At 44.9% G+C, this 144,179-nt stretch overlaps 1 protein-coding gene across 1 annotated transcript; it reads left to right on the top strand.

The window, feature by feature from the left end:
- The first annotated feature begins 33,593 nt into the window (after positions 1 to 33,593).
- Positions 33,594 to 127,101, top strand: si:ch211-168k14.2 (phospholipase D1). Its single transcript, XM_045206402.1, is given in 28 exon segments — positions 33,594 to 33,599; positions 71,062 to 71,207; positions 71,779 to 71,896; positions 74,194 to 74,263; positions 81,635 to 81,689; positions 81,963 to 82,055; positions 82,421 to 82,487; positions 82,647 to 82,728; positions 83,039 to 83,195; positions 83,634 to 83,717; positions 83,857 to 83,938; positions 84,140 to 84,250; positions 91,814 to 92,020; positions 95,487 to 96,111; positions 97,703 to 97,858; positions 102,025 to 102,143; positions 104,866 to 104,979; positions 105,088 to 105,198; positions 105,477 to 105,562; positions 112,914 to 112,930; positions 116,936 to 117,029; positions 117,390 to 117,439; positions 117,821 to 117,946; positions 118,991 to 119,129; positions 121,744 to 121,752; positions 123,572 to 123,586; positions 126,194 to 126,290; positions 126,830 to 127,101. Coding segments are annotated over 28 exon segments (3,252 nt in total). The 3' UTR covers positions 127,046 to 127,101.
- Positions 127,102 to 144,179: the final 17,078 nt, after the last annotated feature.

The raw sequence follows: 144,179 nt of genomic DNA, 5'->3' as shown, positions 1-144,179 counted from the left end.
CACACAGGGTACGAGATGAGTAAGTGACTGAGGCTGTGTGAGTCAAATGCAGTGATTTAGTTTAGACAAAGAACATTTTACATCCCGCCCTGAATGTAAGCCAGGGCGGGATCAGCCAGTGGCAGCTTCCCGCATGTGCGATTCATTTGCAGTCTGGACGCGGAGGGGTGAACATCTCTTGCTCTGACTGCTGCTGACAGGGACTGCTGCGCGAGGACTGGGCCGCCTGTGAGTGCTTTGGGATGGAGGTGGGGCCCACGGCAGCACCCGCTGCTCGTTGAGAAGAGTAAGAACGATACGTGCTTTCACATCAGAATCTCCAAAAGTCTCCAATAACACCAGAAAAAGTCGCTAGATTTGTTGCTAGTCGATTTTTTAAAAATGTGTCGCTAGAGGGGTCTGAATACTCGCTAAATATAGCGACAAAGTCGCTAACTTGGCAACACTGCAAGCAACTGCGGCCTCCTTGAGTGACAGCAGGAGGAGAGGGAGAAAGACAAGTAAATATTATCTGTATACCCATCTGTCTAATCCTGCCATGGGTTTGTAGCACCTCATAAAGCAGGTCTTGTCTGCTAGGTGAGCTAAAGGACTGGAGACTCATCAACACTGCACATGAATCAGAGTAAATAACTACTCTGTCTGGCTTGACTTCCTCCGTCCACTGCAAGGCCAACAGTATGGCCATCAGCTCTGCTGTATATAAAGATGGCGACGGAGAAGATGGCTGCCGTTTTACAGCCCTCTAACCAATTGTACTATTATGTGTGTTTTTTCGCGTTATTTGTAATTTATTCTGTACATAATGTTTCTGCCATAGTTTGTTGTGACCAAAAAGAGCTTCTGGATTTCAGCAAAGCGATTAATCAACTCGTATTGGACAAAGATTTTTTCTTCAACGAGTCGGACGCGAAGGATATCCTACAGACACCCGACTAGGCCCAGATCCCCGTCATTCGCATGAGAAAGAGACGGAGATATGGTGGACGTAGGTCGGGGTGCCTTGTAACGATCCGACGGCGAGCGAGTAAACTGCCTCTTCCATCAATCCTATTAGCCAATGTTCAATCATTTGAAAATAAATTAGACGACCTAAGATTATGGTTATCCTACCAACAGGACGTTAAAAACGGTAATGTCTTATGTTTCACAGAGTCGTGGCTGAACAACGACATGGACAACATACAGCTGACGGGATATATGCTACATCGGCAGGATAGAACGGCTGACTCCGGTAAGACAAGGGGTGGCGGTCTGTGTATATTTGTAAACAACAGCTGGTGCATAAAATCTAATACTAAGGAAGTCTTGAGGTTTTGCTCGCCTGAGGTAGAGTATCTCATGATAAGCTGTAGTCCACACTATTTACCAAGAGACTTTTCATCTATATTTTTCGTAGCTGTCTATCTACCACCACAAACCGATGCTGGCATTACGATTGCACTCAATGAGCTGTAGAAGGCCATAAGTAAACAGGAAAACGCTCATCCAGAGGCAGCACTCCTAGTGGCCGGGGACTTTAATGCAGGGAAACTTAAATCCGTTCTACCTAATTTCTACCAGCATGTTAAATGTGCAACCAGAGGAAAACAATAACTGTAGACCACCTTTACTCCACACACGGAGACGAATACAAAGCTCTCCCTCGCCCTCCATTTGGCAAATCTGACCATAACTCTATCCTCCTGATTCCTGCTTATAAGCAAAAACTAAAGCAGGAAGCAGCAGTGACTCGGTTAATAAAAAAAGTGGTCAGATGACGCAGATGCTAAGCTACAGGACTGTTTTGTTAGCACAGACTGGAATATGTTCCGGGATTCTTCAGATAGCATTGAGGAGTACACCAAATCAGTCACTGGCTTCATCAATAAGTGCATCGATGACGTCGTCCCCACAGTGACCGTACGTACATACCAGAACCAGAAGCCATGGATTACAGGCAACATCCGCACTGAGCTAAAGGGTAGAGCTGCCGCTTTCAAGGAGCGGGACTCTAACCAAGACGCTTATAAGAAATCCCGCTATGCCCTCCGACGAACCATCAAACAGGCAAAGAGTCAATACAGGACTAAGATTGAATTGTACTACACCGGCTCTGATGCTCGTCGGATGTGGCAGGGCTTGAAAACTATTACAGACTACAAAGGGAAACACAGCCGCGAGCTGCCCAGTGACACAAGCCTACCAGATGAGCTAAATCACTTCTATGCTCGCTTCGAGGAAAGCAACACTGAAGCATACATGTGAGCACCAGCTGTTCTGGATGACTATGTGATCACGCTCTCCGTAGCCGAGGTGAGTAAGACTTTTAAGCAGGTCAACATTCACAGACGGATTACGAGTAAGTGTACTCCGAGCATGTGCTGACCAACTGGCAAGTGTCTTCACTGACATTTTCAACATGTCCCTGACTGAGTCTGTAATACCAACATATTTCAAGCAGACCACCATAGTCCCTGTGCCCAAGGACACTAAGATAACCTGCCTAAATGACTACCGACCCGTAGCACTCATGTCTGTAGCCATGAAGTGCTTTGAAAGGCTGGTCATGGCTCACATCAACACCATTATCCCAGAAACCCAAGACCCACTCCAATTTGCATAGCGCCCCAACAGATCCACAGATGATGCAATCTCTATTGCACTCCACACTGCCCTTTCCCACCTGGACAAGAGGAACATCTACGTGAGAATGCTATTCATTGACTACAGCTCAGTGTTCAACACCATAGTGCCCTCAAAGCTCATCACTAAGCTAAGGATCCTGGGACTAAACACCTCCGTCTGCAACTGGATCCTGGACTTCCTGACGGGCCGCCCCCAGGTGGTAAGGGTAACAACACATCTGCCACGCTGATCCTCAACACGGGGGCCCCTCAGGGATGCGTGCTCAGTCCCCTCCTGTACTCCCTGTTCACCCATGACTGCATGGCCAGGCACGACTCCAACACCATCATTAAGTTTGCAGACGACACAACAGTTGTAGGCCTGATCACCGACAATGACGAGTCAGCCTATAGGGAGGAGGTCAGAGACCTGGCCGTGTGGTGCCAGGATAACAACCTCTTGCTCAACGTTATCAAGACAAAAGAGATGATTGTGGACTACAGGAAAAAAATAGCACTGAGCACGCCCCCATTCTCATCGACAGGGCTGTAATGGAACAGGTTGAGAGCTTCAAGTTCCTTGGTGTCCACATCACCAACAAACTATCATGGTCCAAACACACCAAGACAGTCGTGAAGAGGGCACGACAAAGCCTATTCCCCCTCAGGAGACTGAATATTTTTGGCATGGGTCCTCAGATCCTCAAAATGTTCTACAGCTGCACCATCGATAGAATCCTGACTGGTTTCACCACCGCCTGGTATGGCAACTGCTTGGCCTCCGACCGCAAGGCACTACAGAGGGTGATGCGTACGGCCCAGTACATCACTGGGGCCAAGTTTCCTGCCATCCAGGACCTCTATACCAGGCGGTGTCAGAGAAAGGCCCTCAAAATTGTCAAAGACTCCAGCCACCCTAGTCATAGACTGTTCTCTCTGCTACCGCACGGCAAGCGGTACCAGACCGCCAAGTCTAGGTCCAAAAGGCTTCTCAACAGCTTCTACCCCCAAGCCATAAGACTTCTGAACAGCTAATCATGGCTACCCGGACTATTTGCACTGCCCCCCCATCCCCCTCTTTTACGCTTCTGCTACTCTGTTTATTATTTATGCATAGTCACTTTAACTCTACCCACATGTACATATTACCTCAATTACCTCGTCTAGCCGGTGCCCCCGCACATTGACTCTGCACTGGTACCCCCCTGTATATAGCCTCCCTACTGTTGTTTTATTTTACTGCTGCTCTTTCGTTATTTACTTTTATTTTTTTACTTAACACTTTTTCTATTTTTTTTATTAATGAATTGTTGGTAAAGGGCTTGTATTTCACTGTAACGTCTACACCTGTTGTCTACACCTGTTGTATTCGGCGCATGTGGCAAATACAATTTTATTTTATTTTATTTAATATGTTTCCTAACTGCCACCCCACATTCCTGCATTACAAATGCTGACCCAGTACGTCCTGTCCTTGGATCTTTTGAACCATCTGTGTAAATGGCCACAAAATCCTGATAACAGATCCAGACGTCTCTTAAACAAATCAGATGGATCAACACCCTCCCTATCTTTCTGTAGTCTATCCAACACTTCTAGATCAACTACTGGAGGCGGGAGTATCGATGTTGGATTTACATGAATAGCTACCTTTGGACTAAACTCCCTTCCATACAGTCCCATCTCCTTTGCCTGGGTATTACCCACCCACCCAAAGCTTGTGTTCTGTCTTCGCTCATGTTCCCAGCATGCCTTTAAAATCCCTTTTGCAGGATGAGACACCCCACATCCATCATATAGGTTGACCCAATCATTCATTGCCAGCTGCTATCTCCTAATCTGCAATGGCATATCCCCCATCTCCACCTGTAGTGCAGCCACTTGGGAGGTCCAAAACGCCCCATTACATATTCTGAGTCCTTGCCCATGTATGACATCTAGCCTTTCCAATGAGGTCCGGGCTGCTGAACCATACGCTATACTGCCATTGTCTATTACAGATCGGATCAATGCAACATACATAGTCCTCAATGAGGAATGCCCAGCCCCCCACTCCTTCCCCATCAGACACATTTAGCACCTTCTTACACTTTCCCACCACTCTCTCAATGTGTTCTGCCCAGGTCAGTCTAGTATCAAAGTATACCCCATGGGACCTGAAGGCCCCCACTCTCTCCAAGTTTCTCCCATATAACCTCAAACATACCTCATCTCCCACCTTCCTCCTGGTAAATAACACTGTTTGTGTTTTCTCTACAGAGAACCTGAATCCCCACATTAATGCCCACCGCTCTACCTCATCAATTGCTTCCTGTACGTTCCTGACTATGTATGGCACATTTCTTCCCCTATTCCAATCATCTGCAAATAATAACCTCCCAATATCCGGCCGTACCTGAGAGTAAACATCATGATTGAGAACAACAGAGGACCAATCACGCTGCCCTGCGGTGTACCATTATCCACCAGGTAGCTGCCTGATAGAGACTTCCCCACCCACACCTGGATAGACCTTCCAAACAGGAAATCCTTAGTAAGTAAAAATACATTTTCTGCAAACAATGCTGGGTTGTCTACTTCGGTGAAGGCGGGGACCCAGTTCCCATGATCCTCCAGTGAGCGTACAGCAGGGAGGCTCCGCCCAGGGCCAGCAGAGCCAATCGGGTCAGGAGGCCTGTCCACATCAACTCAATCACCTGACATGACACACACCAGACAAACACACTGTCACACATAGTAATAATTAATACATCTTGCATAACTAATCATGCTTCCATCATTCAGTGTAGATAAGTCCAAAACAACCACAACAACATCAACATATATGGATATCTAACCAAGGCACAGGGTACATGATCGGTACATGTTAGACTGGCCTATTAGTGTTAGATACTATTTATGTGCCATAAATATTGGCAATATTGGATAAAAATTAGAAAAAAAGACTATAAAATAAATAATACAATAATAAAATAAATAATATATTGTACGCTCAATTATTTTGGGAAATTATATTATTTTATACTAATATAATTGCTCAGAGAAAGAGATTTTGTTTAACAAGTCATACAAAAAATCTAAAAAAGATAGGGTGTCAAAATTATCACCCCTGTTTTCAATACTCTAGCACCCTCCCCTCGCAAGGATAACGACACCGAAGGCTCTATTTTCGTCCGTGTCTTTTTTATCCTGCCGATTTTAGGATATCATTACGTTTTACATTTATTTATTGTTGTTGTAAAACAAAAAAAAGATCGCACCAGTTCCAATCCAAGTGTCAATGCCGTTTATCAAACTCCAGGCGGCTTTATGGTCAGATGACATGAAAATAGCACTCTTTGGCGACGTGTACCAGCGGTGGGTTTGGCGTGGAAAAAGGAAGCATATGCAGAAAAGTAACGTCATACCTATGGTAAAATATGGTGGTGCATCTTTGATGTTATGGGGCTTTTTTGCTTCCACTGCCAATAATTATGGATCTGACTGTATGGTGAAAGGATGTTACAATGGCTATGTTCCAATATCCACGCTACCATATTATTTAAAATGCATGCCTCCAATACATTGCTTCATTCTACAATGTATGCAAGTGTCAGTGTTCCAGTATCCACACTAGAGTACCTTTAAGAATGAAGCAATGTATTGGGCACTAGTGGTGCGCAGGTCAGCTGTTTGTTCACCCGCACCTGGGCCGCAATTGCTAATAACCCATCCGCAACCACCCGACTATATGTGATAAAGTAAGAATCTGAGGCCCAACCCTAACCCGCAAATATAGAAAATGCGCTATAGGCTACAGTCAAAGACAGCAGAATGATTTCTTGACAGGGGGAGCAGGATTTTTTTGGCCGAATTTAGATATGTTTCTGCTTATAATTTCCGTCATTTTGGTAAGCTATTTGTTAGTCAACTTGCTTATAATTAGATACATGTAGCTCAGTGGAGGCTAGTGACTTGACAAATTGAGGAGGATGGGAGACCCACGGTATAGGCGTGGAACGCACGGAGACGTCAAAGTGTGTTTCAAAAATCGTCCTAGTAATTATTTTTAACCTAAAGCATTTAATAAAGACATTTATAGTACAATATTATGGGGAATGGGAATGAGAGGGCTACTTACACAGTATTGGGAAGGGATCACAACAGCGATTGAATGAACGTATGAGGCATGAGTTGAGGTGTTCAGAGGCTTGACTTCAGTGCAGGGCAGGATTTGACTGGGAAGACAAAAAACTATAAACCAACACACTACACAGTTAGACAAAACAGCTAAGAATGAGTTAGTCCAAGCAAGGAGTAAAATCATTGATGTGTAATAACGTGATTGTGTTTGTGTATGTGATTGACTCTACATACAGTAATGAGAGAAAATTGATAGGGGTACTCACAGTGCTTGGAGAGGAAACATTCAATGTGCCAGCGGATAAGCGGGCATATGAAACGTGGCTTCAGTTCATGTCAGGAAAGAGTTGACAATGGTAGAGGAGTGGTCATCACTTCTTAAATCAGGGAACAGGAGGGAAATACAAATAGCAGATATATTCCATTACAGCTGCGCCCATCGTAGGTTTGAACAACAAGTTTGTCCATGAAGTTAAACAGACTGCGCATCTTGCCCACTTGACACATCAAAGTAGCCCAAGATAGGCTCCTGAATAAAGCCCTGATCATCCACATACCTGACAATAACTGACAACTGCAAGCAGACTGGTGGAATCATAGGTCCCAGAGTGGGGATTGGCAATTTTCACCCCCTGTGGCCCAGAGTTTTTCCTTTTCCTTATCTGTTAACCTAACCAGGAAAACTCTGGACCCTATAAGGTATGACAGTGATTAATCAGTTGTAAAAAGGTTTTATAAGGACTATGATGGGACCAGTGTTTCCTAATCCCTGTCAAACTGCAGCAACCTTATACTTGTTCATATGCATTATATTTAGACTAGATTAGGAGGGAATTTCCTCTACCCAGACACAGATAAAACAACTGATAGGCAATAGAACTCACAGGGCTGAGCTTGCTTTATGCATGTTTGCATCATGCAGGCCTATGCAACTGTAGGCCTTATAAAAAATTAACTCACATCTGTCATCACTATTATGTTGATTAATTCCAGTTAATAATTTTGGATTGAAAACGTATAGGCAGCCTAGCCAGCCCAATGTTGAATATAAACCAAATTTGATCACATTCACATTTTCTCCTGACACACAAATTGACTATAAATACATAACGTTACCAATTAGTTAGCCTGACCAAATGGACAGCGCACATAGGCTGTATGCATCTACTCTTATTAGTAGCCTACAGTTGATCAGACTGAAAAATTGTCTCGTTTTCATCCCATACAGCATGTTAAATCTCTAATGTTTAGGAGTAGCCTAGGCTGATGCAATATTTATGTAATGAGTTCTTGCTTGTGTCTGTCCGGAGTGATTATGTGTTATCATCTTTGCTAAATAAATACCGGAGGAAAGTGGAAAGCCTACTTGAGCGCGCGCAAAAAAATGCTCTGTGTCAACCTCTCTCTTTAATCTAACTTTTAATGGATGATGCGATGGAAGCTATCAAATCATTCTGAATTGATTTCGACATCCCAGAAAAGACAGTAGAAAGTTCCATATGTTCAGCAAGTAAAGTATCATCACGTGCAATTACCGCTGCAAGGTCCTTGTAGTTGTACTTGTTAGAGCAACTTTCCCTGTCTTCGTGTCCTCTAAAAGCCAATTATTGCATGCCCAAAACGCAGTGGTGTTGATAACCTGCTTGAGAACATCCCTGTTTCTTCCTACTTTCTCGTTGTGTTGCACAGTTTGAATACGCAGACCTTCGTCATGATCGATGCGGCTTTTTCCCAGAAGCTTGAAACTGATATGGGCATTTATATGTTCCCTCCTTTTGTTTTTGCATTTAGCTGAACGATCAATGTTCTTCAGGTCACTGTACCCACCTTTCGACCAAGGTTCAGACCTTTCCAAAAAGCAGGCAAGGCCAGAAATACAGGCAGCTTGATGAAAGGCTCCCTGTTAACCAGCTATACTGTTGATACCAGTTGGTGTTGAACGCCCTCACCTCTTCATCCTTCTTCATGAAAATGATCTCAGGCAGAGGTCGACCCTCAGTTTTAATTCACACCTTTTCCGTGTACCCCAGAGAATGAAAGGGGTTATTCATCAAAAAGTTAGCAAGGCAAATTGAAATAAATTGCACTAACTGTACACAAAATAAAGTTATAAAACCAAGAAAACAATGTATAAGCTATCTCCTCCATCTCCTGTATTTTGAAGAAACTAATTTGAATTGAATAATATCCCAAAAATGCTCAACGATCACTTTTCAATCACTATCCAATAATGTTACCAACTCACCAAGCTTCTCAACATAGAATCCTCCCATAATGCTCTGCGGCACAACCCCAATACAACACACTAGGTTCATTCTCTGATCCTAATCCTATGATTGGATGGACAATATGTCAGTTCATACTGAAAAAGCTTTGATTGGTTGGAGGACGTCCTCCGGAAGTGGTCATAATTACCATGTAGGTCTATGGAAGGGGGTGAGGCCTAGGAGGTTTTGTATTGAAGTCAATGTACCCAGAGGAAGACAGAAGCTAGCTGTCCTCAGGCTACACAATGGTGCTACCCCAGAGAGTGCTGTTGAAGTTACTATAGACCTTCATTGCAAAACAGTGTGTTTTAATCAATTATTTGGTGACATATTAATATATTTAGTATAGTTTTATCTAAAAAGGATAACTTTTTTAGTGTTTCACTATTTTCAATTTAATGAAATTTCACTGAGGAGGATGGTCCTCCCGTTCCTCCTCTGAGGAGCCTCCTCTGATGTAGCTTCTCTTTTGTCATTATATGTTGCCCTAGAAGACGAAATAAACTCTTGCTCAACAAAATAATGTAATAGATCGATAGAATGAATGCTTCAAACTAGTTGACATCGGTAAAGGTTTTCTCTGTGATTTGTCACAGAGCAAAGATGTTTAGGGACTGGGGAGAAAATACAATAACACAAAAAAACTAAAAACGTAAAAAGATTTTCTGTGCAAAATGTCCAAATGACATCAGTTTGACAGGTTGTAAGGAAAAAGAGAGCTGTTAAAACGACCCAACTGTCATGAGCCCTCTCACTCCACCGGGTTACCACCTTAATGTGTTTCCACTATCTTCCACTCTGCTCATCTCTCTCTCTCTACTCAGCCTAACGAGCTCCACCTGTCCCTGCTCTGCTCGGCTCTAATTACTCTGCCAGCTGCGCTGCATTACCCACTAACCTCTCCCAGTATTTAAAGTCCCGTCTGTCAGCTCTCCTTTGTCAGATCGTCTGCAAAGCTCACACCCGGAACCTGTGTGCTCGCGCTTCTGGCTCACCCCTGTTTTGTGACCCCGGACCTGCCTGATTCTTGGATACTCTTCTGCCCCAGGAAAACCAGACCTGCTTTCTGCCATTACGACTCCTGACTACTCTTCGACCCGGTAACTCTGACCAGCCTTCTGCCTTGCTACAACGTATTTGGATTTCCCTTGAACTGTACTTCTGCCTGTTTTCATCCGCCCCGTTGTGTCTGTGTTTCCTCCCCCAGGACTTCTGGACCACCAACCACCGGCGTCATCGGACGCATCGCTGCCACTGGGGGGAGGCACAGACCCAGCACATCGGACGGGATAACCCCTGGAGCCTTCACTCACTCCCTACATCCCTTTCCCCTTAAGTTTAAATAAACTTTCTGGTGTGACGCAATTGTGGTCCTCTTGTCGTCTGTCTGAACCGTGACAGTACGATCTGACCATCATGGACTCAGCGCACACTTCCCCCGACATGGAAACCGAAGAACCTGAGCAACCCACCGCCATGCTACGCCTGGAACACACTGAGAGAGAGCTAGGCCGCATGAGCGGCGACATCACCTCTCTGCTTCAGGTCGGCTACCAACAGCATCAGCAGTTCCAGCAGCACCAGCAGCAGTCCCAGCAGCAGCAACAACAACTCGCCAGGATCATCCAACTCCTCACCAACCTTACCCCAGCCAGTCTGCCCACCAGCCCTGCCTCCGAGTTACCTGCCCCGGTCATTTCAGCCGCTGCCCCGGAACCCAAGATTGGAAACCCCGAGCGGTTCAACGGCGATTCTACCCAGGTCCGGCCATTCCTGACTAGCTGCCGACTTCAGTTCTCCTTGCAGCCAAGGACCTTCGTCACGGAGGGGGCTAGGGTCGGGTATGCCATCACTCACCTGACGGGCCGAGCTCGACTCTGGGGAACAGCAGAGTTCGAACGTCAAACCCCCGCATGTGCAACCTTCGACCTGTTTGCTGAGGAGATGCTGAAGGTGTTTGACCTGGATTCACCAACCGCAGAGGCGTCTCGTGAACTGTTCAGTATTCGACAAGGCAGACGTACAGTCGCAGACCATTCCATCGACTTCCGAACCCTGGCAAGACGAGGTTCTTGGAACACACCATCGTTGGTGGACGGCGTTCTTCCATAGCTTGGCAGACTATATCAAAGGACGAGTTGGTCTCCCATGAACTGCCTTCCACTCTTGATGAAGCCATCGCACTGACTGTCCGGATCGACAGAAGGATACAGACCCGTCGTCGTGAGAGGGGGGCGCCAAGGTCCACCAACTACCGGCATTCGGAGAGATCCGACTGGGCTCCTGTCAGCTACTGCCACTCACCCAAGTCAGCTTGATCAGTCTGAGCCTATGGAGATTGGGCGAGCCTCTCTCACTCCTGCAGAGCGCCAGCGCCGCTTCACCTCAAACCTCTGCCTCTATTGTGGAGGTGATGGACATCGTGTGGTAACCTGCCCTTTAAAAGCCGAAGCTCACCGGGCATAGGGGGAGTCCGGTTGAGCTCAATGACCACCCAGTCCTCCGACCGCAAACCCTTGCTGCAAGTTCACCTCCGCCTCTCTGACTCTACTCACACCCTGGCTGCTCTGGTGGATTCTGGCGCCGAAGCCAACATAATGGACATCAAGCTGGCACGCCAACTGGGACTGGAGAACCTCCGTTTGACACCTCCTATTCCTGCCCGGGCACTGGACGGACACTTACTCGGATCGGTCACTCATGTCACGGCCCCGGTCTTGATGGGTCTGTCCGGAAACCATCAGGAAACTATCCAGTTTCACCTGCTCCCCTCTCCAGGCCAACCCCTCATCCTGGGTTACCCATGGCTCCGCCGGCACAACCCTCAGCTCGACTGGGTGACCGGGGTGATCAGGGAGTGGGGAGAGGACTGCCACCGAACCTGCCTGCTTGCTGCCGCACTACCCCTCGGCCAGTACCTACTAACTCCGCCCCTGACCTCTCCCATGTCCCAGAATGCTACCATGGTCTCAGAGAAGTGTTTAACAAAGCAAGAGCCACATCTCTGCCCCCTCACCGACCGTACGACTGTGCCATCGACCTCCTCCCTGGAACAGCCCCTCCAAGGGGCCGTCTTTATTCGTTGTCTGCTCCTGAAAGACGGTCCATGGAGGACTACATCAATGACTCTCTGTCCACAGGATTGATCCGTTCATCTTCATCTCCGGCTGGTGCTGGCTTCTTCTTTGTGGGGAAGAGGGACGGATCTCTTCGCCCCTGCATCGACTACAGGGGACTCAACGACATCACAGTGAAAAACCGTTACCCTCTCCCTCTGCTCACCTCTGCTTTTGAGTTGCTCCAGGGAGCCACTGTTTTTACCAAGTTGGATCTCAGAAACGCTTACCACCTAGTGCGGATCCGGGAGGGAGATGAATGGAAGACCGCATTCAATACACCAACAGGCCACTACGAGTATCTGGTTATGCCTTTTGGCCTCACCAATGCTCCTGCTGTGTTCCAGGCTCTAGTGAATGATGTACTGCGGGACATGTTAAACAAGTTTGTCTTCGTTTACCTGGATGACATCTTAATCTACTCCAGAAACCTGTCTGAACACACCCGCCATGTCCAGCAAGTCCTTCATCGTCTTCTGGAGAATTCCCTCTACGCCAAGGCAGAGAAATGTGAGTTTCACGTCAAGACAGTGGCCTTCCTGGGGTACATAGTGGCAGAGGGAAGTATCCAAATGGATCCTGCCAAAGTATCAGCAGTCACGTCATGGCCAGTTCCGGAGAACAGAAAGAAGCTGCAACAGTTTCTGGGGTTTGCTAACTTCTATAGAAAGTTTATCCGGAACTACAGTACCGTTGCTGCCCCTCTCACTGCTCTAACCAGCACCAAGCAACCCTTCACCTGGACCCCAGCAGCCGACAAGGCCTTCAGTACCCTCAAGGTAAGGTTCACCTCCGCTCCCATCCTCCAGATGCCTGACGTGGACCGGCAATTCATTGTGGAGGTGGACGCCTCGGATGTGGGAGTTGGTGCTGTGATTTCTCAGTGGGCTGCGGAGGATGGGAAGCTCCATCCCTGTGCCTTTTTCTCACGTCGGTTGTCCCCCTCTGAGTGCAATTACGACATAGGGAACCGAGAGCTGCTGGCTGTGAAGCTTGCCTTGGAGGAGTGGCGTCACTGGCTGGAGGGGTCCACCATTCCATTTCTCGTTTGGACCGATCATAAGAACTTGGAGTACATCCGCACGGCCAAACGGTTGAACTCCAGGCAGTCCCGCTGGGCCCTGTTCTTCACCAGGTTTAATTTCACTCTGTCATACCGGCCTGGATCACGCAACACCAAGCCAGACGCCCTCTCCCGTCAATTCCAGAAGGATGACAACCCCCTCCAAGGATCCTGTGTCGATTCTGCCAAGTCCCTGCATCGTAGCAGCTCTGACCTGGGCTGTTGAGGAACAGGTGCTGGAAGCTCTCCGTAACCAGCCCGGTCCCAGCACTTGCCCAGCTGACCGCCTTTTGTCCCCCGAAAACCTAAGGTCCCAGGTCGTTCAGTGGGGACATGACTCCCGCCTAGCTTGTCACCCTGGCTCCACCCGCACTTACAACCTGCTCGCCCAGAGGTTCTGGTGGCCCGCTCTGAGAAAGGATGTACGGGAATTCGTCCAAGCCTGCCCCATCTGCAACCAACACAAGTCGTCCTGCCAGCCCCCAGCCGGATTGCTGCAGCCCCTGCCTGTGCCCAGACGTCCCTGGTCTCACATCGCCCTTGACTTTGTCACGGGGCTGCCCCCTTCAAGGGGCAAGACCGTCATTCTCACCATAGTTGACCGATTCAGCAAGATGGCACACTTCATTCCCCTCCCCAAGCTCCCAACCGCCAAGGAGACCGCCCAGGTGGTCCTGGAACACGTCTTCCGGATCCACGGACTGCCAAAGGATGTAGTTTCTGACCGTGGTCCACAATTCTCCTCCGCTTTTTGGAGGGAGTTCTGTCACCTGCTGGGAGCCACAGTCAGTCTGACTTCCGGATTCCATCCCCAATCCAATGGGCAGTCAGAGCGGGCAAATCAGGAGCTCGAGAAGGCACTGCGATGCATGACTTCACGCAACCCCCACTCCTGGTCGCAGCAATTGACATGGGTGGAGTACGCACACAATTCTCTGACCTGCTCTGCCATCGGTATGTCCCCTTTCCAATGTGTTTATGGATACCAGCCTCCTCTATTTGCCAGTCAGGAAGGGGAGGTTACTTGCCCATCTGCACTTGCGTTTGCCCGTCGATGTCGCCGCACCTGGTCACAGGCCCGAGCCACACTTCTCAGATCCGTTGCCAGCTACACTACCGGGGCCAACCGTCGGAGAATCCCTGCTCCCACCTACCATGTTGGTCAAAGGGTGTGGTTGTCGTCAAGGAACCTGCCACTCAGGGTGGAGTCGCAGAAGTTGGCACCTCGGTTCATTGGCCCATTCCCTATCATAAGAGTGATTAGCCCAACTGCTGTCCGGCTCCAACTGCCTAATTCCATGAGGGTGCACCCCACTTTCCATGTGTCTAAGATTAAGCCCATTCATGAGAGTCCGCTGGTCCCTGCTGCGCCTTGTCCTCCTCCTCCACGGCTCGTCGATGGTGGTCTGGTTTACACCGTCCGCCGCCTGCTTCGGTCCAGACGGAGGGGTAGGGGTCTCCAGTACCTCATTGACTGGGAGGGCTATGGACCTGAGGAAAGGACCTGGGTGCCAGCTAGTCGGATTGTGGATAGGACTCTCATCACCGCCTTCCACCAACGGCATCCTGATCAACCTGCAATCCGTAGGGGGCCGCCCCAGAGGGATCCCTAACCGTCCTGCCCGCTCGGCTTCCTGTCCTGTGCCTGATCCTGTCTCGGGACCTGTCCCATCTCCCGACCACGGCCCTCCGGCTTCCTCCGAGGATGAGGGCGTTCGCTCGGACCGTTCGGAGGAGTTCTAGCCCTCCTCCGGCTCCCCTCCTCCCGCCCCGGCGTGGTGTTGCTCTTGGGACTTCTGGGGCCGTCCCCTTGGGGGGTTCTGTCATGAGCCCTCTCACTCCACCGGGTTACCACCTTAATGTGTTTCCACTATCTTCCACTCTGCTCATCTCTCTCTCTCTACTCAGCCTAACGAGCTCCACCTGTCCCTGCTCTGCTCGGCTCTAATTACTCTGCCAGCTGCGCTGCATTACCCACTAACCTCTCCCAGTATTTAAAGTCCCGTCTGTCAGCTCTCCTTTGTCAGATCGTCTGCAAAGCTCACACCCGGAACCTGTGTGCTCGCGCTTCTGGCTCACCCCTGTTTTGTGACCCCGGACCTGCCTGATTCTTGGATACTCTTCTGCCCCAGGAAAACCAGACCTGCTTTCTGCCATTACGACTCCTGACTACTCTTCGACCCCGGTAACTCTGACCAGCCTTCTGCCTTGCTACAACGTATTTGGATTTCCCTTGAACTGTACTTCTGCCTGTTTTCATCCGCCCCGTTGTGTCTGTGTTTCTCCCCCCAGGACTTCTGGACCACCAACCACCGGCGTCATCGGACGCATCGCTGCCACTGGGGGGAGGCACAGACCCAGCACATCGGACGGGATAACCCCTGGAGCCTTCACTCACTCCCTACATCCCTTTCCCCTTAAGTTTAAATAAACTTTCTGGTGTGACGCAATTGTGGTCCTCTTGTCGTCTGTCTGAACCGTGACACCAACATGTTTCTGATAAGATTTCAGTTCGACTTCCATGCATATTTTATGTGGTTGAAATACTATCAGCTTTTATGATGTTTTTATGATGAAGACAGCACCTCTACAGATGGTATCTAGCTGAGCATTGCATTCTCTCAAGATGCAGAAAGAAATCATATTTCTCCACTGCTATTCCCAAGTGCAAATTTTGCCTACATTTGGTGTATAATTTTACTGCAAGAAATGCTTAATTCTGCAGGAGTTATTATTAAGGCTGTGAGAGGTTATAGACCTATAGTATCCAGATTTCAGTTTCCATGTAACCCATCTAAACAGTAGGCTACCGTTCCCTTCACATGCCATAGGCCTACTTGAAATCCCATCTTGTGACTGTCGAATTTGTTTAGCCCTATCAATCATCACACATAACTGCTATCATCCTCTTTTACCACTTCACAAATATTTTCCAAACATTACTTTTTCATTACAACTCTCCTTTCGCAGCTTTTGTCTTATTGAATTAAATGTGCTTTTTGCCTCCGTGGATTGACTTTAATTTTTTCTGCCTGTTCCCAAAAGCATTTTTTGGCGATTGGATGTGTAAGCTATTTGGCATGCGTACAGTTAAGCCCTGAAGCTTAGGCTTATGCACTAATACCAGATAGCCTAAAATAATGAAAGAAAAATGTAGCCTATATAAATTGCACAATAATTATACATTTATGGATTTTTTAAGGTGTTGTTTCTCTTTATTCAACCCGCCCGCCACACAATATTTAATTACCCTAAACGCATCCGCCCCGCAGATATAACTGTGGGACTGCTGGTTATGAGTCAACCCACGCATCACTATTGGGCACAGACCTGGGTTCATATACATCAACTACTTCTATTGAAAGTATTTGAAAGTGGATTTTCTAATAATTTCCTATAAATAGCCTAGTATTTGAAAGTATTTTTGAATACTTATTTCAAATAATATTTTCAAATAACGGGGTTAAATGCATGGGATTGTATTTGAGTCAGTGTATTTTAGTATTTTAAAATACTTTCCAAGTGTATTTCCAAATACATTCCAATATTCAAATACTTGTCTTTCAAATAAAAAATATTTAATCACTTACTTCCAAATGTCTTTGAACTACTAAATTGAACTACCCTAAATATTATTTGAACCCAGGTCTAATTGGGCAAGCACTGGTACTTTACTAGTTACTAACGTATGCTGCTTTCTTCCTGAGGAGCAGCCTCTGGCTCAGCTCGTAGACATTTACATCAAAGGCAGCATTCACCCCCTGAGAGAAGAGAAGATGAAAGAGAGAAAAGAAAGGAACAGTAGAGATTAGCCATTACACAAGCTCAGTCATAAACACAATGTATTGTATATGACCATCAATGTAAAAAGTAAATAGATACATTCTTAGATCGGATCAGTGTTTCCCTTACCATTTGCGGGGCGAGCCTCCCTGCCAAGATCTGGTTTTACCTCACATTGTTGGAGCTAGTAGGCCTGGGTGTTGCTTTGGGGGGTTTTGCACCCCATCCATTAAATAACCTAGGGGTTAAAACTGTGGCCCCGTGTGGCTCAGATGGTAAGAGTGTGACGTTCGCTAGGCCAAAGTTGTGGGTTCAATTCACACAGGTATCACATTTAAAAAAATCTATGCACTTTGGATAAAATCATCTGCTTAGTGGCATTTAATTTAGTAGTTACAAAGGTGAGGATGTTTTGATGCCCCTACCAGAACTGTGTTGCCTTGTTCTTTGCAGAGCATGGTCGCAGCACACAGCAAGTGGCTCACGGCAATTCAATGGATGAAAAACGTATCTTCTCACTCACTACCTGCAGAAGATATCAATAGATGAGTTAGACATGGTTCATGAATTAAATATTCAAACAATAAAATGTTAAATATTCAACAACCAAAAAAAGCAAATGCTTCCAAGACAGCCACTGAAATCAGCTAAGTTAACTTAGGAAATCTGATAACATGAATGAGAAGTGTGTGCATTGTCTATGCATGTGCTTGTGTGTTCTTACTCTCTCTCTGTATACATTCAAGCTTGCGACACCCACCTCCTCAAGGCTTTGTGGTCAGAAAGGAGCGCTGGAAGAACAGTGCACACAGTAAGTCTGCCCTACCTACAATCTCTGCCACCCGAGAGAGAGAGAAAGAAGGGGGGCTGGATACTGTGGTTTGACTGCTATACGAGAGACCGACTTCTGTTGTTTGACAAGCCCAGTTGAAAATCAATCTAGGTTTTAATCTTCCCTTGGACACTTCTGGTAGATCTTAAAGGATCAGCTGAAGGCAACTGAGGCAGCCAACAGAGCTGCATATAGTCTAAATGCATTGTTTAACAACCTGCTCATGTCCAGCAGCATACCACCCTGCAACCCACTGCTGGAAGTGGTGTTGGAGGGCCAGTAGGAGGCACTCTTTCTCCTGGTCTAAAAAAATATATACCAATGCCCCAGGGCATTGATTGGGGACATTGCCCTGGTAGGGTGCTCTCTTTCAGATGGGACGTTAAATGGGGGTGCTGACTCTCTGTAGTCGCTGAAGATCCCATGGTACTTATTGTAATAGTAAGGGTGTAAACCCTGGTGTCCGGCTAAATTCCTAATCATCCCTAGCTTCCAATTGGCTCATTCCTCTCCCCTGTAACTATTCCCCAGGTTGTTGCTGTAAATGACAATGTGTTCTCAGTCAACTTACCGGGTAAAATAAAAATCTAACGTTGGAGCGGACACTATTTTTTTTCACTATCTGCTCCAGTACTATATATAACTGCCTTACTGCCAGCAGCCAATTAACATCCAGCACAGGAGTCGCTCTCATTACTAGCATGTGTCTGCAGTGCGTGTCCCTCTCTCTCTCTGTTGGTGTGTGTGTGCATCTCTCTCTCTCTCTCTTTCTCTGTCGGTGTGTGAGAGTATATTATATATATAGTGTGAAAAATTGACAGGAAGCAATTATTTCAAAACTGCAGCTCGTTGTTGAAACACATATTTCCCTACTTCAATCAACCAGTCCATTTTGAATTTGTGATAAAACTGTTGTCATCTGGAAAGGAATCTAGCTTGTTTTTATAGGCATTTATTTATGTAGGCCTAACGGGAGCTTGTGTGCGCACTCAGCACATTTTATGTAGAGGGAGCGGTCAGAATGCAATTGAGTGAGTGAGACACTGAGGGGAAAGGGAATTTAGGGAGAAGAACTGTGATGCTTTTTGTTGTGCCCCGCAAATGCACATGTAGAAATGGAACACTAGAGTCAAAGCAAATTAAGTGGTTTTCAAGACAAAATGTCATTTTTTTGGGGACAATTTTTTTTCACTTCGGGCAGCTACAAAGCACATTCCACCAAATAGTTTTCAAGTTTTGATGTCGTTTCGAGTACTCGATTAATGCCCATCCCGGAACCAAGATATAGGGATGTCAATACACAATGGTGACAGCATGATTTCAACACACAGTAATGATCCATGGATATCAATAATACACAATGATACATTTGTATCAACACAGTATCTACAGGTAACTGCCAAAATAAAGGAAACACGTAAGTAAATGAGGGATACAAAGTATATTGAGAGCAGGTGCTTCCACACATGTGAGGTTCCTGAGTATATTAAGTAATATACAGTACATCATGCTTAGGATCATGTATAAAAATGCCCAGTTGCCCATTATTTTGGCTACCATGGCAGGAAGAAGAGATCTCAATGACTTTGAAAGAGGGGTCTCAAAGGAGCATAGGGGGTTTAAAGTGTGTGTGTGTGTGCGTGTGTGTCTCTCAGTCACCAGATCTCAACCCAATTGAACACTTATGGGAGATTCTGGCACGGCGCTGGAAACAGCATTTTCCACCACCATCAACAAAACACCAAATGATGGAATTTCTCGTGGAAGAATGGTGTCGCATCCCTGCAAGGGTGTGTGTGTTTGTGTGTGTGTGTGTCTCAGTCACCAGATCTCAACCCAATTGAACACATATGGGAGATTCTGGCACGGCGCTGGAAACAGCATTTTCCACCACCATCAACAAAACACCAAATGATGGAATTTCTTGTGGAAGAATGGTGTCTCATCCCTGCAGTAGAGTTCCAGACACTTGTAAAATTCATGCCAAGGCGCATTGAAGCTGCTCTGGCAGCTCAAGGTGGCCCAACACCCTAGAAAGACGCTGTATGCTGGTGATTCCTTTATCTTGGCAGTTACCTGTACGTGTACCGGAAAATTGGCTGAGCTAGAGATGTAATGGGACATTGTGTACTTATATGGAGCTTATGTGATTTTGTAATACTTGATGTGATGAGAAAGTCAAAATATAAGCAACATAATTAATAGGCGTTTAGTTTAGAATCAGGAAGTGCAGTTGTCCTGTGCATATATAAAAATGTATTCATGCATGACTGTAAGTTGCTTTGGATAAAAGCGTCTGATAAATTGTATATATTATATTATATTTCACTAAAACATTTCTAGGATGGCCCAACCTCTTTCCATCAATGTCCACCAAAATGCTTTGCTGCAGGATGACACACACTCTAAAGTGTAGTCATGCACAGCAAAAAACTTTGGTAGGGCCTTTTAAAATCCATTTTTATTTTTTGCCTACTTCAGTTTTTTTCCCCAAATTCCATTTTCTTGGTTTAGTTTTTCCAGGTTTCGGATTTCCCCCATTTTTCCTGGTTTACCCCCATTTTTTCACACGTTTTAATAGAAAAACCACAACATTGGATTTTCTGTGTTCAAAACAATGCTTAAACCACATCAGGGCATGACTTTTGAGGTCTGGGAAAAATCTAAGAAACTTTCAGTGAGCATGCCCTGCACAGTTTTTTGCTTAGAGTGTTCTCTGTAGTGCAGTAAGCACACATTTGATGTGATTCGGCCGCCAATGGAATGGGTGCAGTAAAAGGCCAGCAACACTTCGTATTATTCAGAGTCCCATGAAATTACACCATATATATATTCTACAGACCCTACTGAGTATTCCCTACAATACTTTTCCTGCGGCACCCAGAATAGTTCTTGCTCTAAGCAAGTATGTATTCCAAATAGAGTGATTTGCATTAGGGCCATTTATTTGACTTTGGAACATGTTTTAAAACCCAAATTTAACACAAATGTCACTTAGATATGAACAAATATAAATCATTGTTAATGTTTAGACAATTATTTTTCATATACAGTTGAAGTCGGAAGTTTACATACACCAAATACCAAATAAATTTAAACTCAGTTTTTCACAATTTGTCACGCCCTGGCCTATAGAACTCTAGCTAGTTTGGTCAGGGTGTGAATATATTCTAGGTTTGTATTTCTATGTTTGGCCGGGTGTGGTTCCCAATCAGAGGCAGCTGTCGCTCGTTGTCTCTGATTGGGGATCATACTTAGGCAACCAGTTTTCCTGCCTGCGTTGTGGGATTTTGTTATGTTCATGTTTAGGCTTGTGTGTTAGCCTTTGGACCGTCACGGTTAAGTTTGTTGTTTTGGTTACTGTTTTGTGTGTTTATTAGTTAATAAACATGTTCGCCGTTCACGCTGCACCTTGGTCCGTCCCGTTCCTTAACGTACGTGACACAATTCCTGACATTTAATCCTAGTAAAAATTCCGTGTCTTAAGTCAGTTAGGATCACCCCTTTATTTTAAGAATGTGAAATGTCAGAATAATAGTAGAGAGAATGATTTATTTCAGCTTTTATTTCTTTCATCACATTCCCAGTGGGTCAGAAGTTTACATACACTCAGTTAGTATTTTGTAGCATTGCCTTAAATTGTTTAACTTGGGTCAAACGTTTCGGGTAGCCTTCCACAAGCTTCCCACAATAAGTTGGGTGCATTTTGGCCCATTCCTCTTGACAGAGCTGGTGTAACGGAGTCAAGTTTGTAGGCCTCCTTACTCGCACACGCTTTTTCAGTTCTGCCCACACATATTCTATAGGATTGAGGTCAGGGCTTTGTGATGGCCACTCAAATACCTTGACTTTGTTGTCCTTAAGCCATTTTGCCACAACATTGGAAGTATGCTTGGGGTCATTGTCTATTTGGAAGACCCATTTGCGACCAAGGTTTAACTTCCTGACTGATGTCTTGAGATGTTGCTTCAATATATCCACATAATTTTCCTTCCTCATGATGCCATCTATTTTGTGAAGTGCACCAGTCCCTCCTGCAGCAAAGCACCCCCACAGCATGATGCTGCCACCCCCGTGCATCATGGTTAGGATGGTGTTTTTGGCTTGCAAGCGACCCCCTTTTTCCTCCAACATAACAATGGTCATTATGGCCAAACAGTTCTATTTTTGTTTCATCAGACCAGAGGACATTTCTCCAAAAAGTACGATCTTTGTCCCCATGTGCAGTTGCATACCATAGTCTGGCTTTTTTATGGCGGTTTTGGAGCAGTGGCTTCTTCTTTTGTACCTGTTTCCTCCAGCATCTTCACAAGGTCCTTTGCTGTTGTTCTGGGATTGATTTGCACTTTTCGCACCAAAGTACGTTAATCTCTAGGAGACAGAACGTGTCTTCTTCCTGAGCGGTATGACGGCTGCGTGGTCAGATGGTGTTTATACTTGCGTACTATTGTTTGTACAGATGAACGTGGTACCTTCAGGCGTTTGGAAATTGCTCCCAAGGATGAACCAGACTTGTGGAGGTCTACAATTTTCTTTCTGCGGTCTTGGCAGATTTTTCTTGATTTTCCCATGATGTCAAGCAAAGAGGCACTGAGTTTGAAGGTAGGCCTTGAAATACATCCACAGGTACACCTCCAATTGACTCAAATTATGAGAATTAGCCTATCAGAAGCTTCTAAAGCCATGACATATTTTTCTGGAATTTTCCAAGCTGTTTAAAGGCACAGTCAACTTAGTGTATGTAGACAGATGACCCATTGTAAATGTGATACAGTGAATTATAAGTGAAATAATATTTCTGTAAACAATTGTTAGAAAAATTACTTGTGTCATGCACAAAGTAGATGTCCTAACCGACTTGCCAAAACTATAGTTTGTTAACAAGAAATTTGTGGAGTGGTTGAAAAACGAGTTTTAATGAATCCAACCTAAGTGTATGTAAACTTCCGACTTCAACTGTAACTTGAATTTGAAATTAACTTAAATATGATTAGACTGTAGTTTACTGCAGTGTCTGTAAACAAATATTGATAATGAAAAGAAGTGGAGGGCGCTCAAGCAACGTGAGTCGAAGTGCAATCAAAAAATTTAATCATCATTGAAAAGGCACAACGCACACATTGGTTGGGCTACACTCTGGTAATTTAACCTATTTCTCAAGTTATTTTTGCGCATTTGCTATTGCCTACAGGGCACAAAATTGCTGGGACCATGGCTGGCAAGTGAGCTGTGTCACATACGCCTAAAATAACATAGCGGGACTGCGGTGGGGTTTGGGACCAGTTCTTGGGACAGAAAGACAATGGGGACGGGAGCAGGATGCAGAAATCAGTCCCAAGCAGACCTCTACTGTGCACAATGACAGTGAAGCCTGTAACGTTAGAGCCGTTTATTACTGTGTCAGTGTGAAAAGTATGGAATTATCTTGGGAAACTGACAGATCAATAATGTTACATTGACATAATGACTAATACAACTCACATTGCACTGAAAAAACGTCTGAATATCAATCTTCAATGATTTTGACCTATGGTTTCATCATTTGATTCAGGTCTAGTTTGATTGAGGCAAAAACAATAGCTAATGTAAACCAACTTTTGGCCAGCTCTCTCTCTAACTGGTGAAAGCTTGCCAAGTTAATTTACTTCTGAAACGTGACTAAACAAAGGCTACAAAACATTTCCATACAAATAACTGCTGTTAGATAGTAATAATAGCCACCTCATATCACTATCCGACAGATAACTAGAGGCTAGAGCTGACCTGGCTGTGGTAGCTACTCATTAGCGTAGCTTATTCATTCACCTCATTCAAGAGGGGATGAAACATTAGCTAACGTTACATGTCAGTTACAATACTATCTCAGCTCTGCGAAAAAACTCTAGTTTAGTTTTTTTCTGTTAAATTAAACAGCAGTTACATTGCCAGCTACATTTTAGTCATTTAGCAGACGCTCTTATCCAGAGCGACTTACAGTTAGTGAGTGCATACATTTTTCATACTGGCCCCCATGGGAATCAAACCCACAACCCTGGCGTTGCAAGCATCATGCTCTACCAACTGAGCTACAGAAGGCTACATCAATACACATTCCAATGATAAAACTGGGCGGGACAAAAATGCAATTTCAGAATGTGGGGGCGACATGACCCCATCCCCAGTGAAAGTTGTGCCCCTGGTTATAAATGACTGAAGGTGTCTGACTTTAAATTAAGCAGTGGAGAATCGTCGTTCAGGGCAGGTGGGGCAGAGCCCCACATTTTTGCAAAAATGTAATAATAAATAAAATAAAATAGTAAATTGTGGGTGTTGCCTGTTATTTTGGCATTAATACGTGTCACATATCAGTAAAAAATATATAAAACAAATTAATTGAGTTAATAAAGCCGCCATATAAACATGGTCTCTTTTTTTGCTTTCTTGAGTAAGGCAGCTCCAAAATGCAGGTGATTCAGCCTAGCTCAGTGTTTTCTGTGGTGGTGGTGGTGGGGCAGCCAGGGGAACGAACGGAGCGTAGGGGTTGGTAATGTTCTTAGTTGCGCTGTGATTGGCTCAGTGTTCTGCCACTCATGAAGACACTATGTCACTGCCAAATCTAAGGGTAGAGCTCGAAAATTCATGCCCCTTTGGTGCTGCCATAGAGTTACATTAGAAGTGCCCATCCAAGAAGGCTCAAGGTCATTGGCCACAGATAAAATGACGTCAAATCACGTTATATCTACAGTATTTTTGATTGGACTGATCATGTCAACATCATATTTTCAAAATCTTAGCTAGAAGTCATCATCATGAATCAAGTCAACATTCTACTGGCAAATCCTTTTTAATCCTTGTCATATGAAGAGAAATAATTTAGAGAAATTATAGATAAAACGTATCGCTGCTCATCGGCCATTGGACATAAACATTACACGACAAGTCAGAAATTGCAAATTCAACAATGAGTGGTTTGGAAGGAATCAGTGGCTAACTGCAAGCATTGCAAAGCAATCACTAGCCTGTTATTCATTGGAGTGAGTGTCTTGTCCCAATTCTGGGTTTAAGGGTCTCTTTTCCAAGCTTAAAATGATTAACATTCAACATTGGCCATGCTGTCAATCCAGCATGATTTCTGCCGCGCTCAAAACAACTGTTGACTCAGAACTGGGAAATCGGACTTTAGTGAGTTCAAGACAATTGCAAACTTGGGAAAAAAATAGCTCAGACTGGGAAAATACGTTTTGAACGGTCATCCAACTCGGAATTGTAAGTCGGGAACTCAGGCCTCTTTCTAGAGCTACGACCTGAAGATCACTGACGTCATCATGATTCGACCTTGTTTTTTTTCCGATTTCCCAGTTGTCTTGAAAGCACCATAAATCCAGAGAATGACAGACTTTGATGACAAAGTTTGATGATAAGATTTGCCCACGAAGGACCACCACGCCACCTTCCGGTTCAAGTGTAGCTCAGTTGGTAGAGCATGGTGCATGCAACGCCAGGGTTGTGGGTTCGATTCCCACGGGGGGCCAGTATGAAAGAAAAAATTATAATAATTAAAAAAAAATTATGCACTCACTGTAAGTGTAAGTCGCTCTGGATAAGATTTTAGCATGTAAATCTTGGTGGGGCAAACAAAACAAAAGATTGGGGGGATGTCACCAATTATTATACTTTTTTGCCCCACCAAGAGTTACATGCTAAAATCACCAATGAAATTAAGTATAACACTATGCGATACAGTGGGGGAAAAAAGTATTTAGTCAGCCACCAATTGTGCAAGTTCTCCCACTTAAAAAGATGAGAGAGGCCTGTAATTTTCATCATAGTCAACTATGACAGACAAAGTGAGGGGAAAAAATCCAGAAAATCACATTGTAGGATTTTTAATTAATTAATTTGCAAATTATGGTGGAAAATAAGTATTTGGTCAATAACAAACGTTTCTCAATACTTTGTTATATACCCTTTGTTGACAATGACACAGGTCAAACGTTTTCTGTAAGTCTTCACAAGGTTTTCACACACTGTTGCTGGTATTTTGGCCCATTCCTCCATGCAGATCTCCTCTAGAGCAGTGATGTTTTGGGGCTGTCGCTGGGTAACACGGACATTCAACTCCCTATGGGGTTGAGATCTGGAGACTGGCTAGGCCACTCCAGGACCTTGAAATGCTTCTTACGAAGCCACTCCTTCGTTGCCCGGGCGGTGTGTTTGGGATCATTGTCATGCTGAAAGACCCAGCCACGTTTCATCCTCAATGCCCTTGCTGATGGAAGGAGGTTTTCACTCAAAATCTCACGATACATGGCCCCATTCATTCTTTCCTTTACACGGATCAGTCATCCTGGTCCCTTTGCAGAAAAACACCCCAAAGCATGATGTTTCCACCCCCATGCTTCACAGTAGGTATGGTGTTCTTTGGATGCAACTCAGCATTCTTTGTCCTCCAAACACGACGAGTTGAGTTTTTACCAAAAAGTTATATTTTGGTTTCATCTGACCATATGACATTCTCCCAATCCTCTTCTGGATCATCCAAATGCACTCTAGCAAACTTCAGACGGGCCTGGACATGTACTGGCTTAAGCAGGGGGACACGTCTGGCACTGCAGGATTTGAGTCCCTGGCGGCGTAGTGTGTTACTGATGGTAGGCTTTGTTACCTTGGTCCCAGCTCTCTGCAGGTCATTCACTAGGTCCCCCGGTGTGGTTCTGTGATTTTTGCTCACCGTTCTTGTGATCATTTTGACCCCACGGGTTGAGATCTTGCGTGGAGCCCCAGATCGAGGGAGATTATCAGTGGTCTTGTATGTCTTCCATTTCCTAATAATTGCTCCCACAGTTGATTTCTTCAAACCAAGCTGCTTACCTATTGCAGATTCAGTCTTCCCAGCCTGGTGCAGGTCTACAATTTTGTTTCTGGTGTCCTTTGACAGCTCTTTGGTCTTGGCCATAGTGGAGTTTGGAGTGTGACTGTTTGAGGTTGTGGACAGGTGTCTTTTATACAGGTAACGAGTGGAGGACAGAGGAGCCTCTTAAAGAAGAAGTTACAGGTCTGTGAGAGCCAGAAATCCTGCTTGTTTGTAGGTGACCAAATACTTATTTTCCACCATAATTCGCAAATAAATTCATTAAAAATCCTACAATGTGATTTTCTGGAAAAAATATTCTCAATTTGTCTGTCATAGTTGAGGTGTACCTATGATGAAAATTACACGCCTCTCTCATCTTTTTAAGTGGAGAACTTGCACAATTGGTGGCTGACTAAATACTTTTTTCCCCACTGTATAGAGTCTTTATGGATTTGTTATGAATGACCGAAGGTGTCTCACTTCAAACTAAGTATTACAGGACACTACATAATTTGTCAATAAATAGGTTAACGTTCTGCTGATTTATGAAAGTTCTCTCATGATCCACAGGTTACAATCTGTTACAATGGTGCCAACATTTTGAGGCTGATCTTTCAGCGGGGGAGTGGGTGAATGTGTCAAAGACCTGACTGGGCCCAGCACCGCACGATATGGCTTGTTTTTGTTGTGTGCGTGTTTGTGTACTGAGGAACATGTAACTTGGTTCCAGAAGAAAGACACTTTACATTTCTTTAGGCTGGGGGCTTTCATAAAGGTAAGTGCTTATTGGTGTAACGACGTCCCCAGGCTATTGCACACACAGCACATACAGGCCTGTGATATCAACCAGTCAAATATGGCCTTAGTGGGAGTGACCATAGAATTCTATAGGAGTGACCTTACTGTGTAAAGTATTTGTCATCGTCACTACTTAACATAGTCAAAAAGTCATAATTATTGCTAAACCATGCCCAATTCCACAATTTATCTTCTTAAAATGTGACTTTAAACCTAACCCTAACTAATGAAGGCGAGGTTTGATGCGTTGGTCCACCAGACCTTCCACGCATTTAGGCAGAAGTGTCTGGGAACAAGATTAGGTTTTATGTGACTAACATGACATCACTTTAGAGCGTATGCCATCCTTCAGCACAATGTCACCCTTTATAAAGCACATGTTTATATCCTATTCGACAGAGTGGGTTATGTCACATTTGACATTGGTGATTATGTCACACAGTTATGCCACATTTATGAACCCTTTATAAAGCATGACATGCGGTTATAGATGCTTTCTAACACATGTATGTAGTGCTTATGAAGGCATTATGAAGGCTTCATGAAGCCTTTATAAGGTGAACGTCATTTAAAGCGGGACCTATTGTTCTATCATAGTTTTCTGCAAACACATCAGGACTGACAGCCAACCCATCTCTCTAATTGCTTTCCCTTATATGTGAGCAGAAAATGAAAGGGAATTTTAAGATCAACGTAATATACATATTCATCGCCTATCAATTACGATTCTAGAGAGTAGTAGAGGACTTGGGCCCCACCTCTGACCAATCCCCACAGAGAATCAAATTGTGTTTTCAACAATTATCCCTTAATACATTCCAAGGTCATCTTGGCATTATGTTCTTGGCAGTTGTTAGGACAAATTGAAGCAGTTATGAGCCAACTTTTCTGTCTGTCTGTCTGTCTGCCAACATTTTTGCTCGATTATAAATGTTAAATCAGTTTGCACTAAGTTTGCAAGTACTCTCGGCAGGCAAACGCTGTTGGTGTCTTCGAGCCATTAGAAACACACCCATCTATGTGTTTACGTAGGACTTGGAATATGACATAAGTATACTTTGTACTGTATGCTCTAGTGATGCACAGGTTGACTCATAACCTGCAGTCCCCATGGTTATATCCGGTTATATCCTCAGGCAGTTTTAGGGTCATGTAATATTGTGTGGATGAAGGGCGGATGGGTGACGGTCGAGTTGAATAAAGAGAAAACAATACATAAAAAAATCCATAAATGTATCATTCTTGTCAAATGTATATCTATAGGCTACATTGAGGATTTTCATTCATTATTTTTAGGCTACCTGGCATTAGTGCGTAAGCTTAAGCTTTAGGGCTTAAATTTATGTGCGCCAAATAGCTTACATGCCAATCGCCAAATGCTTTTGTGAACATAAAAAAGTTAACATTGATCCACTGAGGCAAAAAGGACAATGTCGGAGTTTAATTCAGTAAGAGAAAAGCTGTGAAATGAAGAGTTGAAAATAAAGAGAAGGGAGGGCCAGAAAAGTAATGTTTGGGAAAGATTTGGTGAAGTGGTAAAAGAGGATAATAGCAGTTATGTGTGATGATTGTGAGGCACTATACAAATTCGAGAGTCACAAGACAGGGACTAAATTCTTGTTAATCTAACAGCACTGTCCAATTTAAAGAAGCTATTACACTTAAAAAAGACCATGCTATTGTTTGAGGAAAACAACAAAAAATGTATCAAGGCAACTGGTTTGATACATTCACCTCTGAAGGTAAATAATGTGATTACATTCAGTAATCTTTCTCTGATTTGTCATCCTAAGGGTCCCAGAGATAAAATGTAGCATAGTTTTGTTAGATACAATTCATTGTTATATTCAAATGTAGGAACTGGGTTCTACAGTTTGAACCCCTGCTGTCTCTGGCTCAACACCCACCCGGCCATCTAAATGTATGAAAGTTAGTGTATAAGCTAATGATCCATCATGTATGACATTCCTGGGAGTGTGTAAACTTAGATTTTGTATTACCATATCATTTTTGTATGTTCTCTATAGTTATGTACTTGAAAATGTATCAATTAACCAATTCGGCACATTTAGGCAGACTTGATACAAAATAGTCCAGTATTGCAATGCTTCACTGGTTCAATCTGAAACTTTGCACACACACTGCTACCATCTAGTGGCCAAAATCTAAATTGCGAATAAACTGCAATATTATGTTGTGGCCTTTCTCTTGCATTTCAAAGGTGATGGAACAAAAAAACAAAAAAACATGTTTTTTTGTTTGTATTATCTTTTACTGGATCTAATGTGTTATATTCTCCTACATTAATTTCACATTTCAAATGTATGAAGAATATGCATATCCTTGCTTCGGGTCCCGAGCTACAGGCAGTTAGATTTGGGTATGTCATTTTAGGTGAAATGGAAAAAAAGGATCCGACACTTAAGAGGTTAATTCTCCGTACTGGCCAATGATTATAATGGCGATTCTGATCCAACCATTAATTCATACATTGTTGTGCCCCTGGCCTGAGAGGATGGAAGTTCAATGTGTACAGTAGCTAGATGTAGAAGGCTAATATTAACTAGCTAACATTGCCCATGAATGGAAGTTAGGCTAGCGAGCAAGCATTTTAGCCAAGTAGCCTAGGACAACAAAAAATAAAAGTGTGTACTGTATGATAGAGTGATAGACCGTTTCATCAACAAGAGAGGAGGATGGTATTGACGTTTCTCTACAAGTAGGGTGAGTTAACATGTTTTTTTTACTTGCACGTACGCGCGTGCATGCCCACACATGCGCACAAACAGAAATCAGAACCATGGACAGCCACATCATATATTAGGTTATGTTAACTGGACTAAATTGTTGTTGGTATCTTTTAGCTGTCACTTTGAGTTGATTTGATGATGCAGCTCCTGTTTGCTTTGCGACTTGCGGTAACTCTTTGTTGTTCTAAATCAATAGTTGTTTAGTGGTCCGAAAATGTTGGAAACATTAACTTCCTTAATCATGCTGTAGGTCATGTAACTGTCTGTTACATGCAATATGTGTCGAGATTGCTATCCTGTTTTGTGATAAAACAAAGGTGTGGTTGAATTTATTCTGACACTGTCTTCTTATTGTCTCGGCCTTTAGGCCTAGAGTATATATCACGGTCACAAGGTTAGGGACTGGTTAGGGACAGTCTGTAGAGGTGCTATCTTTAATCAGCATAATACAAGCTGATAGTAGTTCAACCACATAAAATATTCATCCGACCCAAATTAAAATCTTATCAGAAACGTTTTCACAACTTTCTATTTCCTTAAAACCAGTCAAACTGATGATGTCATTTGGAAATCTAGCACAGAAACCCTTTTTATTTTATTGCATTTTCTCTCCGGTCCCTAAACTTCTTTGCTCTGCAAAAGAAGCAGAGATAACAGTGAACTTTCCCGATGTCAACTAGATTGAAGCATTAATTTGATAATTTATGCCATTATTCTGGTGAGCAAGGGTTTACTTAGTCTTCTAGGGCAACATATAATGACAGAAGAGAAGCTGCATGTATTTAATTAAAGACAAGTTGACTAATAGCCTACCCAAAATTATAACCAGAAACATATCTAAATTAGGCAAAAAAATATCCTCCACCCCCTCTCAACAAATAGTTCCGTTGTCTATGTAGCCTACAGCGCATTTTCTATATTTGCGGGTTAGGATCGGGTGCGGGTCTCAGATTTTCACTTTATCACATATAGTCGGGCAGTTGCGGATGGGTTAATAGCAATTGCGGGCGAGTGCGGGTGATCAAACAGCTGACCAGTGCACCTCTAGTATGCACTGTAACTCTGATGTTATTAGAAGCTATGGTAACACTTTACTTGACACCCAGCGTCATAAAACGTTATGACATGCAGTGGTGGAAAAAGTACTCAATTGCCAAGAAACTGAAGATCTCGTACTACTCCCTTCAAAGAACAGCGCAAACTGGCTCCAACCAGAATATAAAGAGGAGTGGGAGGCCCCGGTGCACAACTGAGCAAGAGGACAAATACATTAGAGTGTGTAGTTTGAGAAACAGACGCCTCACAGGTCCTCAACTGGCAGCTTCATTAAATAGTACCTGCAAAACACCAGTCTCATCGTCAACAGTGAAGAGGCGACTCCGGGATGCTGACCTTCTAGGCAGAGTTGCAAAGAAAAAGCCATATCTCAGACTGCCAATCTTAATCTTTTAATTTTCTTGGCCAGTCTGAGACATGGCTTTTTCTAGGCTAATACAAAATGATTTTTTTATCTACTGCTCTGCTAACTGGGTAGCTAAAGCGTAGTCAGTGGCTAGCTAAGACAGAGAAAGGAGATGGAAGAAGTTAAATAATTTATTCAATTCATTTCAATACAGCACATGGATTCATCATGGATTGGGCACAGGTCTCTGATCGCGCTGGTGATTGGTAGCTGACTGTGTCGGCTATAGATGACGTGCAGGAGTTTCCTGGAGGAATTTGTAGTCTTGCTGAGTTGTTCTCTGTTGGGTATTATGACGTGTCCACTGTGGCAGACTATTGAGCTAGGGTCTGGCTGCCTGCTACTTCCTTGTTGGCTGGCGCATGGAATCTGTTGGGATGATAATGAAAGAAAGTGGATGTTATGTGACATCAAATGCATTACATTGTAACAACACAGGGGCAACGTGGAAATGTAGCTATTTATACATTTAGATAGAGCTCAGATACATTTATGGATGCTATAGATATTTTACAAATGATGAATTTATTGCAATATCTTTACCTTGGAGTACATGAACAGTTGATATTGCCTTCAATCAATCTACAAAAAAATGCATATGTCTAACAGTGGCATTTAGATGTAGGCCTATGGCATATCAATGTAAATAAGAATCCAGAATATTTTGACATATTAACTTTGCTATGACATAACAGTTACCCTATTGCAGAAAACATTGTCCTACATGTATTGCCTACAATATGGAAGAAAGACAGTTGTCCCCATGCAATGGAAGAATAAGCATACAGCTACCTACTAGCCTTGTCGTGAACCAGGCGGCTTGACAACGACGTGATTTTGGAGGTATGGCAACGTGTGACTACCTACCAACCAACAAGATCAATAGCTGTGTCAGTGTCTGTATTTATTGAATTGCAATGAATAATGCAGTGCAAGGAAACATAAGAGGGTCATTGATAGAAGAATTTGGTAATGACTAATTATTACACCCCGAAACTGTGTGAAATGTGTTAGAATCTTAAGACTATAATCTGAAAATGTGTGTAGCTTAGTTAGTAGTACAATGAGGCGGTTGTCTTATTTTTGTAATTAGGCAAGCAGAAGTGGAAACGCTGAAACCAATAACAGGAGACCGGTTTCAAAAACAGATGTCCCCACACAGGGAAGGGGAGTGAGAGGCTTGCAGAATATTGTGAGAACAGTGATAACTATGCATGGGAATAGAGAAAAAAATGCAGCCTGCCTGAGCAAGGAGTAGGCTATGATAAGAACGTGTGTGTGTGTGTGTGTGTGTGTGTGTGTGTGTGTGACCTGATGGTCAGGAGAGCAGAGGATAACCACATGAGCTAAACCCAGGTGTGAGTTTACAAGATGTGTACAGTGGAAAAATACAGCCCGCCTAAAGCGGGGTGGGATCTTTCTCTGACGTATGTGTATAAAAAGATTGTGCGCCCATTTTGGGACAGAGTGCTCTCATGAATAAAGGCTGACCATTGCAGAAAGGGGTCTTTGTTAATTCATTATTCAACTAGAGATTTACAACCTCTGGGAATTATTCAAAGATTTGAGAAGTAGTTGACTTCAACCATTGAGATAACAAAATTCTTATAGTTTCATATAGTTCATGGATATACACTGAGTGTACACAACATTAGAAATATCTGCTCTTTCCATGACATAGAACAGCCAAACTGGGTCCGGACCTCGGTCCGGGTCCGGACCCAGAGAAGGGCCAATCCGGACCGGACAAAATCGCATTTTGTTATATAAAACTCAATACATTATTTTTAGACAGCTTGAAAAAATCTAACAGGCGCAGCGGCCTCTTTAACTCAGCAACCTCTCTTTCTCGCTGTCTCTCGAAGCAACGCCCGCCTCTACTAGTGCCCCGTCTAATCCAATCGCGTGGTTATATGCAAATACAAGAGGCCGCGTCTTACCCAATCACGTATCCCCTGAACATGGAGGTGAGAACAAAGAAGATTAACCAACTCAAATCCCAATATGAGAGGTCCTTGTCAATTGCCTGACAGCCCAACAACGTGCAATGGAGTGTTCACTGAGGATAGCTTGGGTTTTGGGAAAACACCAAAAACCATTTTCAGACGCTGAGATGGTAAAATAATGCATGTGTGAAGTTGCTGACACCTTGCTTGAAGGTGAACAAAAAGATGAGCTCAGGGAAAAGATCAAACAGATCCCACCATATTAGTTGAAGATTTAACTTCACAACTTGATGAGGCCATTCAGAATGCACCATGCATTTCATTAGCTGTGGATGAATCAACAGATAAAACTGATAATGTCAGATTTTATAAAGAAACAAAGAAGGAATTCTGTGAGGAGATGTTGGGCTTAACAAATCTAGAAGCACACATGCGGGGAGAGGATATCCATGAGGCCATCAAAGGGATGCTGACAAAAAGGGGGATAGATCTGAAGTCAGTGGTCTCCATCACCGCAGATGGAGCTCCAGCCATGATAGGAAGAGGGAGGGACTGGTTGCACGTTTGAAAGAGGATCACCCTGACCTGCCATCATAACACTGCATTATCCATCAATCTGTATTTGGAACGCTTTTGAGCCATTCAGGTGGAAATCAAATCTTTCTTATCAGAGCAAAAGAGTGGCAAGGTAACTCCATTTTTGACAGACATTAAATCCAATTTTAAGTTGCAGGGACGGGACAACACAGTGTGTGATATGAAAACAGCAGTCCGGGCTTTCCAGAAGAAAGTGGAGCTTTTCAAGAATGATCTCCAGGGAGTATTTACACTGCTGCTACTCCCAGTTTATTATCTACAGTATGCATAGTCATTTTACCCCTACCTACATGTACAAATTAACTCGACTAACCCGTACCCCCGCACATTGACTCGGTACCGGTATTTTTGTACTTTAGTTTATTTAGTAAATGTTTTCTTAACTCTATTTCTTGAACTGCATTGTTGGTTAAGGGCTTGTAAGTAAGCATTTCACGGTAAGGTCTACACCTGTTGTATTCGGCACGTGACAAATAAAATTATATTTTGATTTGATTTGATTTGTCCACTTCCCCAGTCTTCTGGGGAGACAATGATGTTCCCAACCATGTTGATAGCATCCAGAAGCTGATGGATAACTCAAAGGCTCGCTTTGATGACTTCACTGTTCGAAGAGAACTGCTGCTGCTCATCCAGAACCCTTTCTTGCTGTCAGAAGAAGCAAAACAGATCTTCAGATGGGTAGATGTTGCATCACAGCAAATGGAGTTGATTGAGCTGCAAGAAAATGTGTCTTTGAAGGAGCAGGCTGGTGATTGTAACGCTGTCACTTTCTGGGGAAAGATGGCGCCTGCAGCTGATGTCCCTGTTCTCAAGAATCTGGCACTAGACATCCTGACCATGTTTGGCTCCACATACAGCTGTGAATCAGCCTTCTCCACAATTAACTTTATTAAAAACAAATAGCGCACCAGGCTCACCAATGAACACCTGCACCAGTGTCTCAAAGTCCAAAGCATTGGCAGGAGACAGAAAGTGTAATTTATCTCATTAATTAAGGGCAAGGCCCAGAGTGACATATACAGTACATGAATATTGTATGGCCCACAGTGACGTTCTGTGCATTCAGATTATTATTTCTGTTCAACTCTCCTTTGTTCTCCAGCAAACATGCACTTTATTTTATTTACAAATATATGATAATAATGAAGGCCCATGTAAAATGGTTCACAGTGCACTTTTTGTAGACAACTATGTTTGTTACTACGCTGTACCACAGCGCCGATAAAGGACGATATCCATCCGGATCTTTGCCACCTAGGAAATGTGTGTCACTGGGCCATCTCAAATAGTAGTTGAGAACCCCTGACATAGAATGACCAGGTGAATCCAGGGGAAAGCTATGATCCCTTATTGATGTCACTTGTTAAATCCACTTCAATCAGCGTAGATGAAGGGGAAGAGACTGGTTAAAGAAGGATTTTTAAGCCTTGAGACAATTGAGACATGGATTGTGTATATGTGCCATTCAGAAGGTGAATGTGCAAGACAAAATATTTAAGTGCCTTTGAACGGGTGCTAGACGTACTGGTTTGAGTGTGTCAAGAACTGCAATGCTGCTGGGTTTTTCACACTCAACAATTTCCTGTGTATATCAAGAATGGTCCACCACCCAAAGGACATCCAGCCAACTTGACACCACTGTGGGAAGCATTGGGCTCAACATGGGCCAGCATCCCTGTAGAATGCTTTTCGACACCTTGTAGAGTCCATGCCCCGACGAATCAAAGCTGTTCTGAGGGCAAAAGTGGGTGCAGCTAACACAAATATATGGAAATGTCTACTCTATCCAAAATTACAACCAACTAATTGCAGCATTACTGCAAAGATGGAAGAGGCAAGTGGAAGAGGGAAAAAGTAAGGAACTTGTCTGTCAGCCCTGCATTAAAGACCAAAATTGATTAAAGAAAATTGTGATAAATAAAAATATATACCAGTTTCATTTCAGGACCAAACAATTGACAGCTGTGCCATATAGATTGCAAAATAGTTGGTGTACCGATTCCATGGCACATGTAATTTGCAAATGAACTGATACGCAAAACGACGGCGGATTCAAAACGTATAATTTTTCTATTTAAATTATTATACAAAATTATTGCAACCAATAGAATGTTATATATGGGGGATACAACCTTCCCAGCTCTGCAGATTTTGCAGCGAAAAGACAGAGTCATTAGATCATTTATTTTGGTACTGGCCATATGTAGCTTGTTATTGGTCACAGGTCCAGGAATGGCTGAAGAATTGCAACATTTACCTGGAGCTAACAATACTGGGTGATTTGAAAAGTCATAGTCAATCGATCAATAATGTAATAATACCTTTAGCAAAAAAATGTATCTTTAATTTACAATCTGTAGAAACTATGAGAATAGGAAGGTTCAGAACTTTTGTAAAGCAACACAGCACAGTTGAAAAATATATGGCCAAATAGAAATCCAATATGGATGGTGTTAAGAGATAGATGGGAGGGGTTGAATGGAGCTGAAGGGTGGGACTAATAACACAAGATAACAAATGTAAAATATACTGTGTCTGTAAAATGTATATAGGTTCAGAACTTTCGTGAAACAGCACAGTAAAAAATACATGGCAAATAGAAATCAAACTGGATGGACATCAGATATAAATGGGAGAGGTTGAGGGTAAAGGAAGGACTGGACTAAAAACAAACAAAATATAACTATTGTAAAATAGATTGTGTCCGTAAAATGCATAGTATATACAGTGAGAGAAAAAAGTATTTGATCCCCTGCTGATTTTGTACGTTTGCCCACTGACAAAGACATGATCAGTCTATAATTTTAATGGTCGGTTTATTTGAACAGTGAGAGACATAATAACAACAAAAAAATCAAGAAAAACGCATGTCAAAAATGTTATAAATTGATTTGCATTGTTTTGAGGGAAATAAGTATTTGACCCCTCTGCAAAACATAATTTAGTACTTGGTGGCAAAACCCTTGTTGGCAATCACAGAGGTCAGATGTTTCTTGTAGTTGGCCACCAGGTTTGCACACATCTCAGGAGGGATTTTGTTCTTCTTTGCAGATCTTCTCCAAGTCATTAAGGTTTCGAGGCTGACATTTGGCAACTCGAACCTTCAGCTCCCTCCACAGATTTTCTATGGGATTAAGGTCTGGAGACTGGCTAGGCCACTCCAGGACCTTAATGTGCTTCTTCTTGAGCCACTCCTTTGTTGCCTTGAACGTGTGTTTTGGGTCATTGTCATGCTGGAATACCCATCCACGACCCATTTTCAATGCCCTGGCTGAGGGAAGGAGGTTCTCACCCAAGATTTGACGGTACATTGCCCCGTCCATTGTCCCTTTAATGCGGTGATGTTGTCCTGTCCCCTTAGCAGAAAAACACCCCCAAAGCATAATGTTTCCACCTCCATGTTTGACGGTGGGGATGGTGTTCTTGGGGTCATAGGCAGCATTCCTCCTCCTCCAAACACGGCGAGTTGAGTTGATGCCAAAGAGCTCGATTTTGGTCTCATCTGACCACAACACTTTCACCCAGTTCTCCTCTGAATCATTCATATGTTCATTGGCAAACTTCAGACGGCCCTGTATTGTCACAAGCCGTGCTAGAACTCCGGTCTCAGATGTGGAGAGCTGGGGGTAATACCCCTTAGCCACAGAGGAGGTGTAGTAGGACCCAAATGAAACACCCAAGGCAATACTCCAGGCCAGTAGATTTAATGTAAAAACAAAGGTTCTTCGCCATTCACAAATAGTCCAACAAAAGTTCTTCTCAGAAAGAGGTATGTTAACAAAACAGGAGGCAAAACAAAATAACTCCACGAGGGGAGAAAAACAAACTAAAGATAACTTAGAAAACCTTACTTGGAAAGACACGGTGGAACAAAGCAGGAGACACATAGCCAGGACTCAATAACCAAGTGAGAAACAAGGGGAAATCACACAGCTAAAATACACAAGGGGAAACAAGGCACAGGTGACCTGGATCAAGCTAATTAGGACACACGAGGAAGAACTAAGGCAGAGGGGGAACACAGATGACCTCTAGAGGCCCGGAGACAAACAGGAGGCAGGAAGCTGACAGGACCCCTCCTCTAGGAACGACTCCTGACGTTCCTTCCAGAACACCCCGGCCCCAGGGTGCGAAAATCTCGGATCAAACCTGGGTCCAGGATGTCCCTGGCTGGAACCCAGGAGCGCTCCTCTGGCCCGTAGCCCTCCCAGTCCACCAGATACTGCAGAGAGTTCTGGACCCTCCGGGAGTCCAGTATCCGGCGGACTGTGTAGGCTGGCTGGCCGTCAATGATCCTGGGAGGTGGCGGGGGTCTGCGTGGGGGGGCAAAAGGAGAAGACAAGACAGGTTTAAGGAGTGAAACATGGAAAGTGGGGTTAACTCTAAGGGAGCGAGGCAGAACCAAACGATACGAAACAGGGTTAACCTTTCTAGCAATGCGGAAAGGGCCGATGTATCTCTGGGAAAGCTTCTTAGATTCGACCCGGAGGGGCAGGTTCTTAGTGGCCAACCAAACTCTCTGACCAGCTCGGAAACTAGGGGCCGTCCGGCGGTGTCGATTAGCCTGACTTTGGTATCTCTGGGAGGTCCGAAGGAGGATACACCTGGCCTTCTTCCAGGTCCGCCTACAGCGTTGGACAAAGCGCTGGGCCGAGGGAACACCAACTTGCGCCTCTTCCTCTGGAAATAATGGAGGGTTGTAACTCGAACTGGCATTCGAAGGGGGACAATCCGGTGGCTGAAGACTGGAGGGTGTTGTGGGCATATTCAGCCCAAATGATATAGGTGGCCCAAGACGTGGGATTACTGGCCGCCATACACCACAGGGTGGTCTCCAGATCCTGATTAATCCGTTCCGTTTGGCCATTAGACTCTGGATGGAACCCTGACGATAGGCTGGCTGTGGCCCCAATAAGCCTGCAGAAGGCCCCCCAAAACCGGGACGAGAATTGGGGACCTCGGTCAGAGACCACGTCCAGGGGAATGCCAAATATCCGGAAGACATGGTTCATGAGGAGCTCAGCAGTCTCCTTAGCCGAGGGCAGCTTGGGCAGGGGAATAAACCGGGCAGCCTTAGAGAACCGGTCAACGATCACTAGGATGACGGTGTTGCCCTGGGATGGAGGAAGTCCCGTAACAAAGTCCAGAGAAAGGTGTGACCATGGCCTTCGAGGAATAGGTAAGGGATGGAGCAGTCCCTGGGGTCGCTGGTGCGTCGACTTTCCCTGGTTGCACACCGGGCAGGCCTCAACATAGACCTGCACGTCCTTCTTGATGGACGGCCACCAAAACCGCCGTCGGAGGAATTCCAGTGTGCGAGCACTGCCTGGATGGCATGTCAAGGGCGACTCATGACCCCACTGCAAGACGCGGGCCCGAACAGAGAGAGGAACGTACAGGCGACCGGCAGGACCACCGCCTGGATCGGGCTCATGGACAAGGGCTTCTCGTACCCCTCTTTCTAGTTCCCACTGAAGAGGTGCGACGATCCTAGACCTCGGAATAATCGATGCCAAGGGCTTCTCTTGTACCTCGGGAGAATAGGCTCGAGACAGGGCATCCGGCTTGACGTTCTTGGTGCCAGGTCGGTAAGACAGGAGGAACTGGAATCGATTAAAGAAAAGGGACCATCGTGCTTGCCGAGGGTTCATCCGCTTAGCCTCTTGGAGATATTCCAGGTTCTTGTGGTCTGTGAGAACCTGGAACGGGTGCTGAGCCCCCTCAAGCCAATGGCGCCACTCTTCCAAGGCCAGTTTTACTGCAAGCAACTCTAGATCCCCCACGTGGTAGTTGCGCTCGGCCTCAGACAGGCGGCGAGACATGAAGGCACAAGGGTGTAATCTCCCATCCTCACCCCTCTGTGACAGGACGGCTCCCACCCCCACCTCGAAAGGTCTTTCTGGGTCAGGAGTCACCAGAATCGGAGCAGACGTGAAGCGGCGCTTGAGATCCTCGAAGGCCCCTGCTGCTTCCGGACCCCAGTGAACCTTGGTCCCTCCTCCCTTGTAAGCGTCGTCAAGGGGGCTACCACTGAGCTGAAATTCTTGATGAACTTCCGATAGAAGTTAGAAAAGCCAATGAACCGTTGAACCTCCTTGACCGTGGCAGGTGTGGGCCAGCTGCGGACCGCTTCGACCTTCTTGGGATCCATCTCTAGGTGCCCGGGAGTGACAATAAACCCGAGAAACTGAGTCTGAGAAACATGAAATTCACACTTCTCAGGTTTAACATAGAGGTGATTGTCAAGGAGCCTCTGGAGAACCCGGCTAACATGCCCCTCATGCTCCTTCAGTGACCTCGAGAAGATGAGGATATCGTCCAGGTACACGAAGACGAACAGATTAAGCATATCCCGGAGAACATCATTAATCAGGGCTTGGAATACTGCGGGGGCATTGGTGAGCCCGAACGGCGTCACCCGATATTCATAGTGCCCCGTGGGCGTGTTGAACGCCGTCTTCCATTCGTCACCTTGCCGGATCCGCGCGAGATGGTAAGCATTGCGGAGATCCAGTTTAGAAAAAATGGAAGCCCCTTGAAGCAGCTCAAAAGCAGTGGCCATGAGAGGAAGAGGATATCGATTCCGAACCGTGATCTTGTTGAGTCCCCGGTAATCAATACAAGGCCTAAGACCCCCGTCCTTCTTTTCAACAAAAGAAGCCCGCCCCAGCCGGGGAAGTAGAGGCATGGATGAGGCCGGCTGCCAAGGACTCCTTAATGTAGGTGTCCATAGCTGCGTGCTCGGGGAGGACAAGGAAAAGATCCGACCTCTAGGAGGGCAGCACCCAGGGAGTAGATCAATGGCACAGTCATACGTGCGATGAGGCGGTAAGGAAGTAGCCCGGGCCTTGCTGAACACAGCCTTGAACCGATGGTAAACACTGGGGACTAGGGAGACGTCAACAGACTCTTGAAACTGGGTACTAGGGGCTGAGGGACTCTGAAGCATGCAGGTGAGTTGGCAAGTGGGACCCCAGCTTAGAATGGTGCCAGTAGGCCAGTCGATCTGGGGATTATGTCTGCATAGCCAAGGGTGACCCAGGATAATAGGATACTCGGGAGAGTCAATGAGATAGAAGGTTTCCTCCTGCTGGTGTTGAGAGATGGTAAGTCGCAGGGACTGAGTCGCCTCTGTAACCTTTCCTGGTTCCAGAGGTCTGCCATCTAAGGCTGTAACTGCCTGGGGATGAGGAAGTAGTTGGGTAGGGATCTTAAGTTCCTTAGCCAAGGTTACATCCAGGAAATCACCTGCGGCACCGGAATCGATCATAGCCTGGACCCGATGCTGGTGGCCCTCCCAGGACAGAGTGGCTGGAATAGCCAGGACAGCGTTAGTAGGAGGAGCTCTAATTCTCCCCATCACAGCCCTCCTGTAGCTGGGCGGGGACTGGCGTTTCCCGAAAGCTCGGGGCAAGTAGATCGGAAGTGGCCGGCAACCCCCGCAGTAGAGGCACCGACGCTCCCTCATGCGACGTTCCCTTTCATTGGGAGAAAGCCTGGAACGGCCTAACTGCATGCTCTCCGGGGAATCCTGGAGCAGTTCAGGAGCCGGGGAAGCTCTGAATGACGGAGTCCAAACAGGAGAAACAGAGCTGCTCCGAGGAACTTGGGACTGAGACACCTGGCGGCGAGCCGTTCTCCGCTCTCTTAGACGATTGTCCAGGCGGATGGCCAAGGCTATGAGGGACTCGAGATCTCCAGCTGGTTCTCGGGTGGCTAACTCATCTTGAAGGGGCTCAGATAACCCTCCCTGAAAGCAGACCCTCAGCGCTTCATCATTCCATCCGCTCCTTGCTGCTATGGTCCGAAAATCAATGGCGAAATCTGCCGTGCTTCGGGAGCCCTGACGGAGAGACAGTAGGCGCTTGGAAGCCTCCCGCCCACTGACAGGATGATCGAACACCCGCTTGAACTCTTCTACAAATGCAGCGTGGGAATCACAACAGGCCTCCTGGGACTGCCACACCGCAGAGGCCCAGGCGAGCGCCTTGTCTGAAAGAAGGGTAATGATGTAGGCAATCTTGGAACGGTCTGTGGGAAAACTTGAGGATTGGAGCTCGAAGGTGAGGGAGCATTGGGTGAGGAAACCCTGGCAAGAGCTTGGATCCCCAGAAAAGGGCTTGGGAGGTGGTAGTCGGGGCTCCGCCAACCGAGAAGGCCTGTCGTCACTGGGAGGTGACCTGGGGGAAGGGAGAGGACCAAGGAGGCGTTCAAAGAGCTGGTGAAGGGAACTCATCATTTCGGCCAGGAGTTGAGAATGTCTAGCCATCAGCTCCTCTTGTCGGCTGAGAACGGCTTCATGGCGCTGGAAAGAAGCCTCATGTCGAGTGATCACCGCCAACAGGTCCTGGGAACTGAGTGTTTCTGGGTCCATGATTGACTTGGTTATTCTGTCACAAGCCGTGCTAGAACTCCGGTCTCAGATGTGGAGAGCTGGGGGTAATACCCCTTAGCCACAGAGGAGGTGTAGTAGGACCCAAATGAAACACCCAAGGCAATACTCCAGGCCAGTAGATTTAATGTAAAAACAAAGGTTCTTCGCCATTCACAAATAGTCCAACAAAAGTTCTTCTCAGAAAGAGGTATGTTAACAAAACAGGAGGCAAAACAAAATAACTCCACGAGGGGAGAAAAACAAACTAAAGATAACTTAGAAAACCTTACTTGGAAAGACACGGTGGAACAAAGCAGGAGACACATAGCCAGGACTCAATAACCAAGTGAGAAACAAGGGGAAAACACACAGCTAAAATACACAAGGGGAAACAAGGCACAGGTGACCTGGATCAAGCTAATTAGGACACACGAGGAAGAACTAAGGCAGAGGGGAACACAGATGACCTCTAGAGGCCCGGAGACAAACAGGAGGCAGGAAGCTGACATGTATATGTGCTTTCTTGAGCAGGGGTACCTTGCATGCGCTGCAGGATTACAGTCCTTCACGGCTTAGTGTGTAACCAATTGTTTTCTTGGTGACTATGGTCCCAGCAGCCTTGAGATCATTGACAAGATCCTCCCGTGTAGTTCTGGGCTGATTCCTCACCGTTCTCATGATCATTGCAACTCCACGAGGTGAGATCTTGCATGGAGCCCCAGGCCGAGGGAGATTGACAGTTATTTTGTGTTTCTTCTCACCAAGCTGCTTGGCGATGGTCTTGTAGCCCATTCCAGCCTTGTGTAGGTCTACAATCTTGTCCCTGACATCTTTGGAGAGCTCTTTGCTCATGGACATGGTGGAGAGCTTGGAATCTGATTGATTGATTGCTTCTGTGGACAGGTGTCTTTTATACAGGTAACAAACTGAGATTAGGAGCACTCCCTTTAAGAGTGTGCTCCTAATATCAGCTCGTTACCTGTATAAAAGACAACAGGGAGCCAGAAATCTTTCTGATTGAGAGGTGGTCAAATACTTATTTCCCTCATTAAAATGCAAATCAATTTATAACATTTTTGACATGTGTTTTTCTGGATTTTGTTGTTGTTATTCTGTCTCTCACTGTTCAAATAAACCTACAATTAAAATTATAGACTAATTTCTTTGTCAGTGGGCAAACGTACAAAATCAGCAGGGGATCAAATACTTTTTTCCCTCACGGTATATATATATATATATATATATATATAACCTGGAAACAGAAGCCTAAGTGTTGTTGTTCATTAGTTTACTCCAATTAGGGGAGGGGTGGTAGGGTTAGTGAAAAATAATAAAGGAAAATATATTTTTAAAAGACGTGTGATTGTGTGTATATATATATATATATATATATATATATGTATGTATGTATGTTTGTACAGTACCAGTCAAAAGTTTGGACACGTACTCATTCCAGGTTTTTCTTTATTTTTTAAAATGTTCTACATTGTAGAATAATAGTGAAGACATCAACACTATGAAATAACACATATCAAATCAAATCAAATTTTATTGGCCACATGCGCCGAATACAACAGGTGCAGACATTACAGTGAAATGCTTACTTACAGCCCTTAACCCTCGTGGTTCCATTATTTATCTTTCTTTTTTCTTTGGACCTTTTTGAACAATTTTATTGTTTTGGAATTTAGAGCCAATAGACCTTGTTTACATAAAAGTATACCCTGTTTTTAAGTAAAAATACAATGAAACTATGAATTATTTTGACCTATTATTATTTTGACTATTTGACTTATCACTGAGTGGTATTTGTAAAAGTTTAGTGAGGATGCTGTTTTTGAATCATTTTATTTTTATTAATGACAGCCCATAATCACACCTTTTGTCCTCTGGCGTCAAAAATGACCCCGCCTGGTTTGACTGTTTATAAAGCATACAGTATACATTTTCAATCAATTCTGTGTTACATCTTTAGTCTGAAAATAACGGTAGTTGTTTAATACTATGCTCTTTATGATTCAAACAAATTTGAAGTAATTTGATTGAATTATGGGTGTTTTACTAAATGTAATAACTTCTGTTGTCCTCTGGGATCAAAAAGACCCCGAAGCACAAAGTTTACATACTGCTGGGCAAAACATCTTTGATCATGTTTCTTTGATGTGTGGGGTCAAAACATCTTTGATCATGTTTCTTTGATGTGTGGGGTCAAGCAATGGTTATGACAACAACAACAACAACAAAAAAGTATTTTCTCACAGGTGTTTGGGCATTTCACATTTTAGTCTGAGAGAGACAGGCAGCACAATGAGGGAGGCAGAAGTTTTATAATGCACAGGAGGCTTGCAAGATAATTTTTAAATAAAAAGAAAATAATGACCAGGAGGACAATGCTGCACATAATGAGGATGAATCAACTGATGAAGAGGTTCAGGGGTCAGAAGAGGAGGAACATAATGATGAGGTGATAGATCCAACATACAGACAGCATGCTACTTCTTCCTCCGAAGATTCCCCCACATCTCCTGCTGCAGAAATGGAAGATGATTATGAATATAAGGAAATGGATGAACGTGATGATGACGTAGAATCTGAAGCTGGTATGGAAGAAGTGTCAGAAGTGGAGCACTGCACCTATTATGATGAAGAATCAACAGATGAGGTAGAATCTGAAGTTGAAATGGAAGAAGTGTCAGAAGTGGAGGACATCATCTATTATGATGAAGACGAAGAATCAACAGATGAGGTAGAATCTGAGGAAGAGGACCCATCTCAGCTCGGTCCTCTTCCTCAGATTCTACCTCATCTGTTGATTCTTCGTCTTCATCATAATAGATGATGTCCTCCACTTCTGACACTTCTTCCATTTCAACTTCAGATTCTACCTCATCTGTTGATTCTTCATCATAATAGGTGCAGTGCTCCACTTCTGACACTTCTTCCATACCAGCTTCAGATTCTACGTCATCATCACGTTCATCCATTTCCTTATATTCATAATCATCTTCCATTTCTGCAGCAGGAGATGGGGAACTCTTCGGAGGAAGAAGTAGCATGCTGTCTGTATGTTGGATCTATCACCTCATCATTATGTTCCTCCTCTTCTGACCCTGAACCCTCTTCATCAGTTGATTCATCCTCATATGTGCAGCATTGTCCTCTGGTCATTATTTTCTTTTGTTTCAAAAATTATCTTGCAAGCCTGCTGTGCATTATAAAACTTCTGCTCCTCATGTGCTGCCTGTCTCTCAGACTAAAATGTGAAATGCCCAAACACCTGTGAGAAAATACTTTTTTGTTGTTGTTTGGTTTTAACCAACAGTGCATTTATTTTTAACAAAAAGTAAAAATAAAACAACAACAAAAAAAGTGTTGAGAAAAAAAGAGCAGAAGTAAAATATAATAACAGTAGGGAGGCTATATATACAGGGGGTACGGTGCAGAGTCAATGTGCGGGGGCACCGGCTAGTTGAGGTAGTTGAAGTAATATGTACATGTGGGCAGAGTTAAAGTGACTATGCATAAATAATTAACAGAGTAGCAGCAGTGTAAAAGGATGGGGTGGGGGGGCAGTGCAAATAGTCCGGGTAGCCATGATTAGCTGTTCAGGAGTCTTATGGCTTGGGGGTAGAAGCTGTTGAGAAGTCTTTTGGACCTAGACTTGGCACTCCGGTACCGCTTACAGTGCGGTAGCAGAGAGAACAGTCTATGACTAGGGTGGCTGGAGTCTTTGACAATTTTGAGGGCTTTCCTCTGACACCGCCTGGTATAGAGGTCCTGGATGGCAGGAAGCTTGGCCCCAGTGATGTACTGGGCCCTACGCACTACCCTCTGTAGTGCCTTGCAGTCGGAGGCCAAGCAGTTGCCATACCAGGCGGTGATGCAACCAGTCAGGATGCTCTCGATGGTGCAGCTGTAGAATTTTTTGAGGATCTGAGGACCCATGCCAACTCTTTTCAGTCTCCTGAGGGGGAATAGGCTTTGTCGTGCCCTCTTCACGACTGTCTTGGTGTGTTTGGACCATGATAGTTTGTTGGTGATGTGGACACCAAGGAACTTGAAGCTCTCAACCTGTTCCACTACAGCCCCGTCGATGAGAATGGGGGGCGTGCTCAGTCCTCTTTTTTTTCCTGTAGTCCACAATCATCTCCTTTGTCTTGGTCACGTTGAGGGAGAGGTTGTTGTCCTGGCACCACACGGCCAGGTCTCTGACCTCCTCCCTATAGGCTGTCTCATTGTTGTCGGTGATCAGGCCTACCACTGTTGTGTCGTCGGCAAACGTAATGATGGTGTTGGAGTCGTGCCTGGCCATGCAGTCATGGGTGAACAGGGAGTACAGGAGGGGACTGAGCACGCACCCCTGAGGGGCCCCCGTGTTGAGGATCAGTGTGGCAGATGTGTTGTTACCTACCCTTACCACTTGGGGGCGGCCTGTCAGGAAGTCCAGGATCCAGTTGCAGAGGGAGGTGTTTAGTCCCAGGATCCTTAGCTTAGATGTCGAGATGTGTAGCTGCTGCTACTCTCTGTTTATTATCTATTATCACTTTAATTACTCTACCTACATGTACATATTACCCCAATTACCTCGACTAACCGGTGCCCCCGCCCATTGACTCGGTACCCTGTATATAGCCTCGCTATTGTTATTTTACTGCTGCTCTTTAATTATTGTGTTTTATTTTTTAATTTTTTTTAGGTATTCTTTCTTAAAACTGCATTATTGGTTAAGGTCTTTTCACTGTAAAGTCTACACCTGTTGTATTCGGTGCATGTGGCAAATACAATTTTATTTTATTTTATTTGATCGACTGTTCAGACGAGACTGCGTGAATCAGGCCTTCGTGGTCGAATTGCTGCAAAGAAACCACTACTAAAGGACACCAATAAGAAGAAGAGACTTGCTTTGGCCAAGAAACACAAGCAATGGACATTAGACCGTTGGACATCTGTCCTTTGGTCTGATGAGTCAAAATTTGATTTTTTTGTCCGAACGCCGTGTCATTGTGATACGCAGAGTAGGTGAAAGGATTATTTCTGCATATGAGGTTCCGAACGTGAAGCATGGAGGAGGAGGTGTGATGGTGTGGGGGTGCTTTGCTGTCTGTGATTTATTTAGATTTCAAGGCACACTTAACCAGCATGGCTACCACAGCATTCTGCAGCGATACGCCGTCCCATCTGGTTTTTGCTTAGTGGGACTATCATTTGATTTTCAACAGGACAATGACCCAAAACACACCTCCAGGCTGTGTAAGGGCTATTTGACCAAGAAGAAGAGTGATGGAGTGCTGCATCAGATGACCTGGCCTCCACAATCACCCGACCTCAACTCAATTGAGATGGTTTGGGATGAGTTGGACCGCAGAGTGAAGGAAAAGCAGCCAACAAGCGCTCAGCATATTTGGGAACTCCTTCAAGACTGTCGGAAAAGCATTCGTCATTAAGCTGATTTGATTTGTTTAACACTTTTTTGATTAATACATGATTCCATATGTGTTATTTCATAGTTTTGATGTCTTCACTATTATTCTACAATGTAGAAAATAGTAAAAATAAAGAAAAACCCTTGAATGAGTAGGTGTGTACAAACTTTTGACTGGTACTGTACATGTATGTGTATATTTATGTATATGTGGGTATGTATGTATATACTGTATGTACACTACCATTCAAAGGTTTGGGGTCACCTCGAAATGTCCTTGTTTTCGAAAGGAAAGCAATTTTTTGTGCATTAAAATATCATCAAATTGATCAGAAATACAGTGTAGACATTTTTTATGTTGTAAATGGCTATTGTAGCTGGAAATGGCTGATTTTTTGTGGAATATCTACATAGGCGTACAGAGGCCCATTATCAGTAACCATCAGTCCTGTGTTCCAATGGCACATTGTGTTTGCTAATACAAGTTTATCATTTTAAAATTGATCATTAGAAAACCCTTTTGCAATTATGTTAGCACAGCTGAAAACTGTTGTGTTGATTAAATAAGCAATAAAACTGGCCTTCTTGAGACTAGTTGAGTATCTGGAGCATCAGCAATTATAGGTTTGATTACAGGCTCAAAATGACCAGAAACAAATAACTTTCTTCTGAAACTCATCAGTCAGGAAGCATGGGGTGAAATCTCTTCAGATTACCTCAACAAATGGACAGCTAGAATGCCAAAGGTCTGCAAGGCTGTAATTGCTGCAAATTGAGGATTCTTTGACGAAAGCAAAGTTTGAAGGACACAATTATTATGATTAAAAATCATTATTTCTAACCTTGTCAATGACTACATTTCCAACTCATTTTGCTATATTTCCTATTCGAACTCATTTCATGTATGTTTTCTTGGAAAACAAGGACATTTCTAAGTGACCCCAAACTTTTGAACGGTAGTATATATATATTTTTTAAAATATATACAGTGAGGGAAAAAAGTATTTCATCCCCTGCTGATTTTGTACGTTTGCCCACTGACAAAGAAATGATCAGTCTATAATTTTAATGGTAGGTTTATTTGAACAGTGAGAGACAGAATAACAACAAAAAGATCCATAATAACGCATGTCAAAAATGTTATAAATTGATTTGCATTTTAATGAGGGAAATACGTTTTTGACCCCCTCTCAATCAGAAAGATTTCTGGCTCCCAGGTGTTTTTTATACAGGTAACGAGCTGAGATTAGGAGCACACTCTTAAAGGGAGTGCTCCTAATCTCAGCTTGTTACCTGTATAAAAGACACCTGTCCACAGAAGCAATCAATCAATCAGATTCCAAACTCTCCACCATGGCCAAGACCAAAGAGCTCTCCAAGGATGTCAGGGACAAGATTGTAGACCTACACAAGGCTGGAATGGGCTACAAGACCATCGCCAAGCAGCTTGGTGAGAAGGTGACGACAGTTGGTGCGATTATTCGCAAATGGAAGAAACACAAAATAACTGTCAATCTCCCTCGGCCTGGGGCTCCATGCAAGATCTCACCTCGTGGAGTTGCAATGATCATGAGAACGGTGAGGAATCAGCCCAGAAATACACGGGAGGATCTTGTCAATGATCTCAAGGCAGCTGGGACCATAGTCACCAAGAAAACAATTGGTAACATACTACGACGTGAAAGACTGAAATCCTGCAGCGCCCGCAAGGTCCCCCTGCTCAAGAAAGCACATATAAAGGCCCGTCTGAAGTTTGCCAATGAACATCTGAATGATTCAGAGGAGAACTGGGAGAAAGTGTTGTGGTCAGATGAGACCAAAATCGAGCTCTTTGGCATCAACTTAACTCGCCGCGTTTGGAGGAGGAGGAATGATGCCTATGACCCCAAGAACACCATCCCCACCGTCAAACATGGAGGTAGAAACATTATGCTTTGGGGTGTTTTTCTGCTAAGGGGACAGGACAACTTCACTGCATCAAAGGGACGATGGGGATGCCATGTACCATCAAATCTTGGGTGAGAACCTCCTTCCCTCAGTCAGGCCATTGAAAATGGGTCATGGATGGGTATTCCAGCATGACAATGACACAAAACACACGGCCAAGGCAACAAAGGAGTGTCTCAAGAAGAAGCACATTAAGGTCCTGGAGTGGCCTAGCCAGTCTCCAGACCTTAATCCCATAGAAAATCTGTGGAGGGAGGTGAAGGTTCGAGTTACCAAACGTCAGCCTCGAAACCTTAATGACTTGTGGAAGATCTGCAAAGAGGAGTGGGACAAAATCCCTCCTGAGATGTGTGCAAACCTGGTAGCCAACTACAAGAAACGTCTGACCTCTGTGATTGCCAACAAGGGTTTTGCCACCAAGTACTAAGTCATGTTTTGCAGAGAAATACTTATTTCCCTCATTAAAATGCAAATCAATTCACAACATTTTTGACATGCGTTTTTCTGGATTTTTTTGTTGTTATTCTGTCTCTCACTGTTCAAATAAACCTACCATTAAAATTATAGACTGATCATGTCTTTGTCAGTGGGCAAACGTACAAAATCAGCAGGGGATCAAATACTTTTTTCCCTCACTGTACATTATGTTACACGTTTCTTCAACAACATCTCAGTTGGCACTCCCTTCTTTTATGGTATTATCTTGTACCCCAAGTCAGTATATTACATCTATCAATCATTCTAAGATAAACCCCAGTAATCTCCCTTGACATACTGGAATCCTTGTTATTCAGACTCTGCGACACCAAGAGTCACCTATCTACTAGATTTAACCTTGTTCCCACAACACTGTGAAAATACATGACTGTGACTGTGATTGAATCACAAAATAATCCACTTTAACTACAAGTCATATTGGAAAAAATGTCTGAACAGTTCTAATAAATGAGCCAACTAGACAAAATGATCATGAGCAGCACTCACCTTAACTTAATAATAATAATAATCTATTAAATGTCTATAGCACTTTTCATAAGAATTTCTAAGCGCTTTAAAGCAAAAGACAAGCAAGCAATACATCATCATGAATAGCCTGGCTATAGCTACAGTGGGGAAACAAAGTATTTAGTCAGCCACCAATTGTGCAAGTTCTCCCACTTAAAAAGATGAGAGAGGCCTGTAATTTTCATCATAGGTACACGTCAACTATGACAGACAAAAATATAATTTTTTCTCTCCAGAAAATCACATTGTAGGATTTTTTATGGATTTATTTGCAAATTATGGTGGATAATAACTATTTGGTCAATAAAAAAAGTTTCTCAATACTTTGTTATATACCCTTTGTTGGCAATGACACAGGTCAAACGTTTTCTGTAAGTCTTCACAAGGTTTTCACACACTGTTGCTGGTATTTTGGCCCATTCCTCCATGCAGATCTCCTCTAGAGCAGTGATGTTTTGGGGCTGTCGCTGGGTAACACGGACTTTCAACTCCCTCCAAAGATTTTCTATGGGGTTGAGATCTGGAGACTGGCTAGGCCACTCCAGGACCTTGAAATGCTTCTTACGAAGCCACTCCTTCGTTGCCCGGGCGGTGTGTTTGGGATCATTGTCATGCTGAAAGACCCAGCCACGTTTCATCTTCAATGCCCTTGCTGATGGAAGGAGGTTTTCACTCAAAATCTCCCGATACATGGCCCCATTCATTCTTTCCTTTACACGGATCAGTCGTCCTGGTCCCTTTGCAGAAAAACAGCCCCAAAGCATGATGTTTCCACCCCCATGCTTCACAGTAGGTATGGTGTTCTTTGGATGCAACTCAGCATTCTTTGTCCTCCAAACACAACGAGTTGAGATTTTACCAAAAAGTTATATTTTGGTTTCATCTGACCATATGACATTCTCCCAATCCTCTTCTGGATCATCCACATGCACTCTAGCAAACTTCAGATGGGCCTGGACATGTACAGGCTTAAGCAGGGGGACACGTCTGGCACTGCAGGATTTGAGTCCCTGGCGGCATAGTGTGTTACTGATGGTAGACTTTGTTACTTTGGTCCCAGCTCTCTGCAAGTCATTCACTAGGTTCCCCCGTGTGGTTCTGTGATCATTTTGACCCCACGTGGTGAGATCTTGCGTGGAGCCCCAGATCGAGGGAGATTATCAGTGGTCTTGTATGTCTTCCATTTCCTAATAATTGCTCCCACAGTTGATTTATTCAAACCAAGCTGCTTACCTATTGCAGATTCAGTCTTTCCAATCTGGTGCAGGTCTACAATTTTGTTTCTGGTGTCCTTTGACAGCTCTTTGGTCTTGGCCATAGTGGAGTTTGGAGTGTGACTGTTTGAGGTTGTGGACAGGTGTCTTTTATACTGATAACAAGTTCAAACAGGTGCCATTAATACAGGTAACGAGTGGAGGACAGAGGAGCCTCTTAAAGAAGAAGTTAAAGGCCTCTCTCATCTTTTTAAGTGGGAGAACTTGCACAATTGGTGGCTGACTAAATACTTTTTCCCCCCACTGTAGGTCAACCAATAGAGGCCAAGTTATTCTTTGAGTGCATGCATCCTCCAAAGATGGAGAGGGACAGTTCATGGCTTGATCAGAGGAAGGTGGTCAGGAAGATGGTTGATGAAGGGTCTGGTGACAATCATGTAGGGGGCTACTCTGGGAACCAGCCTGAGTCGTGTAGCTACTGGACTTCTCCTCCTTCACAATGTATGGCACCCACTTGGGTGATGCCTCAGCAGCTCTGGGCGCCAGAAAGAGCACCTCACAAAGTTCAGAATAGTAGTCAGTCATCCTCACTACGAGCCATCTGCCTCAGCACTGCATCTCCCATTCCTCTCATGCTTGATGTGACATCTCAATTTATGTTTCCAAAAGATCATAAACTAGCTGCCAGGTGAAACAAAAAAGCTGGCACAGTGTCCAGATGCATCATTCAAACAAAAACAATTAGCCAGCTAGCTAGCTAGCTAGTCAAGCCAAACGTTGATCTGCCAGTCCATCTGCAAATCTGTGGGTCAAAACATATTTACAGGAGCTCTCTGCTTAGGCTGCTACTAGGGCGCCATGGCAACTATATCATACTATATATAGCTATACTTAGCTAACATTTCCACAGCCTAATTGTAGCCAAACCAATATCCAAATGGAGATTCAGTGAAAAACAAAATCTGACATTGATTGATTTATCAAGACCCCACGCTTGTCTCAAAGCAGTGCAAATGGTGCTGAAATAATGTATTATGACAATTGGATGACTTTGGTCATTTCCGTAAGTGTCACGCCCTGGCTCTGGGGACTCTTATATGTTGAGCCAGGGTGTGGATTTTCTATGTTTTGTTTTCTATGTTTTTTGGTTCTAGATCGTGTTGATCTATGTTGGCCAGGGTGGTTCCCAATCAGAGACAGCTGTAGCTCGTTGTCTCTGATTGGGGACCATACTTAGGCAGCCTGTTTTGCACTAGTGGGTGTGGGATCTTGTTCCGTAAGGTTTTGTGTATAACCTAGGACTTCACGTGTCGTTTCGTTTGTTGTTTTTGTTCATGTGTGTACTTAATAAAGAATGTATGCTTATCACGCTGCGCCTTGGTCCACATCTGTCGACGATCGTGACAGAAGATCCCACCACCAGAGGACCAAGCAGCGTGCCCAGGAGGAGAAGTTGGCGATGTCCCAGGTGGGCGAATGGTGGTCATGGGAGGACATATTCGTGGGCAGAGGGCCATGGGCAAAAGTAAATGCCCAGGCAGGAGAGGAGAAACGGCGCCAATCGTGCCGACGTCGGACACGCGAGAGGCAACCCCAAGTAATTTTTTTGGGGGGGCACACGGCGTGGACGACGGGGCTGCTGGAGGCAGCTACAGGGCGAATCGGCGGACTAGGAGAGGAGGCCACCAGGTTTGGGGGGCTGGAGGGGTGGTTGGCGGAGCCTAGAGGTAGAGCAGAGCCAACTCCCCGTACTCAGGCTAGGCAGCGTGAGACTGGGCAGGTTCCGTGTTATGCGGAGCCACGTACTGTGCCGCGAGTGTTCCGGCACAGTCCTGTACGTCCTGTGCTAGCACCACGCACGTGTCGTGCTAAGGTGGGCATGCAGCCAGGATGGAGTGTGCCGGCTCAATGCTCGTGGCCTCCAGTACCCCTCCTCGGTCCCGGATATCCTGCGCCAGTGCCACGTGCTGTAGCGCCAGTACGAGTGCACAGCCCTGTACGTCCTGTGCTGATGCCTCACGCATATCGTGTGGAGATAGGCATTCAGCCAGGACGGGTTGTGTCAGCTCTCCGCTCCAGACATCCAGTCCGCCTCCACAGTCCAGCCCGGCCTGTTCCTGTCCCTCGCACCAAGCCAGTGGTGCGCGTCTTCAGCCCGGTCCGGCCCGTTCCTGCTCCCCGCACCAAGCCTGTGGTGCGCGTCGCCAGCCCGGTCCGGCCTGTTCCTGTCCCTCGCACCAAGCCTGTGGTGGGCGTCGCCAGCCCGGTCCGGCCTGTTCCTGTCCCTCGCACCAAGCCTGTGGTGCGCGTCGCCAGCCCGGTCCGGCCCGTTCCTGCTCCCCGCACCAAGCCAGTGGTGCGGCGTCGTCAGCCCGGTCCGGCCCGTTCCTGCTCCCCGCACCAAGCCAGTGGTGCGCGTCGTCAGCCCGGTCCGGCCCGTTCCTGCTCCCCGCACCAAGCCAGTGGTGCGCGTCGTCAGCCCGGTCCGGCCCGTTCCTGCTCCCCGCACCAAGCCAGTGGTGCGCGACGTCAGCCCAGTCCGGCCCTTTCCTGCTCCCCGCACCAAGCCAGTGGTGCGCGTCGTCAGTCCGGCACGTTCCGTGCCTGTTCCACCGGTGCCTGGTCCGGCACAGGTCAGCTGCTCCACACCGGAGCCTGAGCAATCCGCTCCACCGGTGTCCAGTCCAGCTCCGGCCAGCGGGGCCAGACCAGATCAGGGGCGCTACGGGGGGGTAGAGAGAGAGTAGTGGTCACGCCCGGAGCCGGATCCGCCTCCGAGGCGGAATGCCCACCCGGCCCCTACCCTCTTGTTTTTGTGTGGCGTGGTCGCAGTCCGCGCCTTTTGGGGGGGGGGGGGTACTGTCACGCCCTGGCTCTGGGGACTCTTATATGTTGAGCCAGCCATTCAGTGACATTTATTCTAGTTGTGGTTAAAAAAAATTGTGTTTGTGGTGGGTTCTGCGAAGAGATGGGTGAAGTGACATGCCTTGCAAAGTTTAGAACTGCCAGGATGATAGTCGTAATGGGCACTGCCTAGCAACTCTCAAGCGCTTAAGAGTGTAGTGCGTGCCAATGCGGCCTCAGCATTACGGCTACATTTCAGAACTTTACCGCAATCATGAGTAGGTCGGTTGGCGGAAATAAAAGTATAGGCTTTGTCGCCGGCTATAATAAAACATAAAAAAACGTTGCCGGGATGCTAAAGTTGGCGGCAAAACGTCTTAGTTTGAAAGGTGTATTGTGATTGTAGACAATGTAGCAATGGTTTAACACACTACTGAAGGGATGAGGTTCATTTTGACCAAAATCTATCTTTTATAAGCTGCAAACGTAAAAGTTCAAAGGCTAGTATATTTGAAATAAACATATCAGAGATTGTGTGTGTGTGTGCACATAAATACATGTGAATGATATCCCTTCATCTTCACCCCCAGCCTCTGCAGATAGGCCTGTCTGCATATATAATATAGTCACTACTCCTTTTGTTCTTCTTCTTTTGATACAGACACTGAACATGTTCTCTTCTCTTAGTGCTTTGGCACAAAATAACCCCTCTCCAAAGGTCAATCCTCTCATTATCCCAATGAGAACGTCTGGTAACAGAACTTACCACAAATATTATCCTCCCTTTGATTTCAATGGAACAAAAGCAGCGGGAACAAGACACTTAAAGAATCTCAGAACACTCATGATTGGATATGAATTTCTATCATAGATATTTTTTTTGCAGTAAATCAAACCTAAATCAAAACTTAAGAAAAATGTATAATGAGACGCTATAGAGGTATCTCTGATATCACACTTAGATCACTAATACCAGCAGTGATATCATTATGGGCCCAGTCCTGGCCATGGTCTGCCGAAGTATGTAACGTGATAATCTTAATTAATGCAGATAGGCTCTCTCATTAGGGAGTGACTGTAATGCTGGCTCCAATACCCCTATGGCCAAAGACAATAATAGAATTTCATTATCTTTGACTGCGGGGGCTTTTTGAATGAATTAACAAGCTGTTAGCTGGACTGGTTACCATAATGATGTGAATTTCTGGAGCCAGAGAGGTAGAGAGGGGGAGGAAGAGCGTAAGAGAGACAGAGAGATGGAGAGAGAGAGAGGGGGGGACTCAAGCTCAAACTCTATCTCATTATTATCTAATGAATCAGAAAACTGATGAGCAAGCGCTTCTCCCACTGCCAGGGGACATAAGGCCTGTGCATATACAGTAGGTGCCATCTTCCATCACGTATACACATGTCTCTATGAACATGGTGTGTGTGTGTGTGTGGGTGTAAGTGTGTATGTGGGTGTAAGTGTGTGTGTGGGTGTGCGTGTGTATACTTTTTGCATGTCATCTATAAGGAGAGGTTAGTAACATATAGGTGCAGTGCCTCATTGTCTGAAGTGGAATGTAACCTGATTGTTAATCCCACCAGCTGCCTAGCATGGCGGGAGCTTTAGACAATGTGGCCTATAGCAAGGACATGTTGTTAACTGTCTTTTATTCAATAGACTTATATAGACTCATTTACATTTACATTTTAGTCATTTAGCAGACGCTCTTATCCAGAGCGACTTACAGTTAGTGCATACATTATTTATTTATTTTTTCATACTGACCCCCCGTGGGAATCGAACCCACAACCCTGGCGTTGCAAACGCCATGCTCTACCAACTGAGCTACATCCCTGCCGGCCATTCCCTCCCCTACCCTGGACAACCCTGGGCCAATTGTGCGCCGCCCCATGGGTCTCCCCGTCGCGGCCGGCTACGACAGAGCCTGGGGAATTTTACCTTGCCTTTGCCTGCTGTGGTTGGATGTCTATGCAATAGGTAGACAGTGCGGAAAAACACCCCTATTGTCAAGGATAGCAGGGTGTTCACAAGCTTTTGAAGGTGTATTCATTGTATGTTTGAGAGTGTTTGAGAGAGAGGAAGATAGAAAAAGAGAGAGAAACAGAAAAACATGATAGATAGAAAGAGAGGGAGAGAGAGAGACAGAGAGAGAAGGTTCGAAGACAGAGAGGCCCTTCGCAGGCTGTTGGATTTTGTGCTCCATTTCACCTGTCATTGCTCGGGGTGGACTAGGACTCTCCCTAATGGCCATAGCAAGGGGCCCAGGGCTGTAGCGGATGGGGAGGGAGCGGGGGGAGGGAGAGGGAGAGGGTGGAGTGGGTGACCGCTCACATTCTAACCCCTAAACTGGGTCTTAAGTTTGGCTAGAGAGAGATACAGTGGGGAAAAAAAGTATTTAGTCAGCCACCAATTGTGCAAGTTCTCCCACTTAAAAAGATGAGAGAGGCCTGTAATTTTCATCATAGGTACACGTCAACTATGACAGACAAATTGAGGAAAAAAAATCCAGAAAATCACATTGTAGGATTTTTAATGAATTTATTTGCAAATTATTATAGAAAATAAGTATTTGGTCACCTACAAACAAGCAAGATTTCTGGCTCTCACAGACCTGTAACTTCTTCTTTAAGAGGCTCCTCTGTCCCCCACTCGTTACCTGTATTAATGGCACCTGTTTGAACTTGTTATCAGTATAAAAGACACCTGTCCACAACCTCAAACAGTCACACTCCAAACTCCACTATGGCCAAGACCAAAGAGCTGTCAAAGGACACCAGAAACAAAATTGTAAACCTGCACCAGGCTGGGAAGACTGAATCTGCAATAGGTAAGCAGCTTGGTTTGAAGAAATCAACGTGGGAGCAATTATTAGGAAATGGAAGACATACAAGACCACTGATAATCTCCCTCGATCTGGGGCTCCACGCAAGATCTCACCCCATGGGGTCAAAATGATCACAAGAACGGTGAGCAAAAATCCCAGAACCACACGGGGGGACCTAGTGAATGACCTGCAGAGAGCTGCGACCAAAGTAACAAAGCCTACCATCAGTAACACACTACGCCGCCAGGGACTCAAATCCTGCAGTGCAAGACGTGTCCCCCTGCTTAAGCCAGTACATGTCCAGGCCCGTCTGAAGTTTGCTAGAGTGCATTTGGATGATCCAGAAGAGGATTGGGAGAATGTCATATGGTCAGATGAAACCTAAATATAACTTTTTGGTAAAAACTCAACTCGTCGTGTTTGGAGGACAAAGAATGCTGAGTTGCATCCAAAGAACACCATACCTACTGTGAAGCATGGGGGTGGAAACATCATGCTTTGGGGCTGTTTTTCTGCAAAGGGACCAGGACGACTGATCCGTGTAAAGGAAAGAATGAATGGGGCCATGTATCGTGAGATTTTGAGTGAAAACCTCCTTCCATCAGCAAGGGCATTGAAGATGAAACGTGGCTGGGTCTTTCAGCATGACAATGATCCCAAACACACCGCCCGGGCAACGAAGGAGTGGCTTCGTAAGAAGCATGTCAAGGTCCTGGAGTGGTCTAGCCAGTCTCCAGATCTCAACCCCATAGAAAATCTTTGGAGGGAGTTGAAAGTCCGTGTTGCCCAGCGACAGCCCCAAAACATCACTGCTCTAGAGGAGATCTGCATGGAGGAATGGGCCAAAATACCAGCAACAGTGTGTGAAAACCTTGTGAAGACTTACAGAAAACGTTTGACCTGTGTCATTGCCAACAAAGGGTATATAACAAAGTATTGAGAAACTTTTGTTATTGACCAAATACTTATTTTCCACCATAATTTGCAAATAAATTCATTAAAAATCCTACAATGTGATTTTCTGGAGAAAAAAAATCTCATTTTGTCTGTCATAGTTGACGTGTACCTATGATGAAAATTACAGGCCTCTCTCATCTTTTTAAGTGGGAGAACTTGCACAATTGGTTGCTGACTAAATACTTTTTTTCCCCACTGTACATGCATTCAGCAAGTAAGCATGCTGTCACTAGGAGTATATTGTCAAATACCTCACATCATCCTAACCAGCAGTTCAGAGCCAGTATATAAAACATAGCAAATCACACCAGTTCAGGATTCATACTGTAATGGTCAAATTCATCAATTAGAGATGGAATTTAAAAGGCTATTTGGAGACTGTGGGATGTTTTAAAGGCCTCTGAGATTAGAAGAAGCAAACGTTTGACGTTGCTCTTAGCACATTCCAAAATGACCCAATTATATGACTCCTAAATGACACAACATGGTTATGATTGTGACGTTTCAAGTTTGTTAAATCCAGACCTCATTGTCAGAATCATAATATGGTGACACATTTAACATAATGCTTAAAGTTTTAGATCAACTTTATTATCAATGTCACGATCGTCTATGAAGTAGGACCAAAGCGCAGCGTTGGTAGCGAACATATTGACTTTAATGCAATACACGAGAATACAAAACAAAACACGATCATGAAGTCCTCAGTGACAACGACTGAACATAGAACAAAAACCCACAAAACCAAGGTGAACAATGACAGTTTAAATATGGCTCCCAATCAGAGATAACGAGCCGACAGCTGACACTCGTTACCACTGATTGGGAGTCACTGGACCAAACAATGAAACCACCAATAACAACCCAACTAATCCCCAAACACAACAAAAATGAACACACCCTGGCTCAATAATACAAAGTCCCGGAGCCAGAGCGTGACAGTACCCCCCCCTAAAGGCGCGGACTGCGACCGCGCCTCAAAGAACCCAAATAGGGGAGGGCTGGGTGGGTGTTGCTCCTCGGAGGCGGCTCCGGCTCTGGCTCCGGGCTTGACCACCTTCCTACATCCATCCCCCCGTAATGGCCCCGGTCCGATCCCACCCAGCTGGCTGGATCCGGACTGATGACGCGCACCCCTAGCTTGGCGCGTGACAGACACCTGGCTGACGGATTCGGCTGTGCGTGAGCCGGAACGGACCTCCTCAGGCTGACGACTCGCCTCCCTGGCTTGGTGCGCGTAGCAGGAATAGGCTGAACCCGGTTGACGACTCGCCCCCTTGGTTTGGTGCGAGTAGCCGGAACGAGCTGACCCAGGTTGACGACTCGCACCCTTAGCCTGGTGCGAGTGGCAGGAACAGTCCGGGTTGGGCCGGCGACGCACACCGTAGTTTTGATGCGTGGAGCAGGAACCGGCCGGGCTGGGCTGGCGACGCACATTTTTGGCTTGGTGCGTAGAGCAGGGACAGGCCGGGCTTGTCTGGCGACGCGCACCATTGGCTTGGTGCGGGGAGCAGGGACGGGCCGGACAGGGCTGACGAAACGCACCACAGACTTGGTGCGGGGAGCAGGAACAGGTCGAGCTGGCCTAGCGACGCACACCGTTGGCTTGGTGTGGGGAGCAGGAACAGACCGAGTCGGGCTGGCGGCGCGCACCACAGGCTCCATGCGAGGAACAGGAACAGACAGGACCGCTCTGAGGACACACACCCCTGGCCCTACACGGGGATCAGGAACGGGCCGGACCGGACTGGTAACACACCCCAGTACCCTTCGCCGTGCCTCCACACCTTCCTTCCCCTTCGTGACCAGTGGCCCCCTTAACTTGGCGGCCTTTTCTGCCAACCTACTGCACTCCTCTAACCCGTACTCCTGCTGCCCCGACGTCGTGAGCCCCCCCCTAAAAATTTTCTGGGGGTCTCTCCTCTCGGTGGACCAGGCCTCTATAGTCCTCTCCCAACCTTCGGCTCTTCTGTCTCCACCACTCGTCATCCAACTCCTGGAAACGCTGCTTGGTCTCGTTGTGGTGGGTTTTTCTGTCACGATCGTCTATGAAGTAGGACCAAAGCGCAGCGTTGGTAGCGAACATATTGACTTTAATGCAATACACGAGAATACAAAACAAAACACGATCATGAAGTCCTCAGTGACAACGACTGAACATAGAACAAAAACCCACAAAACCAAGGTGAACAATGACAGTTTAAATATGGCTCCCAATCAGAGATAACGAGCCGACAGCTGACACTCGTTACCACTGATTGGGAGTCACTGGACCAAACAATGAAACCACCAATAACAACCCAACTAATCCCCAAACACAACAAAAATGAACACACCCTGGCTCAATAATACAAAGTCCCGGAGCCAGAGCGTGACAATCAACTAACTGGAGGTAGTATAAGACACTACATCTTTGTATCCATATTAGGCTAATGGTAAAAAAGTACATCATATTAATTCATAAAAACACATGGAATCAGGTACCAGGCCAATATCTTCGTGACATTGCGTGATACTCAGTCATTTCCTCACTTTCACGTCACTTTCACGCCATTTGACCCTGATCTTTCCTTTCTGTTGTCATTACATGTACCGTCAGACTGCTCCCAATCAATGTAGGACTACCTTTGGGGGATCACAAGACATTAGGTCCCCCCTGTCCTCCTCTGGCGTGGCCTGTCACACCGCATTTGGGCCACTAGGCCTTCTGCGGGGTGATACAGGCACTTCCCCCCTCATTACCCCCCACCCCTCCTCCACCCCCACCACTGCCCAACACCCCCTGTAAGTGATGCAAATCTCTGGCTGGTTGCCTGTCTGTCTGTGTGGCTGGATGTCTGTCTGTCTGTCTGTCTGTCTATCTGACGGAGGGAGGGACAGAGGGGTATGAGGCGGGCGAGTGGATCGGCTGACTGACTGAGTGATTGGCTCACTGTCTGTCTGTGTAGCTGGCTGGCTGCCTGTCTGTGTGGCTGTCTGTCTATCTGACGGATGGAAGGACAGAGCGGTGTGTGACGGGCGATCGGATCGGCTGAATAACTGACTTTTTGGCTGGCTGACTGACATGGCAGACAGAAAGGGAGACATGAAATCCATACTTTATGCATTTTGCATTGGGAGGTAATTAGTGTATATATTTGGCAGGTGTACTGAGTAGAAACGGGGAGTTAATTGCAACCACCAAGCAGAACTTAACAAGCAGTTGTGTTAGTACTGGTTTTCTTCAAACCTTTCCACTAGATGTTGGAACATTGCTGCGGGGACTTGCTTCCATTCAGCCACAAGAGCATTAGTGAGGTCGGGCACTGATGTTGGGCGTTTAGTCCTGGCTCGCAGTCGGCGTTCCAATTCATCCCAAAGGTCTTGGATGGGGTTGAGGTCAGGGCTCTGTGCAGGCAAGTCCAGTTCTCCCACCAATCTCGACAAATAATTTCTGTATGGACCTCGCTTTGTGCACGGGGCATTGTCATGTTAAACAGGAAAGGGCCTTTCCCAAACTGTTGCCACAAAGTTGGAAGCACATAATCGTCTAGAATGTCATTGTATGCTGTAGCGTTAAGATTTACCTTCACTTGAACTAAGGGGCCTAGCTCGAACCATAAAAAACTACCCCAGACCATTATTCCTCCTGCACCAAACTTTACATTTGGCACAATGCATTGGGGCAGGTAGTGTTCTCTGGCATCCGCCAAACCCAGATTTGTCCGTCGGACTGCCAGATGGTGAAGCGTGATTCATCACACCAGAGAACGCATTTCCACTGCTCCAGAGTCCAATGGCAGTGAGCTTTACACCACTCCAGCCGACACTTGGCATTGCGCATGGTGATCTTAGGCTTGTGTACGGCTGCTTGCCATGGAAACCCATTTCATGAAGAAATTTGACAAACTGACTTGTTGGAAAGGTGGCATCCTATGACGGTGCTGAGTCGATGATGGCTCTGAAAGCCTTTTGGAGTGGGTCTGTACACTTTTCCATGTGAATATTAAAGTCACCATATATTAGAATATTATCTGCCATGACTACAAGGTCCGATAGGAATTCAGGAGGAGCCCTGTAAACAGCAGCTATAGAAAGTGATTGAGTAGGCTGCAGAGATTTCATGACTAGAGGCTCAAAAGAGGGGGGGGGGGGGGGGGGGTAAATTGACATTTGCTATCGTAAATGTTAGCAACACCTCCGCCTTTGCGGGATGCGCGGGGGATATGGTCAGTAGTGTAACCAGGAGGAGAGGCCTCATTTAACACAGTAAATTCATCAGGCTTAAGCCATGTTTAAGTCAGGCCAATCACATCAAGATTATGATCAGTGATTAGTTCATTGACCATAACTGCCTTGGAAGTGAGGGATCTAACATTAAGTAGCCCTATTTTGAGATGTGAGATATCACAATCTCTTTCAATAATGACAGGAATGGAGGAGGTCTTTATTCCAGTGAGATTGCTAAGGCAAACACCGCCATGTTTAGTTTTGCTCAACCTAGATCGAGGCACAGACACAGTCTCAATGGGGATAGCTGGGCTGACTACACTGACTGTGCTAGTGGCAGACTCCACTAAGCTGGCAGGCTGGCTAAAAGCCTGCTGCCTGACCTGCACCCTATCTCATTGTGGAGCTAGAGGAGTTAGAGCCCTGTCTATGTTGGTAGATAAGATGACATCACCCCTCCAGCTAGGATGGAGTCTGTCACTCCTCAGCAGGCCAGGCTTGGTCCTGTTTGTGTGTGTGAGTCCCAGAAAGAGGGCCAATTATCTACTAATTCTATATTTTGGGAGGGGCAGAAAACAGTTTTCAACCAGCGATTGAGTTGTGAGACTTTGCTGTAGAGCTCATCACTCGCCCTAACTGGGAGGGGGCCAGAGACAATTACTCGATGCCGACACATCTTTCTAGCTAATTTACACGCTGAAGCTATATTGCTCTTGGTGACCTCTGACTGTTTCATCCTAACATCGTTGGTGCCGACGTGGATAACAATATCCCTATACTCTTTACACTCGCCAGTTTTTGCCTTAGCCAGCACCATCTTCAGATTAGCCTTTATGTCGGTAGCCCTGCCCCCTGGTAAACACTGTATGATCGCTGGATGATTATTTTTAAGTCTAATATTGCAGGTAATGGAGTTGCAAATGACTAGGGTTTTCAATTTGTCAGAGCTAATGGTGGGAGGCTTCGGTGGCTCAGACCCCGTAACGGGTGGAGGAGAGACCTGAGAAGGCTCGGCCTCCGACTCGTTGCTTGATGGGGAGAACCGGTTGAAAGTTTCTGTCGGCTGAATGAGTGACACTGGTTGAGCATGCCGACAGCATTTCTTTCCAGAAGCCTTGAGAAGATTGTCCGGCTGCGGGGACTGTGCGAGGGGATTTATACTACTATCTGTACTTACTAGTGGCACAGACACTGTTTCATCCTTTCCTACACTTACATTGCCATTGCCTAACGATTGCGTCTGAAGCTGTGCTTGCAGCATGGCTATCCTCACCATAAGGCGATAGTTCTCCTGTATATTATGAGGACAGCGACTGCAATTAGATGGCATAGTGTTAATGTTACTACTTGGAGGTGGAGGTCCTGTAGAACCATGTCCAGATAAAGCGTCCGGGGTGAAAAAGTTGAATGAAAAAAGTAGAGAGAGTAAAAAATATAAAAATAACTAAGACGTTGGTAAAATGTGTTAAATGAAGATAGATTAAACGGTTTAAAAAAAAAGTGCTCAAAGTGACGCGCTCAAAACGGAAGTGACAAACCTCAAAAGTCCTAGCGTGTACAACTATAATGATTTGCAGAAAAAAGTCCTATGATAAACCAGAAGCAACAATTCAACTTTTTCATAAATATATAATTCCAACTGCGGAGGAACAATTCGAAAGCTTTCTACACTCTCCAAAAATATGAAAGGTAAAGGTAAAGACCTGTCATCTTTTCACTCGCTCCTCACATTCTATTCCTCTGTTTCCGCTACTAAAGCCACTTTCTACCACTCTCAATTTCAAGCCTCTGCCTCTAACCCTAGGAAGCTCTTTGCCACCTTCTCCTCCCTGCTGAATCCTCCTCCTCCTCCCCCTCCCTCCTCCCTCTCTGTGGATGACTTCGTCAACCATTTTGAAAAGAAGGTTGACGACATCCGATCCTCATTTATTAAGTCAAATGACACCGCTGGTCCTGCTCACAGTACCCAAGCCTATGCTTTGACTTCTTTCTCCCCTCTCTTTCCAGATGAAATCTTGCGACTTTTGATGGCCGGCCGCCCATCAACCTGCCCGCTTGACCCTTTCCCCTCCTCTCTTCTCCAGACCATTTCCGGAGACCTTTTCCCTTACCTCACCTCGCTCATCAACTCATCCTTGACCGCTGGCCATGTCCCTTCCGTCTTCAAGAGAGCGAGAGTTGCACCCCTCCTCAAAAAACCTACACTCGATCCCACTGATGTCAACAACTACAGACCAGTATCCCTTCTTTCTTTTCGCTCCAAAACTCTTGAGCGTGCCGTCTCTAGCCAACTCTCCTGCTATCTCTCTCAGAATGACCTTCTTGATCCAAACCAGTCAGGTTTCAAGACTGGTCATTCAACTGAAACTGCTCTTCTCTGTGTCACAGAGGCTCTCCGCACTGCTAAAGCTAACTCTCTCTCCTCTGCTCTTATCCTTCTAGACCTATCCACTGCCTTTGATACTGTGAACCATCAGATCCTCCTCTCCACCCTCTCCGAGTTGGGCATCTCCGGCGCTGCTCACTCTTGGATTGCGTCATACCTGACAGGTCGTTCCTACCAGGTGGCGTGGCGAGAATCTGTCCCCGCAACATGTGCTCTCACCACTGTGACCACCACTGGTGGTGTCCCCCAGGGCTCAGTTCTAGGCCCTCTCCTATTCTCTCTATACACCAAGTCACTTGGCTCTGTCATATCCTCACATGGTCTCTCCTATTATTGCTATGCAGACAACACACAATTAATTTTCTCCTTTCCCCCTTCTGATAACCAGGTGGCGAATTGCATCTCTGCATGTCTGGCAGACATATCAGTGTGGATGTCGGATCACCACCTCAAGCTGAACCTCGGCAAGACGGAGCTGCTCTTCCTCCTGGGGAAGGACTGCCCGCTCCATGATCTCGCCATTACGGTTGACAACTCCATTGTGTCCTCCTCCCAGAGTGCAAAGAACCTTGGTGTGACCCTGGACAACACCCTGTCATTCTCCGCTAACATCAAAGCGGTGACCCGATCCTGCAGGTTCATGCTCTACAACATTCGCAGAGGACTACCCTACCTTACACAGAAAGCGGCTCAGGTCCTAATCCAGGCACTTGTCATCTCCCGTCTGGATTACTGCAACTCGCTGTTGGCTGGGCTCCCTGCCTCTGCCATTAAACCCCTACAACTTATCCAGAATGCTGCAGCCCGTCTGGTTTTCAACCTTCCCAAGTTCTCTCATGTCACCCCGCTCCTCCGCACACGCCACTGGCTTCCAGTTGAGGCTCGCATCTACTACAAGACCATGGTGCTTGCCTATGGAGCTGTGAGGGGAACGGCACCTCCTTACCTTCAGGCTCTGATCAGACCCTACACCCAAACGAGGGCACTACGTTCATCAACCTCTGTCCTGCTAGCTCCCCCACCTCTACGGAAACACAGTTCCAATTCAGCCCAGTCAAAGCTATTCGCTGCTCTGGCACCCCAATGGTGGAACAAGCTCCCCCACGACGCCAGGACAGCGGAGTCACTGACCACCTTCCGGAGACACTTGAAACCCTACCTCTTTAAGGAATACCTGGAATAGTATAAAGTAATCCTTCTACCCCCCACTCACAGCCAGGATGGGCCTGGGAGGGCATAGGCCCACCCACTTGGGAGCAAGGCCAACCCCGTGGGGAGCCAGGCCCAGCCAATCAGAATGAGTAATTCCCCACAAAAGGGCTTTATTACAGACAGAAATACTCCTCAGTTTCATCAGATGACCGTGAGGCTGGTCTCAGACTATCCCGCAGGTAAAGACGGCCGTGGATGTGGAGGTCCTGGGCTGGCGTGGTTACAAGGGTTCTGCGGTTGTGAGGCTGGTTGGACGTACTGCCAAATTCTCTAAAACGATGTTGGAGGCAGCTTATGGTATAGAAATGAATATTGAATTGTCTGGCAACAGCTTTGGTGGATATTCCTGCAGTCAGCATGCCAATTGCACGCTCCCTCTAAACATGAGACATCTGTGGCATTGTGTTGTGTAACCAAACTGCACATTTTAGAGTGGCCTTTTATTGTCCCCAGCACAAGGTGCACCTGTGTGATAATCATGCTGTTTAATCAGTTTCTTGATATGCAACACCTGTCAGGTGGATGGATTATCTTGGCAAAGGAGAAATGCTCACTAACAGGGATGTAAACCAATTTCTGCACAGAAGCTTTTTGTGCGTATGAAACATTTCTGGGATCTTTTATTTCAGCTCATGAAACATGGGACCAACACTTTACATCTTGCGTTTATATTTTTGTTCAGTATAGTTGCAGTAGCGTCTTTTGAAATAGACATGTTTGTAATCTAGTTATCTGCTGTCACTTCAAGCAGAATACAATATTTCAATATGAAAACAACATAATTTTGACATCCCATGCTAAATTCCACCAACTGGGGTTGTCTACATTTGATCATTATTGCTTGACAGCCTGTATGCTTTGTTTATGCCAGTGTATGACTACAGGTAGTCCTCTGGGACTGCAGTTACTTGTACAAACCCATACTGAATCAGGCCCAACTCTGCTGTCTGTTGTCAGATGGCGTCAGTGAGAGGCACACAAAGAGCTCTGGCTCTGGTGCGTCTGGAGTGAGTCATGAGCCAGTTCTCTGGTAGTCTGGATTGCTACGATCTGCCTGACGACACCAACGAGGAAGTGGTCCTCTGCTGTCATGGCGACCATTGCGATAGGAAGCTACCAGGCCAGTGACTGGTCAACTTTCACCTCAAGAGGCCTGGAACACACACATGCATGCACAGACACAGACACACACAGGCACATACAGACACACACACACTATCATTCAGCTTTCATGAGTATAGCTTTGATTCAGCATGTTTTGTTGTTACAACTGTAATCCTATTCTTAATTTTTAATTCCTTTTCAAGCAATTTACAACTTTCTTCGGTTCAAGTCCTTTGATTGTGTGGTGTTTCTGGAGAATCCTATCTTTGTCCGGGTGACTGAGGTGGAGCGTTTTACATCCATAACAAGGGTGAGTGGAACATACATGTATGAACATGTACCCATAGGCTACATACAGATAAGAAACCATATACCTAGTGTGTCACTGTATCTACACTGAACAAATTTATAAACATAACATGTAAAGTGTTGGTCCCATGTTTCATGAGCTGAAATAAAAGATCCCAGAAATATTCCATACGCACAACAGGCGTATTTCTCTCAAATGTTGTGCACAATTTTTTTTACATCCATGTTAGTGAGCATTTCTCCTTTGCCAAGATAATCAATCCACCTGACAGTTGTGGCATATCAAGAAGCTGATTAAACAGCATGATCATTACGCAGGTGCACATTGTGCTGGGGACAATAAAAGGCCACTCTAAAATGTGCAGTTTCGTCACACAACACAATGCCACAGATGTCTCAAGTATTGAGGGTGTGTGCAATTGGCATGCTGACTGCAGGAATGTCCACCAGAGCTGTTACCAGATAATTTAATGTGAATTTCTCTACCATATGCTGCCTCCAATGTTGTTTTAGAGAATTTGGCAGTGCGTCCAACCAGCCTCACAACCGCAAACCACGTGTATGGGGTTGTGTGGGCGAGTAGGTTGCTGATGTCAGCGTTGTGAACAGAATGCCCAATGGGGGCGGTGGGGTTATGGTATGGGCAGGCATAAGATACAGATAACAAACACAATTGCGTTTTATTGATGGCAATTTGAATGCACCAGACGTCACACATTGAGCCTGTTTGGGATGCTCTGGATCGACGTGTCCGACAGTGTGTTCCAGTTCCTGCCCATATCCAGCAACTTCGCACAGCCACTGAAGAGGAGTGGGACAACATTCCACAGGCCTCAATCAACAGCCTGATCAACTCTATCCGAAGGAGATGTGTCGCGCTCCATGAGGCAAATGGTGGTCACACCAGATACTGACTGGTTTTATGATCCATGCCCCTACATAAAAAAATAAAGGTATACGTGACCAACAGATGCATACAGTGAGGGAAAAAAGTATTTGATCCCCTGCTGATTTTGTACTTTTGCCCACTGACAAAGACATGATCAGTCTATAATTTTAATGTTACGTTTATTTGAACAGTGAGAGACAGAAAAACAACAAAAAAATCCAGAAAAACGCATGTAAAAGAATTTATGAATTGATTTGCTTTTTAATGAGGGAAATAAGTATTTGACCCCCCTGCAAAACATGACTTAGTACTTGGTGGCAAAACACATGTTGGCAATCACAGAGGTCAGACGTTTCTTGTAGTTGGCCACCAGGTTTGCACACATCTCAGGAGGGATTTTGTCCCACTCCTCTTTGCAGATCTTCTCCAAGTCAATAAGGTTTCGAGGCTGACGTTTGGCAACTCGAACCTTCAGCTCCCTCCACATATTTTCTATGGGATTAAGGTCTGGAGACTGGCTAGGCCACTCCAGGACCTTAATGTGCTTCTTCTTGAGCCAATCCTTTGTTGACTTGGCCGTGTGTTTTGGGTTATTGTCATGCTGGAATACCCATCCACGACCCATTTTCAATGCCCTGGCTGAGGGAAGGAGTTTCTCACCCAAGATTTGACGGTACATGGCCCCGTCCATCGTCCCTTTGATGCGGTGAAGTTGTCCTGTCCTCTTAGCAGAAAAACACCCCCAAAGCATAATGTTCTTGGGGTCATAGGCAGCATTCCTCCTCCTCCAAACACGGCGAATTGAGTTGATGCCAAAGAGATCGATTTTGGTCTCATCTGACCACAACTCTTTCACCCAGTTCTCCTCTGAATCATTCAGATGTTCATTGGCAAACTTCAGACGGGCCTGTATATGTGCTTTCTTGAGCAGGGGGACCTTGCGGGCGCTGCAGGATTTCAGTCCTTCACGGCGTAGTGTGTTACCAATTGTTTTCTTGGTGACTATGGTCCCAGCTGCCTTGAGATCATTGACAAAATCCTCCCGTGTAGTTCTGGGCTGATTCCTCACCGTTCTCATGATCATTGCAAGTCCACAAGGTGAGATCTTGCATGAGCCCCAGGCCGACGGAGATTGACAGTCTTTTGTGTTTCTTCCATTTACGAATAATCGCACCAACTGTTGTCACCTTCTCACCAAGCTGCTTGGCGATGGTCTTGTAGCCCATTCCAGCCTTGTGTAGGTCTACAATCTTGTCCCTGACATCCTTGGAGAGCTCTTTGGTCTTGGCCATGGTGGAGAGTCTGGAATCTGATTGATTGATTGCTTCTGTGGACAGGTGTCTTTTATACAGGTAACAAACTGAGATTAGGAGCACTCCCTTTAAGAGTGTGCTCCTAATCTCAGCTCGTTACCTGTATAAAAGACACCTGGGAGCCAGAAATCTTTCTGATTGAGATGGGGTCAAATACTTATTTCCCTCATTAAAATGCAAATCAATTTATAACATTTTTGACATTCGTTTTTCTGGATTATTTTGTTGTTATTATGTCTCTCACTGTTCAAATAAACCTACCATTAAAATTATAGACTGATCATTTCTTTGTCAGTGGGCAAACGTACAAAATCAGCAGGGGATCAAACACTTTTTTCCCTGACTGTATCTATATTCCCAGTTATGTGTAATCCATAGATTATGGCCGAATTTCTTTATTTAAATGGACTGATTGCCTTATATGCACTGTAACTCAGTAAAATCTTTTAAATTTATGCATTTTGCATTTATATTTTTGTTCAGTATAGTTTAGTGTTTCTAATTTAGACTCCAAATTCTCATTAGCCTATTTGCTTTAATTCAGTTATGGGAAAGCTATCCCTCAGCATATCCTTTCCATCATGTAATACTGATGCAATATTTTTCAAGAAGAGTGAAAAAGCTAAAGTAACCCTCTTCATACAATATCCAGTTGCGACCCTTTTAGCATTTTCACTGTGACTTGCGAGTGTCACACTACTAAAACATTTCTTAATGTCACGATCTCTCCATAAAAACTCTGCTCTGTGGAAGAGACACATTATTGTTTTGTTTTTCCCATCTCATCTCCTCCAAAGTGCTTTGTAAGGCAGTATTGACGAGTGTTGACCTGAACTGGTGTCTTTTGAAACGTTCACCTCAAAGGTGCTGAATCCCAACCTCTACACGATTGAGCTGAGCCACGGGGACTTCATGTGGAAAATCAACCGGCGTTTCAAGCACTACCAAACTCTTCATCAGGAGCTGCTCAAATTCAAGGCACTTCTAAAGATCCCTCTGCCAACCCGGATGTAAGCACTTCTCATGTACTTACCTTTCACAGTACGCTTACAGATACACACAGCACAGGGGCACACACACGCCCTGCATGTGCAGAGAAACACAGGCACAGGCAAAGGCACAGACAGGCAGACAAACAGACAGACAGACACACACACACACACCAACACACACAGTTCTAGTCCATTAAATGATCTATATTCCTTAGTGTTCATTTCTCAGATGAGGGTGCTCAAGTTATTTCAGATATATTTACTGTTGTTCACCTGCATAGAAAAATACACCATGTTCTCATTGACATTGGCAAGCAATTCGTAGACTAGGTTTACAGATGGAAGTCAAAATTACTACTTCTAATCCAAATGAAGTCAGGCAGGGATAGTATGGGAATTTGAGGTGGTTAATTAGTGTAGTAATTATTCAAGATACATTTATTAGATATTTAATTTAGCCTCTTTTATCCAGGTTAATTTCATTTCAATAAGATGCGTATTTAACAGAGATCTGAAAAAGCAACAATGAATTATCCGTTCTTGAAGGCATTTAAGATTGCTGTTAATTCTGTCCATGTGTTTCCTCCAGCCACTCAGTGAAGAGGAGATCCTTTAAATGCCACAAGCATTTCCAGGGAGGACACATCCCGACATTACCACAGAGACCAGATGCCCGGGTCAAAGAGGAGCAGCTCAACAGCAGAAAAGTCAGAAAACGTTTACATTATTATTAATCTTGTGTGTGTGTGCATGTGCATGTGCATGTGCGCGCACATGTATGTATGTGTGTGTGTGTGTGTGTGTGTGTGTATACTCATGTACAGTTGAAGTCGGAAGTTTACATACACTTAGGTTGGAGTCATTAAAACTAGTTTTTCAACCACTCCACAAATTTCTTGTTAACAAACTATAGTTTTGGCAAGTCGGTTAGGACATCTACTTTGTGAATGACACAAGTCATTTTTCCAACAATTGTTTACAGACAGATTATTTCACTTATAATTCACTGTATCACAATTCCAGTGGGTCAGAAGTTTACATACACTAAGTTGACTGTGCCATTAAACAGCTTGGAAAATTCCAGAAAATGATGTCATGGCATTAGAAGCTTCTGATAGGCTAATTGACATCATTTGAGTCAATTGGAGGTGTACCTGTGGATGTATTTCAAGGCCTACCTTCAAACTCAGTGCCTCTTTGCTTGACATCATGGGAAAATCCAAAGAAATCAGACAAAACCTAAAAAAAAAATGGAGACCTCCACAAGTCTGGTTCATCCTTGCGAGCAATTTCCAAATGCCTGAAGGTACCACGTTCATCTGTACAAACAATAGTATGCGAGTATATACACCATGGGACCACGCAGCCATCATACCGCTCAGGAAGGAGACGCGTTCTGTCTCCTAGAGATTAACGTACTTTGGTGCGAAAAGTGCAAATCAATCCCAGAACAATAGCAAAGGACCTTGTGAAGATGCTGGAAGAAACAGGTTCAAAAGTATCTATATCCACAGTAAAACGAGTCCTATATCGACATAACCTGAAAAACCGCTCAGCAAGGAAGAAGCCACTGCTCCAAAACCGCCATAAAAAAGCCAGACTACGGTTTGCAACTGCACATGGGGACAAAGATCATACTTTTTGGAGAAATGTCCTCTGGTCTGATGAAACAAAAATATGACTGTTTGGCCATAATGACCATCGTTATGTTTGGAGGAAAATGGGGCGGCTTGCAAGCCGAAGAACATCACCCAACCGTGAAGAACGGGGGTGGCAGCATCATGCTGTGGGGGTGCTTTGCTGCAGCAGGGGTACCAGTCACTTCACAAAATAGATGGCATCATGAGGAAGAAAAATTATGTGGATATATTGAAGCAACATCTCAAGACATCAGTCAGGAAGTTAAAGCTTGATAGCAAATGGGTCTTCCAAATGGACAATGACCCCACACATACCACCAAAGTTGTGGCAAAATGGCTTAAGGACAACAAAGTCAAGGTATTGGTGTGGCCATCACAAAGCCCTGACCTCAATCCTATAGAAAATGTGTGGGCAGAACTGAAAAAGCGTGTGCGAGCAAGGAGGCCTACAAACCTGACTCAGTTACACCAGCTCTATCGGGAGGAATGGGCCAAAATTCACCCAACTTATTTTGGGAAGCTTGTGGAAGGCTACCCGAAACATTTGACCCAAGTTAAACAATTGAAAGGCAATGCTACCAAATACTAATTGAGTGTATGTAAACTTCTGACCCACTGGGAATGTGATGAAAGAAATAAAAACTACTATTATTCTGACATTTCACATTCTTAAAATAAAGTGGTGATCCTAACTGACCTAAGACAGGGAATTTTTACTAGGATTAAATTATCAGGAATTGTGAAAAACTGAGTTTAAATGTATTTGGCTAAGGTGTATGTAAACTTCCAACTTCAAATGTATGTACACTATATTTTTGCCATATAGGGTGATGATCTAGCATTGCTAAATGCAGCAATTGTTTGGCGACTTGTTTAACAATCTGTCTGTCCGACTGTATCATATGCTCAGTGTTAGGGAAGCTACTCTGAAAATATTGTTTACCAAGCTACCAATTACTTCACACTGGAAGAAGTTAAGCTACACTAAAGCTACCCTTAAGATAAATATTGTTTACCTAACTAAAGTTACTTTGTAAAAATGGTTCACTACATCCAAACTACTTCATGAAAAATTATAATATCTAAATCTGAAATGCCATAGACTACAAATTGCAAGAACATATCACTCTGGAGTCAGATGTTAACAGAATGTGTAATTTAGCCTATTAAACACAAAATGTTTGAGTTAGGATGGTCTGATGCTAAAAAAGAAAGACAATTCTTGCCTACTTCAACTACCAACAAGCTACTGCGAAATTTCATAAAATGACTAGTTGAACTCAATGTAGTTTGCTACTCCCCAACACTGCATATACCTGTAAAAAAAATCTGCATAACTCCTTCACAATACTTTTTTCCAATAGTTGCAGTTGGAGGTCTATCTCAGAAACATCCTGAATAGAACCGTGTACAGGATACACCCTGCTACGGTGAGTCATTGACTGTGAGGTCGTCGTCGGGTGAGGTCGTCGGGTAAGCTTGGCTTTATACATAGTTTGGGCTTTGTCGAGTAAGGCTAAAACTATGTATTTAGATTGTAGTTAGGTATTGTAGGAAGTTATCGTGGGTTGTTGTATGTAATTATTGTAGGTTAGTATTGTATTCGGCTGAGCACGAAGCTAGCTGTATTCGGCTGAAGCTAGCTGGCTAACCCACCACCTGGACTAGCTGGCGGATAGCTACTGGCAACTATTAGCAATGGTATAGTTGTTTCACGCCTGAGAGTGCCTGTAATTACGCCAGCTGGCTGCCTACAATAGTTACATACAATAATTGCCTACCATTCAGCTGTTTTCTACCATTCAGCTGTTTTCTAACCTCATTGTCTGAACCGTTAACGCTAACTAGTAAACAATAGCTGGAACGACCGAGCGAGCAGACGCGAACTGGCTGAGTCAATTCAGTGGCTAGCTTTGCACTTGGCTAGCTAACAGTAGCTGCTAGGGGTAAGTCATAACCTACATATGTATTTAGATTGTAGTTAGGTATTGTTGGTAGTTATCGTGGGTTGTTGTATGTAATTATTGTAGGTTAGTATTGTATTCGGCGGCGCCGGGCGTAGCACGAAGCTAGCTGGCTAACCCTCCACCTGGACTAGCTGGCGAGTAGCTATTAGCAACGATATAGTTATTTCATGCCTGGGAGTGCCTGTGGTTACGCCAGCTGGCTGCCTACAATGATTACATACAATAATTGCCTACCATTCAGCTGTTTGAACCATTCAGCTGTCTGAACCGTTAACGTTAGGTAGCAAGTGGCTACTGTGCTTGAAATTTAGCTAGCTTGTTGCTACCTGGATAGCTACTAGTAAACAATAGCTGGAACGACCTAGCGAACAGACGCGAACTGGCTGAGTCAATTCAGTGGCTAGCTTTGCACTTGGCTAGCTAACAGTAGCTGCTAGGGGTAAGTCATAACCTACATTTGTGTTTTGTTTTTTACATATTGATAGCCCGAGTCGTTCAGGGAATTCGGGACATGGGTGACTAGTTAACGTTAGTTTGGCTCTCTCTGTGTGTTCGTGCCGTGAAAGGAGGGGTTCTTCTTTGTCTGAAAGCAATGGCTAGCTAGTTTGCTAGCTATTCTAGCTAACTAGCTGTTCACGGAATAATGCTGCGCCTAGTTAGCTAGCTGAGTTAGCCTATTCTTAGAAAACATTGAACCGCTGTAGTTTACAACAATTATAGTTTCTGAGGTGGAAGTTGGGAGAGTTATATTTGGGAGTTGTGGTGAGGGAGGCCCCGCTCTCTCCTTTCCCAGATGTTTAGTTCATTTCATTCCGATCTCCTCTGCATTATTGTAGCCATTTGCTGCGGCCTGTCAACTATGCCTCTGCCTATCCCTGTTCTCTCCTCTCCGCACAGGCTACACAAACGCCTCACACCGCGTGGCTGCTGCCTCTCTAACCTGGTGGTCCCTGCACGCACCACTCACCTGGAGTTCCAGGTCTCAGGCAGCCTCTGGAACTGCCGTTCTGCTGCCAACAAGGCAGAGTTCATCCCAGCCTATGCTACCCTCCAATCCCTCGACTTCTTGGCGCTGACGGAAACATGGATTACCACTGAAAACACTGCTACTCCTACTGCTCTCTCCTCGTCTGACCATGTGTTCTCGCATACCCCGAGAGCATCTGGTCAGCGGGGTGGTGGCACAGGAATCCTCATATCTCCCAAGTGGACATTCTCAATTTTTCCCCTAACCCATCTGTCTATCTCCTCATTTGAATTCCATGCTGTCACAGTCACTAGCCCATTTAAGCTTAACATCCTTGTCATCTATCGCCCTCCAGGTTCCCTTGGAGAGTTCATCAATGAGCTTGACGCCTAGATAAGCTCCTTTCCTGAGGATGGCTCACCCCTCACAGTTCTGGGGGATTTCGACCTCCCTACGTCTACATTTGACTAATTTCTCTCTGCCTCCTTCTTTCCACTCGTCTCCTCTTTTGACCTCATCCTCTCACCGTCCCCCCCTACTCACAAGGCAGGCAATACGCTTGACCTCATCTTCACTAGATGCTGTTCTTCTACTAATCTCACTGCAACTCCCCTCCATGTCTCCGACCACTACTTTGTATCCTTCTCTCTCTCGCTCTCCTCCAACACTACTCACTCTGCCCCTACACAGATGGTAATGCGCCGTCGCAACCTTCGCTCTCTCTCTCCCGCTACTCTCTCTCCTCTTCCATCCTATCATCTCTTCCCTCTGCTCAATCCTTCTCCCTCCAATCTCCTGATTCTGCCTCCTCAACCCTCCTCTCCTCCCTTTCTGCATCCTTTGACTCTCTATGTCCCCTATCCTCCCGGCCGGCTCGGTCCTCCCCTCCAGCTCCGTGGCTTGATGACTCATTGCGAGCTCACAGAACAGAGCTCCGGGCAGCTGAGCGGAAATGGAAGAAAACTAGACTCCCTGTGGACCTGGCATCTTTTCACTCCCTCCTCTCTACATTTTCTTCATCTGTTTCTGCTGCTAAGGCCACTTTCTACCACTCTAAATTCCAAGCATCTGCCTCTAACCCTAGAAAGCTCTTTGCCACATTCTCCTCCCTGCTGACCCCTCCTCCCTCTCTGTGGATGACTTCGTCAACCACTTTGAAAAAAAGGTTGACGACATCCGATCCTCGTTTGTTAAGTCTAATGACACTGCTGGTCCTGCTCACACTGCCCTACCCTATGCTTTGACTTCTTTCTCCCCTCTCTCTCCAGATAAAATCATGCGACTTGTGACGGCAGGCCGCCCAACAACCTGCCCGCTTGACCCTATCCCCTCCTCTCTTCTCCAGACCATCTCCGGTGACCTTCTCCCCTACCTCACCTCGCTGATCAACTCATCCTTGACCGCTGGCTATGTCCCTTCCATCTTCAAGAGAGCGAGAGTTGCGCCCCTTCTCAAAAAACCAACACTCGATCCCTCTGATGTCAACAACTACAGACCAGTATCCCTTCTTTCTTTTCTCTCCAAAACTATTGAGCGTGCCGTCTCTAGCCAACTCTCTTGCTATCTCTCTCAGAATGACCTTCTTGATCCAAACCAGTCAGTTTTCAAGACTGGTCATTCAACTGAGACTGCTCTTCTCTGTGTCACGGAGGCTCTCCGCACTGCTAAAGCTAACTCTCTCTCCTCTGCTCTTATCCTTCTAGACCTGTCTGCTGCCTTTGATACTGTGAACCATCAGATCCTCCTCTCCACCCTCTCCGAGCTGGGCATCTCCGGCGCGGCTCACTCTTGGATTGCGTCCTACCTGACCGGTCGCTCCTACCAAGTGGCGTGTCTCTGCACCACGTGCTCTCACCACTGGTGTCCCCCAGGGCTCAGTTCTAGGCCCTCTCCTATTCTCGCTATACACCAAGTCACTTGGCTCTGTCATATCCTCACATGGCCTCTCCTATCATTGCTACGCTGACGATACACAACTAATCTTCTCCTTTCCCCCTTCTGATAACCAGGTGGCGAATCGCATCTCTGCATGTCTGGCAGACATATCAGTATGGATGACGGATCACCACCTCAAGCTGAACCTTGGCAAGACGGAGCTGCTCTTCCTCCCGGGGAAGGACTGCCCGTTCCATGATCTCGCCATCACGGTTGACAACTCCGTTGTGTCCTCCTCCCAGAGTGCGAAGAGCCTTGGCGTGACCCTGGACAACACCCTGTCTTTCTCCGCTAACATCAAGGCGGTGACCTGATCCTGTAGGTTCATGCTCTACAACATTCGGAGAGTACGACCCTGCCTTACACAGGAAGCGGCACAGGTCCCAATCCAGGCACTTGTCATCTCCCGTCTGGATTACTGCAACTCGCTGTTGGCTGGGCTCCCTGCCTGTGCCATTAAACCCCTACAACTCATCCAGAATGCCGCAGCCCGCCTGGTTTTCAACCTTCCCAAGTTCTCTCACGTCACCCCGCTGCTCCGCACACTCCACTGGCTTCCAGTTGAAGCTCGCATCTGTTACAAGACCATGGTGCTTGCCTATGGAGCTGTGAGGGGAACGGCACCTCCGTACCTTCAGGCTCTGATCAGTCCCTACACCCAAACGAGGGCATTGCGTTCATCCACCTCTGGCCTGTTGGCTCCCCTTCCTCTGCGGAAGCATAGTTCCCACTCAGCCCAGTCAAAACTGTTCGCTGCTCTGGCACCCCAATGGTGGAACAAGCTCCCTCACGACGCCAGGACAGCGGAGTCACTCACCACCTTCCGGAGACATTTGAAACCCCACCTCTTTAAGGAATACCTGGGATAGGAGAAAGTAATCCTTCTACCCCCCCCTTACCCCAAACCCCCCCCCTAAAAAAATAAATAATAATAATAAAAAAAAACACATTGTAAAGTGGTTGTACTACTTGCTATAAGGTGAATGCACCAATTTGTAAGCCGCTCTGGATAAGAGCGTCTGCTAAATGACGTAAATGTAAATGTCAATGAAATAGTTTGTATATCTTTACAGGAATTATATCAGGTATAATCATAGGAGGTGATTGATTCCTTAAAGAATTACCTTATAATTAATTGTACAATAATAATGATCCTCCGTCCCTGTCAGAGCTCTATTCTGTGTGATACACCCCTAGTTGGATGGAGAATGAGTTGCATTAATAAGATGATGCACAGCAGGTGGATGGACGGAAACTATCACTTAAAGAACCAAAATGGCCTCTAATATCCATTATATACAGTATGAAAATTATGAGGGTGACACATTAAGATGATGATACATACAGTGGGGAAAAAAAGTATTTAGTCAGCCACCAATTCTGCAAGTTCTCCCACTTAAAAAGATGAGAGAGGCCTGTAATTTTCATCATAGGTACACGTCAAATATGACAGACAAATTGAGAAAAACAAATCCAGAAAATCACATTGTAGGATTTTTAATGAATTTATTTGCAAATTATGGTGGAAAATAAGTATTTGGTCACCTACAAACAAGCAAAATTTCTGGCTCTCACAGACCTGTAACTTCTTCTTTAAGAGGCTCCTCTGTCCTCCACTCGTTACCTGTATTAATGGCACCTGTTTGAACTTGTTATCAGTATAAAAGACACCTGTCCACAACCTCAAACAGTCACACTCCAAACTCCACTATGGCCAAGACCAAAGAGCTGTCAATGGACACCAGAAACAAAATTGTAGACCTGCACCAGGCTGGGAAGACTGAATCTGCAATAGGTAAGCAGCTTGGTTTGAAGAAATCAACTGTGGGAGCAATTATTAAGAAATGGAAGACATACAAGACCACTGATAATCTCCCTCGATCTGGGGCTCCACGCAAGATCTCACCCTGTGGGGTCAAAATGATCACAGAACCACACGGGGGGACCTAGTGAATGACCTGCAGAGAGCTGGGACCAAAGTAACAAAGCCTACCATCAGTAACACACTACGCCGCCAAGGACTCAAATCCTGCAGTGCAAGACGTGTCCCCCTGCTTAAGCCAGTACATGTCCAGGCCCGTCTGATGTTTGCTAGAGTGCATTTGGATGATCCAGAAGAGGATTGGGAGAATGTCATATGGTCAGATGAAACCAAAATATAACTTTTTGGTAAATACTCAACTCGTCGTGTTTGGAGGACAAAGAATGCTGAGTTGCATCCAAAGAACACCATACCTACTGTGAAGCATGGGGGTGGAAACATCATGCTTTGGGGCTTTTTTCTGCAAAGGGACCAGGACGACTGATCCGTGTAAAGGAAATAATGAATGGGGCCATGTATCGTGAGATTTTGAGTGAAAACCTCCTTCCATCAGCAAGGGCATTGAAGATGAAACGTGGCTGGGTCTTTCAGCATGACAATGATCCCAAACACACCGCCCGGGCAACGAAGGAGTGGCTTCGTAAGAAGCATTTCAAGGTCCTGGAGTGGCCTAGCCAGTCTCCAGATCTCAACCCCATAGAAAATCTTTGGAGGGAGTTGAAAGTCAGTGTTGCCCAGCGACAGCCCCAAAACATCACTGCTCTAGAGGAAATCTGCATGGAGGAATGGGCCAAAATACCAGCAACAGTGTGTGAAAACCTTGTGAAGACTTACAGAAAACGTTTGACCTGTGTCATTGCCAACAAAGGGTATATCACAAAGTATTGAGAAACTTGTTATTGACCAAATACTTATTTTCCACCATAATTAGCAAATAAATTCATAAAAAATACTACAATGTGATTTTCTGGAGAAAAAAAATCTCATTTTGTCTGTCATAGTTGACGTGTACCTATGATGAAAATTACAGGCCTCTCTCATCTTTTTAAGTGGGAGAACATGCACAATTGGTGGCTGACTAAATACTTTTTTCCCCACTGTAAGTGCAATGTAAGCATCTTTAGCTACAGTGATTTTGCCTTCAAAAATTGTGAGCAATACATGGCAAATCAAAAATGGATATAGATACCAAATTGCCTGGAATGACATGCTGGAATGACATCCAGGAAGTACAAAGACACACTATTCAATTAAAAAACCAGACTTATGAATAGCATGTTCAGCATATTTTAATTCATTCGCCCTAGGCAGACTGAAGAAGCAGTGTTTGATATTTCTGGATCACACGTATATCTTATAAAGGCTTAATGAAGCCTTTATAAGCGCTTTATAATGTCTACATAGATTCTTCGCAAATAATAATAAGCAATGTCATACTATAAAAGGGGAAAAAAGATGTAAGGACATTTTATATCACTCATGTCTAATATAACAATTGCATAAACTATTTGTGAAGCATGTACAGTATGTGGGCTATAAAGTGTCATAAAGCCTTATGAGTTATACTTTGTTTAAAGAGTGACCTGTTTCTGGATTGTTTCAGCTGGAGTTGTGGTAGAAATATTTAACTCAAAAGTATCTCTCAAAACACCGGAACTTGTGAATTCAAAGATAGACTTTATTATAGTGCAACAAAGCCGAGCTGGTCCATGGAGCAACTGCCTGCCCTGACTCTGAGCTCTCCTTTTACACAGAATCAATGCATAGTCATGTTGATACAACCTACACAGTTACTCCCTTATATGTACATGATTAACATATTTCGGTGTCACGCCACCACCATCTTCCAAAGTCCAAGTACCACACATAGTTTCCTTACAAGGGCTACGTGCACTTCTCTAGGTGGGGTGTCTGTCTCTTATCCTATTATATTGGTGGCGTGACTCAGACACTTTCTTAAAAAATAATATTCATACACACATTACAGAACAGTTACACACTGCATTGACTATATTCACTATTCAAGCATGCATCTGGATTACAAAGTATCAATCATGTTTACTATGTTTTACCTTTATCATTTCACAACATTTGTATTAGAAAATGATCTATAGAGTTCTTAGAAGTCAGTCAAATGTATTTTATCCGGGACCTGGGACCAAAAAGAATGTAAGAGTGTCTTCACCTAATCATTATGTTACAAAACTTCAATTTCTACAATGAAAAGACAAATGCTTACTTCCTTTACCTCCTTCATTTAGCAAGAATAGCAATTGGGGATGTAGCGAATAATAGTGCAATGTCAGTCTTTTGTGGTGGTTCAGTGTATTACAATGACAGTGAAAGGTATGCATTTTTGTTATGTGAGCTTTATGTACAACACACATTGATTGATGCCATTCTCTCTCATGTTGTTATGATGTTTTGTGTATGTATCTAAAGTGAAGTTCTGATCCTGAAGAAGTCAGGAGGAAACCCGTTCCCTGTGTGTTACTGGTGTGGCTCCAACAGTGTGTGTTACCGCTGGTCAACGAGGTAAGAGGACAAATGTACGATTTACTGAACAGACCTGAATAGTATTGTTTTCTTTCAAATACTTCAGCTGCACTTGATTGAGGTTGCCTGGTGCAATGCAACTAATGGAAAAGTCTCAAATGTGTGTGTGTGTGTGTGTGTGTGTGTGTGTGTGTGTGTGTGTGTGTGTGTGTGTGTGTGTGTGTGTGTGTGTGTGTGTGTGTGTGTGTGTGCATGTGTGTGTGTGCTTGTGTGTGTGTGTGTGTTTGTTTGCTTGTGTGTGTTCTTATGTGCTTGTGCATGTGTGTGTGGTGTGATGTGGGTTTGTGTGTGCATGTGCGTATGTGTGTGTGTGTATATGTTTGTGCATGTGCATTATACTACAGATGGCTGCTGGTGAAGGACTCTTTCGTCCTCTACATGCGGCCAGGGGATGGCTAAGTGTAGTCCCGTGTAGCTCAGTTGGTAGAGCATGGCGCTTGCAATGCCAGGGCTGTGGGTTCGATTCCCACAGGGACCAGTATGAAAAAAATATTATGCACTCACTAACTGTAAGTCGCTCTGGATAAGAGCGTCTGCTAAATGACTAAAATGTAAATGTAAGTAGGAAAGGTAATTTTGTATGACAAGGGCTTCCACATCAAGATAGGCACCCAGGACACAAGTGTTCGACATGGAGTCACCATCGAGAACCCCTTCGGGCATGTTCTAAAGACACAACAAATCACTCCCTAAGGCTGTGGTCATAAGTAGTGCAATAAATGGGGATTATGGTGTGATTTGACTTGGATATAATGTACTGTACTTCATTTGAGCTGTCATACATTACTGCACATTCTGTCATTGATGTTGCATTTGGCAAATGCCAAACGAAAAGTTTACTGATGACAAATACATTTATACAAATTATATTGATACTATAATTGATACTATGGATGTTCATCAATTGCTGATGTTAATTTAATAAATACACTAAAAAATGTATAAATTTCATTGACTTCTCTTCTTCAGGGCACTCACCATCAAGTGCTCCACATGCAGGCAAGCTCGCTGGTGGGGTCACTCCATCGATGAGTTTGCTCAGAAGTACGGGAAAGACTTCCTTCAGGAGAACCGGCATGGATCCTTTGCTCCAGTCAGAGAAAACACCAAAACACAATGGTGGGAAACATCCCTGATTTTCTCTCTGTGATGCCCAACCTTTTCTTGAATGGCTTGCAATGCCACCTGGTTTGTCAGTGAAATGTCTGGCCATTAAAGTCATTTTGACATCAGACGACAGTAATTCAACATAGGCAAGCTATGTTTGTTATGTCCAATATGGTTAATTTTTCAGTTTTGTGGCATATTATATTATTCTTTGATATTTGAGATCTTGGCATGTGAAATACCATACCAACTTGTCTAAGGTGTAACCTTCAGATGATATTGTAAATCTGCTGTTGATACCACAGAGAGAGCTCTCTATCAGCTGGTTGGTGCTCATGTGTTTCACCCCAGGTCTCCTGCGTGCTGCAAGACCATCTTAGCCTGCTGAGATAAAGCCAAGGCATTTCATGGCTCATGCAACATGGTTCACCACCTCTGTTACATTTGCAGGTTTGTCAACGCAGTGGGCTACTTTGACAACATCGCTGACGCCCTAGAAGGAGCAAAAGAGGAAATCTTAATCACAGCCTGGTGGTACAGAAAAGTTTTATTTAGCATGCCATTTTTTGGGCATTCAATTCTTTATATCTGTGAATACCTTATATTGGGGTTTTGAAGGCTTTATAAAGCATTTGCAGTTATTGTTCATTATTGGAACCACATTCTCTTTCAGGTTGAGTCCTGAAATCTTCTTAAAAAGGCCTGTGGTTGATGGGAACACCTGGAGATTGGATTATGTTCTGAAACGTAAAGCAGTAAATATTACTAGTGGTGAGAGGAGCATTGATTATCACTGATTTACAGTGTGGTCCAAATGACTTAATTCCATCAAATATTATCTATTGCGATTGACTAAATTACATAGTTTAGTAAACTACTGTATATGTCTGACATTACATGTAATGTATGCTCTGGGAAGCCATCTGTATACATGGTCATTTATTATATCCCTACAGGAGCAGGAGGTTAATATCTGTGTTCTCCTCTACAAGTAAGTGGAGGTTATTCTGGGACTGAACAGCGAATATACCAAGAGAACCCTCATGGGCCTCTACCCAAACATAAGGGTAAGAGAACCTGCATGGGCTTCCTGCCAAACATCAGAGTAAGGGAACCATCATGGGCCTAGACCAATGTTGGAATTCTCCAAGATGGCGCAGTAGTGCGGTCGTGTATTGTGTTATGTCCTCATGTAAATAGCCTGTCTGTTATTCGTATATATTTCTCTATCTCACTTTCCATCCTTTAACTAAATATACTTTCCTGCAACCCACCTCACCCAATGTGGAACAGATTATATTATTTATTTATTTTTATCAAGAACCTATGGCTGAAACTAGCCAGCTAGCCAGCTAACTAGCTACTTGCTATTAGCCACCGTTAGCGGTCTTCACCACTGTCCGTGTCCTGCACTACATACCAGCCAGCTCTAGCCTGGACAATTATCGGCCAGTCTGCACAGCGCGCTGTGGAAACACTGAATCACTGGACCTTAACACCGGACCATCGCAACTAGCTAGCTGCAACCGAATGGCTGTTGTTGGCTAATCACCACTTCCCGATGTACCAGTTAGCCTTGAGCTAGCCACGAGCCAGGCCCATCTCCCGGCTATCTACCTCTCTGTCAACCGGACGGGACCTCCTAGTGTCGACACGGAGCCCTGCCGATCCATCACGACTGGTCTGCCGACGTAATCGTCTGATGTGGTTTCAACAGGCTTCCCGTTGCGACGACCACAAAGATCCATCTGCTAGCCCCGGCAAGCTAGCATGTGCAATCAACAGCTGTGCCTCCTGCTCGCCTGTGCTTTAGCAGCCTACGATCTGCTCCCAGACTTACTTAGTGCTGTTCACTGGACTTTATGATCACTCAGCTACACAGCTAATGCCTGCTGGACTGTTCCTTTACACGGTACCCCGTCCTGTTTATCTGTTTAGCCTCAGCCCAAACCTTCGTCGCCATTACCAGTTGTTGTCTTAGCCCTCTCGAATAACACCTGTGATTGCGTTATGCCTCTCTCCCATGTCAATATGCCTAGCCTATTGCTGTTTGGGTTAGTTCTTATTATACAATTTCACTGTAGAGCCCCAAGTTCAGCTCAACCAGCCTCAGAGAGCTCCTTTGTCCCACCCCCCATACACGGAGAGACCGGCTCAATCGGTACCTCCAGTGATGCTATCTCTTTCATAGTTACCCAATGCTTAGGTGTACCTCCACTGTACTTATATCCTTCCATATCCTTGTCTGTACATAATGCCCTGAATCTATTCTAAAATGCCCGGAAATCTGCCCCTTTTATTCTCTGTACCCAATGCACTAGAAGACCAGTTCTTAAAGCCTTTAGCCGTATCCTTATTCTATTCCTCATCTGTTCCTCTGGTGATGTAGAGGTTAACCCATGCCCTGTAGCCCCCAGTATCACTCCTACCCCCCAGGCGCTATCATTTGTTGACTTCTGTAACCATAAAAGCCTTGGTTTCTTGCATGTTAGCATCAGAAGTCTCCTCCCCAGGTTTGAGTTATTCACTGCGTTAGCACACTCTGCCAACCCTGATGTTCTAGCAGTGTCATTGGCTTAGGAAGGCCACCAAAAATTCAGAAATGTCCATTCCGAACTACAACATTTTCCGTCTAGATAGAACTGCCAAAGGGGGCGGAGTTGCAATCTACTGTAGAGATAGCCTGCAGAGCTCTATCATACTATCCAGGTCTGTGCCCAAACAGTTTGAGCTTCTACTTCTAAAAATCCACCTTTCCAGAAATAAATCTCTCACTGTTGCCACTTGCTTCAGAACCCCCTCAGCCCCCAGTTTTGCCCTGGACACCAAATGTGAATTGCTTGTCCCCCCCCCCATCTATCCTCAGAGTTCGTACTGCTTGGTGACCTAAACTGGGATATGCTTAACACCCCGGCCATCCTACAATCTAAACTAGATGCCCTCAATCTCACACAAATTATCAAGGAACCTACCAGGTACAACCCAAATCCGTAAACATGGGCACCCTCATAGATATCATCCTGACTAATTTACCCTCGAAATACACCTCCGCTGTCTTCAACCAGGATCTCAGAGATAACTGCCTCATTGCCTAGTCCGTAATGGGTCCGCAGTCAAACGACCACCCCTAATCACTGTCAAATGCTCCCTAAAACACTTCATTGAGCAGGCCTTTCTAATTGACCTGGCCCGGGTATCCTGGATGGATATTGACCTCATTCCGTCAGTAGAGGATGCCTGGATGTTCTTCAAAAGTGCTTTCCTTTCCATCTTAAATAAGCATGCCCCATTCAAAAAATTCAGAACTAAGAACAGATATAGCCCCTGGTTCACCCCAGACTTGACTGCCCTTGACCAGCACAAAATCATCCTGTGGCGTACTGCATTAGCATCGAACAGCCCCCGTGATATGCAACTTTTCAGGGAAGTCAGGAACCAATATACACAATCAGATAGGAAAGCAAAGGCTAGCTTTTTCAAACAGAAATGTGCATCCTGTAGCACTAACTCCAAAAAGTTCTGGGACACTGTTAAGTCCATGGAGAATAAGAGCACCTCCTCCCAGCTGCCCACTGCACTGAGGCTGGGAAACACTGTCACCACCGATAAATCTATGACAATCGAGAATTTCAATAAGCCTTTTGCTAGGGCTGGCCATGCTTTTCACCTGGCTACCCCTACCCCGGCCACCAGCTCTCTACCCTACGCTGCAACTTTCCCATGCCCCCCCCTCCCCCCGCTTCTCCTTCACCCAAATTCAGATAGCTGATGTCCTGAAAGAACTGCTAAATCTGGACCCCTACAAATCAGCTGGGCTAGACAATCTGGACCCTTTCTTTCTAAAATTAGCTGCCGAAATTGTCGCAATCCCTATTACTACTATTACTCTATAGGGGGTGCCACAGGGTTCAATTCTCGGGCCGACTCTATTCTCTGTGTATATCAATGATGTCGCTCTTGCTGCTGGTGACTCTCAGACCCACCTCTACACAGACGACACCATTTTGTATACATCTGGCCCTTCATTGGACACTGTGTTAACGAACCTCCAAACGAGCTTCAATGCCATACAACACTCCTTCCGTGGCCTCCAACTGCTCTTAAACGCTAGTAAAACTAAATGCATGCTCTTCAATCGAACGCTGCTTGCACCCGCCTGCCCGACTAGAATCACTACTCTCGGCGGGTCTGACTTAGAATATGTGGACAACTACAAAAACCTAGGTGTCTGGTTAGACCGTAAACTCTCCTTCCAGACTCACATTAAGCATCTCCAATCCAAAGTTAAATCTAGAATCGGCTTCCTATTTCGCAACAGAGCCTCCTTCACTCATGCTGCTAAACATGCCCTGGTAAAACTGACTATCCTACCGATCCTTGATTTCGGCGATGTCATTTACAAAATAGCTTCCAACACTCTACTCAGCAAATTGGATGTAGTCTATCACAGTGCCATCCGTTTTGTCACCAAAGCCCCATATTCTACACACCATTGTGACCTGTATGCTCTCGTTGGCTGGCCCTCACTACATATTTGTCACCAAACCCACTGGCTCCAGGTCATCTATAAATCACTTCTAGGCAAATTCCCGCCTTATCTTAGATCATTGGTCACCATAGCAACACCCACCCGTAGTATGCGTTCCAGCAGGTATTTCTCACTGGTCATCCCCAAAGCCAACACCTCCTTTGGCCACCATTCTTTCCAGTTCTCTGCTGCAAATGACTGGAACGAACTGCAAAAATCTCTGAAGCAGGAGACAATTATCTCCCTCACTAACTTTAAGCATCAGTTGTCAGAGCAGTTTACCGATCACTGCACCTGTACACAGCCCATCTGTAATAAGCCAACCCAACTACCTCATCCCCATATTGTTATTTACATTGTTATTTATTTTGCTCATTTGCACCCCAGTATCTCTATTTGCACATCATCTTCTGCACATCTATCACTCCAGTGTTAATACTAAATTGTAATTATTTGGCACTATGGCCTATTTATTGCCTTACCTCCATTACTTACTACACACACTGTATATAGATTTTCTATTGTGTTATTGACTGTACGTTTTGTAACTCTGTGTTGTTGTTGTTTTTATCGCACTGCTTTGCTTTATCTTGGCCAGGTCACAGTTGTAAATGAGAACTTGTTCTTATCTGGCTTACCTGGTTAAATAAAGGTTAAATAAAAATAAAATTAAAAATATATATATTTAAACAAATGTTGCCTCAAAGAAAATTAAGCACTGAGCAAATGTCAGGGCGCAAACTTTGACATTGTGAAAATTCTGTGCAACTTCCAGCGCACGTTTACTGTGAACACTGAGTCTGTACCCGCTTTAAGTTACCATTTTAGACAGTGGTCAAGCAGGCTACTGTGGCTATTTGATCATAATGTAGGCCTACCAGTGGCCTACAATCAAAAACAATGGACAAAATGCATCCCATAACATTTTAACATGGAAATAGCTGTTCTATCATTCAGCCTACAGTAGCAGCCAATGTGTGGTGTTCAATGTAGGCTTACATTCCATGAGACTTTGGAGAGAAAAAAACATGCAGGGCTTGACATTAACCTGTTTATCCACTTGTCCTTCAGACAAGGAGGTGACTGAAAATGTTGTTGTGTTGTTTGATGCAAGAATCCACTTTACAAAATAAAATGCATTATTATTCCATTATTACAGAGAATCAGACATATTATGCTACCCTCTGCCTATTGGCTACTTAGCTTATTCGAGACTGTCTCAAAATACAACACTGCCCCTTTAAGACAAAAAAAAGCTCTTTACCTGACTCGCTTTTCAAAGATGTCTAGAAATGTACACGTTTTGTAGGAAGCCATCGCTCCCCCATTGCTGACTACAAATGATCTATATCTGGGCTAATAACTCACTAACTAGCAAACGATATGAACAAATGTGCACACGTGGCTACATGCAGCTCTCGCTTTGATCTCAAAACAAGCGCATCTACTCATGACTGCTCATGCTGTAAACACAGTCCAGTTCAAAGTGAATGGCACAGATCCATATATGGCAATGGTCTATTTGCAAATAGGCCTACTGCAGCTCTGATTAGTTATGCTGAACCGGTCTGTGTAAGAGTACTGGCTGAGTTGTGTGTGTCAATGCAATAGAATCATACTCTGATGCATTCTGCCTACAACAATAGCTATTGCATAGTCTTGTATAATTCGTTTTGTTTAGGTATGTTGCATTGAAAGTGGCTAATATTGCATTAATTCGATCACAATTCCCACAGTAAAGGGAAACGTTGATACTCTTAACTAACGGGGAAAACTCTAGAAAGTTGAGTGAAGTTCAAGCTTGTAAGCAGGAATCAGGAGGATAGAATTATGGTCAGATTTGCCAAATGGAGGGAGAGGGAGAGCTTTGTACGCGTCTCTGTGTGTAAAGGTGGTCTAGATAATTTTTTGCCTTATACAGCTTGTTGAGTGCGGTCATAGTGCCAGCATCGATTTGTGGTGGTAAATAGACAGCTATGAAAAATATAGATGAAAACTCTCTTGGTATGTGGTGTAGTCTACAGCTTATCATGAGGTACTCTACCTCAGGCGAGCAATACCTTGAGGCTTCCTTAATATTAGACATTGCGCACCAGCTGTTATTGACAAATAGACACACACCACCACCACATCTGCGCATCTTCCCAAGTGTTTTGAGATTCCTGTCCCTAGAGCAAACACACACACAGACACACACATACACCAATAAGGCCCAGAAATTCCTCTATTTGTGTTGTGTTGGAGTTCCTCAGGGTGTGTGTTTGTGTGTGTGTGTGTGTTTGTGTGTCTGCACGTACATGGGTCTGTGTGTGATAATTCCCAGTATCACTCCGTGGCACGCTCTCTGCCAGCGCTGTCATAAGATAATGTGACAGGGTGTCAATCATGCCAGTGCCCGGGGTGCCATGCCGACAAGAGCATTTCTTGTGAGCAACACCAGGGCAAAAAGAAGCAGCAGGGACCGATAATACTACAATATAAACAAACCCACCACTGCCAGATTTTTTGTCAACCCCCTCCTCACCCTTCCCCCATCCAACAAATTCCGTCTGGCCAACACACACGCAAACACAAAGCATTCCTTCCACATTCCGAGAGGGATACCTATCCCATTTCAACTCCCAGTGGGGAGTCTGACTCCAAATAAAGTGATCCCCCTCCATGGGTATTTGCCACTTGATCTAAGTATCCATCCCCTACTCCTCCACTCCCTTCCCTGTGCCCACAGGCCTGCATTGCACAACCTGCCAGGGCGCTGACACTCTGCCAGCCTGCGCCATGATGTGTTGTGATGTGGCCGTCACTCTCTCGGGGACGTCACGGCAGGCAGGACTCAGACACCTGTGGAGGGAGAGGGTAAAGCTGATCTGGAGGGACAGGTCATCTCTCTAGTGATCTATAGAACTGATGCTTTTGGTAGGGGAGAGGGGGAGGGAGTGCTTGACACTATGACAGACAATTTTGGAATTTGATACACGTGTAGCTCAGTTGGTAGGGCATGGCACTTGCAACGCCAGGGTTGTGGGTTCGTTTCCCACGGGGGGCCAGTATGAAAATGTATGCACTCACTAACTGTAAGTTGCTCTGGATAAGAGCATCTGCTAAATGACTAAAATGTAAATGTAAAATGATGTGGAAAGAAGTAACAACTCAATGGTCTTGTGGTTAGTATGTCTGCCCTGAGATTGGAAGGTTGGGGGTTCGATCAACAGTCGAAGTCATACCAGACTCTTCAGGCGTTCAGCATTAAGGAGATGGATTGGGGTAAGCATCCTGTCAAGGGGGTATACTTATTTTTACCCCTTTTTCTCCCCAATTTCGTGATATTTACAGTCTTGTCCCATTGCTGCAACTCCCATTCGGACTCGGGAGAGGCGAAGGTCAAGGACATTCCGGCCGGCCAAACCCTCCCCTAACCCGGACGACGCTGGGCCAATTGTGCATCGCCTCATGGGTCTCCCGGTCGTGGCCAGCTGCGACACAGCCTGGGATCGCACCCGGATCAAGCACTGCAGTGCCTTAGACCGCTGCGCCACTCGGGAGGCCCTAAGGGGGTATACTTGTACATCAAGCTGCCTCACGCTACAGAAACAGGAGATATGCTTCTTCCCTATGGGCCTTTCTGGCTCGGACAAGGCTTACTTAATGTGACAAAAAAGGTTGACATTTTCCTCTTTTGAAAGCGCAGTAAAGATGTATGGATTAGACGATAGACGTTGAGTAGAGAAAGGAGGATGCGGAAGATGTTAGTAATTTTTTTGCCCTCTCTGCTAAAGAAAAATGTACACTGTCACCACTTCACAGTCCAACTTAAGAACACGTAAAGACATCGAATCGGTAGATACAGTCCAAAAGATACTCAGGCACTTCAGAAAGTGGAATTAAATGTTTCTTAATCATTAAACCTGCTGCAACCATAATCAAGATCAGACCTGGGTTCAAGTACCATTTGTCTTCTTTCAAATACTTTTGCCTGCCTGTAGTCCAAGATGGGTGGGGTTTACACTGTTGGGACTATTCCATTGGGTCCATTGTGCCATGGAAAGCTCAATCAAGCGTGCCTAGATCTGATTGGGGAACCTTTTTTCTCTGTCTCTGTTAGGTGATCCGGCACCCTGACCATGTACCCTCTGCTGCCATGTTGTGGGCGCACCACGAGAAGACTGTGGTGATTGACCAATTGCTGGCTTTCCTGGGAGGCATTGACCTGGCCTACGGACACTGGGATGACTCCCAGCACAGACTCACTGATGTGGGCAGTGTGCGGAGTCCCCAGCCCAGCCCAGACCTGTCTCCCAACCCCACTAGGGTAAGTTAACCAAGCCCATCCCAGCCCTCTACCCAGCCCCACCAGAATGCGTGTTACTTTTCTGGTCCTCTGTGTGGCTAGAGACTGTACTAGCCCATTGATATCCTCAACATGAACTACTTTGTCTTCAGGTAATAGCCAAGGTTACTGCACCAGAGTAATCCTAGCCTAGCCTAGCCTAGCCTAGCCTAGCTCAGCCCAACCCAGCCCATCCCAACCCTGGCCCAACACTCTTAGAAAAAAATGGTTCCAAAAGGGTTCTGCGGCTGTCCCCATAGGAGCACCTCTTTTGGGTTCCAGGTAGAACCCTCTGTTAGGGTTCCATATAGAACCATACATGGAACCCAAAAGGGGTTATTCAAAGGGTTCTCCTATGGGGACAGCTAGGTAGCTCTTGCACAAACCTAGCCCAGCCCAAACCTAGCCCAGCCCAAACCTAGCCCACCCCAAACCTAGCCCAGCCCAAACCTAGCTCAACCCAAACCTAGCTCAGCTCATGACACAAACCATTGTTTCGGACTGCTAACCATTGTTTTGGACAGATGGTGACTGGTCTTTCCTTCATCAAAGTAGATTTGGTTGACAGACTTCAGACTTCATCTGACTATCCCCATACACTTGAGGAATACTTATTTGCCCGTGGCTTGCAGTGGACCTCCAATGTTTGTCCACATAGGTCTGACCCCCGTCTGGGGTCTGGGTCTGGAGCAGTGCTGCATGGGTGACATGTCAACAACAGCTGGGTGTGGGTGATGACTGTCAGACTATGCCACATGTCAAACCACAAGACATGCACCTGACTGATTAAAACACAGTGCTGTAGCCTCCAAATGTGTAACAGGGATCTAAGCGGATGGTCGCTTTTGCCTAACTTGAGATCTCCACACAACTCAGACTTTAGCGTAATTCATGCATAGATGTCAATGGGAGATTTTCTTTTGTACTTTACCGGTATATTTATTTGTTTACCTTTATTTCACCTAGTAAATCGATAGATAGCACACCTTCTCATTTGCACTAACGACTGGGTGAAGAGCAGATGCATGTTTCAGTGTCATAAGCTAAAACTACTTTGATTATGAATGTAAAATAAACTATGTACAGTACACTAAATCATCCATACACCGTAAAGAGGTTGCTGTGAATTTGACAGTAACTTAAAGGCAAGTCAGTTACTGTATTTCAGATTGCAGTAAACCTACTGTAATTTCAATGTAGAATCAAAGAAAGTACTATGTAATGACAAACAGTAGGACAATACAGTCAAATTGACTGTATTATACTGTAAAAAGTAAATGCTACTCTAATCGTAATGGATTAATTAATTAATTAATTAATTAAATGAATTGAGGGGCGATGGGGTTTGTATTTCATAGTATTTTGCACTGGATTGGCAAATTACAGTATTTCAATGAATATTTGCACTACTAGAGGCCTTAACAAAGGCTTCCAAACTGGCAGTGACTACAGGTCAAAATAGACCAAAGGAACATGGCAAAATGTTCAACCATTAAAACCTCATCAGGACCGAGGACCCCAGCAAAAATAAGCGTTTTTTTTCTCACTATTTTCATTTATCTGCATGTCTAGCCCTTATATTTAGCATCACAATGAAATGTTTTACCATTTTCTTTTCAGGAAACCAGCGCTACAAGTAGAACACAAAACAATTCGACATAAACAGTTGCATTCATGAGTTTTATTGACAAATGTCAATAAAAAAAAGAAGTCTGCCATGCAAAAACCTGATAAAAAGGAATTTATAAGAATGCTGTAAGTACATAAATTGTTTGCTCAGTGGGAAATGTATATCCAACTGGTCAGTGACAACTGTGTGGAGTTTAGAGTTTGTGACAGCAACTACGTGAGCTTATTACAGTATTATAGACACTATGTCCTGGTATTCTCTGGGATATTATATGTAGAAGAACTCCTTACCTTCTAACTACTCGTGTGGCTTGTGAGCGTCAAAGAGCAAAACAGATTGCATGTATCTGTTTGTGAGAGTCATGTAGGTCAAACCATTTTGACTCTAAAGATGTTTTTGTGAGAATAGCCGGCCCCCGAACCCTTTAGGATCCGCCCTTGTCTCACAAAACCACTCTAGCTTAGCCCCCGTTTTTCACACGGACACAATGTTTAAAAGGGGTTAGAAGTCCAAAACACGCAGGCGATACGGTGAGACTCAAGGAGTTTTAAATCTTTAAGACTTACTGCCACTCCAGTCTGTCCCCTATATATTTTTAGATGATGGGGCACTATTACCACATATGTTAAATTGTTACAGCACTCACTAAATACAGCCTCTTACAAGGCACGTCTCAACATATGTTAATGAGCCCGAAACAACAATACCGTGCACCCACTAGTGGTGAAAAGGTTTTGGGATCTCCAAATATATGGTATGGTACTGTATTCTGTGGGGTAGAATTACAGGACCATTCGAAATACAGCAATTACTTCCCAGCCCACAACATTTTTCCACAATGTACCATAATTTGCAGTATGCTGCAGTAAAACATTTAACAGTAATTTATTGTTGCTAATACAGAATTTACTTGTATCAATTACAGTTTTCTGTTACAGTGTATATTCTTCTGCATATGTATGTATGTCAAAAGTATTTCTGCTGTGATTTGTTAGTGATTTAAATAATTCTGGAGAGAAGTCTTTTTGTTAGCCAGTTTCCTGGACACCGACAGAATCTCAGCAGTTAATTTGCTTATTATGCGGATCAATTTTGGGGCCCATATATTCAGGTGGGTCGAGGGCTAATGTAAAATGGCAATTAGAGAGCATCTGGGGTTCGCTTTGAAGGGCTGCTAACTCTCTCCTCTCCCTCATGCTCCCCCCTCACTCATCTTCCTCCTATTTCTCCCACCTCAACCCTCTCTTTCCTTGGGAGGTGTGCATTAAACATAAAGACCCTGCATGGATGAGTGAGTCAACAAATTACCACAGTCACTAAATGGAGAAATTATCTAGTGATATTTGCACTTAATAACATTATGCCTTCCAGGAGAATACGGCGCTGACATTTGCCATTTGTCAAATTGAGGCGGCAGTGATGTTTTATGAGCCATTAGTTCTCATACATGAGAGGCCATGTCCCCCTTACACGTTACTCTCTCAGATCAGTCACTCTGCCTATCATAGCATGGTTTATATGGATATCGTGTATTATGTATTATATCACAGCACACTGTATATTATAATGTAATTCCACTACTGTATTTCTACTGTTGTATTGATACTGTTGCTCATACTTCTTGATATTGCTTGACAAGTTCAGGATACTTCCTCACTAAAACTACAAAATGTATCCCAATAAGTACTTTGTCAAGAATTGTATGGGATTTTGTACCCTTTACCACTCTGTCTTACACTGAACTACCCTGTCAAAGTTCAAAGCTTTTTATTGACCTTGAAAGCTTTTATCAATTACTCTTTCTGTGTCTCTCCCCAGCAATTGGCCACTATTGCCAAGGAAGAGGAGGAGGAAGAGGAGAGGAATTACAGCGAGGGGGATATCCTCGCTGACCTGAAGAGGAGACACAGTAGACATGGTCCTTCAGAGGATCGGGGGGGTGGGGGGGATCCTGGGTATGTCTACAGCACTGTCTCCCTCCCCAGTCGGCAGCCCCAGAGACCGAGTTACAGAGGCCTTGCCCAGAGAGAGACTTCTATAGTTGCACAGCAAAGGGATGTGGATGCCAATGCTGGCCACCCTAGTATAGAACGCCAAGAGAAGGGCTATGGAAAAGCCCCCTTCCCCAGCAGGGAGCCCCAGGGTGGGTCTTATGAAAAGGAGTGTCTTGCCCCTCCTGTAGTAACAGTGGCAGGGGACGGTGACAGTAACGTTGCCTTTCAAAGGGAGACCTATGAAAGCGCCCCCCACCGCAGTATTGGAAATCAGGTAGAGAGCATTGGAAGAGATGCCCAGCCCAGCATGAGGCAGCAGAGGGGGTGCTATGGCAGTCTTTGCCCTCGTACAGTGGCAGAGCTAGGGGAGGCCTATGGAAGACAAACCCTGCCCAGTATCAATCTCCAATACCACCACAGCTCCGACTCAGATCGTGAAACAGATTCAAGTGAGAGGAACCTGTATTTTTTATCTCTTTATGTGTCTGTCCATCCATTCGTCTGTCCGTCTGCCCTTCCGTCCGTCAATCTGTCTGTCAGTCAGTCAGCCCGTCCACAGTATTTTTTGTAAGTATCTCTCTGTGCCTCTGTACTTCTATTTGTATCTATGTATCCTGAACCAAAATATAAACGCAACATGCAAAAATGTAAAAGATTTTACTGAGTTACAGTTCATATAAGGAAATCAGTCCATTTAAATTAATTAATTAGGACATAATCTATGGATTTCACATGACTGGGAATACAGATATGCATCTGTTTATCACAGATACCTTTAAAAAAAAGGTAGGGGCGTGGATCAGAAAACCAGTCAGTATATGGTGTAACCACAATTTGCCTCAAGCAGCGCGACACATCTCCTTGACATAGAGTTGATCAGGCTGTTGATTGTGGCCTGTGGAATGTTGTCCCACTCCTCTTCAATGGCTGTGCGAAGTTGCTGGATACTGGTGGGAACTGGAACACGCTGTTGTACACGTCGATCCAGAGCATCCCAAACATGCTAAATGGGTGACATGTCTGGTGAGTATGCAGGCCATGGAAGAACTGGGACATTTTCAGCTTCTAGGAATTGTGTACAGATCCTTGTGACATGGGGCCATGGCTTATCATGCTGAAACATGAGGTGATGGCAGCAGATTAATGGCACGACAATGGGGTCTCAGGATCTCGTCACGGTGTCTCTGTGCAGTCACATTGTCATCGTTAAAATGCAATTGTGTTTTGTTGTCCGTAGGTTATGCCTGCCCATACCATAACCTCACCGCTACCATGGGGCAATCTGTTCACAATGTTGACATCAGCATCTGCCCGGTACAGTTGAAACCGGGATTCATCCATGAAGAGCACACTTCTCCAGCGTACCAGTGGCCATCGAAGGTGAACATTTGCCCAATGAAGTCAGTTACAACGCCAAACTGTACTCAGGTTAAGACCCTGGTGAGGATGACGAGCACGCAGATAAGCTTCCCATAGACGGTTTCTGACAGTTTGTGCAGAAGTTCTTCGGTTGTGCAAACCCACAGTTTCATCAGCTGTCCGGGTGATTGGTCTCAGATGATCCCGCTGGTGAAGAAGCCGGTGAAGAAGTGGTCTGCGGTTGTGAGGCCGGTTGGACGTACTGCCATATTCACTAAAACAACGACTTATGGTAGAGAAATTAACATTAAATTCTCTGGTAAAGCACTGGTGGACATCCTTGCAGTCAGCATGCCAATTGCACGCTCCCTCCAATCTTAAGACAAACTTGTGGCATTGTGTTGTGTGACAAATGATCATGCTGTTTAATCAGCTTCTTGACATGCCACACTTGTCAGGTTGATGGATTATTTTGGCAAAGGAGGAATGCTCACTAACAGGGATTTAAACAAATGTGTGCAAAACATTTGAGAGAAATAAGCTTTTTGTGCTTATGGAACATTTCTGGGATCTTTTATTTCAGCTCATGAAACATGGGACCAACACTTTACATGTTGCGTTCATATTTTTGTTCAGTATATTTGCCTCTTTGTGCCTCTGTGTATATCTATGTATCTCTAGAAATGGATTTCTATCTCTGTATCCCCTCCATCTCAGAGAACTGCAGTAGCCGGGTCAACCTCATCTTGAGTATGCTGGCTCATAGAGAATGGCACAACAACAGTATTTCACTGCGCTCCAGTGAGTCTCTACACTACTCCCTGCCCTTGCCCTATGGTGAGTTATACACTTACATTAGGGGAGAGTGGGTTAAGTTGAGCCAAAAGGGTAAGTTCAGCCACCCTTGTTTCTAGGAAACCATACTCTAAATGAATCATTTGATCAAATATTTAGGAAGAGGTCATCATTTGATGGAGTCTGTGAAGGAAGAAACCACATGGAAAAAGTGGTAAGCAAGTTAGGTCCAAAAACTGATTTTCATAAAGTTAAATTAATTTATTGTGTTAGAGGTTTCATGATGCTTGTATCTAATCCAAAGTAGATCATTTAAAAAAGTAAATCAGTTGGGACGGGGTCTCTATACGCTTCAATATGAGGTCCTAAACCTAGCATGAAAGTGCATCCTTGTAGCTGTATGGGCTAATATAGTTTGCCTTGCGGTAAGTTTAGCCACTGACCATGGGGTAAATTGAGCCAATGTCAACCATTGCAAGTTGGCAAGTTGAGCAAATGTAAGTGTTTTTTTCCCAGGTGTAATGCCAGGCAAAAGTGTTTAAAAAAAAGTACAAAGTGTTTGTTAGGTGTTAAAAATGATTAAAAGACAAATAATCGATTGTGATTGTGTTGAATTGTGTTTGAGAAATATAAACAGACATTTTTTAAAAGGTAGTGGTAATATTTAATTCAGTACAGAAATGTGTAGTCGGCTTAGCTTACCCTGTCCAGCGGCTCAACTTACCCCACACCTGGGGGGTAATCTCACACAGTCACACAGAGTAGAAGCGTGAAGCACACCTGTGCACATGCACAGATAATCTGTGTGAGAGCAAAGTCTTGCATTGTGCTCATCTCAATGGGCGCATTTGAGAGGGTTACTTTTGTCAAGTCGTCACCGCCTTTCAAAGTGTGCTGCATTCAACGTGGTTGATACAAGACCAAAAGAGCGGAGAAGTTTAGCCTTGCGATTCAATGCTCCTGGTTGTTGCGGAAATTGACCCACTACTACTGTTTACTTCGTGCATCTATGTCATCTCACTAGCCCTGTTTATACCTGGTTCTAACATGCGTCCTTTGTTCTGATCTTGTCCATATTCTGATTGGGCCCACATTTATTGACAGCTGTAGACGATTAAAAGAGGGATTGTGATCTGATTGTGATCTTCCTGACCACCTCTGGAGGTAGTCAGGCACGCATTGTGTCTTGATATCTTACAAGTGTAGACGGGTCTGGACAGTGAAACCATTTAAATCATCATTATCCCACCTTCTAAAATCATTGACAGGGGGCACCATTGACTTATGGCATCAATATGTGTCTTAAAAGAAATAAATATTATTTTGAAAGAATACCAGTCAAATAATTTGCATACATGGAGGGACCAGGAAATCTGGTCACAATGTAGACGGATAAGAGAAGGGTGAATGTTAGCGCCAGGTATAAACGCGGCTACTGAGTCTACCATTTAACCTAACCTAACCTATGACCTGACCCATCATCTTATTGATTACTGTCCCACAGTGGCAAGAAGTGACATCCCTAAAACTAAAACTAAATAATATAAAAACTAAACCAAAATGTTTTTTATAAAACTTTAACTAAATAAAAACTAATCAAGTGGATCTGAAAACTAACAGAAACTAAACTGAAAATGAATAGAAATAAAAACGAATATAAAAACACAAAACTCTAATAACCTTGCTACTATCACTATTACTACTACTGCTACTGCTACTGCTACTGCTACTGCTACTGCTACTGCTACTGCTACTGCTACTGCTACTGCTACTGCTACTACTACTACTACTGCTACTACTACTACTACTACTACTACTACTACTACTACTACTACTACTACTACTACTACTACAACCTCAGTACTCCTGACTCTTACCCTATTGTAAGTCACATACAGTGGCTTGCGAAAGTATTCACCCCCCTTGGCATTTTTTCTATTTTGTTGCCTTACAACCTGGAATTAAAATGGATATTTTGGGGGTTTGTATCATTTGATTTAGACAACATGCCTACCACTTTGAAGATGCAAAATATTTTTTGGGTGTGAATCAAACAAGAAATAAGACAAAGAAATAGAACTTGAGCGTGCATAACTATTCAAAGTCAATATTTTGTAGAGCCACCTTTTGCAGCAATTACAGCTGCAAGTCTCTTGGGGTATGTCTCTATAAGCTTGGCACATCTAGCCACTGGGATTTTGCACATTCTTCAAGGCAAAACTGCTCCAGCTCCTTCAAGTTGGATGGGTTCTGCTGGTGTACAGCAATCTTGAAGTCATACCACAGATTCTCAATTGGATTGAGGTGTGGGCTTTGACTAGGCCATTCCAAGACATTTAAATGTTTCCCTTAGACCACTCAAGTGTTGCTTTAGCAGTATGCTTAGGGTCATTGTCCTGCTGGTAGGTGAACCTCTGTCCCAGTCTCAAATCTCTGGAAGACTGAAACAGGTTTCCCTCAAGAATTTCCCTGTATTTAGCGACATCCATCATTCCTTCAATTATGACCAGTTTCCCAGCCCCTGCTGATGAAAAACATTGGATGGTGTTCTCGGGGTGATGAGAGGTGTTGGGTTTGTACCAGACATAGCGTTTTCCTTGATGGCCAAAAAGCTCAATTTTAGTCTCATCTGACCAGAGTACCTTCTTCCATATGTTTGGGGAGTCTCCCACATGCCTTTTGGCAAACACCAAACGTGTTTGCTTATTTCTTTCTTTAAGCGATGGCTTTTTTCTGGCCACTCTTCAGTATAGCCCAGCTCTGTGGAGTGTACGGCTTAAAGTGGCTCTATGGACAGATACTCCAATTTCCGCTGTGGAGCTTTGTAGCTCCTTCAGGGTTAGCTTTGGTCTCTTTGTTGCCTCTCTGATTAATGCTCTCCTTGCCTGGTCCGTGAGTTGTGGTGGGCGGCCCTCTCTTGGCAGGTTTGTTGTGGTGCCATATTCTTTCCATTTTTTAATAATGGATTTAATGGTGCTCCGTGGGATGTTCAACGTTTCAGATTTTTTTTTATAACCCAACCCTGATCTGTACTTCTCCACAACTTTGTCCCTGACCTGTCCATTATTTAGTTCAGTTCTGGACTGTTCGACATTCCTCCATTTCAGTTGCGGCCTGTATTCTGATATAACCAGTTTGACTTTCCAACGTCATCCACAACCACTGCATAGTGCTGTGCCTTGTCAAGCATAGACTAACCTGGAACATGCCACAAACCATGAAGGACATCGAGTTAGTTTTGATTTCATTGGTGTGTGTCTGTATGTGTGTGTGTGTGTGTGTGTGTTTTTTTACAATTGCAGAAACAACAAAAGGTCACATTTTTTAAAATGAACTATACGACAACTGGATTCTCTTTCATTCGATCAATCCCAAATCATCAAATGACCCAAAAAATGAAACAAAGAAACAAACCACAATAAAGAATCCCTCACAAACAAAAGAAGAAACAAACCACAAAAACAAAAAATTGAAGTTGTCAGTTTTGCACCTGAGTTCTCCCAAACCATCCCATTCTGCAGCCAGTGGGGGTTGCTGTCAGTTCTCTCTCCACCGCTCACAACATGTGCATTCCAAATGGCACCCTATTCCCTATATAGTGCATTAATTTTGACCAGCCCTGTAGGCCCTGGTCAAAATGTGTGCACTGTATAGGGAATAGGGTGCCATTTGGGACGAAGCATACCTCTCCATTCCCCCAGCCCTGGCATCTGTGCTTTTATAAAGCTGTGTGTCTAGGGCTCACACCGTAATAACTAGGTAAGACACAGCAGGGGGAGGGGACTGTTGGCAGATACATACATTAAAATATTCTGCCATTTCCAGACGAAGGAAAGGGGAAATGTGGGCAGGCGGGGAATGACTGAGATTAAAGCCAATCTTTGATCACCCCCCTCCCCCCAGATAGGATGAGGGGCCATGTTTTGTTTCGTATTGAGTTGGGGTGGGTGGTGGGGAAGGTATTTTTACTTTTTTTTGTGTGAATGCACGATCACAATGCACCCAGGCTCAATTGTGTCTGTGTTTGTCAAATCAAAATCAGATCAAAGTTTATTGGTCGCGTACACAGTTTAACAGATATTATAGTGGGTGCAGCTAAATGCTTATTTTACTAGCTCCTAACAATGCAGATGTAGTCCTGTTACTGGTAGGCTTATCAAAGTTATGTTGTTGATTTGTTCTTATTTGTTTGTTTGCTTGTGTTGAAGACTTTATCGACAGTTACAAAACAACCCGAATGCCGTGGCATGATATTGGGGTGGCAGTGAAGGGCAGTGGCGCCCAAAATATCGCTAGGCATTTCATTCAGAGATGGAATTTTACAAAGGTAAGAGAAAATAACATTGTTTCTTTACATACTGTTTGTTTCTGGTTATCATATCTTTCTCTTCTCAATATCTTATGATATGGAAGTCCTGAAGCCGAAGGGAAACATTTAAAATAATACACATAATACACATAATATAAAACATTTATTTCATGTACAGGCAGCTATCATTTCTTATGTTTTTAACAACTTTCCAAAAGCTTAAGACAATGCATAAATTCTCATCTTCACACTCTGCACTCTCATATACAAACACCATTTCATCCCTACAGTTTTGAAATAATAGCACAGCAATTTCGCATAAAGCAAGGTCGAAAAACATGAAAAAATGAACTAAATATACCTTAAGTGCTGCAGTCGGAGACAATCATGCTATCTAAATGACCTATAAGGTTGTTGATTTGTTTCCCACTTCTCTGAGTGCTCCAGTCCTTCTCCAGTCATTCTCCAATAGAGGGATATATTTATTAGCTTGAGCTTAGCACCCCCTGCAGTTAGTCTTTGTGTGCTGCTCACCCATACATCAACCACCACCACCATCTCTACCTCGCTCCCATTTCAGGGCAATTTGAGGCCCTTTCTACTTTGATTGTCGGGTAATTGAATTGGTTTGAGCCTGTATGGTTTCCTTTAGAATAATGCCAGTCATATTTCAGGCTTGGCTGGGGATCAGAGGAGTAGCGTTTTTTTTTCTCGAGTAATTAAAGAAAGGGAGAAGCTAGGTGTGAATGGGAGAAAGAGAGAGAAAGAGGAGAAAACAGGGGGACCACAGCCAGATGAATGGCCCTGATTATGTGTTTGAGTGAAAATGAGAAATTTCTGGCTCAAAGACAAAGTGCAATTGCATTGGGTTGCCCCGGGTAGTAAATTGGGGTGGCAATTGACTACTGCTGATCAGGGAACAAGGCCCGAAGTCATTTTCTCCATTCATTGGTCTCAAAAAGAAAGCACAGTTTCAAAATGAAAAGAATTTAATCAGAGATATGAATATGAAGCTGTATCAGATGTATAGTAACTTTGTGTATAAGCTGTAGGCCCTCACAATCAGTTACTATAAAGACTTCTAGTATTTTCCCGACTGTATAATCCCCAGTTTGTGTCTGCCAGTTTGTGTCTGTTACTATAGATTAGTTGTTGCCCAAAACATAATTAATACACAATAACCATCCCATTAAAAGATATACATTTTATGCCTGTTACTGTTTCTATATAATAGATCACTTGCCATGAATCCAAATAGCAGTGTTCAATAGAACAGTAGAACGATCTGAAACAATTTATAACCAGACATTTGCTCAATATCCAGTTTTGTTGAATTCAGGTTATCAACGAATGTGAATTCAACATTAAATAAGTTACATGTTGTGGCCTGTCGTTTAATTTTTCTAAAAGGTGGATTCAACCTGTGCTAAAAAAAACACACGCAACCTAATGAACCCGAAGACCCAGTTTGTTTATTGTGTTAACCTCTTCATTCCTCTCCATTGTCTCTCCATAAAACAACTAGACCAACACTTGACCGACCTCGATAAACAAAGACTGAATGAACGCAGTATCTGAAATTGTTATTTTTGTCTTTGGTAACTCTACCGTTGTCTCTCTCTGCATCAAGGTCACCGTAGTTTGAGTAGCTGGCTCTCGGATGTGTGCCAGTCTAGGCGGAGAAGGAGAGCGTTTCTCTCTTCATTGAGACTGAATGGATTTTTAATCAACACATTATGCCAGTTGTTAATTGCCTGAGACGCCTGCTGCTAAAATAATTTGCTACTTTTTATTGTACTAGTAACCATCTGTTTAAAAACACAGGGCTGGGATTAGCCTCGGTCCTGTGGTGAATGTTGACATGAGATACAGACGGCTAATTTGCACCACCACCACCTTACTTATCAGGACACACATTTGCAGAGGGAGAAAAAATAAGAGATTAAATGAATGTTTTGAAAATGACCGAAGATGAGAATGCAGCTTCTGATAATGAAAGTGAAATGTTGATAAGGAAATAAGGAAACTTGAATAAAGCTAAAATCCAAGCATTGTCACTTTAAAAAGCTAGTTTAACCTCTCATAAATTCAATCAACAAAATACAGCACATACAGTACATTACTTTTTGTCGGTCCTTTCTTAAAAGCATAATTTGAGAGATGTGTGGCGGTTGCTTTGCTAAGTAAATCTGCTTTGCAACAAACAAAGCTAATCACTCAGCCGGGCACCCAGACTAGCAGTTAGTTGCCCCCTGAAGAACAATACTGTTCTTATGAGAGCACCATTCTACTGACCTCTGTCATTCTCCTTGATTTGGTCAAGCTCATCAAGAGACACCAGACATAGTAGTTAAAGAGTAGTGTCTGGTGTAGACAATAGGGTTTATAGAACATTAAGAGCACAGTTAGTGGATGAGCTTACCCTCGTCCACCCCGCATTCACTGCAATCAGAACCACTGTTAAAGTAGACAGAGAAGGCCAGTGACTTCTGAGCACCACACACTGATCCTCTGTCTAAGTGGATGTAAGGGCAGCATATTGGAGTCAAAGGGAACTGTGACATCACATAGCTATTCTCCTGTGTAATTAGTAGCCTTTTTCTGGGGATGATTTTCACAGTCAACGTAATGCTCTGATGTCTGGTCTTAATCAACTCTCTTTTTGTCTCTTTGTGTGTTTTTTTGTGTGTGTGTGTGTGTGTGTGTTTGCTCACCTGCGTGCATGTGTGTGTGCTTGTAGTTGGTGAAGAAGCGCTCCGGAGCAACGTTTTACCCCTGTCTGATGCCCAAGTCTCTCTCTGCCCCCATGGAGCTGCCGCCACTCCTGGGGAAACATACACAGGCTAATGTACAGGTAGGGAGAACACACACACATACAATAGTATACGCATATACTGTACTATCAGCAAGTGTTGTAAAACTGTATGTGTGTGTGTTTTAAAGGTATAAAAAATGTATTTAGGTATTGAGGTCGATAGGCCAGTGGTCTATTGGGACTAAAGTCCACGAGGAGTCAATCCACCTGGCCTACATCTCTGCCATCCAGAACAGTGAATATTTCATCTACATAGAGGTGACCATCATACTTTAGCTATAAGACTGCTCACCTAGGTCACATGAGGTTGAATGATAAGTTACTTGTCTTAGGCTGGGATTCAAACAAGTCACACTGCGCCAACATCGCACTGCACTTGGCTTTTAAAGGTCATTTATACTTGAGCTGACTTCTGCTGAGTTTACCGTGAATGCGATCTCCGCTAATGTCAGGGAAATTCCCTTCAAGTAAAGTGCAGTGCGATGTCGGCGCAGTCTTACAATAAGTCATGTTTTGGCACTTCATCAGTCTTCCAGAACCACTTTTTCATCATCTGTGCAGATAGAACCATTCACAACAGCATAGGAGATGCACTGATAGAGAGGATCCTGCGAGTGTACAGGTGTGTGTGTGTGTGCGCACATATGTGTATACTATTGTACACTACATGTGTTCATGTGTGTGTGTGTGTTTGCATGTGTGTTTTTATGACGTGTGTTTATGATGTGTGTGTTCACATGTGGGTTTACAATGTGTGAGTGTGTGTCTGTGTGTCCACACGTGTGTGTGTGTTTGTGTTTGGTTTTACTATCCTTGTCGGGACCAGAATTCCTCAAAAGAAGTAAAACAAGACAAATTTCATTTTGCCGGTCCCCACAAGACAAAAGGCTATTTTAGGCTTATGGTTTAGGTTTAGGGTTACAATTAGGGTTACAATTAGGAGTTAGGGTTTAGGGTTAGGAGTTAGGGTTAGGGGTTAAACTTATGGTTATGTTTAGAATTAGGGGTTAGAGAAAATACGATTTTGAATGGGAATCAATTGTTTGGTCCCCACAAGGATAGTAAAACAAACGTGTGTGTGTGTGTGTGTGTGTCAGGGTTGGGCTTAATTCAAATTGCGACCCGAGTTAAGCGTGCATAAATGGAACGTAAATCCCTTTTTATGCACTTCTCTCTACCCTTATTCTGACTTTGAACTTAAGCATGAGAATAGCATGTTATTAACCCTCTTCGTTGGGGGGTGGATATGAATTAATGAATATGTGGCGGAGGGGTGTCTACAGATACTGCATATTCTGACCTTGACTTCATTCCCTCATAATTCCACCACCTTTACACGTGATGAAACGATGAATAAAGTTGAGCAACCTGTCGGTTCCAAGTGCAACAACATCTACTTTTCTTTTTTCCCGATAGAAATAACACCATTCTCCATACACTGTAATTTACAAATTGATAACAGCTATTGATAACAGCTAGGTAAATGAGCAGTGGCTGTAACGCAGACGCAGGGAGTCAGGAAGCAGGTGCAGTTAGTGAGTTTAATAATAACAAACATGGAGCGATACAAAACAAGAGAAGTGTCTGACATAGAAACATATACAATACTATCTGATGACTGATAACAAAAGAGTGCTATATAAAGGGTAAGTAATCAAGGTAGTAATGAAGTCCAGGTGTGACTGATGATAGGGCGCAGGTGTGCTTAATGATGGTTGCCAGGTGTGCGTAAAGATGGGTAGCCAGGTCAGGTAGTTAGTAGACCGGTGAAGTCGAGTGCCAGTGCGGGGAAGTGGTCCGGACGACGAAGGTGGAAATCTCGGATGATGTTGGGATCTATAACGTCGTCCACCGGAACCCAACACCGCTCCTCTGGACCGTACTCCTCACAGGCCACCAGGTACTGGAGCCGACCCCCACGACATCGGGAGTCTAGGAGTGATCTGACGGCATAGGCGGGGCTCCCCTCGATGTCCAAGGAAGGTGGAGGGGTGTCGTGGGGGACGGCATCAGCTAGGGGACCAGGAACCATCAGCCTGAGGAGGGAAACATGAAAAGATGGTGAGATCCGGTAGTTAGTGGGGAGTTGTAATCTGCAAGTTACCTTGTTGACCCTCCGGAGGACCTTGAACGGTCCCACTAACTGGGGACTCAACTTCTTACAGGGCAGGTGGAGTGGGAGGTTCCTGGTGGAGAGCCAGATGCGATCACCAGGATGGAACACGGGAGCCTCACTGCAGTGGCGATGCGTCTGCTCTTTCTGACGGCAGACAGCGCGCTGGAGTCTCACGTGGGCATCGTTCCATACCTCTTCTGCATGCCTGAACCACTCGTCCAGCGCAGGAGCTTCGGTCTGGTTTGGAGTCCATGGAGCAAGGGCTGGCTGATAACCCAGAACATACTAGAAGGGAGTCAGCCCGGTGGAGGAGTGTCGTAATGAATTCTGGGGGGATTCAGCCCAAGGAAGGAATCGGGCCCACTCCCCCTGCCGGTCCTGGCAGTGGCTCCTCAGGAACCTCCTCAGCTTCTGGTTCATCCTCTCCACTTGTCCATTAGACTGAGGCTGGTACCCGGAAGTGAGGCTGACCGTGACCCCCAGCTTCTCCATGAAAGCCTTCCATACACGTGATGTGAATTGGGGCCACGATTGGAGACTATATCCTCCGGAAGCCCATAGTGCTGGAAGACCTGCTGGAACAGTGCCTCAGCAACCTGGAGAGCAGTAGGGAGACCAGAGAGAGGGATGAAACTAATTGATTTAGAGAATCTGTCCACGATCACCAAAATGGTGGTAAAAAACATCAGAAGATGGGAGATCAGTGACAAAGTCAATGGACAGATGAGACCAGGGACGGTGACGCACACGAAGGGGGGATTTGGCCTGCTGGAGCGTTCCGGGGGGATTTGGATGGGCACATACAGAACAGGAGTTGACATAACGAGTGACGTCCTCCACCAAGGTGGGCCACCAGTACTTTCCAGAGATGGACTGAATGGTGAGGGTGATACCTGGATGTCCAGCGACGACAGCTCTGTGTGCCCAGGTCAATAGCCAATCCTTTATCCCCGTGGGAACGTAGGTGCGCTCAGGAGGACAAGTGGCAGGTGCGGGTTCCTTCTCCAGGGCCTGGCCAATGTCTACATCTACGTCTCAGAGCACGGGGGCTATGACTCGAGAGTGCAGGATTATGGGTGCACTCAAGACAGGAACCTCTCCCGAATCATAGTGACGGGACAGGGCATCGGCTTTGATGTTTTTTTAACCTGGGCGATATGTCAGCGTGAAATCGAATCTGGTGAAGAAAAAGGCCCACCTGGTTTGGCACGGGTTCAGTCGCCTCGCTGTCCGTATGTACTCCAGGTTCCGTGGTCGGTGAGGATGAGAAATGGGTTCTGGGTGCCCTCCAGCCAGTGTCTCCACTCCTCTAATGCCAACTTCCCCGCCAGGAGCTCCCGATCGCCAACATCGTAGTTCCTCTCTACAGGAGACAGCTTTTTTTTGTAATATGCACATGGATACAATTTCTGTGGATTACCTTGACCTACTTATGAAGCGTCCACCTCCACCACGAAGGGCAACGTAGGATCTGGATGTTTAAGCAACGGGGCGGAGGTGAAACGACCCTTTAGTAGGCGGAAGGCTGCAGAATTCCATCCCAACTTCCAGGGCCCACCCTTAAAGAGAAAAGTGAGAGTAGAGGCCATCGAGCTTAAGTTTTTAATGAATCGGCAGCAGAAGTTGGTAAATCCCTAAAAAACTTCGTAACCCCTTTATGGTGGTTGGGACTGGCCATGACCTGACAGCATCCATCTTCCTCTCATCCATCACGACTCCTTGTGGGCTGATATGGTAACCCAAAAAGGAGACATCCTCCTGATGGAATTGGCACTTCTCCGCCTTGATGTACAGGTGGTTGGCCAGGAGGCTTTCCATGACTACTCGGACGTGAGCAATGTGCTCCTCCAAGGTAGCCAAGTAGACCAGGATGTCGTTGATATACACGACCACCTGGCATCCAATCATGTCCCTGGACACCTCATTGACAAATATCTGGAACACTGACGGAGCATTGGCTAATCCAAAAGGCATCACCAGGTACTCGTAGTGACCAGACTTTGTCTTCCATTCATCCCTTTCTTGGATACGGATCAAATTGTAGGCACTCCGCAGGTCCAACTTGGTGAAAAACCGGGCCCCACAGAGTTGTTCAATCGCGGCGAAGGTAGCGGTACTTCGTGGTGATGGAATTCAGATTTCTGTAATCGATGCACGGGCGCAATCCTCCGTCCTTCTTGGCCACGAAGAAGAAGTCTGCCGACGCAGGGGAGGTGGACGTGTGAATAAAACTCTGCTGGAGAGCCTCCTGGTTGTACTCCTCCATAGCCTTGGTGTCGGACACTGACAGAGGGTAGTTGCGGCCGGCGGAGTACGCACTCACCTTTGGACAGTGGCAGCATCCAGCGGATGGTTGCATGAAGAGGTCCAGACGGAGTTGGCGTGCCGAGACGACAACCTATCATTGGACGCCCTCATCGGAAACTAGTTCTTCCTCTCCTCTCTCCCAGACTGCCATGGCCCATTCCAACGCCTGTCCAGTCAGCAGAGAAATAACCGTGGCAACCTTGGACCTCTCGGTGGTGGGTGCTCTCATCTGATGAGCGAAATAGAGGGAGCACTGGAGTAGGAAGCCACAGCATTTCAATGGAGTCCCATCATATTTGTCCGGGAGGGACAATCGGGCATCACTTACCAGGACGGACTGCTGGATGGGCTGGGATACTGGCTCGCTGTGTCGACTTGTGATAGAGAATCCTCCACTGTTTGGAGATGATGCCCCTTGAGTAATGTCGACTCGTTGAAGAATGTAGAGGACCTCATCCATAGCCGTCCCCAAATGAGCCAGCTGGTCATGGTGTTGACGAAGTAGGTGTCCCTGTTCGCCGACCATCTTGGAGATGTCTTGGTTAACTGCTGCTTCCATTTGTTGAGGTAATATTCTGTAACATAGACGCAGGGAGACAGGAAGCAGGTGCAGTTAGTGAGTTTAATAATATCGAACATGGAGCGATACAAAACAAGAGAAGTGTCTGACATAGAAACATATACAGTGGGGAAAAAAAGTATTTAGTCAGCCACCAATTGTGCAAGTTCTCCCACTTAAAAAGATGAGAGATGCCTGTAATTTTCATCATAGGTACACGTCAACTATGACAGACAAATTGACAAAAAAAATCCAGAAAATCACATTGTAGGATTTTTAATTAATTTATTTGCAAATTATGGTGGAAAATAAGTATTTGGTCACCTACAAACAAGCAAGATTTCTGGCTCTCACAGACCTGTAACTTCTTCTTTAAGAGGCTCCTCTGTCCTCCACTCGTTACCTGTATTAATGGCACCTGTTTGAACTTGTTATCAGTATAAAAGACACCTGTCCACAACCTCAAACAGTCACACTCCAAACTCCACTATGGCCAAGACCAAAGAGCTGTCAAAGGACACCAGAAACAAAATTGTAGACCTGCACCAGGCTGGGAAGACTGAATCTGCAATAGGTAAGCAGCTTGGTATGAAGAAATCAACTGTGGGAGCAATTATTAGGAAATGGAAGACATACAAGACCACTGATAATCTCCCTCGATCTGGGGCTCCACGCAAGATCTCACCCCGTGGGGTCAAAATTATCACAAGAACGGTGAGCAAAAGTCCCAGAAGCACACGGGGGGACATAGTGAATGACCTGCAGAGAGCTGGGACCAAAGTAAAATTTACATTTACATTATTTAGCAGACGCTCTCATCCAGAGTGACGTAACAAAGCCTACCATCAGTAACACACTACGCTGCCAGGGACTCAAATCCTGCAGTGCCAGACGTGTCCCCCTGCTTAAGCCAGTACATGTCCAGGCCCGTCTGAAGTTTGCTAGAGTGCATTTGGATGATCAGGAGAGGATTGGGAGAATGTCATATTGTCAGATGAAACCAAAATATAAATTTTTTGTAAAAACTCAACTCGTCGTGTTTGGAGGACAAAGAATGCTGAGTTGCATCCAAAGAACACCATACCTACTGTGAAGCATGGGGGTGGAAACATCATGCTTTGGGGCTGTTTTTCTGCAAAGGGACCAGGAAGACTGATCCGTGTAAAGGAAAGAATGAATGGGGCCATGTTTTGTGAGATTTTGAGTGAAAACCTCCTTCCATCAGCAAGGGCATTGAAGATGAAACGTGGCTGGGTCTTTCAGCATGACAATGATCCCAAACACACCGCCCGGGCAACAAAGGAGTGGCTTCGTAAGAAGCATTTCAAGGTCCTGGAGTGGCCTAGCCAGTCTCCAGATCTCAACCCCATAGAAAATCTTTGGAGGGAGTTGAAAGTCCGTGTTGCCCAGCGACAGCCCCAAAACATCACTGCTCTAGAGGAGATCTGCATGGAGGAATGGGCCAAAATACCAGCAATAGTGTGTGAAAACCTTGTGAAGACTTACATAAAACGTTTGACCTGTGTCATTGCCAACAAAGGGTGTATAACTAAGTATTGAGAAACTTTTGTCATTGACCAAATACTTATTTTACACCATAATTTGCAAAATAATTCATAAAAAATCCTACAATGTGATTTTCTGGATTTTTTTTCCTCAATTTTTCTGTCATAGTTGCCGTGTACCTATGATGAAAATTACTTGCACAATTGGTGGCTGACTAAATAAAAATGTTCCCCACTGTACAAGGCTATCTGATGACTGATAACAAAAGAGTGCTATATAAAGGGTAAGTAATCAAGGTAGTAATGAAGTCCAGGTGTGACTGAGGGCGCAGGTATGCGTAATGTTGGTTGCCAGGTGTGCGTGAAACCGCCAGGACCGGTGGTTAGTAGACTGGTAACGTCGCGCAGGGGAGCGGGAGTGGATGTGACGGCCGCTGATTGGCTGAATACCCGCCGCGCGAGGTGGTTGGAGTTGTCAACAAAGCAGCATGACAGAAATGATGCCAACTTCCAGCTCCAACTTCCCTGACCTGAGTGTCGCAGCTGACTTGGCTCATTCAAGATAACATACTACAAATCAATGAAATCAGGCTGGTTTAGACACAGAATAATTAACTAGCTAGTTAGCAATGTAGTAGTAATAAATTGTCATTTACAATCAACAATGTATTGATGAATACAAGGATTTTGATCTTGTCTACAAGTAGCCGTACGCTGGAGCTAATGAGTAACGTTCAAAAAGAGGTTCACACTTTTCTTCCGATGTTGCTTGATCAGTGGGTAGGCCTATTAGCTGGCCAAAATGGAATGAAAAGTGATCAAAATATATTAACAGTATTGCAATAATTTCAGCAGTTCAGAATTATTTTAATTTTAGAAAGCAATGCAATCAATATCCTATCCTAAACTTGTTGGAAGCGAGAGGCATCTTGCTGTCGGTTAGCTATGTCATTTTGAGCCGCATCCCAATTCTTGCTAGCCCTGGCCACTCGCCTTCAATCCCAATCAATCATCGTTGAAGTGGACAGCTGACTTCTCAGATAAATAGCGATGTTGCTTGTTGTTTGATTTAGCTAGTTAGTTGTCATTACTTTGAGCAAAGCTGCCACTATGCTCTGAATTACCGGTAATCAAGGATTATTTTACTAGTGGTCCCAACGATTGTCTGTCACCTCAGATCATGGATGGAGAGATGAGAGAGCATCTTCAACGAGGAGCAAGCAAGGTATGTTAAGCTAGCTAGTTAAGTACACATTGTATTAACTTTATAAACTATCAGGCCTTCACTACCTGCATCTTCTTTGTATTGTTCAAGGTAGGCTGTAGCCAGTGTTGTTGGAGTGACAGTACTATTGAAGACACTTTTGAAGACAAGCTGCTATAGCTAACGTTATCCTAAATGTTTCACATACTATTTCACCATTTTTAATTCCTGTATCCCACAAAACAAGTTAGGTAGCTAACAAGTTAATGCTCATTCATTGAGAGAGAAGAGGAAGAGAGATCATTCTTTGTGTGTGTGTGTGTTTTAAAAACAATTTACTTTATTACGGACCCAAATAAATAAGACTGATACAGCACTGAAACATTTTTTTCCCCCTCAGGGTAAGATGGTGAAGGGAATAGACAGGCTCATGGATCTGGTGGCCAGTGTTGGATCCAATGTGGTCGTCACCATGAATCACTCAGCTAAGGTAAGAATGATGACCTAGTAGTTTGTGTTGGCATGTGTTAGAGATCTCTGTGTTTGTTTGTCAGAGAGAGAGAGAGAGAGAGAGAGAGAGAGAGAGAGAGAGAGAGTCAATAATCATGAATCTCAATATGAATCATTAATATCAATATGAATTCAATCCTTCTTGCCCACTGCCATCCGGGCCTTTAACAACACCAGGTCACAGTCAACACACGACACTACCCAATCACTTTATTGGCTTTTGCACACTAGTACTGCACTATTTTACTTGCTTCTCTACAGTTATTGATGTGTTGCGTGATTGTCTTGTAGTGTTGTGAGTATTGATTTGTTTTTACTTTGCCCGTATGACAAACTAATATAATCTTATCTCTCAGCAGATGAGATTGTTCTTCCTGGCCATGGAGACGTCGGCCACTCGTTCTAGTACCCCATTCCTGCAAACTGAATTTCTATTATTATCATTATTTTTGCATTATTTCATGCCATTCAGTGTTGTACAGTACAATATATAGTCAAATGAAACAAATGTCTTTAATGTTTTTCTTTTTAACGATTTGCTGTTGACGGTTCATAATCACGCTGAAATTTACATTATTTTGTATGTATCTATTACTGTACAGTGTAATAATTTGTTCTAGTAATGATTATTTAATGCAAACAATACCAGCAGTCGATGTTTTAAAAATAATACATATATTGACAATCTCTTTTGAAACAATCAAGCTGAGTTTCCCGCTAGTGTATCCCTCTGTTCTTCGACTCTTGTTGGATGTAGTTTTTCGGTTTATCAAGTCCCAGGCTCCCATGACTGTTATTATTTATTTACAAGTTAATTGCAAGTAGCTTTTTGCTTTAGCGCCATCTGTACCTGATAGAGCAGATCTAGTCTCACATGCGGAAGTAAGCCGTCTGGCGCGAGCAACTCATTGGGACGGAGGAGACTAGAGCAGACCCAGAATTTCTAACTGAACGGACGCACATTTGAGCGCCCCCAGGACGGTCCATTTAATTTGTGCTGTTATAATTTATGCTATGAAATCCAGTGATTTCATTGGGGCATTTCCCTCTCACAGCAAATAGCTGGCAAAACAATTGAGGTGGAGCTGGCAGTCACTGAAGGACAGAGTAGTATGTAACTGAACAGCTTGTTTTGAACAATATATTTTTGAAACAGGAAAATGTACACATTTACCGCACTTTTATGAGCATTTACAACATTATCCATAAATTATGTAATATATATATATATTTTTAATACAATTTATTTATTTTATTGGCCAAGTGGGGTGTCGCCCCTAAGGCCCTTATGGGTCACTGTAAATGAATAGTCGTTTGGATAAGGGGATTGTAAATATAAATTACAATTGATTTAGATCTATTTTATCTTATGATCGCTGGAAAGAAATGTGAAACCAGTCATATGGCAGCAAACTGAAGCATATCATCATATTACCTTTTCCACAGTGAAGCTTATGAAATGCTGGCATTGTAATTAGGGATGAAAGTTTCCCAGTCTTTTCACTGTATTTTTTACAATTTGTATTGTGTTAAATAGTAGCCACTATCAGTAGCCACCGTCAGTTTTACACACATACATTTATAACTGTCACTGACTTTAATGTTAGTTTCCTTACATTAGTGTTAGTTTCCTGACATTTTGCTTCATTCCATTCCATTGTTAGTTTACCATTCTTTCCTCTGTCACATTCGTGTGGTTGTTCCTGAGGATCATATTAGGCTAGTGTATTACAAGTTGTGCAATAATTTGGGACATGAAGGCTATTTGTATCATTATGGAAAACAGACCATAGGTAACAGTTTAACCCTGGAGCCTGGCACACGGTTCACGACGACTGGACCGTTGTCATCACAGTTCCATGATTAGAGAGGATTATTAGGGTCGATTTATAGGACTACTGTTGTATCTTACTACAGTATGTATCTTGTGTGTGTGTGTTCTGTCCGCTGGGAGAAATGGCGGTTTCGGGTATACAGTGGGGAGAACAAGTATTTGATACACTGACGATTTTGCAGGTTTTCCTACTTACAAAGCATGTAGAGGTCTGTATTTTTTATCATAGGTACACTTCAACTGTGAGAGACGGAATCTAAAACAAAAATCCAGAAAATCACATTGTATGATTTTTAAGTAATTAATTTGCATTTTTTTGCATGACATAAGTATTTGATCACCTACCAACCAGTAAGAATTCCGGCTCTCACAGACCTGTTAGTTTTTCTTTAAGAAGCCCTACTGTTCTCCACTCATTACCTGTATTAACTGCACCTGTTTGAACTCATTACCTGTATAAAAGACACCTGTCCACACACTCAACCAAACAGACTCCAACATCTCCACAATGGCCAAGACCAGAGAGCTGTGTAAGGCCATCAGGGATAAAATTGTAGACCTGCACAAGGCTGGGATGGGCTACAGGACAATGGGCAAGCAGCTTGGTGAGAAGGCAACAACTGTTGGCGCAATTAATAGAAAATGGAAGAAGTTCAAGATGACGGTCAATCACCCTCGGTCTGGGGCTCCATGCAAGATTTCAACTCGTGGGGCATCAATGATCATGAGCAAGGTGAGGGATCAGCCCAGAACTACACGGCAGGACCTGGTGAATGACCTGAAGAGAGCTGGGACCACAGTCTCAAAGAAAACCATTAGTAACACACTACGCCGTCATGGATTAAAATCCTGCAGCGCATGCAAGGTCCCCCTGCTCAAGCCAGCGCATGTCCAGGCCCGTCTGAAGTTTGCCAATGACCATCTGGATGATCCAGAGGAGGAATGGGAGAAGGTCATGTGGTCTGATGAGACAAAAATAGAGCTTTTTGGTCTAAACTCCACTCGCCATGTTTGGAGGAAGAAGAAGGATGAGTACAACCCCAAGATCACCATCCCAACCGTGAAGCATGGAGGTGGAAACATCATTCTTTGGGGATGCTTTTCTGCAAAGGGGACAGGACGACTTTACCGTATTGAGGGGAGGATGGATGGGGCCATGTATCGTGAGATCTTGGCCAGCAACCTCCTTCCCTCAGTAAGAGCATTGAAGATGGGTCGTGGGTCTTCCAGCATGACAACGACCCGAAACACACAGCCAGGGCAACTAAGGAGTGGCTCCGTAAGAAGCATCTCAAGGTCTTGGAGTGGCCTAGCCAGTCTCCAGACCTGAACCCAATAGAAAATCTTTGGAGGGAGCTGAAAGTCCGTATTGCCCAGCGACAGCCCCAAAACCTGAAGGATCTGGAGAAGGTCTGTATGGAGGAGTGGGCCAAAATCCCTGCTGCAGTGTGTGCAAACCTGGTCAAGACCTACAGGAAACGTATGATCTCTGTAATTGCAAACAAAGGTTTCTGTACCAAATATTCAGTTCTGCTTTTCTGATGTATCAAATACTTATGTTATGCAATAAAATGCAAATGAATTACTTAAAAATCATACAATATCTGTTTGGTTGAGTGTGTGGACAGGTGTCTTTTATACAGGTAACGAGTTCAAACAGGTGCAGTTAATACAGGTAATGAGTAGAGAACAGGAGGGCTTCTTAAAGAAAAACTAACAGGTCTGTGAGAGCCGGAATTCTTACTGGTTGGTAGGTGATCAAATACTTATGTCATGCAATAAAATGCAAATTAATTACTTAAAAATCATACAATGTGATTTTCTGGATTTTTGTTTTAGATTTTAGATTCCGTCTCTCACAGTTGAAGTGTACCTATGATAAAAATTACAGACCTCTACATGCTTTGTAAGTAGGAAAACCTGCAGAATCGGCAGTGTATCAAATACTTGTTCTCCCCACTGTACATAGTGATGCCTCTGCTACCCGGCTTCGAAGGCGACATCTCCTCAGGAGGGGGCCAAGCCATCAAAGCCATCATGTACTTTAATTACAGGTAATCACTGCTCACACAATCTCACACCCTCTCACACACTCCTTCCCTAATTGCCTCAAATAAGCTCTAAATAAGCACTGGACACACGCCTTTGCCTTAGAGACAGGCAAATTACAATGGCCAGGCTAAAAACAACAGTTCCCTCATCTCACGCTTAAAAGGCGATTAAGAAACACACAAAAACATCACGTCTCCCATGCAGTGCGAAAATGAGAAAAGAGAGAAAAGAAAGCTTTGATGAGCCAGTTCTGCGCTAAGTGGGTGAAGAAGAGGGGATGGCCAGAGAGGAGAGAAAGGGGAAAAGAAAAGAGAAATTAATGTGGAGATGAATTGATGTCTGTTTCTTATCCTCCTCTACAGGACCATGTGCCGGGGAGATCAATCCATCATCGAGAGACTGAAATGTATGAGTAAGTAGACGTCCCATGGGCTGCCAATTCACATCACGGCGCTCTATCTCTCACTGCCCCCTGAACACTCATTATCGACAGTGCACATAACCCTCATACACATGGCGTCAACTGTGAAGCGCACTGGCCCTTTTGTAAAGACAAATAAAGATCCCATGCCTTTTAATGGGCTAATTCTCTGACTAACGACAATTCATACACCCAGGTGCAGCCAGTGGTATTAGTAGGAGTACACTAGTCAATTAGCTGAAATCTAACCACCAAGTGTTGCTGTGTGAGGGGGTCTAGATGTTGGATGCTTTGATAGGAGAGAGCAAATGATACATGTGTGCGGTGTGTGTGTGTGTGTGTGTGTGTGTGTGTGTGTGTGTGTGTGTACAGTGGAAGACTGCTGGATCAACTACATCTCGTTCTGTGGGCTGAGGACTCATGCTGACCTGGACGGCAGACTAGTCACTGAGCTGATCTATGTCCACAGCAAACTGCTCATAGTGGGCGAAAACACAACACAACTACAGTAAACTGCTCATCGTGGACGAAAACACAACACAACCACAGTAAACTGCTCATAGTGGACGAAAACACGACACAACCACAGTAAACTGCTCATAGTGGACAAAAACACGACACAACCACAGTAAACTGCTCATAGTGGACGAAAACACAACACAACCACAGTAAACTGCTCATAGTGGACAAAAACACAACACAACCACAGTAAACTGCTCATAGTGGACGAAAACACAACACAACCACAGTAAACTGCTCATAGTGGACGAAAACACAAAACAATAGTGGATGATCATCATCAGTCAGCAACATAACAAAAAATAACATGACAGTTGGACTGCATTTAACCCTGTACACTATAAAATATGACATGACAAATAACTACACAACACAACACACTCAGGAAGACACACCAAGTACTGGTGCTGTGCAACCGTTTTTTAAACTTATTTTGCAGTTGAAACAGATTGTAGTACACCATCTGCCCAGTAGATAGCAGTGTCACCCAGGGAAATAGCAGATAACATGCTCCAGCTTCAGTCTATGCTGCAGTGTGACTGCAGATGTATTCTGAAAACCATTCAAAGAACCATTCAAAGAACATCTGTCACCCAGAACATCTGTCCCCTAGTTAACTCATTTTCCTCATAAAAAGATGCTTAACATCCAGATACATGAAAAGAGATGAGGTGTACCCGTAACAGGAGATGGAAGTAATTTTCGTCTACATCCAGATACCTAGTGAAAGGTACCCTAATCCCAAATCAACCCCTAGCCCACAGTGATTTTGTAACTTTTCCTGTTGAAAAGCGATATCCCAAGTATAAGTAAAGTACACACACTAAAGGGAACGTTTTGAGCAAAATTGTGATTTTTAGACACAACTGCAAAATTCAAGGAGTAGGGCTTACCCCCCACTTGTGCTATGTCATGACACATATGGACCACCTATTGAGATGTTAGTAAATAAGGTGTTACATGAGGTGAAATGGAGACTGGAGTGCCACTTTAAACACAATTTAGAAGTTCATCCTGTGCGTCTAACGGCAGGCTCAGCCAACATCAACGACAGGAGCATGCTGGGTAAGCGCGACAGTGAGATGGCGGTGGTAGTGGAGGACTCAGACATGGTTACGGCCGTAATGGATGGAGAGAGCTACCAGGCCGGGAGGTTCGCCCTGTTTTTATTTTTTTATTTTTTTATTTCACCTTTATTTAACCAGGTAAACCAGTTGAGAACAGGTTCTCATTTACAACTGCGACCTGGCCAAGATAAAGCAAAGCAGTGCAATAAAAACAACACAGAGTTACATATGGGGTAAAAAAACATAAAGTCAAAAATACAACAGAAAATATATATACAGTGTGTGCAAATGTAGCAAGTTATGGAGGTAAGGCAATAAATAGGCTATAGTGCAGAATAATTACAATAGTATTAACACTGGAATGCTAGATGTGCAAGAGATTATGTGCAAATAGAGATACTGGGGTGCAAAAGAGCAAAATAAATAACAATATAGGGATGAGGTAGTTGGGGGGCTAATTTCAGATGGGCTGTGTACAGGTGCAGTGATCGGTAAGGTGCTCTGACAACTGATGCTTAAAGTTATTGAGGGAGATAAGAGTCTCCAGCTTCAGAGATTTTTGCAATTCGTTCCAGTCATTGGCAGCAGAGAACTGGAAGGAATGGCGGCCAAAGGAGGTGTTGGCTTTGGGAATGACCAGTGAGATATACCTGCTGGAGCGCAGACTACGGGTGGGTGCTGCTATGGTGACCAATGAGCTAAGATAAGGCGGGGATTTGCCTAGCAGTGATTTATAGATGGCCTGGAGCCAGTGGGTTTGACGACGAACATGTAGTGAGGACCAGCCAACAAGAGCGTACAGGTCACAGTGGTGGGTAGTGTATGGGGCTTTGGAGACAAAACGGATGGCACTGTGATAGACTACATCCAATTTGCTGAGTAGAGTGTTGGAGGCTATTTTGTAAATGACATCGCCGAAGTCAAGGATCGGTAGGATAGTCAGTTTTACGAGGGCATGTTTGGCAGCATGAGTGAAGGAGGCTTTGTTGCGAAATAGGAAGCCGATTCTAGATTTAACTTTGGATTGGAGATTCTTTATGTGAGTCTGGAAGTTGAGTTTACAGTCTAACCAGACACCTAGGTATTTGTAGTTGTCCACATACTCTAGGTCAGACCCGTCGAGAGTGGTGATTCTAGTCGGGTGGGCGGGTGCCAGCAGCGTTCGATTGAAAAGCATGCATTTAGTTTTACTAGTGTTTAAGAGCAGTTGGAGGCTACTGAAGGATTGTTGTATGGCATTGAAACTCGTTTGGAGGTTTGTTAACACAGTGTCCAATGAAGGGCCAGATGTATACAAAATGGTGTCGTCTGCGTAGAGGTGGATCTGAGAGTCACCAGCAGCAAGAGCGACATCATTGATATACACAGAGAAAAGTGTCGGCCCAAGAATTGAACCCTGTGGCACCCCCATAGAGACTGCCATAGGTCCAGACAACAGGCCCTCCGATTTGACACACTGAACTCTATCTGAGAAGTAGTTGGTGAACCAGGCGAGGCAGTCATTTGAGAAACCAAGGCTATTTAGTCTGCCAATAAGAATGCGGTGGTTGACAGAGTCGAAAGCCTTGGCCAGGTCGATGAAGACGGCTGCACAGTACTGTCTATTATCGATCGCGGTTATAATATCGTTTATGACCTTGAGCGTGGCTGAAGTGCACCCGTGACCAGCTCGGAAACCGGATTGCATAGCGGAGAAGGTACGGTGGTATTCGAAATGGTCGGTGATCTGTTTGTTAACTTGGCTTTCAAATACTTTCGAAAGGCAGGGCAGGATGGATATAGGTCTGTAGCAGTTTGGATCTAGAGTGTCACCCCCTTTGAAGAGGGGGATGACCGCGGCAGCTTTCCAATCTCTGGGGATCTCAGACGTTATGAAAGAGAGGTTGAACAGACTAGTAATAGGGGTTGCGACAATTTCGGCGGCTAGTTTTAGAAAGAAAGGGTCCAGATTGTCTAGCCCAGCTGATTTGTAGGGGTCCAGATTTTGCAGCGCTTTCAAAACATCAGCTGTCTGAATTTGTGTGAAGGAGAAGCGGGGGGCATGGGCAAGTTGCAGCAGAGGGTGCAGAGTTGGTGGCCGGGTTAGTGGTAGCCAGATGGAAAGCATGGCCAGCTGTAGCAAAATGCTTGTTGAAATTCTCGATTATTGTAGATTTATCGGTGGTGATAGTGTTTCCTAGCCTCAGTGCAGTGGGCAGCTGGGAGGAAGTGCTCTTATTCTCCATGGACTTTACAGTGTCCCAAAACTTTTTGGAGTTAGTGCTACAGGATGCAAATTTCTGTTTGAAAAAGTTAGCCTTTGCTTTCCTGACTGCTTGTGTATATTGGTTCCTAACTTCCCTGAAAAGTTGCATATCGCGGGGGCTATTTGATGCTAATGCTGTACACCACAGGATGTTTTTGTGCTGGTCAAGGGCAGTCAAGTCTGAGGAGAACCAGGGGCTATATCGGTTCTTAGTTCTGTATTTTTTGAATGGGGCATGTTTATTTAAGATTGAGAGGAAATTACTTTTAAGGAACAACCAGGCATCCTCTACTGACGGAATGAGATCTATATCCATCCAGGATACCTGGGCCAGGTCAATTAGGAAGGCATGCTCGCTAAAGTGTTTTAGGGAGCGTTTGACAGTGATGAGGGGTGGTCGTTTGACCGCGGACCCGTTACGGACGCAGGCAATAAGGCAGTGATCGCTGAGATCCTGGTTGAAGACAGCTGAGGTGTATTTAGAGGGTATGTTAGTCAGGATGATATCTATGAGGGTACCCATGTTTACGGATTTAGGGTTGTACCTGGTAGGTTCGTTGATAATTTGCGTGAGGTTGAGGGCATCTAGCTTGGATTGTAGGATGGCTGGGGTATTAAGCATATCCCAATTTAGGTCACCAAGCAGTACAAACTCTGAGGATAAATGGGGGGCAATCAATTCACATATGGTGTCCAGGGCACAGCTGGGGGCTGAGGGGGGTCTGTAGCAAGCGGCAACAGTGAGAGACTTATTTCTGGAAAGGTGGATTTTTAGAAGTAGAAGCTCAAACTGTTTGGGCACAGACCTGGATAGTATGATAGAGCTCTGCAGGCTATCTCTACAGTAGATTGCAACTCCACCCCCTTTGGCAGTTCTATCTAGACGGAAAATGTTATAGTTGGGGATGGAAATTTCAGAATTTTTTGTGGCCTTCCTGAGCCAGGATTCAGACACTGCTAGAACATCAGGGTTGGCAGAGTGTGCTAACGCAGTGAATAACTCAAACTTAGGAAGTAGACTTCTGATATTTATGTGCAAGAAACCAAGACTTTTGCGATTACAGAAGTCATCAAATGATAGCGCCTGGGGGAGTAGGAGTGATACTGAGGGCTGCAGGGCCTGGTTTAGCCTCTACATCACCAGAGGAACAGAGGAGGACTAGAATAAGGATACGGCTAAAGGCTTTAAGAACTGGTCTTCTAGTGCGTTGGGTACATAGAATAAAGGGGGCAGATTTCCGGGTGTTATAGAAAAGATTCAGGGCATTATGTACAGACAAGGATTTGGAAGGATATGAGTAAAGTGGAGGTAAACCTAAGCGTTGGGTAACAATGAAAGAGATAGCATCGCTGGAGGCATCAATTGAGTCGGTCTCCGCGTGTATAGGGGGAGGGGCAAAGGAGCTATCTAAGGCAGGTTTAGCTAGGCTGGGGGGTCTACAGTGATATAGTAAAATTAGAAATAACCGCAACAACAATAAACTAACCATGTTTGGGCTGAGGCTAAACATAAACAGGATGTAGTACCGTAAAAAGGAACAGTCCAGCAGACATCAGCTGTATAGCTGAGTTATCATAAGGTCCGGTGGTAAACTAGTGAGTAAGAGGCCACGGCTAGCGTGTGCTAGCGGGCCGGGGCTAGCAGATGGATGGAATCTTCGTGGTTAACGTCGTAACCACATCAGACGATTTCGTCGGCAGACCAGTCGTGTAGGATGGGCGGGCTCCGTGTCAACACTAGGTGGTCCCGTCCGGTTGACAGAGAGGTAGATAGCCGGGAGATGGGCCTAGCTCAGGATGATTAGCCAGACCACAGCGTCCGTTTGTTGTAGCTAGCTGATAGCGATGAATCCGGAGTTAAAGGTCCAGTGATTCAGTGATTCCGGCGGAAAAACTGATATGTTCTGGGTCGATAACGCGCTGTGCAGACTGGCCGAATATCCGGTGATTAATGTCCAGTGATTAAAATTAATCCCGCAGAAAAAATCCAATGTTCTGGGTGAAATACCGCTAGCTGAGGCTAATAGCAAGTAGCTAGTTAGCTGGCTAGCTGGCTAGCTAGTTTCAACTGGAGATTCTAGATTCTAGATAAAGGTAAGTCAATAATAGAATCCGTTCCACATTGAGTGAGGCGGGTTGCAGGAAAGTATATTTTGTAGAAGGATGAAAAGTCTGATATGGAAATATGTACGAAACATACAGAAAAATAGGCTATTTACAGGCTATTTACAGACATACGATAAAAACACAACTGCACTACTACGCCATCTTGGTACTTTTACTGTCACTCAGAGAAGAGTGTTTCAGGTCAGGACACACACATCGCTGTCATTACAAATAATAAGAGAAAGTGGGGATAGTTGAGCGATTTTTTACATTCAGCATCACTCCGTCAAAGGAAATATTATTTATTTCTAACAAAGATATATACATATATTTCAGGATGTTGTGTATCCCTGGAAATAATCAGAATTCATGTAAACAATACACTTTACACTCCCGGTATGGAGTAAGTTGTGCCGCAGGACAGGGTAAGTTAAGCCGCCTACACATTTCTGTACTGAATTAAATATTACCACTACCTTTTTAAAATCATGTCTATCTTTATTTCCCAAACACAATTCAACACAATTACATTCTCATTTTTGTATTTAAATCATTTTAAGCACCTAACAAACACTTTGTACTTAAAAAATAAAAAGTACATAGGCTAGGCCCTGTTGTTACCTCATATCCCAGCGATAATTTCTTGAATTACGCCTGGGAAGAAAACACTTCAATTTCCTCAACTTGCCATTGGCTCAACCATTGTCTCAATTTACCCCAAGGCAAACATTTTGACTAGATTACCCCACACAGCTACAAGGATGCACTTTCATGCTAGGTCTAGGACCTCATATTGAAGCTTATAGATACCCCAACTGATGTATAGAACAATCTTAAAATGTTCTACTTTGGTTTCGACACAAGCATCATGAAACCTCTAATACTATAAATTCATTTGACTTGGACCTAACTTGCTTACCACCTTTTCCACGTGGTTTCTTCCTTCACAGACTCCATGAAATGATGACCTCTTCCTAAATATTTGATCAAATTATACATTTTGTGGATGGTTTCCTAGAAACAAGGCTTGCTGAACTTACCCCTTTTGCTCAACTTACCCCACTCTCCCCTAATCATTAAAATAAGAATATAAGATACTTCATAAAAGTGAAGGTATTAATGAAAGTACACTGCTCAAAAAAAGAAAGGGAACACTTAAACAACACAATGTAACTCCAAGTCAATCACACTTCTGTGAAATCAAACTGTCCACTTAGGAAGCAACACTGATTGACAATACATTTCACATGCTGTAGTGCAAATGGAATAGACAATAGGTGGAAATTATAGGCAATTAGCAAGACACCCCCAATAAAGGACTGCTTTTGCAGGTGGTGACCACAGACCACTTCTCAGTTCCTATGCTTCCTGGCTGATGTTTTGGTCACTTTTGAATGCTGGCGGTGCTTTCACTCTAGTGGTAGCATGAGACGGAGTCTACAACCCACACAAGTGGCTCAGGTAGTGCAGCTCATCCAGGATGGCACATCAATGCGAGCTGTGGCAAGAAGGTTTGCTGTGTCTGTCAGCGTAGTGTCCAGAGCATGGAGGCGCTACCAGGAGACAGGCCAGTACATCAGGAGACGTGGAGGAGGCCGTAGGAGGGCAACAACCCAGCAGCAGGACTGCTACCTCCGCCTTTGTGCAAGGAGGAGCAGGAGGAGCACTGCCAGAGCCCTGCAAAATGACCTCCAGCAGGCCACAAATGTGCATGTGTCTGCTCAAATGGTCAGAAACTGACTCCATGAGGGTGGTATGAGGGCCCGACGTCCACAGGTGGGGGTTGTGCTTACAGCCCAACACCTTGCAGGATGTTTGGCATTTGCCAGAGAACACCAAGATTGGCAAATTCACCACTGGCGCCCTGTGCTCTTCACAGATGAAAGCAGGTTCACACTGAGCACATGTGACAGACGTGACAGAGTCTGGAGACGCCGTGGAGAACGTTCTGCTGCCCGCAACATCCTCCAGCATGACCGGTTTGGCGGTGGGTCAGTCATGGTGTGGGGTGGCATTTCTTTGGGGGGCCGCACAGCCCTCTATGTGCTCGCCAGAGGTAGCCTGACTGCCATTAGGCACCGAGATGAGATCCTCAGACCCCTTGTGAGACCATATGCTGGTGCGGTTGGCCCTGGGTTCCTCCTAATGCAAGACAATGCTAGACCTCATGTGGCTGGAGTGTGTCAGCAGTTCCTGCAAGAGGAAGGCATTGATGCTATGGACTGGCCCGCCCGTTCCCCAGACCTGAATCCAATTGAGCACATCTGGGACATCATGTCTCGCTCCATCCACCAACGCCACATTGCACCACAGACTGTCCAGGAGTTGGTGGATGATTTAGTCCAGGTCTGGGAGGAGATCCCTCAGGAGACCATCTGCCACCTCATCAGGAGCATGCCCAGGCGTTGTAGGGAGGTCATACAGGCACGTGGAGGCCACACACAGTACTAAGCCTCATTTTGACTTGTTTTAAGGACATTACATCAAAGTTGGATCAGCCTGTAGTGTGGTTTTCCACTTTAATTTTGAGGGTGACTCCAAATCCAGACCTCCATGGGTTGATAAATTTGATTTCCATTGATAATTTTTGTGTGATTTTGTTGTCAGCACATTCAACTATGTAAAGAAAAAAGTATTTAAGATTATTTCCTTCATTCAGATCTAGGATGTGTTATTTTAGTGTTTCCTTAATTTTTTTGAGCAGTGTAGATAAGATAGCACAACTATTCTCAGATTAGCATAGCTCACACTGTTTATATACCTCACACTTCACACTCACTTTTTTGACCTGGGGCTTTTCTATCATAGGCTGGTCCTGGAGTTGCTAGGTGACACCAGTGTTGATATCAGCGATCCAGTCAGTGACCACTTCTACAAGGAAGTGTGGATGGTGACCACCGGCAGGGTGAGTGGACTTCAAACAAAGTTTTTTGTGTTGGTGTGTGTGCGTTTACAGAAGCGGTTCCCAAACTAGGGGTCGCGACCCCATGTCGCCTGATATGACAATAGGGTTGCTGGGAGAATTTCCAAAAAATTCAAATTATATAAAAAATGAATATATTGTCTTTGTATCACAAAGTCATTGTAATGTGGTTAACCTTAAAAATCTAAATGAAAATGATTGAAATTGAAAACATTAAATTCAACCAGAGTGCCGTTAGATCATGGGAAAAGGCCACACTTGACTGTTGCGTTTGAATCGGAATGATTCAAGTGCAACAGTCAAGTGCCGTCTTTCGTGCTGTCATGTGACCAAATGCTGCAGACAAAGCATTCACTGGTCATTACGGAGGAGTTTTGGTTACTGACTCAAAGGGAATAGCCTGCAATCTCCCTCAGAGCATTACAACTCATAGTACCCTTCTCCAGCTCATATCTGTGTGAAGGTGTCCTGGTATGTATTGTGTGATTACCTGTATATGTATTTTCTATTTCTCTGTGCAGGTGTTCAGTTGTGTGCCCACAGATGCAGTGTTGAACTACAAAATCCTGAGAGACTACATGTCCCGCCCCTGCCTGGCCCATGAAGACCCCTCATTGGCCAGCGAGGAGCTCTGGAAGGTCCTGGTTCAGTTCCCATTCTACTTCCTGTTTGAGGAGAACCTCTTCGCCTCCATCATTTCCAAGGAAGGCATGATGCCTATCGAGCTCTGGACATAGCATCATGGGAAAATGAGTTTTTAGATGTGCCAATTCATCCCATTAGGAATTCGAAGAAAGAGCAAGACTAACAGATTCTATGATAAAATAAGCTACAGTACATTATGTTAACTACCTCTTTGTATTTAGTTTATTACAAGTAGTCAGATTGCAGACACATTGTTGAATATAAAAAATTAAGCTTGCTCTAGATTAATACATGTATATTTTTAAATACCTGTATGTATTTGTGATTTTATTGACTGATATCAATAATTATAAATGTAAAAAAATATTGTTGACCCTGAGTACACAAAGTTTCCACTATCCCTTTTGACCGAACTAACAGTCATTAAAAAAACATTATACAATCTACCTGTACATACTGTAGGTGCAAAAAAATCATTTATTTGAAATTATGCAAGATTGTACAAACAAACCAAAATTGATTTATATACTGTAGTTTATAAATAAAATATATGATAATTTGCCCTACACAATTCAACACATGAATACATGTACCAACATATTTCCTTTCACACTTTAATTATAAATATCTTACATTTGGCTTGTTCTACTACGGAACAAGAAACCTCGATTCGCAAATAATTTAGTGATTATAAGCAAATTGACAGTAAGTATACAATGAAACACTGGAGACTGAGAGAGACATTGGCACAATAAACAAAGAGAACAGCAGAATCCCACTTAAAAATGGCTATAAAGTTCAAGCACTTCAATCATCATATTGTATTTATTAAAGTTGAAGTAACAAAATACAATAAATACGTATCAATTGTTTTGGTATTGTATTGTATTGTAATAAAAGCAGCCAGGTCGTTCAAGATTGACATTGACATTTCCTGAGGCCTTTGGGAAATGCCTTCAAAACCGTCCACTAGGGGCAACAGTGAGCGCTATTACCGTCAAGTAGGCTTGGGTTTTGCTTGGGTTTTGCTAGGGTGTTGTGGACGGGGGTGGTGGATGAACGTAATCCGATGACTCTGGATCAGAAGGTTGCGTTGCGTGTTCGATCCCAGTCGCGGACACTGTTTTTTATTTTGGTTTTAACCCTATCCCAAACCTTAACCGTTACCTCAACCATTTGGAATGAGTGCCTAAATGTAATGTTTTAACCCTATCACAAACCTTAACCCTTACCTTAACCATTCGGAATGAGTACCTAAATTTAACCTTTAAAATTTTACATTTGGAGAAATGGAATGATACAGAGCAGCAGGAGGCAACAAATACACTTCGAAATTTGACGTTTTGACCAAATTCGAAATTTGAAGTTTGGAGAACGTGGATGAACGTCTAATTCTGCAGTGAGACTGTGAGAGCTAGTTGATAAAATAATCTCTGAAGACGACATAATAACAAGATGACGCATAATGTCCTGTAACAGCTTGTAGACTTGATAGTTTATATGACTCACATTTTGCATTTCCGATAAACAGTCCCTGACATTCACAACCCAAAGGAAATTGATGCTAATCTGTCACAATCCGGGCTAGAAACTCCGGTCTCAGATGTGGAGAGCTGGGGGTACTACCCCTTAGCCACAGAGGAGGTGTTGTAGGACCCAAATGAAACACCCAAGGCAATACTCCAGGCAAGTAGATTTAATGTTCCAAAACAGGAGGCAAAACAAAACAACTCCACGAGGGGAGAAAAACAAACTAAAGATAACTTTGAACAACTTACTAGGACAGACACGGTGGGACAAAGCAGGAGACACATAGTCAGGACGCAATAACCAAGTGAGAAACAAGGGGGAAAACACACAGCTAAAATACACAAGGGGGAAACAAGGCACAGGTGACCTGGATCAAGCTAATTAGGACACATGAGGAAGAACTAAGGCAGAGGGGGAACACAGATGACCTCTAGAGGCCCGGAGACAAACAGGAGGCAGGAAGCTGACACACACGAGGAAGAGCTAAGGCAGAGGGGAACACAGATGACCTCTAGAGGCCCGGAGACAAACAGGAGGCAGGAAGCTGACAGGACCCCCTCCTCTAGGAACGACTCCTGACGTTCCTTCCAGAACACCCTGGCCCCAGGGTGCGAAAATCTCGGATCAAACCTGGGTCCAGGATGTCCCTGGCTGGAACCCAGGAGCGCTCCTCCGGCCCGTAGCCCTCCCAGTCCACCAGATACTGCAGAGAGTTCTGGACCCTCCGGGAGTCCAGTATCCGGCGGACTGTGTAGGCTGGCTGGCCGTCAATGATCCTGGGAGGTGGCGGGGGTCTGTGTGGGGGGGGCAAAGGGAGAAGACAAGACAGGTTTAAGGAGTGAAACATGGAAAGTGGGGTTAACTCTAAGGGAGCGAGGGAGAACCAAACGATACGACACAGGGTTAACCTTTCTAGCAATGCGGAAAGGCCCGATGTATCTCTGGGAAAGCTTCCTGGATTCGACCCGGAGGGGCAGGTTCTTTGTGGCCAACCAAACTCTCTGACCAGCTCGGAAACTAGGGGGCCGTCCGGCGGTGGCGATTAGCCTGACTCTGGTATCTCTGGGAGGTCCGAAGGAGGGCACGCCTGGCCTTCTTCCAGGTCCGCCTACAGCGTTGGACAAAGCGCTGGGCCGAGGGAACACCAACTTGCGCCTCCTCCTCTGGAAACAATGGAGGGTTGTAACCGAACTGGCATTCGAAGGGGGACAATCCGGTGGCTGAGGACTGGAGGGTGTTGTGGGCATATTCAGCCCAAATGATATAGGTGGCCCAAGACGTGGGATTACTGGCCGCCATACACCGCAGGGTGGTCTCCAGATCCTGATTAATCCGTTCCGTTTGGCCATTAGACTCTGGATGGAACCCCGACGATAGGCTGGCTGTGGCCCCAACAAGCCTGCAGAAGGCCCCCCAAAACCGGGACGAGAATTGGGGACCTCGGTCAGAGACCACGTCCAGGGGAATACCAAATATCCGGAAGACATGGTTCATGAGGAGCTCAGCAGTCTCCTTAGCCGAGGGCAGCTTGGGCAGGGGAATAAACCGGGCAGCCTTAGAGAACCGGTCTACCACCACTAGGATGACGGTGTTGCCCTGGGATAGAGGAAGTCCCGTAACAAAGTCCAGAGAAAGGTGTGACCATGGCCTTCGAGGATTAGGTAAGGGATGGAGCAGTCCCTGGGATCGCTGGCGTGTCGACTTTCCCTGGTTGCACACAGGGCAGGCCTCAACATAGACCTGCACGTCCTTCTTGATGGACGGCCACCAAAACCGCCGTCGGAGGAACTCCAGTGTGCGAGCACTGCCTGGATGGCATGTCAAGGGCGACTCATGACCCCACTGCAAGACGCGGCCCCGAACAGAGAGAGGAACGTACAGGCGACCGGCAGGACCACCGCCTGGATCGGGCTCCTGGACAAGAGCTTCGTACCCCTCTTTCTAGTTCCCACTGAAGAGGTGCGACGATCCTAGACCTCGGAATAATCGATGCCAAGGGCTTCTCTTGTAACTCGGGAGAATAGACTCGAGACAGAGCATCCGGCTTGACGTTCTTGGTGCCAGGTCGGTAAGTCAGGAGGAACTGGAATCGATTAAAGAAAAGGGACCATCGTGCTTGCCGAGGGTTCATCCGCTTAGCCTGTTGGAGATATTCCAGGTTCTTGTGGTCTGTGAGAACCTGGAAAGGGTGCTGAGCCCCCTCAAGCCAATGGTGCCACTCTTCCAATGCCAGTTTTACCGCAAGCAACTCTAGATCCCCCACGTGGTAGTTGCGCTCGGCCTCAGACAGGCGGCGAGACATGAAGGCACAAGGGTGTAATCTCCCATCCGCACCCCTCTGTGACAGGACGGCTCCCACCCCCACCTCTGAGGCGTCCACCTCCACCACGAAAGGTCTCTCTGGGTCAGGGGTCACCAGAATCGGAGCAGACGTGAAGCGGCGCTTGAGATCCTCGAAGGCCCCTGCTGCTTCCGGACCCCAGTGAATCTTGGTCCCTCCTCCCTTGGTAAGCGTCGTCAAGGGGGGCTACCACCGAGCTGAAATTCTTAATGAACTTCCGATAGAAGTTAGAAAAGCCAATGAACCGTTGAACCTCCTTGACCGTGGCAGGTGTGGGCCAATCGTGGACCGCCTTGACCTTCTTGGGATCCATCTCTAGGTGCCCGGGAGTGACAATAAACCCGAGAAACTGAGTCTGAGAAACATGAAATTCACACTTCTCAGGCTTAACGTAGAGGTGATTGTCAAGGAGCCTCTGGAGAACCCTGCTAACATGCCCCTCATGCTCCTTCAGTGACCTCGAGAAGATGAGGATATCGTCCAGGTACACGAAGACGAACAGATTAAGCATATCCCGGAGAACATCATTAATCAGGGCTTGGAATACTGCGGGGGCATTGGTGAGCCCGAACGGCATCACCCGATATTCATAGTGCCCCGTGGGCGTGTTGAACGCCGTCTTCCATTCGTCTCCTTTGCCGGATCCGCACGAGATGGTAAGCATTGCGGAGATCCAGCTTAGTAAAAATGGAAGCCCCTTGAAGCAGCTCAAAAGCAGTGGCCATGAGAGGAAGGGGGTATCGATTCCGAACCGTGATCTTGTTGAGTCCCCGGTAATCAATACAAGGCCTAAGACCCCCGTCTTTCTTTTCAACAAAAAGAAGCCCGCCCCAGCCGGGGAAGTAGAGGCATAGATGAGGCCGGCTGCCAAGGACTCCTTAATGTAGGTGTCCATAGCTGCGTGCTCGGGGGAGGACAAGGAAAAGATCCGACCTCTAGGAGGGCAGCACCCAGGGATTAGATCAATGGCACAGTCATACGTGCGATGAGGCGGTAAGGAAGTAGCCCGGGCCTTGCTGAACACTGCCTTGAACCGATGGTAAACACTGGGGACTCGGGAGACGTCAACAGACTCTTGAAACTGGGTACTAGGGGCTGAGGGACTCTGAAGCATGCATGTGAGTTGGCAGGCGGGACCCCAGCTTAGAATGGTGCCCGTAGGCCAGTCGATCTGGGGATTATGTCTGCATAGCCAAGGGTGACCCAGGATAATAGGATACTCGGGAGAGTCAATGAGATAGAAGGTCTCCTCCTGCTGGTGTTGAGAGATGGTAAGTCGCAGGGACTGAGTCGCCTCGGTAACCTTTCCTGGTTCCAGAGGTCTGCCATCTAAGGCTGTAACTGCCTGGGGTTGAGGAAGTAGTTGGGTAGGGATCTTAAGTTCCTTAGCCAAGGTTACATCCAGGAAATCACCTGCGGCACCGGAATCGATCATAGCCTGGACCCGATGCTGGTGGCCCCCCCAGGACAGAGTGGCTGGAATAGCCAGGACAGCGTTAGTAGGAGGCGCTCTAACTCTCCCCATCACAGCCCTCCTGTAGCTGGGCGGGGACAGGCGTTTCCCGAAAGCTCGGGGCAAGTGGAGCGGAAGTGGCCGGCAACCCCGCAGTAGAGGCACCGACGTTCCCTCATGCGACGTTCCCTTTCGTTGGGAGAAAGCCTGGAACGGCCTAACTGCATGCTCTCCGGGGAATCCTGGAGCAGTTCAGGAGCCGGGGCAGCTCTGAATGACGGAGTCCAAACAGGAGAAACAGAGCTGCTCAGAGGAACTTGGGAATGAGACACCTGACGGCGAGCCGTTCTCCGCTCTCTTAGACGATTGTCCAGGCGGATGGCCAAGGCTATGAGGGACTCGAGATCACCAGCTGGTTCTCGGGTGGCTAACTCATCTTGAAGGGGGCTCAGATAACCCTCCCCTGAAAGCAGACCCTCAGCGCTTCATCATTCCATCCGCTCCTTGCTGCTATGGTCCGGAAATCAATGGCAAAATCTGCCGTGCTTCGGGGCCCCTGACGGAGAGACAGTAGGCGCTTGGAAGCCTCCCGCCCACTGACAGGATGATCGAACACCCGCTTGAACTCTTCTACAAATGCAGCGTGGGAGTCACAACAGGCCTCCTGGGACTGCCACACCGCAGAAGCCCAGGCGAGCGCCTTGTCTGAAAGAAGGGTAATGATGTAGGCAATCTTGGAACGGTCTGTGGGAAAACTTGAGGGTTGGAGCTCGAAGGTGAGGGAGCATTGGGTGAGGAAACCCTGGCAAGAGCTTGGATCACCAGAAAAGGGCTTGGGAGGTGGTAGTCGGGGCTCCGCCAACCGAGACGACCTGTCGTCACTGGGGGGTGACCTGGGGGAAGGGAGAGGACCAGGGGAGGCGTTCAAAGAGCTGGCGGAGGGAACTCATCATTTCGGCCAGGAGTTGAGAATGACTAGCCATCAGCTCCTCTTGTCGGCTGAGAACGGCTTCATGGCGCTGGAAAGAAGCCTCATGTCGAGTGATCACCGCCAACAGGTCCGGGGAACTGAGTGTTTCTGGGTCCATGATAGACTTGGTTATTCTGTCACAATCCGGGCTAGAAACTCCGGTCTCAGATGTGGAGAGCTGGGGGTACTACCCCTTAGCCACAGAGGAGGTGTTGTAGGACCCAAATGAAACACCCAAGGCAATACTCCAGGCAAGTAGATTTAATGTTCCAAAACAGGAGGCAAAACAAAACAACTCCACGAGGGGAGAAAAACAAACTAAAGATAACTTTGAACAACTTACTAGGACAGACACGGTGGGACAAAGCAGGAGACACATAGTCAGGACGCAATAACCAAGTGAGAAACAAGGGGAAAACACACAGCTAAAATACACAAGGGGAAACAAGGCACAGGGGACCTGGATCAAGCTAATTAGGACACATGAGGAAGAACTAAGGCAGAGGGGAACACAGATGACCTCTAGAGGCCCGGAGACAAACAGGAGGCAGGAAGCTGACACACACGAGGAAGAACTAAGGCAGAGGGGAACACAGATGACCTCTAGAGGCCCAGGGACAAACAGGAGGCAGGAAGCTGACACTAATCAAAGGTCGTTGTGACAGAGTACCACAAAGAGGTTCTGTTGAATGGACACCATAAAAACTCACTGCATAGAAAAACATAAACATGGAAAAGTACAAATGTCATTGGAACTCTAAAATTTGTGATACTAAAACTTTGCATTGAGGCATTGAGCGTTTTCAATGTTCTTGTGAGCCACCAAAAAGCTAAAAACATGTTTCTAACAACCAATGGTCTTGAAACAAACTTAAAGGGATAATTCACCCAAATTCCTAACCATTTAAGCAACCTATGGACGAGGTATGACAGCAATTCACGCTTTGGTTTTATTTCCCTGCAATGTTTCCAAATTCAAATTTTTTAGCATTTGTGGCACAAATCCTGTTCAAGTCATGGGGACCGATAGCATTTTTCACTCATCATGCCCAAATCATCCGAAAGTATGTAAATTGTATAGTGAAGATGATTTGAACATGATGTGCGAAAAATTCAAAAATAAGTCCCATGACTTAAATGGGATTTGTGCCACAAATGTTAAATGAGATTTGTGCCATAAATGCATTTGGAAACAGTGCCAGGGAAACTAAACCAAAGCATGGATTGCTGTCATAGTTTGTCCATAGACTGCTTACAGGGTAAGGAAAGCAATATGTATTTTTGTAATTTTGCAATGTGGGTGAACTATCCCTTTAACTGAAACCCAAGAGCGATTTTCCAGTGACCACAAGCCCCCATTTTCAGAAAACACTACTGTACCACAGATGTCTAGTAAGACGAATTCTGACGGAGAGACTTGTGTGAAGGATGTCCACACTGTCACTCAATGTCACTTCCCCAATCAGTCAAGTATAATTGGGATATGTTTGAAAAAAAGTTGATAGAACTTTTGAAGAAACGTTTCAACCACCAAAGTACTGTCTTGCCACTAAGCGCTCAGAGCTTCAGTAGGCTAACCCTGATCTTGTCCGATATGTGAGCGTTGGTGAATTTTCAGCGTTGCTCCTTTAAATATCTCTGAGGTCATCACCACTCTCGTCACTCTCCACGGTCAGTTGATGCGTCCACCATTTCTTGACCTCTGATCCCGAGGAGGCTTCGTCGCTCACAGGGTTCATCTTACACACCATGGACTTGACACTGGTACCACCTGGCCAGATAGACAGAGCAGAGAAGACATTTGGGTAATGAAAAAAAAAATAAACATGTTAGTATCTGTTGGCACGCAGCATTGCTCCAACGTAATTGTTCGTTATTATACAGTACATTAAAACTCCCTGTGCTGATTCCTAGGCTTCAGTCACGCGGATAACATGGGTTCGATACACATTGACATTGGTCGGTCACATTGGTCAAATGATCACATAGTTTATGTTTGTTGACAATGCACACACACACGGTACTGACCTGCACGTAGTCTCCAGTTTTCTCTGAGGGCGTTCTGAGGAGTCCTGTCTGTATCCCCCACGTTCTGACAGAGTAGGAGTAGCTGTTTGAGACCACTCAACTACAGGTAGGTAGGAGAAGAAACGGCTTTTATAGTATATGTATGAAACCTCTTTAAAACCTTGAATCATTTGAAACTGGAATTTCCTGTGACGAGCATTTGCAAATGTGTAGTACTCCAAGTGTCTTACCTGGCAAAGGACTATGTGTACCTACTACAGACTGTATAGAAAACTTTACCATGCAAACTCAACCATCTTATCCATCTCGCTTGTGTGAGGTGAGTGTGTTTGCTGTACCTCTGGCTGTGTTGGGTGGTCCTGGTCAGCGTTGATGTCCTCACTAGGCAGGGTGGTCTGTATGCTGGGGGGGTTGAGGAAGTGACTGAGCTCCTGCTGCTGGCTCTCTCTCAGGCTGTGGATGATGCTGCATGACTGCTGTTGTTTTTTTTTTTTTTTTATATATTTCCCTTTATTACTTTCCAACCCCACCACCCCTTCCCTAATTGGAGTAAACTTGTGAACAACAATGCTTAGGCCTCTATTTCCAGCTTATACCTACTATATATATTTTATGGACACAGTCAATTTTACCCTAATTCTATTTTGCTTGTTTTTACTCCTGAACTTCCTCTACCCTCTACCTCTCAGATCATTTTCAACTGTGCTCCTTCACAAAAGCTCTCAACCTATAACCTATATACTTATTATGGACACAGCATGCCCTACATTAGTTATCTTGCTGTTATTAGTTGTTGTAACTTGTTATTAGTCCCATCCTTCAGCTCCATTCAACACCTCCCATCTATCTCTTAACACCATCCATATTGGATTTCTATTTGCCATATATTTTCAACTGTACTGTGATGTTTCACAAAAGTTCTGAACCCTTCTATTCTCATTGTTCCTACAGATTGTAAATTGAAAATAAACATTTTGGCTAAAAGTATTATTATATTATTGATCGATTGACTATGACTTTTCAGGGTTAGCTCCAGGTAAATATTGCAATTCTTCAGCCATTCCTGGACCTGTGACCAAAAACAAGCCACAAATGGATAGTACCAAAACAATTGATCTAATGATTCTGTCTCTTCGCAGCAAAATCTGCAGAGATGGGAAGATTGTATCCCCCATATAATTAACATTATATTGGTAGCAAGAATTTTGTATAATAATTGAAATTCAAAAATTCAAAGTTTTGAATCCGGCGTCGTTTTGTGTATCAGTTCATAAACACTATGACATGGAATCGGTACGTCAAAAATCTCTTCCCAACTATTTTGCAATCTATATGTGACGGCTGTCAATCCATTGGTTCTTAAGTGAATGACTGCTGTTGTTTCTGTAGGGGGGGGGGGACAGGGAGAGTGAGTCCTCAAAGAACACTACACAGCACCGAACAGTGGGCCCTCACAAGCCACGAAATGGAACAGTGTATGCAAGCACAACTGCTGCTGTTTCTGTAGGGGGAGAAACAGGGCCAATGGGTCCTCAAAAAACACACACCTATATACTGTAAAGTGTCTAACACAGGGATTGGCAACTATGATGGGGATCTGTGTTTGGAAAAAATCATAACTCATCATGATGGGCCGCCGTGGCTCGTGGGTCTGCGTACCCGTACAGAAGATTTAGCAATTTTATAACTAATTTCATGCAATTCTACTCGTTTTGCCATGGGGCAGAGAGAAAAATTTAGATGGAGGCAAATGTTTGCAGTTTTTAATATGATAACTGATGATCAATGGGCTAATTGAGTGACTGCTGATGCACAACCAATTTCGAAACTGCACCTTGTGTATTCTATTATTCTAACATGCTGACCACACCGCTCGCGTGCATGTTGATTTTGTCCACCCACACCAGATGCGATCAGGACACGCAGGTTGAAATATCAAAACGAACTCTGAACCAACTATATTAATTTGGGGACATGTCGAAAAGCATTAAACATTTATGGAAATTTAGCTAGCTAGCTTGCTGTTGCTAGCTAATTTGTCCTGGGATATAAACATTGGGTTGTTATTTTACCTGAAATGCACAAGGTCCTCTACTCCGACAATTAATCCACAGATAAAAGGGTAAACTGTCACGGAATCAGCCGAGGCTGCTCCTCCTCCTTGCTCGGTCAGGTTTCGGCGTTCGTCATCCCCGGAGTACTAGCTGCCACCGATCTATGTTTCGGTGTTTGATTTGTTTTGTCCTGATTGTGTACTCCTGTTCCCCATTATGTTGTATTGTTTCCCCTATTTAACCCTCTGTCGTGCATTGGGTGTTGTGTGTTATTGTATTAGTCTTCGGCAGTGTTAGTGTGCGGGTTGTTTTCCTCCTTGTATGGAGATGGTTTTCTTTCCTGGTTACTGTAAAGTAAAGTACGTTTCCAGTAAGCTCTGTGTCCTGCGTTTGACTTCGCCTACCGCATTTCACCGTCGCCACCTGACATAAACCGAGTTTGTTTCTAGTAATCTTTCCTCCTTCAGGCTTCTACTTCTTTGGACTTTATATGGCGGTTGGCAACCAACTTTAATGTTCATTACCAACAATGCAGACGCACGCGAGCAGTGTGTGTGCAATGATTGAATAACATGTATGTGTACATTTATTTTGCAACGGGCGGTGTGGTCAGCATTTAACTCTCAACAGTAAATGGAGACCCCGCCAGTTGCCCACCCCTGGTCTAAGACAATGTCAGTTACAGGTGTAGGATCTTAATTTGATCACCCTGTTGAAGGAGAACTTTCCTGCAATGCAGGAAATGTAAAACTTATAGTGTATTTGAAGTTTAAAAAGGCTTCTGAAGTTTGTAATTTCCACCTGGAAATTTCAGACTTGATTTTCCCTTACGAAAAATGTATCAACCCCTATAAAATCCTACATCTGTAGTCCTCACAAAACACAAAACGACATAGTAGAGTTTCTTTATAACATGACTAATGGTGTTCCTGTAAGGGAGAGACAGGACAGTGGGCCCTCACAAAACGCAACTGTACAAAGCAGATTGTTTTCTTAAGCAGTGCTGTGTCTTTACAAAACATCTCACAGCACACAACAGTAGGTCCTTACGAAACACCTTACAGCACAAGGAATTAGGTCCACAAAAACGAATAACTCACTTGAATAAAATAGTATGTATGTGTGTGTATATATACAGTTGAAGTCGGAAGTTTACATACACCTTAGCCAAATACAGTTAAACTCAGTTTTTCACAGTTCCTGACATTTAATCCTAGAAGAAATTCCCTTTCTTAGGTCAGTTAGGATCACCACTTTATTTTAAGAATGTGAAATGTCAGAATGATAGTAGAGAAAATGATTTATTTCAGCTTTTATTTCTATCATCACATTCCCAGTGGGTCAGAAGTTTACATACACTGAATTAGTATTTGGTAGCATTGCCTTTACTTTTTTTAACTTGTGTCAAACGTTTCGGGTAGCCTTCCACAAGCTTCCCACAATAAGTTGGGTGAACTTTGGCCCATTCCTCCTGACAGAGCTGGTGTAACTGAGTCAGGTGTGTAGGCCTCCTTGCTCGCACACGCTTTTTCAGTTCTGCCCACAAATTTTCTATAGGATTGAGGTCAGGGCTTTGTGATGGCCACTCCAATACCTTGACTTTGTTGTCCTTAAGCCATTTTGCCACAACTTTGGAAGTATGCTTGGGGTCATTGTCCATTTGGAAGACCCATTTCAAATCAAATCAAATCAAATTGTATTGGCCACATGCGCCGAATACAACAGGTGCAGACATTACAGTGAAATGCTTACTTACAGCCCTTAACCAACAGTGCATTTATTTTTAATAAAAAAGTAAAATATAACAACAACAAAAAAGTGTTGAGAAAAAAAGAACAGAATTCAAATAAAATAACAGTAGGGAGGCTATACATACAGGGGGTTACCGGTGCAGAGTCAATGTGCAGAGGGACCGGCTAGTTGAGGTAGTTGAAGTAGTATGTACATGTGGGTAGAGTTAAAGGGACTATGCATAAATAATTAACAGAGTAGCAGCAGCGTAAAAAGATGGGGTGGGGGGGCAGTGCAAATAGTCCGGGTAGCCATGATTAGCTGTTCAGGAGTCTTATGGCTTGGGGGTAGAAGCTGTTGAGAAGTCTTTTGGACCTAGACTTGGCACTCCGGTACCGCTTGCCATGCGGTAGCAGAGAGAACAGTTTATGACTAGGGTGGCTGGAGTCTTTGACAATTTTGAGGGCCTTCCTCTGACACCGCCTGGTATAGAGATACTGGATGGCAGGAAGTTTGGCCCCAGTGATGTACTGGGCCGTACGCACTACCCTCTGTAGTGCCTTGCGGTCGGAGGCCAAGCAGTTGCCATACCAGGCGGTGATGCAACAAGTCAGGATGCTCTCGATGGTGCAGCTGTAGAATATTTTGAGGATCTGAGGACCCATGCCAAATCTTTTCAGGCTCCTGAGGGGGAATAGTCTTTGTCGTGCCCTCTTCACGACTGTCTTGGTGTGTTTGGACCATGATAGTTCATTGGTGATGTGGACACCAAGGATCTTGAAGCTCTCAACCTGTTCCACTATAGCCCCGTCGATGAGAATGGGGGCGTGCTCAGTCCTCTTTTTTTCCTGTAGTCCACAATCATCTCCTTTGTCTTGGTCACGTTGAGGGAGAGGTTGTTATCCTGGCACCACACGGCCAGGTCTCTGACCTCCTCCCTATAGGCTGTCTCATCGTTGTTGGTGATCAGGCCTACCACTGCTGTGTCTTCGGCAAACTTAATGATGGTGTTGGAGTCATGCCTAGCCATGCAGTCATGGGTGAACAGGGAGTACAGGAGGGAACTGAGCACGCACCCCTGAGGGGCCCCCGTGTTGAGGATCAGTGTGGCAGATATGTTGTTACCTACACTTACCACCTAGTTGCGGCCCGTCAGGAAGTCCAGGATCCAGTTGCAGAGGGAGGTGTTTAGTCCCAGGATCCTTAGCTTAGTGATGAGCTTTGAGGGCACTATGGTGTTGAATGCTGAGCTGTAGTCAATGAATAGCATTCTCACGTAGGTGTTCCTCTTGTCCAGGTGGGAAAGGGCAGTGTGGAGTGCAATAGAGATAGCATCATCTGTGGATCTGTTGGGGCGGTATGCAAATTGGAGTGGGTCTAAGGTTTCTGGGATAATGGTGTTGATGTGAGCCATGACCAGCCTTTCAAAGCACTTCATGGCTACAGACGTCAGTGCTACAGGTCGGTAGTCATTTAGGCAGATTATCTTAGTGTCCTTGGGCACGGGGACTATGGTGGTCTGCTTGAAACATGTTGGTATTACAGACTCAGTCAGGGATATGTTGAAAATGTCAGTGAAGACACTTTCCAGTTGGTCAGCACATGCTTGTAATCCGTCTGGCCCTGCGGCCTTGTGAATTTTGACCTGCTTAAAAGTCTTACTCACATCGGCTACTACGGAGAGCGTGATCACATAGTCATCCGGAACAGCTGGTGCTCTCATGCATGCTTCAGTGTTGCTTGCCTCGAAGCGAGCATAGAAGTGGTTTAGCTCGTCTGGAAGTATTGTGTCACTGGGCAGCTCGCGGCTGTGCTTCCCTTTGTAGTCTGTAATAGTTTTCAAGCCCTGCCACATCCGACGAGCGTCAGAGACATTGTAGTACGATTTCATCTTAGTCCTGTATTGACTGTTTGCCTGTTTGATGGTTCGTCGGAGGGCATAGCGGGATTTCTTATAAGCGTCCGGGTTAGAATCCCGCTCCTTGAAAGCGGCAGCTCTACCCTTTAGCTCAGTGCGGTTGTTTCCTGTAATCCATGGCTTCTGGTTGGGGTATGTGTGTACGGTCACTGTGGGGACGACGTCATCGATGCACTTATTGATGAAGCCAGTGACTGATGTGGTGTACTCCTCAATGCTATCTGAAGAATCCCGGAACATGTTCCAGTCTGTGCTAGCAAAACAGTCCTGTAGCTTAGCATCTGCATCATCTGACCACTTTTTTATTAACCGAGTCACTTGTGCTTCCTGCTTTAGTTTTTGCTTATAAGCAGGAATCAGGAGGATAGAGTTATGGTCAGATTTGCCAAATGGAGGGCAAGTGAGAGCTTTGTATGTATCTGTGTGTGTGGAGTAAAGGTGGTCTAGAGTATATATTTTTTTCTTCACATTTAACATGCTGGTAGAAATTAGGTAGAATGGATTTAAGTTTCCCTGCATTAAAGTCCCCGGCCACTAGGAGTGCTGCCTCTGGAAGAGCGTTTTCCTGTTCACTTATGGCCTTATACAGCTCATTCAGTGCAATCTTAATGCCAGCATTGGCTTGTGGTGGTAAATAGACAGCTATGAAAAATATAGATGAAAACTCTCTTGGTAAATAGTGTGGTCTACAGCTTATCATAAGATACTCTACCTCAGGCGAGCAAAACCTCGAGACTTCCTTAGTATTTGATTTTGTGCACCAGCTGTTGTTTATAAATATACAAAGACCGCCACCCCTTGTCTTACCGGAGTCAGCCGTTCTATCCTGCCGATGTAGCGTATAGCCCGCTAGCTGTATGTTGTCCATGTCGTCGTTCAGCCACGACTCGGTGAAACATAAGATATTACAGTTTTTAATGTCCCGTTGGTAGGATAACCGTCATCAATTCATCCAATTTATTCTCAAATGATTGAAGATTGGCTAATAGGATTGATGGGAGAGGCAGTTTACTCGCTCGCCGTCGGATCCTTACAAGGCACCCCGACCTACGTCCACGATATCTCCGTCTCGTTCTCATGCGAATGACAGGGATTTGGGCCTTGTCGGGTGTCTGTAGGATATCCTTAGTGTCCGCCTTGTTGAAGAAAATATCTTCGTCCAATATGAGGTGAGAGGTGAGATGTTGCTTCAAAATATCCACATAATTTTCCTTCCTCATGATGCCATCTATTTTGTGAAGTACACCAGTCCCTCCTGCAGCAAAGCACCCACACAGCATGATGCTGCCACCCCCCTGCTTCACGGTTGGGATGGTGTTCTTCGGCTTGCAAGCACCCCCTTTTTCCTCCAAACATAACGATGGTCATTATGGCCAAACAGTTATTTTTCTGTTTCATCAGACCAGAGGATATTTCTCCAAAAAGTGCGAACTTTGTCCCCATGTGCAGTTGCAAACCGTAGTCTGGCTTTTTTATGGCGGTTTTGGAGCAGTGGCTTCTTCCTTGATGAGCAGCCTTTCAAGTTATGTCGATATAGGACTCGTTTTACTGTGGATATAGATACTTTTGGACCTGTTTCCTCCAGCATCTTCACAAGGTCCTTTGTTGTTGTTCTGGGATTGATTTGCACTTTTCGCACCAAAGTAAGTTCATCTCTAGGAGACAGAACGCGTCTCCTTCCTGAGCGGTATGATGGCTGCGTGATCCCATGGTGTTTATACTTGCATACTATTGTTTGTACAGATGAACGTGGTACCTTCAGGCGTTTGGAAATTGCTCCCAAGGATGAACCCGACTTGTGGAGGTCTACAAATTTGTTTCTGAGGTCTTGGCTGATTTCATTTGATTTTCCCATAATGTCAAGCATAGAGGCACAGAGTTTGAAGGTAGGCCTTGAAATACAACCACAGGTACACCTCCAATTGACTCAAATGATGTCAATTAGCCTATCAGAAGCTTCTAAAGCCAATTTTATGGAATTTTCCAAGCTGTTTAAAGGCACAGTCAACTTAGTGTATGTAAACTTCTGACTCACTGGAATTGTAATACAGTGAATTATAATTGAAATAATCTGTCTGTAAACAATTGTTGGAAAAATACTTGTGTCATGCACAAAGTAGATTTCCTAACCGACTTGCCAAAACTATAGTTTGTTCACAAGAAATTTGTGGAGTGGTTGAAAAACAAGTTTTAATGACTCCAACCTATGTATGTAAACCTCCGACTGTAGATTGAGTCTCTTACAGCACGGATGCGTTTAAGGCACTTCTTGAGCCACATGCGTATGGTCTACTTGGCCACCTCTTCTTCTATGGTGTACTCCAGCTGCTCTCTAGCCAGCAGATCCTCCAACTGTATAGACTTCCAGATGTCCACTGAGCGGTATGACAACATACTGCAGCAACACAGGGGGATAACGAGGAGAATGAATGTTAGAATTGAGTGTATTTGGCATTGTTACTTGAGCATGTTGTGGAAGGTGTGTGTCTATGTGTGTGTGGCATTGTCAGATGAGCACGTTGTGGATGTGTGTGTCTATGTGTGACCATGTGTGTGTGCCGTTGTCTCCTGAGCACATCATGGAAGGTAACATCTCCTCTGTTGTGCAGCCTCTCCATCTCGTAGCACATATGTTTGAACAGCAGCTTGTCCTTGTCCAGGTCTACCTCTAGCCTGCCCCTCAGCAGACGCAGCAGGAACTTCACCCGCGATGTGGGGATTAGGGGAAAGAGGTTAAAGTTCACCCCACCTGTCCAGACTTTCTTTCCCTCCCTCCCTCCATCTATCCAGCTCTTCTCCACTTCCAACTCTTACCTCCCCACACAGTAATTTCCCTATCATATCAGTTGTTTTCTCCCTCTCTTTCTCCATCTCTGCTCTCTATTTTCTCCCTCTTTCTCACTCTCTCTGTATCTCTCTCCTCTCTCCCTCCATCCCTCCATCCCTCCAGCTCTCCTCCACTTCCAAACCTTACATCCCCACATGGTTCCCTCTCCCTCTCTCCTCTCACCTCTCTCTTGTCGTCCACATTGTTCCAGATTATCTGAAAGTGTCGGAGGTCGTTGTAGCTCAGCAGCTGATCCTCCTCAGTAGAGTAGAACAGAGAGACGTTTTCCAAGATGATGGCTGCGAAACACACAAATATCTGGGGATATCACTTGTCTGAACACTTCAATGCACTGTAGCATACTTACACCCAGC

This window comes from Coregonus clupeaformis, chromosome 23 (assembly GCF_020615455.1).
Source record: "Coregonus clupeaformis isolate EN_2021a chromosome 23, ASM2061545v1, whole genome shotgun sequence".
NCBI classification, from domain to species: domain Eukaryota; kingdom Metazoa; phylum Chordata; class Actinopteri; order Salmoniformes; family Salmonidae; genus Coregonus; species Coregonus clupeaformis.
This window is presented reverse-complemented; position numbering and strand designations above follow the sequence as displayed.